Here is a 144,179-nt window from a genome sequence, read left to right on the forward strand (position 1 = left end):
TGCTGGATTTTACATACGGTGCATTCCATGTTATGAAGGCTTACGAAAAGTGAGCAGATACAGAATGAATCGGATTCCAATTCAGAAGCGTTATACAGAGGTCCAGCTGGGTTGGTTTCAATAATAGTTTTCTGTTTCTTCTTTAAACAGTCCACCAGGTTACAGCATGTAAAATAAAACGTTTTTCACTGCCGTTCTTGCATCCTTTCATCACTTTTGCAAAAAGCACATTTCGTTAACTAGCGCTTAGTACACTGGATGTGATGTTCAGTCTATGACAGTATTACATGATCTTGACAGTTACTAGAGAATTTTCTCTTGGGTTAGTTATGGGACAAGGTCCACTCTCTCAAATGCATGTGAACCTAAACTGCATATTTTCCAAAAGCCCAACGTCTTAATTCAGAAAATCAACTGAGGTTCACCCTCGTCCATAAAATGATTAAGCAGTAGCAAATCAGATCAGGATCAGACAGTTTGCTGCTAACTACTATCCAGGCCGCACCTCTGCATACTCCTGTAGACTACAAGTCTTAAAACACCTTAAGCTTTTACTTACCAGCAGTTAAATGCTTGCTTCAGTTTTTTTTTATCAAATTTTTTTTTCTAAACTCTCTTGAGCAAGTCACATATTTCATCACGTTTGAATTTTCGCGCTTTTGAAAAGGAAAGTAGTGCGGATCCGATACAAAAAAAAATCCTTAAGACGAAAACAAACGTGAAAAGCACAAATTAAAAGTAGTTGCAGTTAAGAAAAAACTGAAAATAAATACATATGGTATTGATTATGAAAAAATGCCAAAAAGTGTCCTTTTTCACCCAATAGTGGCACGGTGTCACCCACAGTGAAAAAGTGTCAAAAAAGCACTAAAAGTGTCCCTTTGGCAACCCTGCTTCCACTTTTTTCCTGAAAATCAGCAACGACTCCAAAAAAGTCGGGATATTATCGGGAGGTTTTTTTTTAGTCGGTGAAAAAATCAGAAGATATTAAACAGCTGTTTTGTCTCTCATACCAGTTGTACTGGTGGTAAAAATGTCAGTAATAGAGAGGCAGAACAAAGTAAAATCCAAAATATGTTTTAGAGTCTTAAGTCTGGTCTTCAATTTCCGGAGTCTGGGCTTCCAGATTATTCTTTGACGTCTTCTTCTCCTTGCATCTTGAATATCAACCGGTCCGAAAGTATATCAAAATTATCCATAAAAAAGGGGTCTTCGAACTTCCAGATTTCTGGAATTTTTAAGTATCGCAGAAGAAATTCAAAATACATCTTGGAAAATCTGGGAGTCCAGATTCCAGAAGGTGAAGACTCATTATTACTCTAAAATCAGCTATGAATATAATCTGACGAGACGAAGCAAAAGTCCACGAAGCAGAGCAAGATTATTATGGATTAAAGTATTCTAAAACACATTCCTGACTAGATTTCTTCACAAAACTGTTCGTAATCAATCAACAAAGAAAGGATGTGGAAAATCGTTTTAAGAGAGTTTTTTCCCTTTCTATTATTGTTGTTGGGCTGTCGTGTCTTCTGATGTACTTTAAAAAAGATTTACAGGAGCAAGGAATAATGTTTCTTTCGTACAAAACTTATGTAAACTAAATGGTTTTATTAAAAGTCATCTAAAACTACTTGTTCAAATAAGTAGAACTAGAATTATGAATACGAGTCACAGAACTCAGCCAGAATTTTTCACTGTATCACACTGCAGCTAAAACTACTTGATCACATAATTTTTACTTGAATTATGAATACGAATCACAATCAGAATTTTCACTAGATCACACTGTAGCTAATCCTGATCGTCAATGAGAGGGTTTGCTCTTTTTCGGCCAGACGAGCTCGCGCTAAAGAAGCCAATTTCAAGATAACGGCACTACCTTCAATAGTGGTTTTGGAAGCAACTGTGCCTTTCAGTAGCTGCCTCATGCTCCCATCTACGACCAGAGACTGAAGTGTCACCTTAATCCTACTCATGCCAAGTTTAATCTGTAGCGTCGAACTAATCGTAACTATCGATAGGCAGTTACGTTTGTCTGTTTTGACGTCATTGAAAGTACTAAACAGTCTCTCCGCTTTTACCTTTGAAAACGGTAGAGTGTTGAGCGTACAAGTACTCAACGACAAGCCTCAGGTTACCAAACGTTGGTTTTCTGTTAGAGTATTTCTGGGCAAATATAAGCTTCCAGAAGTCAGTTACAGAGAGTGAACAGGCAGCTTCGCCATTTGGCTGTCTTATAGAGCACTCCTCTCTCCACTCTCTGTCTATCAGACTTTTGGACCAGGAGAGTAAGCAATATTTCACCAAAAACGGTGCCAGGCTAGGAGGATTCGAATCCTGAGCCTGAACAGGGTCAAGTAGTTCTGACAGGCGAAAATGTCCGAGTCGAAAGAGAAGCGGCTTTCAATCTGGACCACCAATTACTTGTAAGATTCTCTCGCAGTAGAATAAAACTTGTCAACTTCGTCGAGATTAGCATTTCGTATTTCACTAGACGCAATAAGGTCTACCTTCGGCATCTAAGCCGAGGTAGACCTTTCGCAGATCTACGTAACTGGCTTTGTCATCAACATCAATTTTCATGATGTCCGTACAGCTCCTTATTGCGGGAGCATTCATAAAGTTTTTCAACAGAGTTTCCACCAATTAAATGACTTCAATTGTTAGTCAGTAGAAAATAGGCGCCTGGGTCTGGAAAAGGGTATTTATGCCTTTCAAAAGTCCCAGCGCGTAGTTCACGAGTATTATGACGATCCTCATAAATAAATCTTTCAGGGTACACCGAAATAGCTCACTGCCGTGAGTCGAATCTTCAAAATAGGCACTGGTAAAATACAGGGTTAGAGTATTCCACTCTTCTAAAATTCGGTGGACACAGTTCTGTAGCGAAAGCCATATTGTTTGATCTGGTGCCAATATCTAGTGGACCGTAATCTCTGAAAACAATTGAAATTCTTTCAGGGCAGCTGTACGCTTGGCACTCATATTGAAATGATTGTGCACATGACGACACAGGTCTTTTAGAGTCTTCGTCAGTTTCTTGCAGGCATATGAGGCGCATAGATGAATGGAATGACAACTGCACTTCACTATAATACCCAAGGGTAGCTTTTTTAATCAGAGTCGCCACTAAGTTGTTACAACCCATCATGACGTGCGTGGTATCACTACAGAACCCGATCCAATTCTGTAAAGGCACTTCACTTACTCTTAAAAACTCCAAAGTTTCCTCCAATTTGATGAAAATGGAAACTGCTGATCCGTTTGAACACTCCACAAAATCAATGACATCTATATCCGTTTCCATTTCCTAGTTACAAAAGGAAGCACATACAGCGAGCTGTTTAACGGCTCCCACATCCGTCGTTTCGTCGATGACCAAAGAAAAAGGTCTCATCTTCATTTCTTCGACAAATTTTTCTTTTAGTAGGGACCAAGTCCCTGACGAACATCATTCACAACTTTTTATTTCCCGAGACGCACTTTATCAAGGACCAATTTTGGTGGCATCGCTTTCAGCAAGGGAGTCAACTGGTCCAAAAGGGAAAATGGCAGGCTGTTTATGACCAGGAATAAAGCAATTTTAGCCTCAGTCTCAAGCACAGACGGAAAGTCGTCATGAACCATGTGTATTCAAATAGCAGGAGGCCCAGCTTTTGGAGTCACTTTGTTTATAACATGCACAGATGTACGTACTCGGACAGTGAGATGTGTTTTACCCTATTTGTAGGAAAGCTCAGCGTTGCACCACAAACAGATAGCAACTTCGGATCCTTGCTTCTTCGAAAGCCAGCCTTCTTAGTTTTCCACTCTTCTTTTTCTTTCGGGGCTTGGGGCTTGGTTCCACAATCACCAATTCCTCAACTGAGCCATTGCTGCCAGGAACAATTTCGATTTTCTTTTCAATTTTCCTTTTTTTTTTTATCTGAGCTTCATTGGAGTCTGCGTCCGACATTTCTCATGAGCCTAGAGAGTGTTGTTTGTTACTGGAAATACAATAGAATAGAGAATAAAAGTAGAGAATATTAATAAAATAGAGAAAATTAAGAAATGGTTCGCAGGCAGAAGTTTAAAGTAATTAAAGGCAGAAAATTAAAGTAATAACTATCGATGAAACCATAGATAAGTCCTTTTATCTGCGACCAGTGCTTCAATCAACCTCTTCCTAGTTCCTGGCAATTATACCGAATAAGTTACCGACTTCCAGTTATTATACCGAATTATTTTAGACCAACAACATGTTTGGGATTACACTGAATTGTTTTAGTGTCGAAAGACTACCGAAAAATATTCGTATTCGGTATAATTTCGTCAAAACTTGAAGAAAAGGTGGGATTTGTGGTAAGTACCGAATCCTGAAAAGTATACCGAATAAATTACCGAAACCTAACCATGATACCGAATTATTTTGGACCGAAAGTTTATTCAGGATGCTGTGTAACTACCGAATCTCCATAAATATACCGAATACTTCACATAATATTCAATAATTTCACTAAATTCTCTCGTCGAATTCGTGTTATTTACCGAATCCCAATCGTTTACCGAATATATGTGTACCAATTTCCTATTTGGGATTTTGTTTAACTACCGAATCCCTTTAAATATACCGAAAAGTTCTGCTATCAAAAGAATTCCGAACAATTTTAGTGAATTTTGGACCTCCGGCCCAAAATTTTACCGCATCTCAAAAAGGTGGGACTGCACCCCTGCAACCCCCTTAAAACACCCCTGGTCCCTAGGAAGTGACTCTGTCTCTTCTGGTGGCTCCCTTGACTCGTCAAGGAGTCCCCGAGAAACAGCAAAATAGGGCATTACGTAAGGGGATGACTTTTACGGATCGATTGCTTATAAGCAAAACTATTATTCTCAATATAACTGAAAAGTAAATACTACCTGAAAGTTCAGCTAAAACACAAGATACCCCCCCCCCCCCAACTGATAACGGGATCCTGGAATGAGAATGACACTATATTTCCTGGTCCTTTTTCGTATGCCAAGTATCATTGTCTGGCACCTAGCTGGAAGTGCCTGAACTATCAAAGGTCGGACAGCAAGATAGACGTTGCGAAGGCATGCTATGGTACATGAGCAATCCAAGACCAGGCAAGCATAATTAACATATAAAAAATCATCATGGTCGGGACAGTGTAAGTGGAAATCCTAAAAAGAAACTTCAACCGTATATGACGGTCTTTTATTATTACATTTTCGTTGTCAAAGGACACAGTGGCAACAATGAAAGGTATTTCTGCCAAAAAATGGCGGCGGCACGCCGCCATTTAAATGGCAGTGGCTATAGCGTGTCAAATAAAACGGTGGTGGCGCGCCAATAAACGGCATGGCTTCGGGGTCTACCTTAAACTCCTTACACAGTGCCCAGAGCCAATCCAGTTCTGTAAATGATTTATCCAGAGCATCTGTTTTTTATTCCCACAAAAATACATCCCGAACTCTCCAGTCTAAGCCGGTTACGTATCCCCCTTCCAAATAGTTGTCGAATCCGGTCCAGACATGAAAAAGATCACCAAAGACATGTCATCTGTTCAATTATTAAATTTCACTCGAATCTTACTACCCGTTCCAAATTTACGCATGACTCAATATTCTGGATTCACAATTCTGCCACCCTCCCCACGAATATTAGACACAGTAAACTTTTATTTACAAGTCAGTTTGATGAAGACGACCCTTCCATTCTAACCATTTTTCGAGATTTCCGGTCTCCCCAAAACAGTACAAAATAAAACACTTTGAAGAGCAAAATAGTACACTTTTAATGCACTTCGAACATAGTGACATAGAATTTAGACATATTGGCACTTTTAAAACAGATTTCTCCCTTTGAAAACATATTTGGTATGGCTGGCTTTGGCCTACATCTTAAAATCCATCTCCTTTTTTGTGATGTATGTTTTGCCGACACTCGAAATCGTTATTTTGATATAGGCTAGGCTATTAGTCTGGTGATTCCCGGATATCTATGAGACCCGTAAGATTAGTTTATTCGAATTTGTGCTAAGGAATCCTTGAACTGGTAACAGGTTGAGGATTGGTTTCAAGTTAAAACATGTTATTTTGGTAAAGAAACAGATCATAGAAGCAGGAAAGCCGTCTACCCCCGTAGGACAGGTCAGTATCCTACTTCTTGGGCTGCCCACGTGCAGGGATGTATAGTTGTCCAGTTCCAGTAAACTTGGTACTTGCCCTTTACAAAAAATCCTGTCACGTAAGGTAAGCCACGTCCTTATTGTGCACAAATTATCCAGTGGAAATGAACTATCTGAGCCGATTGATCAGATCAGATGAAGTTATGAACTGAGAATCAAATCAAATCAACCCCTTTTCGAACACAACAATGGTCTCTCACGGGACAAGCTGCCGACTAGATCATTAATTAGGGTCCGTAGTTGTCTTCCACGAATCAAACGTGGCTGGCTGCTGGAATCCCCCTTTTATGGACAACAATGACATATTTTGCATTTTGCCTGACAATCGCGAAAGATCAGAAACTTTAAGCTGGACAGAGCTCCATTCAACAGAAATCAGGAGATTATCGGGGGAAATTTTCAGTAGGGGGATTTTCCAAAAAGTCGGTAGATCGCCATATAAACTGGGAAGAGTGGTAACAGTGTCTCAGGGGTACGAATTTTATTTATTTTAATTTTGCCTAGACCCCAGTCACACTACAGTTAGCCTATGCTTGTGGATAATAACGATAATTAGGCAAACTAAAAATTTTAGGAACTACTTTGTACGTTTTCAATGAAATGTTCCTAAATTTCCCCATTTGAATTTTTTACCCTACATTTGTGCATCGAAGTTTCCTCGCTTTTTTTTTAGTTTATAGGTTAATAACAATTTTAATTTGGTTTAATGTATATCCTTTTCACAGTCTTCCTTTATACAGCGAAGTACACGAACCACCATAAAGGTCATTCCGTTTCTTAAGGGTGGTCTGTACAATAGCTGTTGTTGCTGGTACATATCGTCCTGGGACAAACACTCAATGTTCTTGTTTAAGATGAAGTTAATATTTGATTTTCTTGGACGGAGGAAACGGTTGGCAAGGACTGCCGAACAAATTTCCTTAAAATTTGCATCCCGAAAGAATTGGTTTGAAATCTAGAACTTGCCTGTGGAAGATGAATAATAAAGTAAAATATACTCAATATTCTTGTCAGATTATTGGCAATGTTATTAGAAGCCTTAAATCACCCCCAAAATTCCATTACAAAGGAGTTTCTTTTGCATTATTTGCTAGCAGGCTTAAGCCATTACCCCATTTAATTTCCTTGTTTCTATCGTAACTCAGTCAAAATCAGAGTATTTTTCATATTGAGCTAATTTTGAGCTTTCTTAAAGCCATATCAGTTGCTTGGGGCTCTGCTGAATACATGGCAGATCCGTTTCTAAGGTTCGTGTTGGCCGAGAAAACATTAATTTCAGCGTCCCTCTCAATGCTCAAATGTAAGCAAAAATCTGAAACAAGGTGATATATTTAATAATCGTCCCCCCCCTCAGCCGTGGTACCCCAAGCCATAGTGCTCGTAGCAGCTGTCCCGGTTATCCCCTCCCCATTGAACGGCTCTTAGCAATTGATTAAACTTGTGCAAAGATGAGGTTCACTTTAAGATTCAAGGTGGGAATGGAAGAATTAACGCTTCTAATTTCCTTGATACAAAAAAAAAATCTCATTTGAATTTCACATAAGAACAAAACCTTGTTTATACATATTAACAAAAAAAAAGTTTTGACAAAATTAGTTTTTCAAAGAAAACTAGATCTACGTTGCATGAGCAGCATGAGGTTTGGCGGCAACCTTTGTTTGATGCGCCAAATAAAGTGTTGCGAGAGCCACACTTTGGTCTTGTTTCCTCGCTTCGATTAAAAGCTAAGTTTTTAATCTGTAAGGATCTTAAATTAAATTCTAGGTACATCAACTCGCAAAAGTTGCGAACCCCTCGATGCAACTAGCAGAAGCTGCAAAACCCTCATCGCTGAAGATGATTGTGGCCTAACAGCCGATTACTACTTACAAGTCCCCTACATGTCTTACCAATGGAAGTACACCAACTAGCGAAAGTTACGAACCCCTCATTGCCGAAGATGATTATGAGCTAACATGCGACTTTTGCTTAACACTCCCCTTATTATATGTCTCGCAATTGGTATCGGCTTATTTTCGGTTTCAGTGTGTACCTTACTACTGAAGTTTTCAACCCCTTTAAACTTTTGGTATATCTCATGAAGGATTTTTCAACCAAAAAATGGATGGCATACACTTTGATCAGCTCATCAAGAGCTATCGACTGCCGTCGAAAAAAAAAAATCTATATGTCTTTGTTCAAAAGTTGACTTTTTTGCCGTAGGCCAAGTTTCTAACGGCATCACTTAGAAAGAGACAACGTATAAACTCTAATTTCTTTAGCAATGAGAGAACTTTTAAAGTTTAAGAGGCACATCTGATACCATTTCTGTGTAGTCTTAACTCTACTAGTACCATAGTAGTAGTGGTAGCAGTAGGAGCTGTAGTAGCAGTAATAGTATATTATTATTAGTAAAAACAGTAGTAGCAGCAGTATTAATAACAGAAGTAGGAGGTATATTTTGCCTTTTGGTCAGACTGAACATCCCACTCATGATACCCATGAAGTTTCCTCCTGATATAATAAACCATTCCAAAAATATTGATGATACGCCCGTATCAGCAATCTGTGTAGATACAATATGTTTTACTTTTCTTTATAGTTACTTTACTTTAATTTTTACTTTAATTTTCCCCTCGACGTTTCTTCAGATATTTTTTCAATTAATTAAAAAAAAAACTACCCAAAAAAGAAGTATTTGAATAAACGCAAAGGCCATAGTAAAATTAAAATCAAAAGAAATAGAAACCTACAGTAACTCAAACTCGAAACAACCAGAAATTATTATTAAAGAATACATGAAACTGAAAACGAATAGAAATTAAATAAACAATTATCGGAGGTAACTTTATAGCGTTGCCCATAGTAAAGGCCATGACTCCGATGTTTTATAATTACTTGTTTTTTTTTCACAGAGGCACTTCATATGAAAAGGTCTTATAAACTGCGGAGGGGGTCAACAGAGATTTGAAGAAACTAGCCCCCCCCCCAAGTCCTTTTCTCCCAAATCCATCTGATGAAAATTTGAGAAAGCCATTTTTTTATAAAAATTGTCCAAAGGTCGGATAACAAAAACTCCGGTGTCGAGACAACCCTCTACGGCCCAGGGTTAGGCATTATAAGTTATGCCCTGGGAGCATATATGGCTATTATCGAAGGGTTGCTCGTATAAACTTCAGAGAAGGCTCATTTTATTGGAGACTGAAAGTTCTAGTTTACTTTGTAAGAGTCAAAAGTGATCGGAGGGCAACTATCCCTCCCCTCTCAAGACCCTTTTCCCCCAAATTCATCCAATAAACATTTTAAGATTGCTATTTTGTTCAAAATAGTTTATGGATCAAATATCAAAAACTCCGGGCTCCACATAACCCCCCAGAGCCTGGTGAAGTGTTGTAAGCTATGACCCGGGGGCATATAAGGTTTTACGGTTCATATAAGGTTTTAAGGTTTTATTATTGGTTTTAAGATTTATATATTCATTTATATCTGTACCTGTTGCATGTTGTTTGCTATGATTGTTTATATAATTTCTGTTCGTTTTGGGATTCATTTATTCTTCAATACTAATTTATGGTCGTTTTGGCTTTGAGTTATTGCAGGTTTCTATTTCTTCTGATCTTAAGTTTAATATGGCTTTTACTTTTCTTTAAAAACCTTCTTTTTTCGGAAAGTTTTTTTTTTATTAATAGCAAAAAAAAATACATCTTAAAACGAGTAATAGTTACATTGAATATGCAAACCAAGCTTAAAACGAATGAAAATGTTTTGCTTTTGAAGAATAAATGACACCTAAAACAAACAGAAATTAGATAAGCAATCATAGCAAAGGAACATACAATAGGTACTAATATAAATGAATAAATAAATCGTAAAACTAGCGAAACTCAAATTGAATATGCAAATAAAGCTTGAAACGAACCAAAATCACTACAAACAAGAGTTTGGATTTTCTCTCCTTCTCTCACTGTAAAAGTCAAAGACCTACTGCGTAATTGGCACGTTACTGAAACTATATGCTTCTTGAAGAGTCTTGGAAAGTACATATAAAATCAAACTGTATTTCACTATAATTTTTATTTTCATTTTCAATACTGTAATAACTGGAAATGACAATATTCGTAATATTATTCATTTTCAATGAAGTTTCAATGACGCATTAGGATTTAGACTATTACAGTTAAGGAAGGTGTCCAGGTATCCAAACTCTTGTTTGTTGTGAAACTATAGTTGTCTTGATTAGTCTTGGAATGAACTAAGGAAAATAAACTATATATTTGATTTATAATGATATTATTTGCCGAAAGGTCATCAGTTCAAATTTAATTTTACTGTAATTTTTATGTTTATTTTCAATTTAGTAATAAGTAAAGAAGAAAATATTTGCAATATATTCCGTTTTCAGTAAAGTGCCAATGACGCAGTTACTGTAGATTTTCTTGTAGGTTTATTGTAAGAGTTATTGTAGGTTTCTATTTCTTTTGATCTTAAGTTTAATATGGCCATTGCTTTTCTTAAAAAAAACTTCTTTTGAAAAGTTTTTTTTTCAAATTAATTTCTGTTCGTTTTTGATTTCCAGAGTTTCAAGTTTTTCAAAATTTCCTATTTCTGAATAATTTTTTATTCCAAAATAAATTAGCAACTTTGGCAAGAACTAATAAAATTAAGCTGAATGTTTGATATATAATGATCTTAATTGCTGAAAGCTCACCACCTCAAGATTTTGTTTCACTCAGGGCCGTGTTTAATGCTTTGACTCTTCTAAGCCCTGTCGTTTCTGGCGTTCCGTTTTTGCAAGAATTTCGGGGAAATCCCCTAGCCTTTGGGGATAGTGAAAACCGCAGGGCCTAGTAGGCCTATTGATAAATCCTGGCCTAGTTTCATTGTAATTTTATTTTGTATTCAATGTTAAAATAAGTATAAAAGAAAACATTTGTAATATAAATCGTTTTAGTAAAGTACCAAATACAAAGTAGACCTTATGCTTTTATCGATAGGGAAGCAGGCAGTAGCCAAACTCTTGTTTCTAGAGAAGAATATAGGAGTCTTGAACAGTTTTGAAAAGAGCTAATAAAAATAAACCAAATTCCCATGACTTTTGGAGTAAGATATCGTTAATAAGTTTTTTTTGGGAGGGTCGAGCCGTGAAGGGAGGACTAAGGGTCAGCTCCCATGATTCTTCATTGATAATTTTTTTCGAGGGGAGGGTCGGGCCACAATGCATTTGGGGAAAAGGGCATTGGAGGGGGGGGGGCTAGTTGCCCTTCAATCACTTTCGACTTTTAAAAAGGGCACTAGAAACGCCAATTTAAAATAGGAAGAGTCCCTTCAATAGTCTGTGCTACCATCCCTTTCATAAAAACCATATATATAAGGGGCATAATTTACACCACTTGCCCCCGGGCTGGGGGGGAGGGCATATAATCTCTGGTCTCTTTTGAATAAATTGGCTATATAAAAAATTCGATCAGACAAGCTTGGCTATTAAAAATAACCTTCAGTTCAGAAGACGATAGCGAAAAGAATTTGCCCGGATTTTCTTTCTGGAAGTAGTAGCTAATTGCAAATGTCATTCTGTAAAACACACTATCCGGAAAGTACTCAAGGAAATATTTGTGCGGTTTCAATTTAGTCCTTGGAAAAATATCATCAGTAGTCGATGACAGAACTGGAAGGGGCCATTGGTGAGGATGATTATGCCTACTTTCCAAGTGGACGAAGCAATTTGCCAGACCTAGTCTCTCCTGGACTACTACTCGGAATACCTGGTTCGTCCTGCACGCTGGAAGCTGAAGGATGTTCCTCTTCATCATCAAAAAGAGCATTGAGGCTGCTGATGCTCGAAGTTTCCAAGAACTAGCTCTTCTTCCGTATCTGATACCTGCTCAGCCTCCATGGCAGCAAACGGGAAGTTCCAGGTAGGATCAGATTCATCGTCTTTTCGCTGTCTTCTAAGTCACTGAAGTCACTGTCATCAAGTAATGACAGTGCATTCTTAACCGAAACTGCGAAAAACGGCAAATTTAGGTGACAGAAAACTGGATTCAGATTAGAACAGAAAGAACAAAATATGGCTAAGTTACATACATCCAACCTCTCAACATACAAAACAACCGAAAATAAATCTTGCTGAGACCAGACTTCGCTAAGCTTGGACGAAAAAAATTATGAAGCGTACTTCCGACGGGTTGGACAGCCGGTCCCAGGAGGCTAGTTAACATTGCAAAGTCTAAAAACAGTCAACAACGTGTGAACATTTGTTCTTTAGTGTTTGATTTGAGGTTTTTCAGTTTGACTTGGATGGCATATTGGACACATTTTTATGGTAGTTTCAAACATAAAATTTTAATATTCAATAACCATCTTTCTGCTTTTATTTAGGCAACCAGTTAATTCTAATGCTCCTTATTATTCTTGAACACAAAAAAACTATCAATTAAAAGAAAGTGTCACCAATTCACCCTCTATTCTCAATTTACTACTTGAATTAATAATTTGTATGTCAACAATCAAGGCGAAGTACATTTCCTCTTTCAATGAAAAATAACCAAAAATAAACGACGTCAAATTTTAACAAAATAAGGATGAGACAACAGGGACTACAGCAAGTATTTGGTTTGTTAAAGATATACTTTAACAATATTAGCAGACAGTTTGTAGTTGGACGGCTGAAACACTATTGTTGGGAAAACTGTTAGGGAACAGTTTTTTGTTTGGACGGTGGAAAAACCCCTTAAAATGAAGTGAACAAAGCTTCAACACCACTTGGGAATACTTGTTACCCCTTGCTGCTTGTTGAAGAAGCTGAAGAGCTGCTAGAAATTAGAGAGTGATGGCTTGTTCAATAGATTCATTTAATCATTTATGGAAAGTAATTGAAGCGAATCTAAATAAAATAAAGGACGTCCTTTCAATAATTGGCCTAGCATATGTTGGTAAAGTGGGGTTACAAGTCATTGCCAAGTCTGTGAAGGTTGTTTATCTCTATGGCCTTGCTCGAGCACTTGGACCAAGGGACCTAGTCTCAGAATATGGGAGATGGGCAGGTTAGTGTCACTAGTTCTACTTACAATTCAAGATAGCTTACTCTTTTGCCAGTTTATCTTGACAGTTTTCAAGTTTAGTTAGCCAAGGCTATTCAAAGGATAACACTAGCCTAACTGCTAAATTTATTATGAGGTTAAAGTTAAAACAGCCCAGGAAAATGGAGTATAATAACATTATAGATTCAGACTTTTTACCTTATAAATTAGCATAAAAATTCCAGCAGTGTATTCAGAGGCTTAATGACTTCCTAAGAAAGTATTTTGAAGCACCTACCACTCCTTCCTCCTTTATGGACCAAAGACCTACCCAGAGTCTTGCAGTTTTCAAGTCATAATTGCATCAACCCTCTTTTTTTTCATATGTATGGGTGGGCAACTACATGGCTTTTAACCACTTTTCATACAGAGTGCCATAAAACCCCAAATTGATTATAGGCTCATTATATGTGGTGATTGTGCAAAGACCCAACTGCAGAAAGTTGAAACTACACAAAGTGATATAAGTTGCCTCATATTTACCTTAAATTGCATTGTCCAGCAAAATAAGGATTAAATATTTGGTCTCAGGAAACTCATAATTACTATGATTCTTAATTACCTCAGTTTGAACTTCAGAGCAAAAGTAAGGTCTATATCTGGATCTGTTATGCTTCATGTCAAAGATGGCAAAATTTCATTTCTGTTGATTGGCCCATTGACATGCTTTAAGAGAGATGAAAGTTGAGCCCACTCCAGTTATGGTGATAGTAGTTGTTTAGTTTTATCACAAGCCGTCTAAACTGGAAATTACACTGCTTTGCAGCATAGTTTCCATACCATAGCACTTAGAAATGCTAATTATAGAAGTGTATCCATTTCTGGTTGACCCTCCTCCTCCATAGGGCAAACTAAAAATGTGTAAAGTGGGCAGGGTTTTGAAGCTGAGGGAAAAGTTGGGGTTGTACAATATGGATGAAATATATTTTAAATAGTTATCACTGGTAATTTCTGTACAGTAGGAAGTCAAAAGATAAGTAAAAAACTCACACATGTATTAATCTTAATATCCAAGATCACTCACTTTCACTTTTGAGTTTAAACTAGGCTAGCCAGCTGTATCTGAAAAAAAAAAACATCCAACTTTGCTTACAGATAACATTACCTTTACCTATAGAGAAAAGTGTATTAGTCCATGAGCCCTACAGGCAGCAGGGCTAGGTTTGTATTCTGATTGGTTGAATTGTTAGTTGATTAGAACACAGACCTCACCCTGCTGCCCACAGGGCTCATGCTTTGCTCTATAGGTAAAGGTAATGTTATCTGCAAGTAAAATTAGACATTTGTTTTGTTCAGATATAGCTGGCTAGTTTAAAGTGAAAGTGAAAGATCTTGGATATTAACATTAATGGATACATTAGTTTTTTTTTACTTATCTTTTGACTTCCTACTATATAGAAATTACCAGTGATAACTGGAATTAGTATTTAAAATATAATTTGTACAACCCCAACTTTTCCCTGGGCTTCAAAACCCTGCCCACTTTATACATTTTTAGTTTGCCCCATGAAGGAGGAGGGTTAACCAGAAATTGATGTGCTTCTAGAATTAGCATTTCTAAGTACTATAGTATGGAAACTATTCTGCTTTGCAACATAGTTTCCACTTTAGACAGCTTGTGATGAAACTAAACATTTACCATGGTGACCACAAGATAGGTATGGCCTGTAATGACCATTCTTCAGTGGTTTAAAGCTGACATCATTGCAAAACAGCAACTTCAGACAGAGTATACAAGATGACTGGGCATGGCAAGCAGCATCAGCATCCCAGCAAGACACTCATGATGAGATTGGCACCAATGGATCTAACTAATATTTTTATGACTTGTGATTCAATTTCTTGTCAAGTCTTGACTTAAAAATACACCTCAGGGTAAAATCACCATTTTACCTCCAGGACTATTCAAGGCATTGATAGCATGCTCAGAGAAGAAATGTTGCTGAATTTGCATATTAAACGGATGTTTTGACATCATTTGTGAGTGGTCTCTGGTATGTTGCTGGCTTGAATGTTTGGTAAAGAAAAGGTTATTTGACTGACTATTATACTTGTAGACAAGCACCACATCACCACTGTGGCATCTGAAAACAGGTGTTGGCAGCTGCTGGCACTCTAGTCTCTGGTTGTAAAGGAGATCATGCAGCTCTGTACTTTGTGACATGCCTCCAAACTCTCTCTTTTAGGCTAGTATCATTCTTATAAGAAGGGAGATGAGACATGCATCAAAATCAAAAACAGGCCTGACTATAGCCTTAAAAAGACTTTACAGAAACAGCTAGTTATAGTGCATTTAAGGAGACCAAGGCTTGAACTTTCTTGTGAGACTACTTGTTGCCAGTGGCCCTGCAACTTTAGTTGTTCTTTGATTAGTTATCCTAGATCTCTTTCTTTGGGAGTAGTCTTAAGTACTGAGTTTGACATTGAATCAGACATGCTGTACTGGCAACAAGGATTATTACTACCAAATTGAAGAACACAGCACCTCAATATATTCAACTCCAGTGAGCAATCTTGTGCCCAAGTTTGTCTTTTAAGGAGGTAGTGCTGCAGGCTTTATTGATTAGCAGGTCCAAACAGCTTGGAACCATCAGAATAGAAAGTGATGTTGTCTTTTATTCCATTCACTGTATTGTTGATATATGACAAATATGGTAACACCCAAAACAGTGCCTTGGGGGACTCTGCTTACAATATCATTAGCTCTGAAAATTTTTTCTTACCATTGGCTAAGAAGAGTTGAACCTTCTGAGTCTGACCTATCAGAAAGTATATGACCCAATTGATTATGTCCGTGTTGGTACCTGCTGTTGTAAGTTTTAAGTTATACTGTTGTAAGTTATTTGAGGCCTTAGAAAAATCCAATAGAATCAGGTCCACAGGGATTCCTTTATCCAAGTGATCTGTTATAATGCAAGGTCTCAAGGATATTGGTCTCAACCAGTTTTCCTGGCTGAAAGCTGTGCTGGTCAGGGAGAGTATATTATTGGTGAAGAGATGTGCCAGAATTTCAGCATTCACAATCCACGCAAGTGTTCTAGCCACCACTTAAGTAAGATTGATTGGTAAGTTTGGCACAAAAAAAAAACAAAAACAGTAGACTATTAATAATAGCAGAAAGTTACTCTTATTTAGCTACTTCTAAGTGGCTCCATGTTTAGAGGCATTTACAATGAATTTGTAATTGTTTAAATGAAACTCCTAGCTCTGGCTGGGTTTATTGCCCCTACTTTCCCCTAAATCCCTCCAAGGGCTTGGAAATTCCCATAATAAACACTAAATTCCCATCTTGGACAAAAGAACTCACCACCATCCATTATTTTAGAACAAAATTGCAGAACTTAAAAAATTGCTTGGAACTTAACCAATTTTTCTTGATGGGTCAAAAATGAATGAAAAGATGTCATTTGGAGCATTTCTTCTCTCCCTTAATATTCCAGTGGCTGAGAAAATGTTTGGTAATTGTTCTATTATGTCAGCTGAATTAAATGCTATTATTATGGCTTTGGAATATGTTACTAATAATTGCCCACACACTTCTAATGTAAAAACATTATGATATACTCAGATTACATTTTGAGGTCTGGAGCAACTGGATATGCCCCTCCCTATAAGCTGGACATAGATACTTTCCATTGTCTTATGCTCACAAATGCACTTGATTCTAGGTGTACTAGGTGTACTGGTAATGACACATTTCCAGTACATTGCAATTCACTCCCATACTATGGGTTATTATTGTGCTGCCAAAATTGCTAAATGTTTTCAAATATTCATCAGCCAAATAGGGGGCTCATTCCTCTCAGAGATATCTCTTGATGGAGGTTATCAGAGGCCTGTCTGACAAATATTAAACTGAATTTATCCCCCTTTTTTAGTTAATATCTTTCTAAAATATACCATAGAATCCTTACAGAGTCAAATAGTGAACCTGCAGGTGTTCTTTTATCAAATCCTAAACTCTGCTGGTCTAATTCCCTCATTTCCATTTTGCAGATCCCGCAATATAAGAAATGAAAAAATTGACCATTGTCTATTTAAATGTAATATGCTAATGCCTGGACAGTATACCCTTTGAAATAAACTTTTAAAGTGCTCCAAACACCACAAAATTCCACCATCAGTCAAAAGCTTGGTTGAATATTCACAAAGAATACTAAACTCAAGGTCTACACCTGGATTATCCAGTTCTTGGGATTCAAAGAGCTACTGCAAGACATATAATTAGGCTTTGTTTTGGATTATGAACAAACCTGTTGACAAGAAACATGCACTGAAGATGATTGAAAACCTACAAATTCAGTAAATTTTGAGCTTCAGCTAGATCCATCCCAGGTCTTGTGGGGGCAGGGGGATAAGAGCAATAATTATTAAACTGTGAAAGAACATCAGGTGGAATTCTGGATGAGGGACTTCACTAAGCTGGAAAGTAGTTGATTAGGAGAATAGAACTTTTCAAGAATGAATTCAGACCCTAAATCAGGTCTACAAAGGTGTTTTCCAACTCTTTTTTCCTACTTCTTCCCTATTTCTAATGATTAGGAAATTGTATAAAACACAGGGTTATAACTTTTTAACATTATAAAAAATTATCTCCCCATAATTTTGATTTGAGTCTACTTTTCTCTGGTTCTGAGTTTTGAAGGCATAATTCTAGTAATCTGAGTAGCATTTCAAGCCTTTTTTTTGTTACTCAAGATACAGTTTTTCAAATTCTTTAGCACCTTATAAATCTGGATTTAACAAAGGTATGAAGCTCAAAACATTTTTTTGGAGCCTTGTGTGTGCTATAGATCTATTTATAAAAGTTTCACTTCATAGCACAAAGTTTGTCTAAGCTTATTTAAGGTCAGTACCCTTAAAGGAAGAAGAAGAGGAAGTAGATACTTCAAAAGACCTCCTCTGTCCGTCAGGTTCAAATGTGCTAAATTTTCAGGCGTTTTCATACCAGCTCCCTAATTCAAGTGGTGAAGTTCCCTCTTTTCCCCCTTTGCAGGTCATGTAATCTTAAAAATGAAACAATATGTCATTGCCTATTTGACTGTAGTATGCTGACGTCTACACAGTATACCCTGTAATGTAAAATGTTAGAATGCTTCAAACACCACAAAGTTCCACTTACAGCCAAGAGTCTTGCCAACCATACTTGCACACAGAGCCCAATATATATTATCTTATAATTCAACTGCTAGTATCAAAAGATATACTGCAAGAAATCTGAGAAGATACAAGATACATAAGACAAACCAGCTCCATAGCTCTGTCCATCTCACAGAGTGAGTCAAAAGGAAAAGGGCTGAATAGTCTTGACTGAAAAGCCCCTGCCTGCTGAAAAAGAAGAAGATCCTCACGACATAGTTCAGGTTTTGGAAAAATGCCCCTTTTCTAGAAATTTGCCAAGCATTGTGTAGATAATCTAAATTTATATTTCTTTTTCTTCTATCTGATTTCTCATCTGTAACAAACCTTAACCAGATGACCGGTGTTTGATTGGTAAACTCATATTATAACAATCACTGCTGCTAGAATTACGTTCTGCTGTTAGAGCTATTTTCTATTATAGTCAAAGTTTATCCATGCATTGTCAATTTTTTTAGTGTACACTACAAGTTTGTGCATGTGATTTGATTTTTATTATCAGTATTTTCTTTAAACTTCCATCATAGTTGGTTTAGTAGACACAAAATTCTCATTAACTTAAAATCATGTTTTACTGAAATATAGACTTCAAAGACAAGTTTGACATGGTCCACACGAAAAGTCATGATCATAAAACAAAATTGGCATTCAAAATACAATTTTTGCACTACACTGAAAAAACGCAGAATTTTATATCAGTTTCATTTCAGTTAGAGAAAAAAAAACTTTTTTGAATTTGGTTACAGCTGGCTTGCAACATAAAAATGTAATTCTTATTTGAAAAACAAGTGAAACTAATACCAAAATTCAATCAATAGTTTTGAACAGCTTTTAAGAAAATCAGTATTAGAATCAGTCATACTTGATCCTTACAAGGTGAAATAAAGTATTCACAATGTGAATTTACCACTGAGCTATAAAAATATGGCAATTATGTCAGTATATTATTTCAGTCATGTTAAATATTGCATGAGAAAAAAGCTGTATTTTCCTAAATTTAATTATAGTTGGCTTGTAAAATACAGATCTCTGAAAGAGATCAGGAGAATAGGTCCCTTTGAAAAAGCAGATGAAAAAAAAGAACTAAAAAAGGAGAAAAAAAAACTTTACATTGTCTAACAGTTTTTCCCAATGAGAAGCAAAAACCATCCACAATTGTCTGGCAGTTTTTCCCAGATCTGGCTTGACCTGATGTGAGAACTTTTTCTATATTTCTATTTTTCTCTTATTTCTTTGGACACAATGAAAATTTAGTTGACCACCAAAAATGCATGTAAACAACTTTTTTAACACAGCAGAGGAAAATAGGGTTTTCAGTGAGCTGTTTTATATTAAATTGAAAATACAGCTTTGTATAAACTAAATATTGAATAATGAAACTAGATTGACTGTTTATAACGTGCTAATGCATTATGAAAATACTTAAGAAAGTATATCTTAAATTACCTTAAATTGCAGCTTGAAGCAATATAAGGATTTATATTGCTATATATATTTTGTTTTTAACTAAGTGTTAATGATGTTCTAAATTTAGAGAGTTTATGGTGGCTGTAGCCTCACTTTGATGTGAGGGGGTATATTTATCAAAAAAGGAACTACTGAAGACTGTGGGAAATTTTTTTAGACTTCACCAAGGCTGACTTGATGTGAATACTCCTTTTCAAAGTGAGATATAGTCTTTATTTAGGCTTAGCACAAACTTGTAAAATAGTCCTGTCAATTTCAAGGTTCGTTTTTGGTTGAATAATTGTAAGTTGTTTAATTTTATAGTTGTGACTGGCTCAACTGATGGTATTGGAAAGGAATACGCGAGGCAACTTGCATCCCTTGGCATGTGTATTGTCCTTATTAGCAGAAACCTAGATAAACTGAATCAAGTAGCTGCCGAAATTGAAAAAGAGTTCAAAGTAGAAACCTGTGTCATTCAAGCTGATTTCAGTCAGGGTAGAGATGTTTATGACAAAATTAAAACAGTTCTCGAGGGAAAAGACCTTGGAATACTGGTCAACAATGCAGGTGTTATGCTTGAGTATCCAATGGACATTTCAGAGTACAATGGTGATCGCATTTGGAATCATGTAAATATTAACATTGGAGGTGTTACAATGATGACCAGAATTGTCATTCCTGAGATGTTGAGAAAGAAAAGAGGAGCCATTGTCAATATCTCTTCTAGCTCAGCCATTGGGCCTCTTCCTTATATGAATATCTACTCAGCTTCTAAGGTAATTTGAATCCTATTTAAAATAATTTTGGCTTAGGCCTAAATGTGTTAGTATTCTGTATTTTTCATTTATTGGCGGCCATAAGCTGATTTTTTTTTTTTGGGGGGGGGGGTGCTTACCTGGTATAATCAGCTTTTCCAATGCTGTATAATAGAAATCTCAAAACAGAAATGTTAGGCAGCATCATTGAGCAAGGGGGTCCAGCCCACCCTACCACCTCGCCCACCCCTCTCCCATATGGGCGCCCAGCTGTCCATGTTTTCATATGCACACATTTAAATCTTCAAGATTATATATTGGAAGACTTGGGACTCGCAGAGCTTTATCTAAAATTGCTTTGGCAAAAAAATAAAACTACTATAAGGACCAGACACCATGAAAGTAGTTCTGTACATGCTTTAGTTTTGGTTGGGCTGGGATATTTTTAATTGTATATGGGGAGGGGCTTATTAAGCTCTAAGTTAAAAGTTGTATGCAATTTTCTTTTTTTGAAAGTTGTTGTTTTATTGACTGCAAAAAGAAAACCGACTGTGTGTTGTGTTTTGGTATAGCTGGTGTTTTGGCGGACCTGTACAGTACTCTCAGTGATAAATGCAGGTTGCAACTGAAAAAAACTAAGATTGCAACAAAAAAAGTTTTCTATAAAATGTATATTTTAGTTTAGATAAATTAGCGCTTTCTACTTCTTTTTCTTCCTTTCTACTTCTTTTAGTGATTATGGGCTTTCCACTATTAAGTACTTAGTCTTGATTTTATATCACTATATTTGTTACATTGCAATAAAATAAAGCTGTTTGCTGGCAGCTCTAGATACGTTATTGGAGCTCTTTCGATTACACACTCGAATATCAAACTTTAAATTTGCAATTCAACACTTTTCCTCAAGGTTCCGGTCAACCAAGCTTTTTGTAGAAGGTGGGAACTTGCAAGGTTTGAGGCACTGTCTAACATATTACATTCAGATATGCTGTAGTAAATGGTTGTATTACTCATATTAAATTAGATGGCGATGGAGGGGAGATCCAAGAAATTGGAGATTGGGAAGGAGAAAACTTGAAAGTTGAACTACTAGCCTTTGTAGAAATTCAGTAAAACATTTTAGGCTGAATTTTTAAGGGGGTGTGGGAGAGGGTTATTTTCATTACAGGAAATCCAACAATCTACAATTCAAGAACTATCTCTTTGGAGCATAGACCTCCCAATGGTACAGTTAGTTTTAGAGAAGTTTGACAATTTCATATGCTTCATGAGTATGCATTATGCTGGAATGACTTAGGATAGGCTGGAAATATATTAGGATAGCCCAGCGCTGTATTCATTGGGGGATTTCTCTGTTTGACCCCCAGTTTTATTTGACTTGTACAAAAGTAACATAAGTTTATGTCAACTAATTTTTGTTGTGTTTTGTAAAGTTTTTTACCCCCCCCCCGTTCCTGAACAAAAATCATGGATACAGCTCTGGGATAGCTCAATGCTTGCCTTAGTCATAATAAACATTAATTTTTTGGATTTTTGGGCACAGTATTAAATCCTTTATTAATGTGATTGAGTTCTGGAACATATCTTATAGTTTTTTTGCTCTAATAAAACAATGGCACAATGACACACATTGGCCAATTCACGGAAATGTTTGGAGGGGGAGGGGCAAAATGTATTTTTCATGATCTATTAGGGGGGAATTTTTTTATGCTTTTTTTTCGAATGAAAACATAAAAAAGATATTTTTGGAAATCTAGGCGGGAGGGCGAGAATACAGGGGAGGCAAATCCCCCCTCCCAATTGACATCACTACACAAAGGGTAACTTATGTTATTTTGTTGTTGGGTAATATGTAAATATTCTGTACATTTTTTTGTTGAACGCAATTTTATTGTGAATTATATATTGAATTAAAGCAGTTGGAATTTTTGTCCATTTTTCTTTACATTGCAAACGTATGGTCTTATCCTTATGATAATTGTATTATATATAAATTTGACAATTAGAATTTGTATGCCTAATCAATTACTAGTTTATATTTAAGGTTACTGCTCAAGCCAAACTGCAGTCACACCTGTAAATAAAAAGGCTAAAATTTATAAATGGTCCAGGTTTTTGTCTAATTATAGTGTCGCACTGGCTCTTCTGAAGCAAAGAAGTCAAATATCGGGAACTTGGTTTGAAAAGCATTTGTAAGCACTTAATATGGCTCCTTAATTTTTCCTATTAATTGTTTGTCATCATATCTTTTATCAGATAGCATGCATATAGAGAAACTGCTATTCCAAGGCTCTACATTGCTAAAATAAAAGAATATGCCCCCTGTGTTCATTTTGATCGAACTATCGTAAGCGTTTTATTCAAAGTGAAACATAACGTGAAGTTAAAAAAACATAAGTGGGATATAAAGTGAAGTTAAACATTTTGCACTAGGTACATTAATGGTGGTGTATTCGGGGGTAATTTTGTTTTTATCGACCAGTTTGTCTATGGCTCAGGCAAAGCCTTGTTAAATGATTTTATATTACCTTCTGTCTTTTATTTCTATTTTTTTTTAGATATACGTCGATTATTTTTCTCAAGGACTTCGGGCTGAACTGTACTCTAAAGGTATTGATGTTCAAACAATCATTCCCTTTTACATAGCGACAAAGATGACTATTTTTAGCGATAAATTGGCCAAGAATTTCTTGGTGCCCAATGCTCAATCTTTCGTTCGGAGTGCCCTGTGCACTCTAGGAAGGTCTCCACGGTGCACTGGTTATTGGACGCATGAAATTCAGGTTTGGAAATTTTTTTTTTTTACATTTAACATTTGATATATGTTTTTTTAATATTAATATTTCAACATTTTTTGGAACATCTTTGACATTTGCACCATATCCCCTTCGTGTCCATTAACTGGAATTTCTAACTGCTTAGCACTTTTGTACTTCGAAACATGGATATAATCTCATATGCTCTCTATCTAGTATTTCCGAATTTGACCAGTAAAAAGCTATAAATTTAAGGCACACTAACTTCCTTGAATTTTTCCTTTAAATCTGAACTGCTGCAAATCTATTACTTCCATTTGTCTATCATTAGATACTAATTACATATGTGTTGTAAAAATAGATTGATATTTTTTTTAATTTGGTATCCAGGCATTAGAAATCTTCAAACCTTGCTTCAAATCCAATTTTGAGATCCCCAGTCCTTTCAGCGTAAATATGACAAGATGCAGTGTTTAATTTGATTTGTGTATGTGACATGTAGAAAATGCGTCAAATATTCGTCTCACAAATGTTTTCTCTATAAAACCAACTGATGTTTGAAGATGCAAGTTTTATCCTTTGTTATTTTTTTGAATCTCTATTTTCATTGTAGCGATAAATTTCAATCATTCAGATATTTTTATAATATCAACCATGAATAGAAAATATTGCAGCCAAAATGGATCTTTGAGTAGTATCGTCAACAGACCTCAGCATAGTAAAAGAACCCGGAATAATTGCTTTCTCTTTCGCTAAAATAAAGCGTAATATTGTGGCTTATTGAATCCATATGATTTAAAAAATTTATTATTTTTTTTCACAAACAACAAAATATTATCTGTCTTTATCATTTCATATAAATTTGTTGACGCAATCAAAAATGACCTGTCCTCCGGTGGTATTATTCATTGGAACTAACTTCATCAATTCTTAAAAGACAAGCTTTATTAATCGTGCGAAATTTCCGTTTGAAAATGAGGCCTCGAAGCTAAGGGCCGCAAGTTAAAATCGCTGACAATATAAATCTTTGTTACTTTGCCATGAAAGAAGTCAAGACTAGTACCATAAAATTTACTATTAGCCTATTTCTCTTGTTAAGATAGAAGTAAAAAATCAGTTTATATTCCCCTGTTATTGTGAATGCAATACTGATAACTTTATTGGCATTGAACTGATTAATTTTTTGAACCGACAGATGTTTTCGACAAAGGTTCAGCCAAATCAAACATCAGTTTAGGCTGAGGAAGCAAAATACAAAAGAATTGTATATGAAAAAAGGGCTATTTGCGTGGGTTTTCGGCTAAAATACAATTTTCCTATGAATAGATCTGATAGTAATAAATTAGATAATAATACTCTATTCGAGTTCGAATGAGTTGATTTTGAATAGATCCGAGGACACACGAGGGAAAACAGACAGGGATTTTAGTCTCAAAGTCATGTTCGTGTTGTATTCCTATTTTTTGGGAAGAGGGCCATATCCCTCTTCGATTCTTCCCAGTGGTCCCATGGCACTTCTCTAATATGATATCTCTTAACTAGTATGATATGATTTACTCCTTTTTCGCAACTTTATTTAGAAAAATTGTTTGAATTTAGTTGCTAATCCTTGTGTATTGCTTTTATTTTTTATCCATAAAGCAAAGACTGTCTTTGCAGTACTTCAGGCCATGGGTACGGTAATCCTCTGGGAGGGTACAAAAAAACACAGATTCTTATGACGTTTAGGACTCTGTGCTTTTCTGATCAGGGTGAGAGTACCCATGCATTAAGAAGGCCCTATATATTCGACGTATTTTATGGCTTAATTCAAACCCTTTCAGAAAAGAGACGCGGGTGAAATGCTTTTATAAAGCCACAAAAATGCAGTTGAAAGTGCTCTTCAATGGAAAATAAATAAAAATTATTTGAGGTGATAAAAGGTTTGTTCGAATTTTGCTAATTATTTTAATAACGATTTTCATCGACATGTTCAAAAGATAATATTTTGGCATGTAGTGATTCTTGATGTAATTCGTTGATTATAATCTTTGAGAAGAAATTATTATTATTATCTTACAAAGAAAATGGGCCAATATTAAAGTCAACCGAGAAAATCAACCTGCTAGCGCGTAGCGCGCCATCTTTAGTGATTGGTAACAACTATTGCAAATGGATACCATATCGGTTGCGTGTTTTTAAAGACGCTATAAATATTCTCCCATGCTTGCAACCTCTGCAAATGATATTAATTTCATTAGATCTTCTTTGACACTAGGATTGCTGAGAATGTCCACCTCACTCCTTGTTGTCTGTGGTACACAATGTTTAACAACTAAGTTGGGTTCGAACTAAGTTCGAACCTGGTAATGATTAATTCATCGGGATCTGTGGCAATCAGTGCAAGCTAAGTCCCTGTAACTGTAACTACATAAATTACCAATACAAGACCCAAATAGACTCCCTCGAACAAGGGCTTTAATAAAAAGGAAAAAAAAAATGCTGTCTAATAAGAGATAAAACAATACTCCTTACCAGATGAGAGGCGCTGGTGAAAAACCTTCAATGTCTAATTTTATTTGGAACTCAAATTTTTATCTGCGTATACTTTATCAGTGCAAATTTGGGAAATTTCACGACCCCTGTATTTTCTTGACATCAAAGAAAAAACCTTTTGCAATACCGCAGGTGGAGGGGTGGCAGCTGTCCTCAGACCTTTTTTTCTACCTCTGGATTAAGGGGTGAAGTATATCTTAGTTTGTCCAAACAAAAGTTATTTTTTATACTGATCTAAATATTCATCTAGTTCATGCATAATAATTATCTCAAAGATAATTTCCATGCTAAAGTAGTAAAAAAAAACAAACAAAAACAGGAAAATATAAGATAAATATTCTTTTCTCCGACCAATCTCGAAATGTTCCAATATAGATTACATCATATTTTCAATTTTATCATTCCCCCATTTTTCTGAATCTGATCCGCGCAAATCGCCTGTTTTTGCTTGTGATAAAGAATCGTCATTATGTAGAAATGATGAGTGGAATCACATTCTTTTACGACACACGGGTAGCCGACCTTGCAGTCATTTCTGCTGGAGGAGCACAATTTTACTGGCAAAGAAATGGTTATAGGAACCACTCCTTCTTATTCACTTGGAGCTTTTTAAAAATAGAAGAGACAAATACAGTATAAAATAAAGACATGTTGAATTTAATACTTAAAAGAGCTCTCCATTAGGGCAAACGAACCCATAGGCCATTCAAAGCCGGTCATTTGTTCTTCTGCCTTACATTGCAAGTTTTATTTCTTGCAATGCCTTATTTCTTCTCCAATGTTTGGGAGAAAATACCATTTTGGGAGTAATATTTGCCATGGGCATGTTGTTTCTATAATTCTGGTTTCAATTTTTATGGCACTTGGTATTAACCAAGTGACATATAGCAGTCGCCAATTCTGTCGGTCTGTCGGTCCCGGTTTTGCTACTTTAGGCACTTCCAGGTAAGCTAGGACGATGAAATTTGGCAAGCGTATCAGGGACCGGACCATATTAAATTAGAAATAGTCGTTTTCCCGATTTGACCATCTGGGGGGGAGTGGGGGCCCGGTTAATTCGCAAAAAATAGAAAAAATGAAGTATTTTTAACTTATCAGCGGGTATTTGGATCTTAATGAAATTTGATGTTTGGAATGATATTGTGTCTTAGAGCTCTTATTTTAAATCCCGACCGGATCTGATGACATTGGGGGGAGTTGGAGGGGGAAAACCTAAAGTCCCGGTTTTGCTACTTTAGGCACTTCCAGGTAAGCTAGGACGATGAAATTTGGCAAGCGTATCAGGGACCGGACCATATTAAATTAGAAATAGTCGTTTTCCCGATTTGACCATCTGGGGGGGGGGAGTAGGGGCCGGTTAATTCGGAAAAATAGAAAAAATGAAGTATTTTTAACTTATGAGCAGGTGATTGTATCTTAATGAAATTTGATGTTTGGAATGATATTGTGTCTCAGAGCTCTTATTTTAAATCCCGACTGGGTCTGATGACATTGGGGGGAGTTGGAGGGGGGAAACCTAAAATCTTGGAAAACACTTAGAGTAGAGGGATCGGGATCAAACTTGATGGGAAAAATAAGCGCAAGTCCCAGATACATGATTGACATAATCGGAACTTATTTGCTCTCTTTGGGGTAGTTGGGGGGGGGGGGGAGTAAGTCTTAAAAATTAGAAAAATGAGGTATTTTCAACTTACGAACGGGTGATCGGATCTCAATGAAATTTGATGTTTAGAAGGATATCGTGTCTTAGAGCTCTTATTTTAAATCCCGACCGGATCTGGTGATGGGGGCGGGGAGTTGGGAGGGGGAAACCTAAAACTTGGAAAACACTTAGAGTGGAGGGATCGGGATGAAACATGGTGGGAAAAATAAACACAAGTCCTAGATAGATGATTGACATAAATGGAACGGATCCGCTCTCTTTTGGGTAGTTGGGGGGGGGGGGGGTTAATTCTGAAAAATTAGAAAAAATGAGGTATTTTTAACTTACGAACGGGTGATTGGATCTCCATGAAATTTGATCAGGATATCGTGGCTCAAAGCTCTTATTTTAAATCCTGACCGGATCTGGTGACATTGGGGGAAGTTTGGGGTGGGGAGACCTAAAATGATGGGAAACGCTTAGATTGGAGGGATTGGGATGAAACTTGGTTGGAAAAATAAGCAAAAGTCTTGCATACGTAATTTACATAATTGGAACGGATCCGCTCAATTGCGGGGGGAGGGGGTAATTCTGAAAAATAAGAAAAATAACGTATTTTTAACTTACGAAGGAGTGATCGGATCTTCATGAAACTTCATATTTAGAAGGACCTCGTAACTCCGATATCTTATTTTAAATCTCAACCGGATCAAACGTAATTGGGGGGGGGGGCAGTTGGGGGGACCGGAAATCTTAGAAAATACTTAAAGCGGTGAGATCAGGATGAAACTGGATGGGAAGAATAGAAACCTGTCTAAGATACGTGACTGACATAACTGGACCGGATCTGCTCTCTTTGGTGGAATTTGGAGGGGGGAGGTAATTTTGAAAATTGAGGTATTTGTAACTTACGAAAGGGTAACCAGATCTTAATGAAATTTGATATTTAGAAGGATCTTGTGCTATAAAGTTCTAATTTCAAATTCCGACCAGATCCTGTGACATTCGGGGGAGTTGGAAGGGCGGATCCGCTCTCTTTGGGGGAGTGAGGGCGAGGGTTAATTCTGAAAGATTATAAAAATTAGGTATTTTTAACTTACGATTTAAGAAGGAAACATGTTTGAGAAGGAAGCATGAGCTCTTGGCTCTTCCGACCTCGTACCATATGAGCTCTCGGCTCTTCCGACCTCGTCACAAGTGCCATATGAGCTCTTAGCTCTTGTTGAAGCTAAAATTCGTTAATATAAATTTTTATTTATTCTAGCATGGATTTTCAACTGCCATTCCCACTTGGATGTGGATATGGACTGGTAGGATTCTTCAGCTTCAACTAAGAAAAGATGCTGAGAAAAAAGGGATTGCCCCTAAAAAAGAAACGAAACAAAATGTAGTTGCTGTTTAATTTTCTTAATCTTTCACTTTTGATGGAAAGAGTATGAGTTGTTGCTCACAGAAGTTAATTTTTTTTTCACGTTTAAGCTCCAACCTGATCAGTGTTTGGGTTACACTAGTTCATAATTATTTTTCCTCTCTTTTTACTGTCCTTTCCTACGTTTTTGTTTTTTTGAATAAGAATATTGTTTTTATTTCTGGTTTGGCACATTTGGCACCAACAGTAAGCAAAAAATAATCATGTGCTTACTATTTGGCCAGAAGGACTTGGAGCTTCCACATTGCTACTTAACAAAATACGTTATGCAGCTTACCAACATAAGCTGGTTTTTTGAATTTTTTCCCCAACCATAAACGATTTTTGGGGTATAAGCAGGGCGGATGGGGGGAGGGAGCCTCTGAGCACTCGTGCTACCGAGCTGTGTCAGATATTGCTGAAAACATGGTATTTTATTAATATGAATGTTCTATCATACTTTTCCTACTTTTGAATACAAATTTGTATAACTTCTGTCAAAACTACTATACTTGTAAGCTAAAATTCTTCAAAAGCAATTCATAACTTCCCTTCATCTGGATGTAATTTTGCCCCCCCCCCCTACCTCTCCTAGATCAAATTTCTTTCTACACCCGACATGCTTACATTTTTAAGCTACGTAACGCACTTTTGTTCTTAAATGCTTCGTCTCTTACCATCCTTTTTTAATAAGCTACTTACTTCACTCAGTATTATCTCAATCTTGTTTCTTAAGATGGACAGAACAAAATTATACTAGTGAATAGATTGACGACCAATTCAGGTACTGTCCAACTCTTATTTGAAAAGATCACTACGAATATCGCAGTTTTTTATTTTGCTAATAGAAGTAGGAATGCACTGCCAAATTAAACGACGATGAAGTGAAAATACTGAGATAACAGTGACAAAAATGAAAGCTTAGTCAAGAGTATTGTGTCAAAACTATGTAATGTTGTAGGAATAACTGATTCCTTGCCATATTCTTATCCGGAAATTTAAGGCGGATCGATCAGTTCGGTTTTACATCAAAACTACGGTTAAGACTTCGAAATTCATTTGAACAAGTTCTCGATAGCAATATCACACGAATCATTTATTATGCTCCATCAGTATTTATGCTCTGAGCTCGATTTACTAGTGATTTGTAACAGAAATAATGGTGTTACTGTAGAACTAAAAAAAAATTGACGTGTCATGTGAATTTGAGATGGTTATTTTTTTCAAAAGGTAAAAGTAGCAATGAGAAAGCCCCATTGTTTTATTTTATCAAGATCTGAAAGTTTGTGATTTACTTTGGTTTAGGAAAGCTTGTGTTTGCTTTGTTTTATAATATTACGTTACCTCATTTATTGTATATTCTTGTTAGGTGATTGTTTTGTTCATTATGAATTCCTCTTAAGTATTATTATAAAATCTGTTTATTTCACCTCTTTTATTTTAGTTTACTCTATGGATCCTTTGGGTCGATTGTTACAGAGGACTGACGAAGTAAGAGCTCCCAAAGTAAAGTAATTACAGTTCAACACTCTAAAGGGTTGAGCTTCCACATATTTTGAGCATAACTTTTTGTTCATCAAAACGTTCTTTTTTGCTTTTCTATAACGCTAAGAGAAAGCTCAGTTGAAGTGAACTGTAGCTGTTCTAGTTTTTTAGAAGCCTGGGGGGGGATATCTATTTAAGATGGATTCGTCTCGGATGTCCGAGTTTACTCAGCTCAAGGGGTAAAACTGGACGAGCATGGGGTAACTTTGGACATAGCAACCCGGTGGCGAATGTAAACTTAAAGAATTCGTCGGAAAATCTCAATAATTGTGGTGAAACAACACTAGTCTGAAAACCAGTAAACCTAGGGAAATTCAAAGGTTCAATATTTTGAAAAATCGCAACCATATAATTTTTCTTTTTTTCGTGGTATGCTTAGAACTTTGAAAAACAGAAACAGTGACTTTTGGTTCCGGTCGTTTGAAGCGATACAAAAATCATATTGAGTCGCCATTAGAAGGATGAAGAGAATTCGAATCATTTGACAAGAGCAGAAACCTTATGGTTACTTTTATTCAATAAGAAAGAAGAAGAAAAAAAAAGAAAAAAGAAAGAAAATTTAAAGAGCACCAAAGAATCGAGTTTGATCCCTTCTTGAAGTCTCTGCCGTTCTTCCTAGCTGATCAGCTTTGTTCTTCAATTCAGTAGCGCTCCGATCCACGTAGTTCAAGAGGTCTATATGAGTGTTTAAAATCTTGCTAATTTGAACAATCTGAAAAAATTACACTGTTGGTATATACTAAGTAATCATTTTGACATACATTTTAGCAAGGAAAAAAACTTCGAAGTTTAAGTCCCAACATGTCAGGAGAAGACTGATTGAAAAAATACTCTTAAGAAAGCTTTTTCATGCAAAAGAAAACCTGGAATTTTGTATAAAGAACATAGTAGCTTAGCTATAAAACGTTTAAACTAGATTGTTCTTTTCAACGCAAGACGGTGGCTCAACAACTACGATTTCTTAGCTGGAAATATGTTACTCAATTCATTAAGAGCATCCACTTATGAGATGCTTAAAAATCGGAAGACGAAGAGAAGATACGAGAAGTATCAAGAACAAAAAACGGGTAAAGAATCAAACTTATAAAAACAAAGTCATAACAAGACAAGGATGGAAAACTCGAAATAAAATTTAATTATGGAAAAAAGGTTAAAAAAGGCAAGTTGATTAGAATCAATGAATGAAAAATGTTAAAAGAAAGCTCTTATAAATCGGAAATCACCACGAGGCATTGTTAAATAAACTAGTAGACGACAGGATAAAATCCATCTTTCATTTTTTGTCAAAGGAGGTTCGAGTTTTTTGGTCGACACTCCTTTCCCAAGAGTGGGGTTATCCCTTAGGGTTGCGACAACTTTTAGAATACTATCTACACTCAAGGGAATCACGTACTATGCTCTTACGGTAGAAACAGTCCCCAAGTCGAGACACGATTTTTGTTTTCAAAGAATGTGTTGGTCGAGGTTCATATTCTTAAAAATTTTATGGTGGACTGCTAAATTTTTTAAGGGCCCTTTCACTACACTCTGTGCGCTTAGACCTGTGATTCCGTGAGACCCGTGAACGCCTGAAACGTGAGGCACAGGTTCCATTGGTGGAGCATTCGCAACATTTTGGTGGGTCATGGGCAGGACCGGCACCCTTCGGTTGACTTTACTTTAGAGGCTTAATTTCGAAAAAAACATTTTTCACTTGAATGGCGTCACATTCAAATACATTTAAAGAGCAAAAAACATGATGGTGTTACAATGTCGTTATACATTGTATAAAAGGGGTGTGCTTGTAACTGAACTCTCGTGTGTCTGACCCCCTGTACAACTGAACCCCGTGCAACTCCATCCCATTAAACTGAACACTCGTTCCTCTGACCCCATATGCAACTGAACCCCTTTTCACTAGACCAACGTGCAACTCAACCCTATTTAACTGAATTCTCTTTTCAACTGTACAAAATGCAACACGCATACCTTTCTTCCATGAAGTTGAAAAGGAGAGGAAGGATAGAAGGGCCATTTTTCATGTGAATACGTCATATTCAAATGCTATTAAAGAGCAAAGAAAGATGAAAGTGTACTGCTGTTATGCATAGTATGTTATACGTGCGTGTATATGAACCCTCGCGCGTCTGACTCTAGGTGCAACTCAACCCCATTTAAATAAACCCTTGTGCAACTGAACTTCCGTTTAATTGGACCAATGTGCAACTCTACCCTGTTTAATTGAACCATCGTTCATTAGACCACTTCATTCAAGTCCACTTTTGTCACCTTCGACAAAATGGGCTGAATTATGTTTTGTAGTTATATTGTTGATTTGAGGAGGGACTGAATGCAGTTGATTTGAATGGGAGTTGAGTCAGAGAGGTTTAGTTAAGTGGGGGTTGAGTTGAATGAGGGTTGAAATAAATGGGGGGTTAAGTTGCACGACATTTCAATGAAACGGGGGTTGAGTTACATGAGGGTTCAGTTACTACTAGATAAGTGCATTAAAGTAGATAATGCTGTGCATGAGGATAATTGGGCTGCTATTAAGTTAGGAAGGGAGTTTAGTAGTTCGTGCAGTGTGGAGTCAGGAATTACGCAAGGTTGTGTCCTATCCCTATTCATCCTAGGTGTTTTGACGGGCTTCTTTTTGGGGAGCACGGCAGAGGCTACTGGCGACTAGTGGAAGGTATACTCTACTAGACATAGTTTACACAGATGTTTTGAGAGTCCCAGATACAAATGTTGCACAAAATAAATGGATTTGCCGAAGCTTTTTCAGGTTACATCAAAATGGTTCTCAATGATAAATTGATTCTCAAACATTGTCAGCATTAAGCGCCAGCATAACTCGAGCTACACAGAAGCAGATTAAAATAGCCAAAAAAAACATAAATAACCTTTTTCTGTTTTTCCTTTTTAGAATACAGGTATAAAAGAAAACAGCTTAGATACAAACAGACGACCTGTTTCGGTTTTATTTTGTTGTTTTTCAGAAAATCAGTACTTACACGTTAGCATTAGAATCCTACTTTGAAAGTGCTTTACAGTACTTGATTGATGCGTAATTCTAATGGTGACAAAAAAGCGTAACATTGATCAATACTAAAAAAAAGAAAATACCTAATTCTAGAATCTTTTTTTACATTGCACTCTGAAGTCCAGATTTCATTTCCTGATACTAAAATCAGTTGCCTTTTCGTTTTCTAAACATTATTAACAGCGCAACCACATCTTGTTGCTAGTGGAGTTAATTCAGGAAAATTTTAGGGTGGGATAGGGGGTAAAATGCATTTTTAAAATCCTAGGGAAAGGGACGATTTCTTTTCTTCTTTTTTTTTCAAGGAAATATAGATGAATTTTTCAAATCTAGGAGGTGGAATGCCTCCCCCAATTGATATCCCTTGTTGCATCAAGCTTTGGAAATTCTGCTGCAACCAAACATGTATTTTAACTAGTATCTGTGTTACGCTTTTACGCAGTAATACATTTTTGAGGCCCCCATTTGGCAGAGGGGAGGGTTATTGGGGTAACGGATAAATAAAAAAAAAAGACAATTACACGCGAAATACTGCAAACCGTAGGGGGCACTGTGGTAATACTAACATAAAAAAGACAGGAGGGAGAAGGACCCTCTTGTGCACGCTTTATCATACATATGCACAGGAAATTTTCTCCAGGGTTACTTTTTTCAGGTGGGGGGCACAACTCTGTCACAAAAATGCAATTTAGATGGATTATATAAAACACAAAGGGAAAAAGCGCAAAACATGAAATTTTAGACAGAAGAGAAGGTTACATCTCCTAATTCCTTCCCTTACTTACCTTACTTGATCCGTTTCCGAGTTAACCATTCGATATTTTCTAAAATTATTGTAGTTTTCAAAGCAAAACTAAGAGTAAGATTCTGTAATTCGGGCGGATTCGTGTATAAGTTTCAACCAGTATTAAATTGGATGCAGTTTAGTTTCGTTTTAATTTGTCATCTATGGCAATTCAAGCAAATAGATAATTATATCCTATTACAGGAGACAGTAGGCGCCAATCCCACTCTAGCATAATTTTTTTTTTCAATTCTCATTTCGAACTTTTTTCTTTTTTCTTTATCTAAATCTTATCCGTTTGTCCGGATTTTTAAATAAACAACTCATTCTCACAGCAGAAAAATATATGCAAAATCGTTTTTGCCAACCCTTCGGAGGAGGGGGAGGGGTTTGCGACTTGTCCGCTTCACCAGAAAACTCTCCCAACAATTCCATCTTGAAAAATTCTCCTCAAATGTAAAATTGAGCAACCGAAGGGAAATTAAGACAAAATAAAAATAACGAACAAAAGTGAATAATTCTACATTAGCTATTATGAAGGAGAGGCAGTGGTCTATTATGTAGGCGGGGAGGGGTGCGTCTGTGTGCCAGATGTATAAGAAAGCTCATTTTAAATACCCAAGTTGTCTAAATCTCCATGAACTTTCAGATACGGGAGGGGGGGGGATTAATTTCTCATCTGTCTTCATTTAAACTAAGCCTGAATAAGGGTGCTGCTGGGTGATACAGCCTTTCTTAGTGCAGAAAAATGTTTCTAATATTTATTTTAAAGCTTCATTTAACTCAACTAATTTACTTCATATTTCATAAAATTATGTGCAATCCTGTGTAAGTGCGCATCATCTATTATGAAGGAGGGGTAGTGGGTTAGTTTGTAGGCGGCGGAAAGGGGGAGGCAGATACTCCTAAGAAAGTATTTTAATTACGAAACATCCTAACTCTCATTAAGTCCACGGATAAATATACAATCAGTTCTAGGCAAGGGGAAACGGAAGTAGAATTGATATTTATTCCCTCTCGATTTCCGGAAATATTCATGGTCTGCGCCCTTTATTATCAAAGTAAAGAGTAATACTAAACTCTAAAACGAGCAGAATTTATTTCGTATATGAGGAGGGCTTCCCTCTGTGTTTGTAGAAACCATGGAGGATACTCAATCAATCGGATATTGAGAGTTTTAGAGCCTTTTTTAAAAGTAAGTGATTGGAGAGCAGCCCCCTTCCTAGAACCTTTTTATTGATATCTGGTCCTTTTGTAACCCCTTAGGACATCTGCCCAACATATTGAGGTACTCATTTTGTTCAGAATAGTTGAAAATGTTAATAAATGTGCATCCAAAGATGACACAACCCCCAAAGCCCCTGGGATAAGGGAAAATATGCAAACTGCCAATTATTTGCAAATATATTTTATAGTGGAAGGAAGGCGGCAATGTGTGATTTGGTAGTCCAGTGTCGTGAAACTTCCAGGAAATATTTTCTTGGTCAAAAAGATGAGCCACGAAACTTTGATATGATCATTTTAAAACTTATAGCCACAATTCCTTGGGCCAAGGGGACTGATGTACAAAAATTATTCAAGGCATTGGTCCCTTCTGACCTGAAACTTATATCAAATTTTGGGCAAAGGAGACCCTAATGCAGAATAAAAACATTTTCTCTTCAAAATGTAGTCCAAAAAAAGATCAACATCTCTTCCCACCCACTACAACTGCAAGGGGCTATTTTAGAACCTTGGGAAGGGGACCATTCGAATAAAAGTTGAAAAATCTTGTGCCCTTTTTAAAGGTCAAATGCTACCGGAGGTCCTTCTCCTCCTCAGTTCTTTTTCTACTATCCCACCCATCTCTAATCCCTATGATATTTATTCAAATTTTGAGATATCTATTTTGTTCAGGAACTTCGAAATGTCTAATAAGTTTACCTTAGGGGGATGATATCACCCCACAACTCCAATGTTAAACTTTATCTTAACGTGATATGATAATTCAACCCCCCAGAAACACGGAAAAAGAATTAAAATTAAATACTATCAGACATTCTACACGAAATATTCTGCGTTTATTTTGGAATATAGATGGAAAAATCAAAATTTCTTCGTTTCTCCTTTATTTTTATCTGTTACAGCTTTTCTGTGGCTGCTCAATTTTGCATATTGGGTGAATTTTCCATGACGGGGGGACGGAATAAGCATGGCACTATGCATAATCAACACAACCAGAACTTACACTCCTTCGGGAACACGAAGCGTTGCTGCGATTTTTGGTTGATTTCGTCGACGAGGGTCTTGCGGTCCCGATTATACCGATTATATGCCCCTAGCCGTCAACCCCCATAACGCTTAAAAAAGAGTAACGTCATAACAAATGTTTAAAAAAAAGCTGACATGTTCCTTCACTATTATTTCTTATTTCCTGACATCAAAACAATGTTGTTAAATTCAAAATGCATCACTTATATAAGCTGATGCTATGTTACATTGCCTCAAAACATACAACCAACCCAATCTTTATATGAAGTATGTGTCATAGATGACTAAGGCTATGTGTCATAGATGACTAAGGCTACGCTACTTTGCATCAAAACCTAATGCGTAATTTATTGCCAATCTGTTTCATGGAAAGAACAATTTGATTCCTATCGCCAAGTGATTGCCACATACACACTGTAACAATAACTGTGAAATAACTTCGTTGCCTTTGATCATTATTTGTAATCCTGCTTAGAAGTCATTCTCCCTGATAAAAGAGAAATCACCCAAAATGAAACTTACGCAAGGACTGTAAAGACCAACGTTCTAAAATTTCATGTTTTTAGTCTCCTTGGTTGCAGGTAACTTCTTAACACATTTACAGAGAATCCGGATACATTAGTACAGAAGGTATGGGTCACCTTAGCCCAATTTGCCCTAATATGTTTCAAATGGATGTGAGTGCTTTAGTTCAAAACTTAAAGAAGTAGGGTGTACCTCTGAAAACCACCACCCTAATGTCCGATTTTCCAAGAAGCAATATATTTGAAGCTACTAGGCAAAAAAAAATCTAACCTTACTGCTAAAAATTAGATAGTGGGACGGGGTTGTTGTTGCAGGTTCATGGGCCCTCGGGCCTCTGATCAAAAACGAAGTGCTTCTAGTCACAAATTGACAATTCGTATATGATTCCACTCCAACGAAGTATGCTGATTTTTGAATTAAAATCAAGTTGGATTTCTGCTAAAAAGCGGGCTGAGGTATCTGGAGGACCGGGGACACATTCTGTAACTCAAATCATACTAGTTTAAGATAATTTGACATTTTCAATTTAAACAATACAGAACATACCTATCTGTTAAGAAGTTGGAGATAGGATGGAGGAGTGTTGGAGGGGTCCTAGCCCTACCTTAGCCCTCCAGTCATAAAGTCCGAAAATCTTTAACAGGGTGGGAAAGGAAGGGCCACAGATCAGCTTTATGTCTTCAATAATGCTGATTAAAATAGTTTTGTGACTCTGGTTCAAAGAAGGGACCAAATTCCTAGCCTTTTGGTGAATGTTGATGGCGGCAGGAATGGGGGAATAGAAATATTGTCGGCTAACTTTGGTTCTCTGGTTATACTAATTAAAACAACTCATACAGATCGGAAATACTTGCGTAATTCTGTAAAAAAAAGAAGAAAAAACGGCGAGACATGCCTGATTTCCAAAAAAAGGTGGCAGTGGGAAAACCGGCAGGATGGGTCCCAAGCCCACCTCGTGACCCAATAATACAGGTTAAAAATGCTTATGTTATTCCGTTTCAAACAAAATGCAACACGCACACCTTTCTTCCAAGAATTCAACAGAGAGAAGGAGGATAGAAAGGCCAGGGTCAGCTTAGTCCCTTTAGCTTCTTTTCACACGGAATCTGGAACTAGCCTGTTTTTGCGCCAAATGTGACTAAGCTCAGTTCTATAAACAATTTTTATAGAACTGAGGGCTATCAACATATCGAAGGCGCATATGGCATCAAATCTTTGCCCCAGTCCTAAATGAAGGAAGTGAAATGAGAAACATAAATTCTATTCAAAGAGCAGATGGTAAAACTTTTGGATCTGTGGAAATTGTTTGTTGTATATCTATGAATTTTCTATTTAGTATAATAGAAAAATATTTTGGCAATGATGCAAAGGACTAATTCAATTTGCACGTTTTGCCAATTTGAACAGAGCTGTCCACTTCAAAGCAGAATCATGGCTCAAAGAAACGAAGGATTAGAAGAGCAATTTCAGATTGTCCTCCCTGTCATAAGCTCTACAACTCCATTTCAGCTTCTACATTCTAGGGTCTGGCTCAACAAAAAGCAAAAGCACCATTTTGGCCCGAACAATACCCATCGTCCCAAACGTGATGTCACATTCATCAATCCAGCCTGAGGTCCACATTGCATAAAATCCACAGATATTAAAGGCTTACTACCTTTTAACAATTAACAATCGGCACCACCGAAAAAAAAACAAGACAAAACCACTGAATTTAGGCGAAACCACCATTAGAAAATATAATGTTAGACTTTCAGATATTGATTGAATTTTTTTTATTACCTTGTTAAATTCCATAGAACCAGGATTTATTGTTTATTACAAGTGTATTATTATCAATTAGGATCATAGCTATAGACTTACATATGATATTGTGTAAGCTGGAGATAAAACTAAAAATATGCAATAAAAGAACATCAAAATTCAGTGAATTAAAGCGTACAGCAGCGTGAGCAATTTATAATAGGTTGCTTAAATTTTAATTAATGTTTCACGCCATAATGTAGCTCCACTTCACTGATTTTTAAACTAATAAACAGCAAAAGTCACGACCTTGTTTTTTTATATAGAATTGATGCTTAGTCTATTGCGACAAGACTACTAAGAATAAACTTTATGAGGTCAGCAGAAAAAAGCCCCACGCCACCTTCCTCTAAGATGATGTCAACTTTTGTAGCTTTCAAGCTTGAAAATTTAGTATTTGAAGAATGTGGGAGCTACTATGTTTGCCTCATTGTTTTTCATTTCATTTTGGTTATTGTTAGGTTCAATTTCTTTTTATTTATTTTAGTTATGAAGAAAACTAAGCAACAAATGGCAGGCTTACCGGGTCATTAGGGTCTTGCTGTTTGTTAACTGAGTTAATCTGTTCAATAATTTCTTTCAAATCCTCTGACATCCTTTTCAGTTGTGCATCAATATCTTCAGCCATCTGATATCTGAAAATCGAGCATTTGTAATGAAACTTAGAAAAAAAAATCTTTTTTGTTCATTAAATTCGAAAAGGAAGTTGAAATATTTGGGTTTTAAGCTTAGGTTTTAGGCAACTGATTGTCAACGAAAGCTTTTCCAATGTAACTCATACAGTCCGATTCAGAGTTTTGTGGAAAATTTATTAAAGATTTTGCGTGTGGAATTGCTTTAGACCTGATAACTTCAAAATCCTTACTGAAATCCATGAAAGCTAGAAATTTCAACACATATTTGTATTTAGTGTAAAAAATAATGTTATTCCACGTATTATTATCATTGAAAAATAGCCAAATTAATTTCACTGGCGACAAATGCTATACAGCAGTGATGAGTAAAATAATAAAGCAGCAGTATATCTTCTTAATGCATTTATATTGGCTGCCAAAAATACTAAACAGACTACAATCTACGCACAGTTCTTTATCATAATTTATTTTATTATTATTACAATAATTCGTTTTCTTTTTTTCCCATGATGAAGAATGTTACATTTGCAAAGCTTAGGGCGAGACTTTACCTTTCCAATGTAAAACTTAAATTGCCCTTTCCCCCTTTTTTTCCTTGAATTTGAATAAACATAATTAAGCAATTGAAGTCGTCATATTCTGTTATTTTAAGGATTCTTCGGACACAGGAAAGTAACAATATTCATATTACTAACGTCAAATGCAGCGACGTCTAATAGCAGCAGTATATATTCTTTATACATTAATATTGGCTGCCACAGCTCCTTAACAGAGCACAAGCGACATGTAGTTTCTTATTATAATTTGTTTTATTATTATTATTATAATAGTTTGTTTTCCTCTTCTTCCCCATGATGACGACTGTTAGATTTACAAAGTTTAAGTCAATATGTCACCTTTCTAACATAAAACTTGAATCTAACCTCCCCTCTTTTGCCTCTGAATTTGATAATTAAAGATATGCACGAAAAACTAAACAAATTTATTTTACTGGCGTCAAATGTTATACGGCAGTGATGAATAAACTAATAAAGCAGCAGGATTCCTTCTCTATAAACTAAAATTGGGTACTAGTGACACTTAATAGACCGCAAGCTATGTATAATTTTTGATAATAAATTATTATATTAATGTAATAGTTGTTTGAGTTCTTACCCACTCGGAAATAAAATATTGCAATATTTCGGTTGACTTTAATGATATTTAGCATAAAAAGATATAGATTTCAATTCTATTAACTAAGTTATATCATTGGCCACAACTAAGAGCTCTGGGAAACTACTTGTAGTGCAATAACCATATCTCTGGTTTATGCACCTGATTTATTTCAAATTTTTTTTTTCTTATCAGCTAGTATCAAATATTACCCTCAAAAGGACTTTTAGAAGCCAAAATTTACCCTTTCAGTCATCACAAAAAAATCAGTTAAAAAAACGATTACATTAGCGCGTCAATGGGGTATCGGTTCGACATTGATAGGACAAAAAAGGGGTTAACAGCAGTTGTTACGCCCCAAAAATATGAAAACCTTGTAAATTATTTTCCAATTTGTATTAAAAATTCTCTTAAAAGATACTTTTTCCACAAAACAAGTTTTTCAAAGAAAGGTAAAGAGCTCCATTACGCCAAAAATGAGCAGAAATGAATTCAAATAACCTTCCAATCATAAAACTACTACAAATAACCATCAATAAATAAATGAAACTCAAAACGAACAGAAATTACAATAAACGACCGAGTCAAGCTCAAAGCGAGCAAAAATTAATATGAGTAGGGCTGACAAACACCCTGCCTTCTCGAAACGAGATCATCATTAGAACTTTACAGAAAAAAAAGAAAAAAAAAGCAAATGACCGTAGATTGTCAGTTTAATATACACATACAGATGTTCATTCTATAAAGTTTAAAACTTTTTTTTATTCATTAAAGTAAAAAAGTGAAAAATTTTAAAATGTATTTTGTTTTCAGTAAAATGCATATTATGTTCTGGTCTTGAGAAGACATTGGGGTTGTCACCCTTACTCATACTAAGCCCTAATCACTAGCCCTAAGTTAAAACTGAACATCACATTACTCTCTATTTATACAATTTAAACAGTTGTATCAGAGCTTGGAAGCATTAAGAATTTCTTTCATTTTACATAGTGCCTTTTGCAGTTTACAACAAGCAGCAAATCGTTAGACAGGTCTTTCATTTCAGAGTTTGGACCGACCAGCCTAGAAAGAGATATTTTGGTTTCGACGACATCTTAGAAGAGATATTTACCAAGTGCCTATAGACTTGTTCTGGCTACAAGCATAGTAACAAGTTTAAAAGCAAAGATAACCCAATCGTCACAATCTTAACTGTCCTGAATAAACAAAAAATATACATAAAACTTACGTCCTCTCTCTTTCTGGTTCCGCAGTAATTTGTATCCCTTCAACGGCACTTTCTAGCGAACTAATTATATCTTCAAGGTCTCTCTCTTGGCTCCTTACAAAATCCAATTCACTTTCCAGCCTTTGTTGGTCATGGCGCGCATTTTCAATTTCGCTGCTAAGCTTGATAACCTGAAAAATCTCTAATCTTAGACAGCTTCTTTTTTTTCACGAACATCTGCGTATTTCAACAGACTTATTAATTTATATTAACTTTTTATATATTCATATTCTGCTCCAACTGTCTCAATTTACTAGTAAAATGCAATAAATTTATAGGATTCATTGGGTGCCAAATGTTCATTTTTGTCCTAATCCAATAATTTACAGTTGTATAATGTAAAGAGCTTTTAGATGTCCATAGTATGTTTTCTTTTTCTTCGGCTACTGTAATTCTTGGCACGATCTTGGCACCTAAATATTTTATTACATAGTTTTAAGTAATTTTTATATTTAGGGGAATCTATCCCTATATTTAGGGGGTAGATAGAACATTTTCCGTTAAACTAGACTACCCGAAAGAATCAGATTTTGAATCAAATTTTCACACAGACACACACATATATATTTATATTCGAACTACTTTAGATTATACTAACACTATCTCCATTGAGCAAAACCATTCTATCCCAGCTAGCAACCGTCTCAGCTTGTTTCAGAAAAATCCTCTCTTGCTCTTCTAGTTCAACATTCCATTTGTTTATCTGATCTTCAAGCTGACGGTAAGTCATCTGGGCTGGGGCTCCTGCAGGGACAGCTGGTGCAGCACTTGTGGAAGAGGCCACAGCAGTCGTACTAAAAGAATATTCAATATGTTTTATGTTGTAGGAAAATGACCGCAAATCAATTTAACCATTCTTTATAAAATGAATGTTAAAATGGGTTGGGAACAAACCCCAGAAATTTAGAAACAGAAGAGAGTCAAAATTTACAATTTCTAATCCAGAGTAAAGTTATTCAGTGTAACGTCACCGTTAACAAAGCACAATTGAGCAGCTAAGAGGCCACTGGAGTCGTATTAAAAGAATATTCAGTACGTTTTATGTTGCAGGAAAATGACCGCAAATCGGTTTAAACATTCTTTATAAAATAAATGTTAAAATGAGTTGAGAACAACCCCCAGAATATTTGGAAACAGAAAGAAATTTAGTCTGTGTAAAGCACGATCAAAGACTCAAACTTTATTTTAAGAATCTCCGGGATTCCTGTTTTTTTTTTTTTTTTTTTTTTTTTTTTTTTTTTTTTTTTTTTTTTTTTTTTAAGGAGAAGATCTATATAATTAACAAAAAAGGATGTCGCTGGTTATTTGGTTTGGGACGGGGGTCACTGGCACGCCATCTCTGTAACTCCACTCTGTAAGCTCAGGCATTGTCGACCCAATTTAAAATGGTACGTGGAAAAATCTAGAAAAGTAAACAGGAAGGGTGTACGAAAGCGCAGAATGACCCCAGTCCCCCATCGCAAATCCTGGAAAAGGGCCATGAAAGCAAGATCAGGACCACCGGTAGGGACTGTAAGGTCCAATACTGTATTTTTAACCTTTTTTACATGTTGTTTGACTTTAGTCTATCAAGAATACTAGCAATCTGAAATCCATCTTTCAGGCGGCTCTTTTAGAACAAAAGCTCAAACCCGACTCGACTGAAGAAAATGTACCCAAACCGGTATTTTAACGCGGGTATACAAATTCCAGAGGGTAGAAGTAGCTTTTAATCAACAAGCAACTTGTAAATCGAGACGAACAGTCCGGCGAAATAAGATTAGCTAATACACAAGTAAAAATTTTATTTGTTTTTTTAGCTTCATAAATCAAGGGAACGTTGTCTTGAAGACAAAAATAGAGATCTGCTTAAAGATTAAAAAGACTGGTCGATTAATAACCAAGTTCAATTCTAGTATGGTAAAACTTCATACTAAAAAGACCCATAGGGATTAAAAGAAAAGAAGGATGCCCCAGATTAGGTTTTGACTTATAGAAGTGCCTAAAGGCTCTGAATAGTTATTGGAAAGTTGTCAAAGTTGTAGTTGTAATAATCGCGAGATTGATGTGAACAGCGGTAATTCTGTTAGACTTATAGGAATTTTTCTTGATGAAAACCTATTTTTTTCTCTACTGTCTATTATGATAAAAAAAATCATTTAGAATGGGATCAAATTTCTATTAGCTTTCAGAATGAGTTCTGGGTTTTTCAGATAGCTTGACCATACGAAATTATAGATTAAAACCTTTTCTGAACGGTTTCTTTTTTGTTTTTAGACATAAGACATAATAATTACGACATAAAAATTATCTTAACATAAACAGACATAACAATTAAGTTAAGGCATTGATTTGCTCCAAGGTCCAGCAAAATAATAATTAAATTGTACAAGTGCCAAAGATGCATTTAGCGCAGAATTAATTAAAATTAGTAATCACAATACACACAAGAAAAAAATACATTTTTCAAAATTTTTTTTAGAAGCATTAACAATTTGAAAAAAAAATCAGAATCCAATGCGTTCAAAACAATCGAGCCATTTTGTGGAATTGAGAGACCTAATTTTGTTTTTTGACGGAAGCCAAATATAAATTTGCTCACTACCAGAACTAGAATCAGGGTGATCTCATTAAGAAAACGTATAGTTGAACAGACTTTGAAACAAATCTGGCAATTTATTAGTAAAGAAAAAATTACAAAAGGATCCAATCGAAATTTCACATTTCAGCATCCAATTTCAGGATCCAATGCTCAAAAGTATCTAAGATATCCCCGTACTTCAATAGACTTGAAAAAAGACTGTAGATATAAATTTAATATCTTTATTCTGGAGAATCTAAGACTAAGGATGGAAGAATATCATATTCCTAAATCATAACACGGAAAAAATACTTTAAACGGGACAATAAACATCGTCTTGAGAAACTTCTAAAAGAAACGACAATCGTCTAAAAGAAACTTTTAGGCGATGAGCGTTGTTACGTTCTTTAAATAAAAAATTTTCATTCAAAATAATCCCAATTCCAATTTTTGACAGTTTTGATCCGTCCCCCAGAAAACAAGGGAAAAGACAAAAGTGACAGTACAAAACATCCCAGAATACGGTTGGTCTAGTAACAAAAAAAAAGAGATTGTGATGCTAAAAAAAGAAGATGAAATGCACATATTTTATGATTTGAGTGCGAAGGTATTATATTATGATTTGATTGCTTTGAGGTATTTTCAGATAATTGTAAAACCAAAAAAGCTGAGGTTAGCCACTAAAGTGATTCAATCTTGATAAGCAGGGTTAAAATAATCTATAAGATACAGAAGAAAATATTGAGGATAATATACTATCTGTGACGCCTTGACAAACTGGGGTCTTTAGACGAGTGAGAATTACATGTTATACACTCGAGTTCAAAATTTACTAGGGTAAAGGCACATTGACGGAGAGCCACAGGACTTTAGAGATGCGAAGCAATGAGGTAACTCCCAGAAGATAAAAACTTCTAACTCTACTGAAACAACTGGTTTTGGAGAATCATATGACAGTTTTGAAAGAGAAGGGCTAGTCGACAAAATATTGTCACCATTAACAAAGCACAAATTGAGTAGCTATTTCTTTGAACTAGATGCACCGATAAAGAGAAAACCGGAAGCAGTTTGGATTATAGCATCAACCGAAACCTAAGTATGCCTGTCGTTAAGTGGCACAACAGCAGCACATCCCGCTTACCCTTTGATATTTTTTTTTACTTACATCAATTATGATGACCTGTGTCTGAAGTTGGGACGCTGAAATAAAGAAAAGAATAGCTATACTAAGGTTAGCCATTTCCTTTCAAGCCGAAAAGATGGGATCAACTTACTTGGACATGTTGCAGAATTTTAAAGGACACGTTTCGGCTTGAGAAAATAGCATATGTGTAATTTTTGACAGCGTATTAGCAGCATCTGCAAATCCTGGCTACTATCAAGGGATCAAGTCAGTGTGTTTGTATTAAAAACTAATGAGCCAATAAGGCTAAGAACTTCTAGGCAGAGGTAGAAGCTAGATTGTTGGCTCAAAACTAGACAATTCTTCCAAAACGGGGGCGCCGAAAATGAGAGAATTCACCTTATATTTAACTGTTAGAAATCGGAATACAAAAAATTCTTGCAGTAACTACAGGTAGCGCTCGACATATAACACTAACAAAAGAAGATTAACTAAATTCGCTCAGTGCAAACATTAGAGACGCCACATTTATGTTTGGAGACCGTCGCGTTCCACTCTGTATCACCCAAAAGTGTAAAGAAGTACCTCAAAATCCTGAGGGTTACGTATTTGATCAGATGCATTTCATGACAGTTTTCATTTTCTACGCTTTTGATAGTTGATTGAAAGTATGACACTTTTGCTATTATTATGATGGAATTACGCATTCTAGAGTTTTCAGCTTTTCTATGACGCTGCATATCAGAAGTCTTTAAAAGATTAAAAATCAAATCATAGGTTTCTTATTGCTGATTACATGGATGGTAGTTTCTCCCTTTTTTTTAAGCCTCTTACAAAGATGTATGATAAGGCTAGACATTTCCAACATGATACTAATCATTCAGTGCCAATCTATTCCTCGATCTAGAGCCACCATGTGCTCTTTCCTGTTTCACTTTCCAACTCCACGGTGATCTTCGCAAAGTCCTAAGTTGCATTACATTTTTCGTGTCTGATTGATTTCATCCTCGTCTTCTGAACTCAAGCAGTACGAAAATCTCTTACACTCCCTCGTCAAGATCAGGTTCTAACCACTTGACCATTTGTCATATGCTTGAAAATAGTCTGCCTGAGCTGAATCGAAACTGTCCCTCCTTTGGCAATCTTTAAACGAATGATAATCTTCCTGGCTTCAAGTGATTTCTTTCTCTCTTTCTTTTTCCACTTCAGTGATTTTTTAGTCCTACTGTTAGAAATCATGTTTAGAAATATGTATGTTCAATTTCAAGTTCTATTTATTTTCATAAAATAACAGTAACAAAAACAATATCCCAAAAGGCTCAATGGCCCGTTATTTGGGAAGCAGCATACAATAAATAAAGAATCATAAAACTAGTCATAAACATACTAACCAACATCTAAATATAAATATATAAGGAAAAAATCGACTCACCGGCAGTCCCCACGAAACAGCGACCCTCACATCACCCGACAACAAAATACAAATTAAAATTCTTTGCATCATCGAGGATACAATACCAACAAAACAACAACCCAAAAAAGAAAAAAAAACATAAGAAACATCTAATAAGAAGCCTTTAATAAGACACTTTTCATTCCTCTCTTAAAGGAGCCAAGTGTTCGTGACTGCCGGATCTCAGCGGGAACCAAGTTCCAAGCACGCCCCACAGTCACAGCCAGGCCGAAATCTGAACGAGCCGAGGGACTAGCTGGAATCATCACATCCTCCCGCTTACGAACCATATACAAATTTATTTCCCCTACTAGTTTGAACAGTCCCAAAAAACAACATGGTAGATCTCCCTGGAAGTATTGATATGCCAACGAAGATAGAGATAAAACATAAATATCTTTAATCTTGAGGAGGTTAAGAGGAGTGTGTGTAGCCGACTGGAGAATTCTTGCCGCTTTCTCATGAAGATGGTGAATAGGATCAAGTACCGAGGGAAATGTTGACACCAACACAGACGAACAGTAACATATATAAAGGTAAATCAGAGAGGAGTATATAAGATGGAGGATAGAGAAAGGAAATAAACGCTTTAATTTTCGGATGAACATGCCACTTAAATGATAAATTTTCATCCAAAAGAGCTCCCAGGAATCGCACATATCGATCCGGGGGACGACTTATGGAGCCTCTTGGTGTATGAAGCTCAGTAATTGTGGGGCAGCTCACACCTTTACGAGAAAAAATAAGAAGGTAGGACATTTTTACATTTAAAGTTAGTTGATTTATGGCAAACCAAACGAGTATTTTCTCAGTCATTGCATGAAGCTGTAGAATAAGGGATGATTCATCCGGAGCTGCAGCACCTAAAGTAACGTCATCTGCAAATGCTATTAATTCTTCTCGACTATCAGATGTGAACACCAACATACTCTGAGAGTAAGATTTATGACACAATCCACAATAAAATTGTTAATTCGCGTGTTAAAAAGTCGGTAGAGATCGTTCACTTAGACGAGGAAGAGGGTTGGCCCAAGAATAGAACCTTGGGGTTACAGACGAACTTTTTCGTCTGTAACGTCCGTGGCGATAGATCTGTCAGTTAGGTATGACAAGAACCAAGACAATGCTTTCCCACGCACACCACGATGATAAAACTTACCAATGAGAATCTTATGAGTTAGGCTGTCAAAAGCTTTCTTTACATCAAGAAAAATGGCTGCAGGAATAAGATTAGAATTTAAAGATCGTCGTATAAACTGAAGAAGTCTATTACAAGCATGTTCTGTAGAATTCTATGCGCGAAACCCAAACTGGTGCTGATGAAAAAAAAATTAGCTTCAAGAAATCTCACCAGACGCTTGAGCATTGCCCTTTCAAATATCTTAGAGAACACTGACAAAAGAGAGATCGGCCTGTAGCTCCCAGGGTCCTTACGGTCACCTCCTTTAAAGAGAACTATCACACGCGCAAGTTTAAGACGTTGAGGAAATACTCCTAGTTGAAATGACCTATCAATCAAATGGTAAATTGGGGTGATAATCGATGGAAGAATATGTTTAATTACTTTAGCAGAAATTTGGTCAAAACCTGCTGAAGAATTCTTTACAGATAAAACATTATTTCTAATTTCCTGCGCCATAACCTCCCCAAGAACTGCTTCCAAGACTGTGACACAGAGGAATAAGAAACGCTATTAGCAGTTTTTTTCCTATCTCCGCAAAGAATATATTTTCCCACTCTAAACATATGCTATTAGACTTTTTAGGGGATGTTTGTGTTAATTTGTTATTTAGTTCCTTTTGATGATTTCGTAAAAAGAGTTGCTCTTATCATACTAATTAAGGAGCATTCTATGTATCTCTTTCGCAATTGACGGTAGGGACGCAATTTTTATCATTATCACGATTACATTTTTTCCTTTACTTCGACCTCTTATATGTAAATGACATTTAACGAGAAATACTTTTTTCTATTAGCAAAACATTAGACGTAGAACAAGGCTTCTTTTTTACTCAATAGGCTGAGTTATTAGCAGCTTCATGCTGTCAAATGATTTTATCCAAGAAACTTGGATGCGAGAAGTCAACAGTTTTTTTTTTATCTAAAAACAGATATCCATATCAAGATGATGAACGGTAATCAAACAGTTCGTGGTAACGAACTGTAGTAAGGAGCGATCCGGCTCAATAGTAACCAAAACTCTAAGAAATTGAATTTTGATATCAATAGCTACATCAAAAGAATCGCATTTTAATGCTGAATTTAAATATATAAGTTTCATCAAGTTTAGTCTTACCCATCAAAAGTTACGAGCCTGAATTTGCCTTATTTAGGAAAATAGGAGGAAACACCCCCTAAAAGTCGTAGGATCTTAACGAAAATGACACCATCAGATTAAGCGTATCAGAGAACCCTACTGTAGACGTTTCAAGCTCCTATCTACAAAAATGTGGAATTTTGCATTTTTTGCCAGAAGACAAATCACGGGTGCGTGTTTATTTGTTTGTTTTTTTTTTTTTTTTTTTTTTTTTCCCAGGGGTCATCGTATCGACCAAGTGGTCCTAGAATGTCGCAAGAGGGCTCATTCTAACGGAAATGAAAAGTTCTAGTGCCCTTTTTAAGTGACCAAAAAAATTGGAGGGCATCTAGGCCCCCTCCCACGCTCATTTTTTTCCCAAAGTCAACGGATCAAAATTTTGAGATAGCCATTTTGTTTAGCATAGTCGAAAATCATAATAACTATGTTTTTTGGGGATGACTTACTCCCCCACAGTCCCTGGGGGAGGGGCTGCAAGTTACAAACTTCAACCAGTGTTTACATATAATAATGGTTATTGGGAAGTGTACAGACGTTTTCAGGGGGATTTTTTTTGGGTTTTGGGGGTAGGGTTGAGGGAGGGGGCTATGTGGGAGGATCTTTCCTTGGAGAAATATGCCATGGGGAAAAAAATTCAATGAAAAGGGCGCAGGACGAATCTGATCACGTTAGAAAAAAAACGTCAAATTAAGAGCTTAATATACAATGCTGGGTGTTCGGAGCCTCTCTATTATGGAGTATAATTTGAAAATAACAACTATACGAGCGATAAAACATATATACCACAACCATAACTCAACTAACGAAAGAACTGCTAAGAGATAACACAACTATAAAGCGAAAACAGGTGAAAACTAACGGGAAAATAAACGAACTAAGAGGTGGAAGGGGCCCAGAGAAAAAATATAATCCTTTTTCAGTTTTGAGCCTAACTTCCGCAGAGGAGTAATAATGTCAGAAGCCCCGAAATACCGAATTATTTTCTTTTCAAACAGTTCGTGGTAAGAAACTGTAGTAAAAGAATCGAATTTTTACGCTGATTCTAAATATATAAGTTTCAATTAATCTAGTCTTTGTCATCAAAAGTTACGAGCCTGAGAAAATTTGCCCTATTTTGGAAAAAAGGGGGAAACATCCCCTAAAAGTCATAGAATCTTAACGAAAATCACACTATCGCATTCGGTATATCAGAGAACTCTATGGCAAAAATTTCAAGCTCCTATCTAAAAAATGTGGAATTTTGTATTTTTTGCCAGAAGACAAATCACGGGTGCGTGTTTATTTGTTTGTTTGTTTTTTTTTTTGTTTTTTTTCCCAGGGGTCATCTTATCGACCAAGTGGTCCTAGAATGTCGCGAGAGGGCTCATTCTAACGGAAATGAAAAGTTCTAGTGCCATTTTTAAGTGACCAAAAAAATTGGAGGGCAAATAGGCCCCCTCCCATGCTCATTTTTTTCCAAAAGTCAACAGATTAAAATTTTAAGATAGCCATTTTGTTCAGCATAGTCGAAAACCACAATAACTATGTCTTTGGGAATGACTTACTCCCCCAAAATCCCTGAGGGAGGTGCTGCAAGTTACAAACTTTGACCAGTGTTTACATATAGTAATGGTTATTGGGATGTTTACAGACGTTTTCATGGGGATTTTTTGGTTTGGGGGGTGGGGTTGATGGGAGCGGGCTTTGTGGGAGGATCTTTCCTTTGAGGAATATGTCATGGGGGAAGAAAAATTCAATGAAAAGGGCACAGGATTTTCTAGCATTACTATAAAAAAAAACAATGAAAAAATAAACATGAAAACGTTTTTTCAAATGAAAGTAAGGAATAGCATTGAAATTTAAAACGAACAGAGATTATTACGCATATGAGGGGTTCTAAAAATACTTTAGCATAAAGAGCGAGGTATTTAGGAGGAGATAAATACCTCGCTCTTTACGCTAAAATATTTTTAGTGATTTCAACTATTTATTCTACGGCCTTTTTGATTCAGGGGTCATTCTTAAAGAATTGGGACAAAACTTACGATTTAGTGTAAAGAGCAAGGTATTAACGAGGGTACAAACCCCCTCGTACACATAATAAAAATATAAGAATATAAAAGTTTGTTACGTAAGTTAATTCTTAAGTTACGTATATTTTTTACTAATAAAAACGTTCGTTGAATATTAAAAGTTCTAGTAGCCTTTTTAAGTAATCGAAAAATTGGAGGGCAGCTAGGCCTCCTTCCCCACCCCTTATTTCTCAAAATCGTCTGATCAAAACTAAGAGAAAGCCATTTAGCCAAAAAAAAAATTAATATACTAATTTCATTTCAATAATTTATGTGCGGAGAGCCAAAATCAAACATGCATTAATTCAAAAACGTTCAGAAATTAAATAAAAAAAACTAGTTTTTTTAACTGAAAGTAAGGAGCGACATTAAAACTTAAAACGAACAGAAATTACTCCGTATATGAAATGGGTTGTCCCCTCCGCAGACCCACGCTCTTTACGCTAAAGTTTTTAATTGTTTTAAAAAGTAGAATTGTGGCAAAGAGTCAAACTTTAGCGTAAAGAGCGTGGGACTGCGGAGGGGACAACTCATTTCATATACGGAGTAATTTCTGTTCGTTTTAAGTTTTAATGTCGCTCCTTACTTTCAGTTAAAAAAACTAGTTTTTTTTATTTAATTCACTCATAGAATTAGCCTTTTCATGATATTTGCACTATATGGCATCTATAGAAAAGATAAAATTGTAAACAGCAATATCAGGTTTTAAGAAGAAGGTACGCACAAAGCAGGGAGTAGCCCCCCCCCCAGCAAAAAAGTCTCATAATTTTTACTATATTAAAATACTTTCCTATAATGATGATAAAATCGCTTTGTTTTACGTTGTTTTGACAATATTACCTCTCCCCTTCCAGCTGAAAATTTTCAAAAACCTGTTTGAACAAGATGTTGCATTTTCTTTGTTGTAGCATATAGGATTCCTCCTGTCATCTAAAGTTGAGACGAAGCAAATTTTCGTCTAACATTTCGTCAGCAAAATCATACATGGCTTACTCCTATTCTTCGATATCTAGGCAGCAAGGAGGGGTTTTACTTAGTTTTCATTATTAAGCTGTAGGCCTGAGATATTTTTCAAAAAGAATTTTCTTTCAAAATTTTTTCAATTTTTTCAAAAAGAAAAATTTTTCGAAAAGATATTTTTTAAAATATATATATTGTTGATTAAATAGAATATTTCATTACAAGTTTTATCGACTTACCTAACACTCGCTGGGGGTGCTGTTGAAAGGTTAGGAAGAGAAAAACCAGCAGCAGGGGCTGTAGCCTTTGCTGTAGGTCCTCCAAAACTAAAACCTGTTGTAGCAGTAGTAACAGCTGCAGTCGTAATCGGAGCAGCAAAAGACGTCAAAGTTGGAGCGGTGGTTTTTGCAAGAGAACCAAGACCTCCAAGTGTTGGAGCTGTTAAGAAGAAAATTATAGTAGAAACACATTTTATATGTCTATAAACGAAAAACAATCTTGTGCACAGCAATACTTAGAGAGATAAGGAGGCAACAATGCTATATATATCACACACAGGAAATACCCATGGGATTCTCTATAGCTATAAGCAAGGAGCGACTACTAGCTGCTCCCAAGCGGGTTTACTTCGATACTTCTCATCGTTGTTTTATCTTTTTGAAACTTGACTTTTTGATAGCTGGTACCCTTATTTACAGTTTGGGTCTGTTTTTCAATCTCAATTTGACAGCGTCCTTGTTTTTCTTTTAGTGCTCTTTTTTGTTTCAGCTACTTGTTTAGCTGGGACGCTTGTTTTTTTGCTAGTTTTATAGGTTCTCAAGATGTGATTTTAAAAAAAACGAGTATTTTAACTGTAAATAAGGAGCAACATTACAACTTAAAACGAACAGAAATTGTTCCGTTAATGATGGGGTTTGCCCCTTCCTCAATACCTCGCTCTTCACGCTAAAGTATTTTAGAGCTTTTATAAACTACAAGTTATGATAGTCACGAGAAGTATTTAATTCTACAAAGTATAGGAGTAGTTATCGGGGGTTGTCCCGGATCTGAATCTTCCATACAGTTGTAGGGTACAGGTATTAACCTAGAGCGGTATCCTATAGCAATTGTCACTCGAATAATAGGATAAGTTATCCTAGGACCGCACAACACTTTTCAATCCGATAGCAATGAAGAGAGAATTATGAAAAGTAATTCAAATACGAAATAATAACTAAATGTCGGAAATCGAGCCCTTTCATATTGCTACAAACTTTATTGCGAAAATTATATTGTTAGGGACTGTGTAAATAAGATAAATAATTAAACAACATGAATTGCCACAGTTAAAAAGTATAAAGGGTGCAGCATAAACATAAGCCCAAATTCACGAAAATGTAGGGGAGGGGAAGAACTTTCTTTATTTTTTTTTAATGAAGATACAAAAAAGGTATTTTTCAAATCTAAGGTAAGACAATTCATTTTTTTATGACATTTAGTGAAAATACCAAAAAAGATGTACTTCTTACAATCTGACTTAGTTTTTCAAAATCAATTAGCGTCTGTGCATAAATATCGCACTGTGATTAAGAGAAACAAAACTATAGCCTTTATAATGATCTTTTATTTTATTAGAAAATATCTGTTAATAGAAAATAGAAACATATTCTTTGGGGGCTATATTGAAATATCAATTCTTCAACCTGAAGCCGAAAAGTATTCCAGAATTAATGAACACAAGTTGACATAAACTTAATGAAATATAAATTCAAATGTTTGAAATTTTTGTAAAAGCGTTGCTAAAGTGGTCCAAAATTGTATAAAACATGAAAGAAAACATCTAAACTTAAATCACTAATCTTCAAAAGTTTATTACTTTTATAGTTTTACCCCCCTTAAGTTTCGCTTGATTTCATTTTTATTCACCATAGTTGAACCCAATAATTTTTCTATTAATCTCGCGAATCAAATAGTTCCTGGTAACGAACTGTAGTAAGGAGCGACCCGACTCAATAGTAAACGAAACTCTAAAAAACGGAATTTTGATGATAAAAGATACATCAAAATAATAAAATTTTCATGATGATTCTAGGTATATAAGTTTCATCAAATTTAATCTTTGTCATCAAAAGTTACGAGCCTGAGAAAATTTGCCTTATTTTGGAAAATAGGGGGAAACACCCCCTAAAAGTCATAAAATCTTAACGAAAAGCACACCATCGTGTTCAGCGTATAAGAGAACCCTATAGCAAAAATTTCAAGCCCCTATCTACAAAAATGTGGAATTTCGTATTTTTTGCCAGAAGACTTTTTTTCCCAGGGGTCATCGTATCGACCAAGTGGTCCTAGAATCTCGCAAGAGGGCTCATTCTAACGGAAATGAAAAGTTCTAGTGCCCTTTTTAAGTGACCAAAAAATTGGAGGGCACCTAGGCCCCCTCCCACGCTCATTTTTTTCCCAAAGTCAACGGATCCAAATTTTGAGATAGCCATTTTGTTCCGCATAGTCGAAAACCACATTAACTACGTCTTTGGAATGACTCACTCCCCCACAGTCCCTGGGGGAGGGGCTGCAAGTTACAAACTTTGTCCAGTGTTTACATACAGTAATTGTTATTGGGAAGTGTACAGACGTTTTCAGGGGGATTTTTTTTGGTTTGGGGTGGGGTTGAGGGGAGGAGGCTATGTGGGAGGATCTTTTCTTGGAGGAACATGTCATGGGGGAAGAGAAATTCAATGAAAAGGGCGCGGGATTTTCTAGCATTACTATAAAAAAAAACAATGAAAACATAAACACGAAAAAGTTTTTCAACTGAAAGTAAAGAGTAGCATTAAAACTTAAAACTAACAGAGATTATTACGCATATGAGGGGTTCGAAAAATACTTTACCATAAAGAGCGAGGTATCTAGGAGGAGATAAATACCTTGCTCTTTATGCTAAGTGTTTTTAGTAATTTCAACTATTTATTCCACGGCCTTTCTGATTCAGGGGTCATTCTTAAAGAATTGGGACAAAACTTAAGATTTAGTGTAAAAGGCGAGGTATTAACGAGGGGACAAACCCCCTCATATACATAATAAAAAATATAAGAGCATAAAAGTTTGTTACGTAAGTTAATTCTTAAGTTACGTATATCTTTTACTAATAAAAACTTTCGTTAAAAATTAAAAGTTATTTTGCCTTTTTAAGTAACCGAAAAATTGGAGGGCAACTAGGCCTCCTTCCCCACCCCTTATTTCTCAAAATCGTCTGATCAAAACTAAGAGAAAGCCGTTTAGCCAAAAAAAAAAATTAATATGCAAATTTCATTTTACTAATTAATATGCGGAGAGCCAAAATCAAAAATGCATTAATTCAAAAACGTTCAGAAATTAAATAAAAAAACTAGTTTTTTAAACTGAAAGTAAGGAGCGTTATTAAAACTTAAAACGGACAGAAATTACTCCGTATATGAAATGGGTTGTCTCCTCCGCAATCCCTTGCTCTTTACGCTAAAATTTGATTCTTTGCCACAATTCTACTTTTTAAAACAATTAAATAAAAAAAACAAGTTTTTTTAACTGAAAGTAAGGAGCGACATTAAAACTTAAAACGACCAGAAATTACTTCGTATATGAAAGAGGCTGCTTCCTCATCAACGCCCCGCTCTTTACGCTAAAGTTTGACTCTTTCTCTCAATTCTTCTTTTTAAAACAGTAAAAAACTTTAGCGTAAAGAGCGGGGCGTTGATGAGGAAGCAGCCTCTTTCATATACGAAGTAATTTCTGGTCGTTTTAAGTTTTAATGTCGCTCCTTACTTTCAGTTAAAAAAAACCTTTTTTTTTATTTAATTTCTGAACGTTTTTGAATCAATGCATGATTTGATTTTGGCTCTCCGCAGAGGAATTATTAAAACAAAATTTGCATTTTTTTTTTTTTTTTTTTGGCTAAATGGCTTTCTCATAATTTTGATCAAATGATTTTGAGAAAAAAAGAGCGGGGGAGGAAGCCTAGTTGCCCTCCAATTTTTTGGTTAATTAAAAAGGCAACTAGAATTTTTAATTTTTTTACAAATATTTTTATTAGTAAAAGATTTACGTAACTTATAAATTAGCTTACGTAAAGAACTTTTGTATTCTCATATTTTTATTACATATATGAGGGGGCTCGCCCCCTTGTCAGATCCTCGCTCTTTACACTAAAGCTTAAATTTTGTCCCAATTCATTAAGAATGACCCCAGAATCACAAAAGCCGTAGAATAAATAGTTGAAATTACTAAAAATACTTTAGCGTAAAGAGCGAGGTATTAGGAGGAGGTGAGCCCCTCAAATGGGTAATAATTTCTGTTCGTTTTAAGTTTTAATGCTGCTCCTTACTTCCAGCTGAAAGAACTTTTTCATATTTATTTTTTCATTGTTTTTTTTTAATAATGCTAGTAAATCCTGCGCTCCCTTCATGGAGATTTTCTTCCCCCATGACAAAATATCGATGGAAGGTTCCCCCAGCATATTCCCCTCTTCTCAACCCCTCCCCCAACCAAAAAAATCCTCCTGAAAACGCCTCTACACTTCCCAATAACCATTGCTATATGTAAGCACTGGTCAAAGTTTGTAACTTGTTGCCCCTCCCACGGGGACTGTGGGGGAGTAAGTCGTCCCCAAAGACATAGTTATAAGGTTCTTCGACTACGCTGAATAAAATGGCTATCTCAGAATTTTGATCCGTTGACTTTGGGAAAAAAATTAGCGTGGGAGGGGGCCTAGGTGCCCTCCAATTTTTTGGTCACTTAAAAAGGGCACTAGAACTTTTCATTTCCGTTAGAATGAGCCCTCTTGCAACATTCTAGGACAACTGGGTCGATACGATCAACCCTGGGAAAAAAAAACAAAAAAAAAAAAACAAGAAAACAAAAAAACAAATAAACACGCATCCGTGATCTGCCTTCTGGCAAAAAATACAAAATTCCACATTTTTGTAGATAGGAGCTTGAAAGTTCTACAGTAGGGTTCTCTGATACGCTAAATCTGATGGTGTGATTTTCGTCAAGATTCTATGACTTCTAGGGGGCGTTTCCCCCTATTTTCTAAAATAACGCAAATTTTCTCAGGCTCGTAACTATTGATGGGTAAGACTAAACTTGATGAAACTTATATATTCAAAATCAGCATTAAAATGCGATTCTTTTGATGTAGGTATTGGTATCAAAATTCCATTTTTTAGAGTTTTGGTTACTATTGAGCCGGGTCGCTCCCTACTACAGTTCGTTACCACGAACTGTTTGATTAAAAACTTTAGTGTAAAGAGCGAGGGATTGCGGAGGGGACAATCCATTTCATATACGGAGTAATTTCTGTCCGTTTTAAGTTTTAATATCGCTCCTTACTTTCAGTTTAAAAAACTAGTTTTTTATTTAATATATTATATAAATCAGCAAACGTTGTCATATTCTAGCGTATACCTCATTATTATCCCTTGATGAAGAGCATTAGTGGTTCAGAAGGAGATATACAACGTCGCAGAACTGTGGAATCAATAGGAATAATCCAGGGTACTTTCGCTGGTTTTGGGTGTCCTAATAAAACTGAAATTATCAAATAACGCACCATATTCTCAGATCATAATATATTTCAGTGATCTACATTCTCTAATGCTCTTCAGTATAGCTTAAAACATTCCATCTGTGGTTGACCCAATAAGCATACTTCAGTATCAAGCAATTCAAGTGCTGTGCGGGAAAGGACCTCGTGAATCAGTACGTCAACTATATAATGAACTAAGAGATTTCTATACCCTTTTATTTATGTATAGACATGCTAGAGGCTTACAGCCACTTAATTTTTCTGACATGTTCAAATATTAATCAGACTTTTACAAGATAATAATTCGTTAAAAAATAAATAATTCGATAGAAATCGTTAAGATAAGAATCGAACGTAAAGTAAGTTCTACATTCCACTAGCGTCGACGTCCGCATCTAAACACTCATTTGTCCATAGAGGTATTAAACTATGAAATGAAATAGATTATGAAATTAAGAAAAGTGAAAATCTGAATGCACTAAAACAGTACTTAAAAGGTAAATTGCACAATGACTTTTAGTTTGTTGAAGGAGTTTGCCTCCTTTCTTAGGCATTGTTGAAAGAATGTTTTCAATATGGTTGGCGTGAATTTTTTTTTCTTTGGTGAATTAGAAGAGAATAAAAGATTGATATTTAATGGCTTTTGTTAATGATAACTTGTCGTGTCTAGTATTAGCTGATATTCTTATATTAAGTGATTAAAAAACCAAACTGCAAGTGATGTAGGTCGATATTTTGGGTGAGGACACACTGGATTTTAAGTGTGTACTCCCCTGCCCTTTAGGACAGTCTAAAGGGCAAGTGACAGAACAGTGGTGACAGAACCTGACTGTGACACAGAAGGGCAGGTGACACAGAACCTGACTGTGGTCAGGTTCTTGGATGGGCCAAAAGAGTAGTTAGAATAGGGGATATATTTGCTATGCATGATAGGAATATTTTGTTTGTTTTGTTTACTGGCAAATAAATTAACAAAAAGTGGAAGGCACACTTATCAGAAAAAGAGGGATGATTTAAAGTCAATTAAGTCAATAAAGTCAATTTAAAGTTTTATTTCAATTAAACAAAGGATGTTAATTTTACTGTACCCTTTATTTTTAGCCACTTCTCTTAAATCAAAATTAACACATAATGAAAATTACCAGACGTAATCGCAGCACTTGTAACAGGAGCTGAAGTAGTGGCCGAAACACCAAACGAAAATCCCGAGGGTGTGCTAGTCACAGTAGGGGTGGTAACCTGCTGAGTTTGTTTTGGTTGCACAGTCTGCGGCGCAAATGAAAATGACGGTGCAGTCGTTACGGCAGCGGATGAAACTGCTTGAGAAGTTTGTCCAGGAGCAGCAGGTGGAACCGTTGATGGAGCAGCAAGTGGTGCAGCACCAAATGAAAAGGATGGCCCAGGAGTCATTGTGGGTAAAGCTGTTTTCTGTGGAGTTCCTAACCCTAAGGATAATGTCTGCCCAGTGCTTGCAGCAGTTGTTGTAGTTGCAAACGAAAATCCGGATGTTAAAGAAGCTGCAGTGGTGCTTGTAGCGGTTGAAGGAGCACCAAATGAAAACCCAGAGCTACAAGTAGATGCTGTAGCGGGGGTTCCAAAAGCAAGTCCAGTAGAGATTTGGGCAGGTGTAGTCGTTGTCGCTCCAAAGCTTGGAAACATTGACCGCGGAGCCGTTGTGCTTGCTGCTGTAAAAGATGGGGTAGCAGTAGTCCCTACAAATAAAGGAAATATTGGTAAAAATTACGAACACATAAAAACATGGCAAACTATAATAAAAAATAAATATGAAGGAAGACCCGACAAATTAAACATAACTGACGACACTAGGGAATGCGGTGAATTAGTTAGTTCAGTTGTATTTTAAAACTATTAGTAATTAGTCTGGAAATGAAGGTTCCCAAAACTCCTTTTTTATCTTCATGGGTTCACCAAAAAAAAAAAAAAAAAAAAAAAAAAAAAAAAAAAAAAAAAAAAAAAAAAAAAAAAAAAAAAAAAAAAAAAAAAAAAAAAAAAAAAAACAGATTTCAAGATACGTCTTTGAACAAGTAAAAGTCTTAGTGGAATAAAAACAAAAAACTGTGCAAAAAAAGGGTAGGGTAACTGGTTTCACCATTCTTCTACAATACCCACAGATTTACTTTGCTTACAATTCTTTCCTTCTAGTTCCCCAAGGAAAAATAATAAGATAGAAAATCTGACCATTTTTGGAGGATAAAAAAAATCATTTTTTTTAGTGTTGAGTGTACGAGCCACTTCCAGTTCGTATGAAACATGGGTCCACTAAATCACTTTTTGTATTGACGTTCAATCAAATTTAAGAAAAACTTATTTTGATATAAGCACTAAGTGACATTAAAACATATATATGAGGGACACCCAAACAAGAGGGCTCATTTAGGTCTATTTCCTTTACACAGCCCAATATCTGGGGGTGTCCATATACATAGAATACATAGATGTGTCAATAGTTCAAAAAGATAACGATAGGGTAGTTTAAAAAAAGAGAATCAAAACGCTGTCTAATCAATGTACGTACAGCCTAAATAATGTACGTCTGTGTCCGCAAAGATTTCAATAAAGGCAGTTAGCACAACAGCAAACTTCCAAATGTGTCAAATTATTCAATAAGACTTCTTTTGGACTGATTTTTATTATTTTCCAAGCTGGTAAACCAGAATCTTTTGGGAACTGCCCTTTCCTGAACTCAAAAAAAAAGAAGAGTTCTCCTTCGTTTAATGAAAAAGACGAAATTCCGTTGATTCGGATCTCTTATCAATACAATTTATACCAAGATCGCCAAATCAATTGTGAGTAGTATGACTAAACAAACCAAAAAAGCTTGTAATTAACGAGATAGGGTGATTCTTTAAGGGATCAAATTTATTTTAATAATGAAAATATTCGTCATTTATTTTACACTAAAATAATTAGAACATAATGCTAAATGCACGGATCGCTATCCCATCCTTAAATGACTTAAATCCAATAAAAATCGAACATATTGACAAGAAAGCTTTTTCTAAATGTCAAGCTTTCGCTTTCAAAAGAATTAGGTTTTTCATTATAGTAAAACTATTATTTTTTGTGTGTGTGACATTCAAAGAGTAAAAGATTGTAGAAAGACAGGATTCACAAGGAAAATTAATGCGAAGCCAGAAATATTTAAAGATTTCCATTTTAACATACAATGGAGTAGGTCAATGTGCTTGTGACAACAAAATAAATGAGACTTTGTGACAGCAAAATAAAATGGGATCGAACGCATACATTAGAACATCCTTTTGGTTGTACTCAACCGAAAGAAAATATATTGTTCGTCAGGAGGGTTCCCTACTTGAATAAACTTCTAAATAATGAGTTAGATAATAAATCTCGTTCCTTTTATAGCTAATAGGTAATACTCTGATAGAAATTTGTGAGAATCAATTTTGATCGCTTCGACACTTATTGAACTATAGTCAACTTCATAAAACATTTAGGTAAAGTTTTGTCACTAATTTGTCCAAATGTATTGAAATAAATATTAGAACTCCAAGTAACTAGTAATGAACTATAGCTGTCTTCACTGCTGTCAGGTCAAATACCGTATAATGGCAGCAAAAAATTAGTGAACACAGTCTTAGTCGCATAAAATTCTTCTTCTTCCTCTACAGGATTTTCTCATTTTTTCCTTTTCTTGTAACTTTCTTCCCAATTTTTATCAGATATGAATAGCTTTCTGGGTATATTCCCAGTAAGTGGATAGATGCTTGTTCGGCGAATGTACTGCTTTGCTTTGAGTATATTAAGTTAAAATATATTAATGAACATTTATAAATGCAAATGAGACAAGAGTTTAGAGAAAGGGGTATTTTACATCATATGAATCAGAAAAAAGGGCTTTCTGGGTAGTTTATCCTAACACAAAAGTTCAAATTTAAATTTGCTACTACGTCAAAATAACATCAATAGCTCGCAAAAATGTTTCATGATACAAGTGACAACATTTCATTTCAATGCATTAGCAATTTCGGTCGTGGAAAAGCCGGATCCTTCAATAACTAAACAGAATTTCATAAATAATCAAATTCTTTATTATACGTCAAAAGAAAAGTTCCGAGCACATAAATAACAATAAATAAAAATCTACTTCCAGCTCTTTTTATTACTACAAGAATTGACTTGCACATAGTTAGAACTTCAAGGGAATCTGAATATTTTTCTTGCCACAAAAAAGATTTATTTTTGTGGCAAAATATTCCAGTGCTGTATATACTACAGAACTAGGTATTTAAAAAAAAACCTAAGAGGATTCAACCAGGCAGGAAGTGTTGATTTTTTACTTCTTTTTTTTCAAGTTCACTAAGTCTGTAGCGCAACTTTTGATATAGAGGGTGGGCCAACGAGTTTTTCAAAATTTGGGAACATTGCTTCGGTGGAAGCTCGCAAGATAAAAGAAGACAAAATAAAAAGGCGTGTATTATAGGAATCAATTTTTGTAAAACAAATTTGTTATTGAACTCGTGAGCTCTTTTGCTTGTTCTTCGAAGTGCTTTCGGATGTTCTTGTGTCGCATTCTCGCTATGATTGAAGAAAAAGGTAAAATCGAGAAAAATAGATAGCGAATTACTACTAATTGATAAAAATCAATTTCTTGTTGAAAATAGTAACCCAAAACGTTTAAATGAGCTTCAAGAACAGTTTAGACAAAAATAATCTTGATTATAAGTAGTGTCTGGAGATGTGGCGGCAAAATCCCTTTAAATCATTCGCGTTCTAAGATTTCAATCATTTTTTCACATTTATCTTTCAGTCAGACATATTTGAATTCGCAGACTTGCAGGGTTTCCACTAGTTAATTTGACTTTTAACTACTCTTTCTTGTGGAAATACTGGAAAGACGGTTGGAAATGGTTGGAAATACTGGAAAGACGACTGGAGGACTGGGGCAAGACACCGGCAGAGATAACAGAGATCATACCGGCTATTAGTTGTATTTTTCACTCAAATAATCTGATTTGAAGCTTTTATTTCGCTAGAGCTTTTTCTATCATCATTTCGTAATAGAGTGCGAAAAAGAGTGGTTAAAAAAAAAGAAAGAAAAAAAAAGTGTTTTTCACGTCCTTCGAGGGAAAGATTGCAATGAGGTAGAGAAAAGTGCAAAAACACTAGAGCGTGAAAGTTGGCAACCCTGATGTTAACAATGCTGTTATAAATAAAGTTGACAAGCGTTATTCCGCTAGTCTAAGTGATGACAATTCATTTGTAACAAGGTTTTTGTCTCAGTGTAGTGAAAACATTGCTAAAAGATCCAACATAGATTCAATTTGATTATACGCAAAAGAATTTTTAAGAAGAAATAGCGACAAAACTAAACCTCGTTCTACTAAAACAACGTTTGTTTCTATTTTAAGGGCAACTTTTGGAAACGACAGGTGGTCTTGAGAAAAATGCATATTTTGAAAAAGTAGGGATGATGTTTTAAAAATGAATAATGACATGACTGAAAACAAAATCCTGATCTTTTTTGAATTGGGATATAGGCTACTGAAAGGGGAATAAAGTTACCTTTACTTATTAATTAATTTTATAGATTACCCCACCTCAAACCCAATGGAACATTTGGAGAAAATATCTTGTCTATTACGTTAATATTCAATAGATGCAGTCTTTCATCCGATTGCGTTTGCAAAGGATTCAACCTTCCATGGATGTAGTTTTTAAGGGGAAATTTTACGCTGCAATTTTTCCCAAACCGTGAAAATTACCCCTTCGTGAAAATAATTCGTAACAAAGCAAAACCTTCCTTGACGTTGGAGGGAGTGCAAGATTTAACCCCATCTAACTAGACGATTATACATAAAAGTACTGATACTTTTGGTAATGACATAGAAAAAATGGCGTAAAAAGTGATGAAGAGTTTTACTATTTTCAACATATATATAATCGAATGCATGTCTTGTCCTTTATGAATTACCATTGTTCTTCCAATCGCCAGGAAACTTTGAAGATCGTAGAATACACTCTTGTGAAGGCCTTATGTGTAAAAGCGCCCCCCCCTCCTGCTCGAGGGCACCTTAATACGTTTCGTATTGACTGAAACTAGAGACCCCTAAACAAAAATACTTAACAGTTCCTTCTAGTCACATTATTCACATTTTTTGTATATTCAGTTAACGGGTTAATTATTTATGAATTCTGTCATTTAGCATACTTTTGAAATTATAGAACTTCTTTTTCAACAAAATCACTTAACTTGATTCAAGAGTTTCGTTCATTTGGAATCTAACCTAATTTTTCTTATCAATTTAATAATACTTTTCCAATTTAAATATACTATCGTTATTCTGCATGCGTTGAAAATTTTTCAGGGAGGAAATTTTCGTTTGGAAAAGGATTCCACAGTGGGAGGGGGATTTTCCATATTAAAGTAAATTTGATTAGCATATAACGTTTCCACACTTTGTATACGTAATCAAATTAATTAATTAGATAACTTATATAAGTGAACGGTAAAAGACAAATTTACTCCGTCTGGGATTAACTCTATCTTCGAAAGTTTGACGTTTGAAGAAACAACATATGTTCATGTTTACTGATCCAGTGAATAATCGCGTGTTTCGATTTATGGGGCTGGATTCCACAAATAAGGGGAATTGTCAGAGGGTTGGGATCTTCCGGGGAGAGGTTTTCATGGAGGGATTTTCCCGGAAAAATGTCCGCGGGGGATATTTTGTAATAGTCTTAAATTTAAAATACGGTCGCTATTAATATGTGGGGGATTTCACGTGGGGGAGAATTCTGCGGAAGGGGAGATATGCACGTATATTTTCCTTGAATTTCCTATTTTGAGATTGCAGCAAAGCGCGACGGGTAAACAAGTGTCATACAAGTCAATAATGTATGTCTTATGAGAGAAGAGAAACAATCTAAATTTTTTGCAATGATACATTTCAGATGGTCAGACAACAAATGGCAAAATATAACTGTCACATACTGTATCGATACCTGAACTATCAACTAATGTAAAAGAAAAAACATTGCTTTGTGCTTTACATAATCATTTAAACAGAGGAAAAATATTATCCAATAGAATAGTACTGTCAAAGGTGTCAGCAATCCCAATGAACATGTCTGATGGCACCTTAGTAAAAATTAAATGTTACTTTACCACTTTTACGTAATTAAATGTTACATTTAGAATTAAATGTTACTTTGCCACAAGAAATTCAGAAAATTATTCAAAATTTTGTTCATGGATCCCAAACTTTCTGGAAATCGTCAGAACATCCAGAGAGGCTGTTTCCAGTGCCCTACGACAGAAACACAAGCATAATTAATAAATATTACGGAAAATTATATTTTCAAACACTTGCCTCCAAAACTAGGTGTAGTAGCAGCTGATGCAGCTCCAAAGAAGCCTCCAGTTGCTGGGGTTGTAGTGGTGGCTTGTGGTGTCCCAAATATATTTCCGGGGGTTGATGCTTGGGTCGTTCCAAAGATACTACCACTAGGCTTAGGAGCAGCTCCGCCAAAGAGAGAGCTTGGAGCAGAAGTTACCGTGCTAGCAGGCGCTGCACCAAAAGGAGGAGGAGCTGTTGTTGTAACATTGGTTCCAAATAAACTTCCTGATGGTGTTCCAAATGTAGGAGCAGGAGTACCTACTTGAGTACCAAAACTAGGCACAGAAGCTGAACTCTGGGCACCAAATCCGGGAGTTGCTGCAGTAGTTTGTGCTCCAAAGACAGGAGCAGCAGTCCTGCCGAAACTCAATCCAGGTTGTGTAGCAGCTGTGGAAGGTGAACCAAAAACACTACCAGTTAGATTTGATCCAAAACTAAATCCCGAGGTTGTAGTTGTAACAGCAGTCGTCGTGGCAGAACCAAACGCTGTCGAAGGTGCAGCACCAAAAGCTGTCGAAGGTGCAGTACCAAAAGCTGGGGCTGTAGCAGTACCAAATCCTGAAATAACCAAAGCAATCATACAAATACAAAATAAGGGATTAGCACATAAATGTATTGCATGTGCTAATGCAGACATACATTCAAGCGTATTGTTTAGTAATCTTCAAAAGTTGACTTCCTTACTTATTAATATATCCTAATATTAATTAAAAACTTCATATCTGAATCATTTCATGTTATTTCTATTAATTAATTTTTAATTTTAGTCTTTTAATTTTTTCCGAGCAGGTATGCTAGAATATTTTTAGGGACTGCCTTTTCCTGAACTTAGAAAGAAAGAAAATCCTGCTCCGTTCAATCCAAAAACAAAATTCACGCTTTTAGTTTTCTATTATTGGTTTTTCTTTTTTGAAGTTTCTTAATCTTTTTTTTCCAATATAAAAAGCAAAGAAGAAACGGTTCTAATAAATTTATTGGGAAAGTTGAATGAATACTTCTGTTACCTATTATTGGGCAGATCTACATTTCCTTATTTATAAACGACTATACCAATTACGTAAACGATTTGTATACTCGACTATATGTATCAGTTGTACCCTTAAGGTGACTTTTTACACATTAACATTCAAAAGCATAGTGTTGGTGTATACTTTCTTCTTCTCCTATTTTTATTTGTTCTCGTTGACCTGATTATTATCGTTTAGATTTTAATACAGTGACACTGCTCCTTTCAAATTTTCACTTTGATTTTTTTTTTTTGAATTTATGCGCTTGTTTTTAATCGCAAAATCGGGATTAGAAACGTAAATTCAATACACAGAATTGCTTCTTCAACTCCGAGAGAAGACTGAAAATGGACGAAGTATCTCAAATTCTACAATAAAAAATTGTCAATGAAATAAGCTTCGATTAAAAAATACTCCAGATTTATAAAAATAATATAAAAACTGAATAGTCTAAAAAAAATGTCATGCAAAAGAATAAAATGAGTCTCCAGATCATGGTTCTAGATTAGCTCTAAAACCGCCAATAAAATGTATGATACAAGTTAAGTACCTCTTAAAACACATCACCCTGTAAAAACTGTTGGTGTACCTGGCCCATGCAAAAAGGCGAAGCTATATCTTATCTCTTAAACGAGCAATAATTGTGTATGTATGTATGAATGTTTTTTTTTTTGTTTTTTTTTTTTTAAATTGGCATCCTTAGATTTTCTGGCCTAAAAAACGATTTATATAGTCACGAGTTTGAGAAAATTCGAGTTTAAAGAGACTTCATTTTGAAAAACATCCCATGAGTGACGTCATATTTGAGCACATTTCAAGAGCATACATACGGCATATTTCCCTCAGTAGCAGTTATGACGTTCCTAATGCCTATGATGCAGGCAAAATTACACAAGAAACACATAGATAAGTATAAAATACCGGGTGTAATGAGTCCTTTTGGAAAAAGCGTTTTCAGTAGTTTCGTAATACCTAGAGGACAAATGAATGGCCTACACCATGAAGAATAAAGAAATATACAGTTAGATTACTTGCGACAGCGATGATTAAAGCGAATCAAAATTGAAAGTAAAGCAAGTGACAGCAAGAATCAGGAGTTTGAGAAAATTCGTTTGGAGCTTAAATTTAAAATTCACCAAAATTCGTTTGGAGAAAAAATATTATTGACCTCATATTTATGAGCATATTTCAAGAGAATAGATTTCATCATTCCTCCCCCCCCCCAGGAGCGATCGAATCGTTTTGTTTCTAATATACATGTAACGCTAGAAAAGGAACATAGCTAAGTAGAAAATACCAAACGTAATGAGCCGATTTACAAAAGCAATTATCAGAACATGTCAAAAATGAAGGGAAGAACAAAGAATTCTGCTGCTAGAAGACAAGGAACTGCGAAAATCAGAACGAGTCAAAAATGAAAGAGAAGAAGAAAGAAATATTACGTTCGAAGAACAACACCATCACAATCTTCGACACCAACAAAACGTGGCACAAAATCCAGCATAAACCTACAAAGATACTATAAACTACGCATCATTTGGGACCCTTCATGTCATTGTCATTGGGACCTGCAAAGTCATTGGGACCCTTCGACGTTATATTTTTAACCCGTGGAGCCCTCCATTTTCCCGAGGAAAGAGTAGCAAACAAAAGTTATTATTTGGAGGTTAATACTTACAACGAAAATCAATTTATACAAACCCAGCGCATACCGAGTGCCAGGGCCAGGCCTCGAAATCAGCTACATAGTTTTTTTTTCTTAAAATTGGTATTTTGATACCTGTGACCATAAAAACGATCTAAGAAGGTTACAACTTTAATGAAAAATTTGTGTGGTTGTATTGAACTTATGGTGACGCCATGACATCAAGAAGAGGCTCACATTATCTGCAGTTAGCAGACAAGCGACACCGAGAATAAATATATACAATCCTGCCACGTAGCCGTGTCGGGCCCAGTCTCGAAATCGGCTACACATTTTTTCTTAAAACTGGTATATTGACTTTCCTGGCCACAACAGCGATTTAAAACGGTCACCACTTTAGGGAAGAATTGAATTTTTCCCAGGGTGTTTTGTATCGAACCTATTGTGACGCCATGACATCAAGAAAAGGCTGCGGTTTATTACATCAAGAAAAGGCTACTATTATTACTACTGCTACTAAAGCTACAACTACTGCTAATATTATTTCTACTGCTACTACTACTACTGCTACGCTATTACTACTGGTAGTGCTACTACTGCTACTAAAGGTAAGGGTATCAAGGCAAAAAAACTGAGACACACTGAAACTGTATTGAACTGCACCGAAACACACTATGCCCATACAGTTTGTTAAGATGACGGATCAGCAATGCTTCAGGAACGGTTTATGGTATTAAGTTAAAACTTTCAGCGTGTGTTGAAGAAAACCATTCTGTGTGCATACTGCTACTGATGCTACTACTGCTACTATAACAATTGCTGCTACACAAGCTAAGGGCATTAAGGTGAAGCTTTCAAGGAATATTTAGGTAATAAACAAACAGAAATTAATTTGAAAATATATATTCATAAAATAAGTTTTTCAAAGAAAAGTAAAGAGTACCATTAAACCGAAAATGAGCAGAAATAAAGTCAAATAATCTTCCAAACGAAAAACTACCACAAATCACCTTAAATAAATAAATGAAACTCAAAACGAACAGAAATTACAATGAATGACAGTCAAACTGCAAACAAGCAGGAATTAACATGAGTAGGACGACAACCCCCATGCCTTCTAAAAATCAGAACATAATTTCCACTTTACTGAAAACAAAATACGTTTTAAATGTTTCCACTATTTTAACTTTACAAATAAAAATTATTAAGGCTTTAAGGAATATATATATATATCAGTATACATATATATATATATATATATATATATATATATATATATATATATATATATATATATATATATATATATATATATATATATATATATATATATATATATATATATATATATATATATATATATATATATATATATATATATATATATATATATATATATATATATATTAAACTGTCAATCCACAATTATTTGTTTTTAGTAAAGTGAAAATTATGTTTCGGTCTCAAGGAGGCATGGGGGTTGTCAGCACTGGAGCTCTTCACTTTTCTTTGAAAAACTTAAATGTGGATATAAAATTTAAAAATTAATCCAGAAAGTAATGATATTTGTGACTAAAATTATAGACAAAAGCAACCAGTCCCGCATGATAATGTGAATTATTTACCACTACTAAAAAAAAATAATTCCAAGATAACTTGTAAACAAGGAAAAATTCTATTTTATCTTAGTAAAGGCCGTGCAGGTTTGCAATCAAGACCAGGTCATATTTTATTTTACGAACTAGCTCCAGCAATAAATGCACAAAACGCCTATGGTAACAGCAAATCCCTTTCTCTTTTTTCAACTCTTGCCTCCTATAAAGTAGCATCACTGGAATTATTCAAATCCTCCCAATGGATTGGATATAAGCAGAATTTTTTTTTTTTTTTTTTAATCAGCTCAGTTCGATCCTCTAGAAACAAAAAAAAAAAAAATGACCGCGCGTTCAGTTGATGACGTTCTTGGGAAAATCGTACGACGGCTCCAGGCAAGAAGCCATGACCATGAAGTCACAGAAGGTGAGGTTAGTCAGGGTTTGATTTTTGAAACATGATATCCTACTTCCCAGAGCAGGAAGTCCTGAAGTCATTAGATCAGGTAGGATGTAAAGCATCTTGATCCAGCTTTTTGATTGATAGCTAACTCTAGGTGGGAGCAAGAGGCAAGCTAAGCCTGGAAATTTCTGCGGGAGTGGTAGAGTTCTAGGAAGCGAAGCTTGGTCCCCCGTCCCTAGGAAGCATAGGAAATCTGTCAGCGCCCCTCGACGTAGTGAAAGAGTACAAATTCTGATGTTCAATCGGGCTCTCTAGGGCTATAACGAGAGAAAGGTTGAGATGACTAGGACACGTTCTGGAGATGAAGGATGACAGATTGCCAAAGATTGATCTTCTCGGCCAATCGTCGAGGGCTAAACGAAAAGCAGGTCGTCCTCGGTTGGGGTGGGATGATAAGGATTTAAGAGAAATGGGAACTTCCTGGGTGGGTGTAAAAGGGGAGACTTCGAAAAGATTAGGATGGAGGAGGAGCATGCGTGACTGTGTTGTCCTCAAGCGACTTGGTGCTGCACTGAATTGTTAGCAGTAGTATACTAGTACTTGGAATATTGTAACAAAAGTTCAACAAAAACCCCTTTATTGAATGTTAAGCTATTATTACTTCTAATTTTTACTAGCTTCATTGTAACTTTCTTCAAATATCTTCTTGCGCTTTGTAAGCAACTGCACTAAGAGGCATTAAAAAGCCCAAGTGATCGATTTCACATCTCTTTTTTACCTAAAAAAAAGGCACAAGCTAGAAAAGTCAAATTTATAATTTTTATTTCATGGTTTTCTTTTTTACCTAGATCTGATTATTTCTTCAGTTAGGTTTCATCATCTTCCCTTAAAATCATACTAGTATATGGATGTAAATGACCTTTGTTAATTTATTTTATTTAAATAAAAAATATCCCCTATTATTAAAAAATAAATAATATAACACCATGAGAAAATCAACAAAAATTTAAACTGAACTCAGATTTTTAATTCATGATGAACACATATTTAAATTATTATGACTTCTAGGGTTCGTAGCAAGTTATCGAGTTAACTGAATAGTATATAGGTGATATAATCAAAATATTTTGTAGTTAGACACTATTCAGCAAACGTATTTGCTTTCAAAGTATTCTCTTTTCTCGGCCAATAGAGTACTCGTTTTATACTTGGCTAAAGTTCTCCTTTTACGAATAATTGTATTTCACTAAGTATTTCTTTGAGTACTTGAGCATGGACTTCAGTAGACGTTCACTAAGTATTTGCTTCGTCGTGCAAAAATTGGGGTAGCAAAGTAGCAATGCTACTTAGCAGTTTTCAAATTTGTTGGCAGATTTTATCTAAAAATACTATTTTAACATATAAAAATACATTCTGCTCAAAGACAAGCTGCCAAACACAAGCTGTGCTATGCCATGCAAAAAGTTGGGTCGCAAGAATTTCATGTGAACACATTTATGTTCAGTGTAATTCTGAGCATTGATGCAAAGAGGGTTGTTTTAAGACAGCTGGACCGTGAGTTTTTGCTATTCTGTTTAATATTCAAAGGACTGAAAATATAAGAGAGTTTAGATTGAAAAATCATTTTAAAATGAAAAAGGGAAAGTACGGTACCTATGCAGAAGGGGCAAGGGATCTTATGACAAAATTTGGAGATATTTTTATTATCGAGCTATAAATTAGATGAACATACCACTCGACACCTTTTTTATGCTATTTCAGATATAAAACTATCGTTTTACTCAGAACTTTAAGATGATACCTTCTTCTCTTATTTTCTGCAATTTAGTTTGTCTTATTTTTCTTTACTCTAGGTTATGGGTATAATATATTAATCTTAAATACATAATAATTGAATGAATAATTGACAGATTAAAAGGGTACTTATGTGTTATACCGCTAACATTCAAGTTTACGCTATGTAAAACTCGAAAACAGACTGGTTTTATCTGTCTGTATTAAGAAGCAATCAGCTTACGCTCAGTAGAAAACAAGTGGCAGGTTACAGAATACATTGGAATTGTGTAATTTAGGCTATATATTTGCACATTAGGGAGGGATTAGGTTAGTTTAGGTCAGGTTACCACCATCATCCCCCCCCCCTTAATGTGCAAGTATGAAGCCCAGATTTGTTTCTAAAGTATTATTTTGTCATCATGTTTTCGTATTTTTCAATAGGATTAACGTAACTTCACTTCTTGAGTGTTGGCGGTATAACAAATAAGTACCAAAAGGGAATTGATCCTTTTGCCAGAAATCTTCACCATTTAGAAATTTGTTGAATTTTGTTTCATTTGGTATGTAAAAATTGAGTATTTTTCTTTTTCCTTGAGAATTTTATTTTGCATTTGACCTTCTATCTTCAAATACATTCCCCTCATCCTCCCCTCACCATTGCTACTCGTGTACCCTCCCCCAGCAGTATTTTTGGTGGGCGTCCATGCTTGATTGAGAGCTTCAACCGCAGTCTCAGAAAGTTGTTAAGTAAGTAAATGGAATTTTACAGAATATATATTCTGCTAAAATTAGGACATTGGAAATTATTTTACATATCTAAGCCTACCGCCACAACTTCTAATGCTTGATCAATTGTTAACTCTGTACGAAGGCTGATACAGCTTTGTTGTATTATTTTAAGCAGCTTTGGCGGAAGAAGCAGCAAAGAAGGGAGATTCGAAAAAAGTCAATAGATTAACCAATGAGATGATTGGAGTCAAGCCTTACAGGACTAATGTAGTAAAGGACGAGAATGGAGTCCTTTTGACACACCCTTTGACGATCGAAGAGAGGTGGGCAACCCACTTCGAAAACCTATTAAATAGACCAAGATATAATTCCTGAGAATCCATTTATGATTCTTGATGTATATGAAGAGCCACCATCTCCAGAAGAAATCATAGCCGCCGTCAGAAAGCTGAAGAACGAAAGAATGCCAGGAGTAGATGACATTACATATAAGATGCTGAAAACTTCAGTCCACGACTGCATGACAGTTTGGTTTGAGCTACGAACTCAGATATGGAGCGACCAGAAAGTGCCCAGTGATTGGACGAAAGGAAACCATTATTAAGCTCTTCAAAAAAGGCAAAACGCTTGCTTGTGGCAACTGGAGATGCATTAACATAATGTCGATACCTAGTAAACTTAAGTCAAGTATTATACCACAGCGCCTACAGCAGAAACTGGACCAACATCTTTTTGATGAACAACACGGCTTCCGACCTGGATGATCATGTGCAGACCTAATTTTCACACTGAGAATGCTGGTTGACGACTCAAAGGAATGGAATAAAAAGCTATATCTTCTTTTCATTGACCTAGAAAAGGTCTTTGATTCAGTTGACCGAGAAATCTTATGGAAAATCCTCAAATACTATGGAATACCCCCCAAGATAAAAGAACTGATTATCACCCAGTACAATGAAACAGAATGCTGTGTACGAACAGAAAACGGAGTTACAAGATACTACAAAATCATTGACTGGTGTCAAAAAAGAATGTGTATTATCACCACTTTTATTCGCAACAGTATTGGACTGCGTACTCAGACAGTCTACGGGGTATGGAGTAAACGTCAACAGCAAGCAACTTGCAGATCTTGACTTTGCAGATGATCCAGTACTGCTAGAAGACGCCAAAGATTTACAACTGCTATTCGGTGAAATCTCAGAAAAAACCATAAAGGTCGGATTGTCGATCAACGTCGACGAATCAAAAAGAATGTCCACATATGGCTCCCCCTAGCTCTTAAATGTTCCGACAAAACGATTGAACAGGTCCAACAATTTAAATGCTAAGGAAGCTGGATAGAGAATACTGGAGATGTAACATTTGAAGTCAAGAGAAGGATTGGAAAAGCATCAGGCGCCTTCAACAGACTGACACCAACTTGGAGAAGTAACAAGTACTCACTTCGTATAAAATTGCACCTGTTCAACGGCAATATACTATCTATATTCGTGTACACACACACTGCGGAGGCAGTATGACCTATGTGACTGATGGTTCAGGAGGATCTAAGGTAATGAAAGCTAATGCTGAGATAAAAAGAAGAGAATAAAAAAAAAAATGTGGCAGAATTGGATTTGCCATTCAAAACTTCTTACCATAAAAATTGTAGCCCCTCCCGTCTACCCCACTTAATGAAAAAAATTAAGTTATAGATTATACTCAAATATAGGGAATAGTTGATTAAAACACAAGCAACCTCAAAACATTATCTGTAAAAATTGTATATTATAGCTGAAAGTAAAACTTCGGTTATTATTTCCAGATTATTTTCTTGTAAAGTTTTATACTATTTTCAGACTTTTTTTTTACAAACAATCGGTCTTTATTCTTACTCTGCTACCTGATTTGAGGATTGATCAGTATAAGTAACTCAACCCAACAGGAACCAAAGCTCTAAAAAAGAGCATCTAAAAAAAAGAGCTGTTTTCGTTTTCAATATTCTTTTTTTTTGCTAGGTGATGTATCTCTTCAGAAATATCTCTTCTTGCAAAATGTATACATCTCTTCTCACGTTGCTGCTTTTTAAAATTTGCTCAAACTAAAAGCTCATTGAGTTTCAATGTTGCTATGTGACAATATACTTTTAATTTGTTGTTATCCTTTGTCCTTGTTGACAAGTTTTTACTTACTCCACTTCTCTTCAACTGAAAGCAAATTATTTGTCCAAATCTCGCACAAATATCCAAATTCTCTCAAAACTGTTTAATCATCAGTTGAAAGAATCTTAAAAGGGCTTTTAGCTATCATGGTGTACAGACAGTTAAAGCAACTAATGGGAAAGTTGGAACAAGAAAGATTAGTAGTCTAAAACAGCCATACAACAATGTAGCAGCAATTCTCTCTTTATTTTGGGGATTAGATTAGGACAAAACTAAAATCATAGCTTCATAATGCATGTGACTGCCAAGCTGCCAATCGATATTGTTTTCCCAGAAAATCAAATGGTGCTTTTTATAGTTGTAGTGTGGTTATCAATGAGTATCAAGCATGCTGTCGGGTGTGCATTATTTTTATAATACTAATAGCATCGGAGTGTACAACTCCATCCATAAAGTAACAGCAGTGAGCTATATACTGTATTCTTCAGACTTTGAATACTATACTCCACTAGCAGTATGAGAGTAAATATGATACCGTACTTTCGATAATATGGTACATATAAAATTATGGAGTATGATATTTATGGCTAGTATATGGCTTGCCACTGATTAAGATTACATTATTAATTATGATTCATAAAACTATTGACATTTCTAACTTCATGCTATACTAAGTTACATTTGTTACTTTTCGGCAAATTTTACATATAAAAATGATTTTTTGCTTAAAAAAAAACTTTCAGAATACAAGTTCTGCTGCTAAAGTGTCTGCAGCTTTTGGAATTCTGCTACTAAAAGGTTTGGAAGTTTTTACACACCTGTATTTGCTACTTTCTGTAAGTAAAAAAATGGAATACTTTAAATCATAGACACATTTTTCCGATACTAAATTTAAATATAACAGTACAAATAAATACAAATACAAAAAAAGAGAGCCTAAACGCTTTTTTTAATCAAATTCCAAAAAAAGAACCAACAAACAGATTAATTGCAAGAACAAATAATGAAAATGATGGAAAAATTACGAAAAGCGCAATCCATACCCTCTCGGAATCCCTAGATTTCTGAGAAGTTCAGAAATTTGCAAAATTTTCACATAATTTGCCTATCCTTATGTATCCCTTTCCCCTTTCTCATAAAGAAACTCTGCATTCGTATCTAATCTAGGAGCAAAATAACATAGGGTACATATTTAATATAAGATCAAAAAGTGGAGATTAACTTAGGTCTAAATTAAATCTAGCTTTTAAAATACTACGTCATTAAAGCAAGTTATAATCTTAAGTCTTAAGATCCCAACCTGTAGCTCCAAAGCTCGGAGTTGATGCAGTTTGTGTCCCAAAACCGAAACCAAAAGTTGGGGCAGTTGTTGTTGGCTGAGTTGAAGGAGTACCAAAAGAGAAACCACCTGAAAAATTGCAAAAGTGAACTTTTGATCCAAAATCAAACCAGATTAGAGTTAAATAGGATGGAACTTTTATTCCAACTTGAATGTCATTTCTGTTAATGTGTGTTTCCAAGCAATGAGCAATGAAGCTCATGTCAAAAGAACAAGAATACAAGCTGATGTTTCCCCATGCAGAAAACTGAACCCTAGATAGAAAAAATAACGCCCTTAGCTTTAGGGATACAGTTGACCATCCTTTACTTCAATTTAAAAGACTTTTTCCAAAATAGAGGTTTTTCGAAGAAAAGTAAAGAGGTAAATTAAACCAAAGTTCAACAAAATAAATTTGAATGTTTTTTGAAGCACAGAACTACCACATATCACTATCAATAAATAAATGCAACCCAAAACGGAATAAACTACCATAAAAAGGAGTTGACCTAGCGCCTCCTGTCTTCGTTCTGGGTTTCATTTATGTATTTATAGCAATTTATGGCAGTTTCATGCTTGAAAGAATTTTTTAATCTGTTTCTACTCATGTTTGGTTTAATGTCGCTCTTTACTTTTCATTGAAAACTTTCTCTGTATTAAAGTTTTTTTGTATTTTTTTAATCAGTTTCTGTTCTTTTTAATAGACATAGTCTTTTTCATTCGATAAGAAAAGAATATTCTGAATTTCTTCGGTTTCTTTTCTTTAGTTTCCAGACTTTGGCTTACTTTTTGTATGTTGGACAAAATTTTGTAACAATTTTTAATAATAGTTGTACTACAATGCTTTATACTGATGAATACGGGGGAAAATATTCATATATATGGGTTGAATATCTGCATAACTGGGGTTCACTGGGGTTCTATAGAGCTGACAGAATTCTAACCCCATTCATGTTACAATCTGGAGCATAGACAAATATCATACAACTACCCACCTCCACTTTCCCTAAAAGTTTCAACATAATTCACTTAGCTGTTTCTGATATATCGCATATACGACTTTTGGACAAAACTGGATGCACTTAGTTTCTTTCGATTTAGTTTAACATCCTTAAAACCTTACTCTGAAGTTCAAACGTAATACCCTGAGTTTTTCCTGGGATATTTCATAGGCACCCTATTGACAATTGGGGTACACTTAGTGTACTTTGATTGAGTTTTACAACCCCCTCAACTTTACCTGAAAGTTCCAACTTAATACTATATTCTATTGAGTCTGTATTCTAAGGTATTCTACTATTTAATACAGTATCCTACTGTGCTCTACCTATTGAATATTGAATCTGTGCCATTTTGAAAACCTGGATGTACTTAAACTTTTTTGATTATTTCAATAGGAGTAGCAGTGGTAGTAGAAACAGTCGCAAGTAGTCAAAGTAGCAGTCATAAGTAGTCACAGTTGTAGTTACAAGTAATCACAGCTAGATGTAGCCGCAGTGGCAGTTAGAAATAGTCACAGTTTAGAGTCTTAAGAAGTCAGAGTCACAAGTAGTTATAATCATTCGCAGTCACTGTCGCAAGTAATTAAAGAGTTGTAAGTAGCTACAGACACAAGTAGTTTTGCAGTCAATGTCACAGGCTGTTGCAGTCGCAGTTCCAAGTAGTCGCAGACGCAGTTCCAAGTAGTCAAAAGTCGTAAACAGTTGCAGTAGCAGTAGTAATAGTAGCAGCTTTAGTACTAGTGGAAGTAGCACTAATAGTTGTAGTCCCGAAGGGTTCAATTTAATACATGTTCCTGATATATTGCTCAAACAGCCCTTTGACAACATGTATGCAAGAAGTGCGCTTTATATTTGCTCAGCATACACCCCAACACCCCCTAAAATTTTTACCTTCATGCCCATAGCTATTTCAGATATATTGCATATATGCCCTTTTAACATTCATATTTAGTTAAACACCCCCCTAAACATGCACTGAAATCTTCAACTTAATAGTTACCTTCATCCGTTCCTAAGATATTGCAAATACGCTCTTTTGAAAAACGTAGATGCATATAATATCAATTGATTTCCTTCAACATCCCCAAAATACGCTATGAAAAGTTCCAGTGTAACATCCCACATTGTATCAATGCCAAAATAACAATCTGGACACTTGAATTCTTTTGATTAAGATCAATAGTAGCAGCAGCAGTAGTGGTGTCAGTATTAACAGTTGATTCAACTAATTAGCTACTGGTACGTACAGGTACTAATACGTGACATAGTGTCTTTTGATTTAGTTTAACAACATAAACTTTCCATGAAAGTTTCTACTGTATATCCTATTTTAATCTATCTTTATACCCTACTCATCCTATACTGTATATATGCCAAAATGACAATCTGAATGCACTTGAACCCTTTTGATTCAACTCAATAGAAGCAGCAGCAATAGTAGTGACAGTGATAACAGTAGTATTACTGGGAGTTTCAACTAATTAGCCATATCTGTTCTTGAGATATTACTGGTGCGTCACCTAGTGCCTTTTGATTTAGTTTTATAACAACACACGCATTCCATTATAGTTACTGCTTAATACCCTATTTCTAGTCCAAAATATCCCGTCTATGCCATTTTGACAACTTGGGTGCATTTAAACTATCTTGAATTAGTTCAATAGTAGCAATAATAGTAGCAAAAATGCTAGTAATATTAGAAAACCTGTAAGTTTTAGCTTAGTACACTAAGGCGTTGCTGGGACGTTACTGATATATCCCTTTTATAAACCCTCATGTACATAGTGTTTTATCATTTAGTTCAACATCCTCTACAAATACCCTGCAACCTTCAACTTAATACACTAAGCCAATCCTAAGACACTGCTGATACATCTTTTTGTGCTGAAAGTTTCAATTGAATACTCTACGACTTTTGGTTAGCCCAACATGCCCCTTAACATTTCCAGAATATTTCACATTTTTACGCTTACTCTTAGAATATGTAGTAGACTAGCAGTAGGGGTAGTAGTAGTAGCAGTAGTAAGGACATAGTGGCTTTTGGTTAGTTTAACCTGTCCTGAAAGTTGCAACTTAGTACTCTAATTTGTTCCTAACATATTACTGACACACCCTTTTAATAACCTACATGCACATAGTGTGTTTCGATTTACTTCAAAATCCCCTAAACATTCTCCAAAATTTTCACCTTAAATTTCAACGCCATTAGTAGTAGTAGTATGGACATAGCACCTTTTAGTTTTTTCAACATCACTCTCAACATACTCTGAAAGTTTCAAATATTACCCAAAGCAGTTGCTGGGACATTGCTGATACTTCCTTTTGACAGCCTAAATGTACATACTGTGTTTTGATTTAGTTCAGCATCCCATAAACATTCCCTGAAATTTTTACCTTAATATACTTAGCTTCATCAGTAGTATTAGTAGCAGTAGCAGTAATAGAAGTGGTGCAGATCGCCTTTTGGCCAATTGATCATTTCTCTCATTCATTCCCTGAAAGCCCAAACTTTCTACCCTAAGTCGTTCCTCAGATACACCCTTCTGGCAACCTTCATGCAAATAATGCATTTTCATTTAGTTCAACACCACCCTTCTCCTTCCCTAGAAGCTTTGCCTTAATTCATTGAGCCTCAACAGAAGTAGTGGTCGTGATATCCATAGAGAAACAGTTATTGGAACTATTAAGAATGCTGGACAAAATGGTCATCTCTGATACCTTTGGGGAAATATGGGACGAGGGGGGGACTGATTACCATCCAACAGCTTTTGACTTTTAAGAAGGGCACTAGAACTTCTGATTTGCAATCAAATAAGCCCCCTCCAAAGTCACCACGACCACTCCTATACGAAGATCGTGCCACTTAAGTAAAGAACAATGTTGGCACAATGTACTATTTATTTATTTTTGTTGTTTTTTTTTTCGTTTTTTTTCTGACCAGGGCACTTCGTGCAGGAGGAGTTGTCGTAGAAACTTCGAAAGGTACTCAATCGATTGGAAATTGAAAGTTCTAGTGCCCTTTTTAATAGTTGAAAGTGATTGGAGGACAACTAGTCCCTCCCCTTAAGTCCGTCATTTCTCCAAAAACATCCAATCACAGTTTTGAGAATTGCAATTTTCTTCAGCATAGTTGAAAGTTTCAGTACTTATGTCTTTGAGGATGACGAAACCCGACGGCCCTCGGTATAAGGGCTATAAGTTATACTAGCCAACATATAAACTATTTATGCAAGGGGGGTTGTATAAACTCCAGAGGGGGCTCATTGATTTGATATAAGAAGTTTTGTGCCCTTTTTGAGAGTGATCAGAGAGAAACTAGCCCCCCTCCCCCGTCTTCTTTCCTCAAATGCATCCAATAAGGGATAGCCATTTTATTCAAAATAGTCCAAAGATCATGTAACAAGGCCTTCGGTGTTGAAACAAACCCCCAGAGTATTGAGGCAAGGGTTACAAGTAATGCCTGGGGACATAAAAATATTTTCTGCAAGGGGGGTTGTATGACCTTTAGAGAAGGCTCGTTTGATCTGAAATTGAAAGTTCTATTTCTCTTTTGAGAATCAAAAGTAATGGTGAGCAACTACCCCCCCCCCTCTCCTGCAACGCCGTCTTTTCTCCATACGCATTCGATTGAAATTGTGAGATAGCCATTTTGTTCAAAATAATGCAATGAACATTAAACAATGCCTCCAGGGTTGACACAACCACCCAGAGCCCTAGGACAAGGATTGCAAATTATGCCCTGGGATCAAATAAGGTTTTTACGGAATAAGTGGTTGTGTTAACTTCAGAGGGGTTCATTTGACTGAAAATTGGAAGTTATAGTGCCCTTTTTAAGATAGGGCAACCAGTCCCTCCACACGCCCATCATTTCCCAAAACAAACATCCAATCAAAATTTTGAGACATCTATTATTTCAGCATTGTTGAAAGGTCTGATAATTATGCCTTTGGGGAAGTCAAACCCCCATAGCCCTCAGGGCAAAGGCTGTAAATTAGGCAAATAGTTCATTGTTTACATACAGTATATGTTATTGAGAAAGGTATGCATGTTTGACATTTACTTTCCCAAAATACGAATTGCATTCAGGAGAGTCCCTCAAAGAATGTTGAGGGGAGTGTTGAACCAAGTCAAAAGGCATTATGTTTATATGGGTTGTCAAAAGGGCATAACAAGAACGATCGAGCATATTAATTTGGAACTTTCAGAAAATAATAAGGAAGATGATCAATTGACCAAAAAGTCAATATCTGCACGCTACTATTACTGCTACTACAACTACCACTGCTTTTAGTGCTACCACAACTACTATTACTACTACCAGCACTATCACTAAATCAACTGTTTCTTTACCGAGCACTACCAGGGCTGAGAATATTGAAATAAGCAACTGAGCAAACGTTGAGGGGAAAGCTGAACTGAATCAAATCATTCACATTGTTGCAGATACAGCATCAGCAATATTCTTGGAACAGCTTACCATATCAAGAGGAAACTTCCTGGGCATAATGAGTGGGATGTTCAACTGACCAAGACACAACATGTACCTGCTACTTACCTTAGACCTTAGATCCTCCTGAGCCATCGGTGGCGCATAGGGCGTCGACAAAGTCTCTCCATTCATCACGAAGCTGTGCGGCTGCAGTGATATCTTCCCATTGCGGAGTGAGGGAAATTTTTGCCTTTTTTAGGTCCCGATCATACTACCTCCGCAGTGTGTGCTTTGGTCGGCCTCGTCTTCGTCTTCCTTCAGGCTGCCATTGATACACTCTTGAGGGAAGTCTGTCTTCGGGCATGCGTAGAACATGACCCAAGTATGTCCATCTTCGTTTCTTCAAAACGTCGGTCACTATGGGCTGGTTTGTTTTCAGCCGGATTTCCCTATTGGTAATTTTCTGATGCCAACTGATTTTGAGGATCCTTCGAAGGCAAATGTTTTCGAATCCAAGGATACGTTTCTCAAGTTGTTGGTTGAGTTTCCAACATTCACTGGCGTACATCAATATAGACAACACATTGCTGTTGAAAAGGCGCAATTTTAAACGAAGTGAGTATTTGTTGCTTCTCCAAATTGGTGTTAGTCTGTTGAAGGCGCCTGATGCTTGTCCAATCCTTCTCTTGATTTCAAATGTTACATCGCCAGTATTTTCTATCCAGCTTCCTAAGTATTTAAATTCTTGGACCTGTTCAACAGATTTATCGAAGCATTGAAGAGTTAGGGGGGAGCCAGATGTGGACATACTTTTTGATTTATCAACGTTGATCGACAATCCGACCTCTAGGGCTTTTTCTGAGATTTCATCAAACAGCAGCTGTAATCGATCTTTGGCGTCTTCTAGTAGTACTATACCATCTGCAAAGTCAATATCTGCGAGTTGTTTGTTGTTGACGTTTACTCCATAGCCTGTAGACTGTCTGAGTACGTAGTCCATAACTATTGTAAATAAAAGTGGTGATAATACACATCCTTGCTTGACACCAGTCATGATTTTGAGGTATCTTGTAACTCCGTTTTCTGTTCTCACACAGCATTCTGTTTCTATGTACAGGGCGATAATCAGTTCTACTATCTTGGGGGGTATTCCATAGTATTTGAGGATTTTCCATAAGATTTCTCGGTCAACCGAGTCAAAGGCCTTTTCTAGGTCAATGAAAAGAAGATATAGCTTTTTATTCCATTCCTTTGAGTCGTCAACCAGCATTCTCAGTGTGAAAATTAGGTCTGCACATGATCATCCAGGTCGGAAACCGTGTTGCTCATCACGAAGATAATGGTCCAGTTTCTGCTGTAGGCGTTGTAATATAATAATTGACAAAAGTTTACTAGGTATCGACATTATGTTAATACCTCTCCAGTTGCCACAAACAAGCGCATGGCCTTTTTTGAAGAGCCTAATAATGGTTCCTTTCGCCCAGTCACTGGGCACTTTCTGTTCACTCCATATCTGAGTTAGTAGCTCAACCCAAACTGTCATGCAGTCGCGGACTGAAGTTTTCAGCATCTCAGATGTAATGCCATCTACTCCTGGCATTCTTCCGTTCCTTAGCTTTCTGACAGCGGCTATGATTTCTTCTGGAGACGGTGGTTCTTCATTTACATTAAGAATCATAAATGGAGTGTCAGGAATTAGACCTTGGTCATTTATTCTCGGTCTATTTAGTAGGTTCTCGAAGTGGGTTGCCCACCGCTCGTCAATCATCAAAGGCTCTGTCAAAAGGGCTCCATTCTCGTCCTTTACTAGATTAGTCCTGTTAGGTTTGACTCCAATCATCTCATTGGTTAATCTATAGACTGTTTTCGAATCTCCCTTCTTTGCTGCTTCTTCCGCCAAAGCTGCTTTCTGTTCAATAAATTGCCTCTTGTCGGTCCGGGCACTCTTCTTTACTTGTTTGTCTAATTCTCTATATGAGACTTGCAGAACAATTAATTCAGATGCGTCTGAGGCCGCCAGAATGGAAAGTTTGGCTGATTTTCTTGCATCAATTAGTTTCCAGGTTCGTTCGGAAATCCATCTTTCTTTCTTTTTCTTCTTATAGCCTAATTTCTCCTCTGCAACTTCTCTGTACGTGATTTTAAGTTTCTCCCACATGCGTTCGACATCAGCCCTTGGTTCTAATTCCGATTGCAGGGCTTCAAATCTATTTGAAAGTTCTAATTGGAACATTCGTGCTGTTTCCTTGTCGTTCAGTTTCTCAACGTTGAAGGGTTTTTGTGACGTCGGTTTATTGTTTTTCTGTGTCGCTTTTAACTTTAGATGGATCTTAGCAACCATGAGGTTATGGTCTGATTGTATATCAGCGCCTCTGTAGCCTCTACCGTCGAGTAGACTTCCGCCATTTGCGTGAAAAGAGGAGGTGATCAATTTGATTGCACGTGCGGCCATCTGGTGAAGTCCATGTATATTTGTGAATGGTCTTGTGATGAAACAATGTACCTCCTATGACAAGGTCGTTGTTCAGGGCGAAGTCGACAAGTAGCGCTCCGTTTTCATTCATATCACCTATTCCATGTTGTCCCATGACTTCAGGACAGTAATTGTGACAAGATCCTACTTTCGCATTGAGATCACCTACGACACATATGATATCGTGTCTAGAAATTTCTGCAACAACACTTTGTAGTGTTTCATAAAAGTTGTCCTTCTCTATTTCATCCGCTTCGTTAGTTGGTGCATAACAGGCAACAATTGAGAGTTTTCCATGAGCTGAGCAAAATCGTGTGTAAATAATTCTTTCGTTTACAGGTGTCCATTTTAGCATCGCTCGCCTAGCTGCGGGTGACATCAGTACACCCACACCTGCTTGGCGTCTGTTTTCATGTCCGCTGTATGCGAGGACGTAGCCATCTTGTAGGGGCTCCATCCTGCTACCAAGCCATCTAATTTCACTAATGGCTGTTATGTCTATATTGTACTGTATCACTTCTTTCAGTATCTGTTCAGTTTTTGAGATCTGGCTCATCGTTCTCACATTCCAAAATCCGAGCTTCAGTTGTTGCTTTGTAGTCAAAAATCGGGTCCGGGGGCATGATGCAGGTTGTTAGGGAAGTAGTAGTCATATCCGAGGCTAAAGTCGACGATTCAGTTGCTGATTTCTTTTTGCAAAGACAGGTAGCAAGCCTATCGCCCAACCCTCTTCCTTTCGCAACCGGACTTGGGACCGGCTATGGTGGAATTGCTACTTCTACCTGCTACTACTTCTATTAATACTGCTGTTACTACTGTTACTACTACTACTAATACAGCACTCATACTGCTACTACTCCTCTTACTACCACCACAATTACCGTAATACTAGCCCTATTATGGCTAAGTCTAAAAAGTTAAAATTTGAGAGAATATTGAGGGGAAATTTGAACTAAATCAAAAGACACTCCGGGCATTTGGATGGTCAAGAGCATATCCTTAGAGCTGAGAACCCCCATGCCTTCTCAAGGCCTGAACACCATTTACACTTTACTCAAAACAGTACAAAAGAATGTACATTGACAGTTTAATATGCATATGCTGATATTTATCACTTTAAGGCTTAATAATTTTTGGTCTATTAAAATAAAAAAGTTAAAACATTTAAACGGATTTTTTTTAAGTAAAGCGCAAATTATGTTCTGGCCTTGAGCAGACATGGGAGTTGTCAGCACTATTCATGTTGAGTTTTGCTTGTCTTGAGTTTGACTTGGTTATTTATTGTAATTTCTGTTTGTTTCAGGTTTTACTTATTTATTGATAGTGATCTGTGGTAGTTTTACTATTGATAGATTACTTTATTATATTTCTGCTCATCTTTTTTTTTAACTTGGAAATTTTTCAGCTTTTCTTTCATGTCTTAAAATGACACTAAATATACTAATAACAAAAGAAGTTTTTTACTTTTATTAGAAAAACTTATTTTGTAGAACATTTTTTTAATCAATATTTATAGACCCAACTTCACTCTTATATTATACATACCGTTTAAAAATAACCAATTCGTTACTACTCTACAATATGAATAAAAAGAAAACAGGAGCTGTTCCAAGATATAAAAAAAAAACTTCTGCAGCTTGGGTTTCATATATTGGGTTTATAGCGTTCACATGTATTGGGTTCATAGGGGTTATATATATAGGGTTATATGGTTTATAGGATCATATATTGGAGTTATACATTGGGTTCATAATTGGGTTTCATATACTGGGTTGCACTGCATTAAGACTAAGCTTGCTTCCACATCGAACCAAAATTTGGCTTATTATTGTCCCAAGTCTGTCAGTAGCTAGAACTTGGCTCATTTAGATACAGAGCTTGAACTTATCCGGTTTTTACACTCATTCCGGACCTATTTGAGACATTGTGCCTAATCATTTGCAGCTTGAAAAGGTAAAAAAATGCATATGTTTCTGCTAAAAAAGCTGGTAGTATTGAGAGGTTATGGGACCAGCATGCACCTCAATCATACATATTAAATTCTTTGCTTGATTACAGGTTTAACAAGGTGAAACAGGCCCCCTTTCTGCTAAAAATATATCTGTCAAGAATGGCATGTTTTTATAATTCAGGACGCTCTCTGGACCACGTGGGCCATGCCCCCCCCTCAAGCAGGTTTTTTGGACTTTCTGGCCATCCAGAATGAAACAGCTGCTTAAAATTTTGATCTGATGCCAGGGGAGTAGGGAAGGGTTGATCCAAAGGGTAAAATAGAATATGGAAGGGAGATTTAGTTTTTACCTCATCATCTATTAAGCTATTGCTACCATACTTACTAGCTAGTTTTGACTTTTAAAAAAGGCGCTAGAACTTTAACTTTTTGATTAAATGAACCCTTTCTCACGCTTCTAGGACCATGAGACACGTCAAGGCAGATAAAAGCGAGACATATTGATCTTCTCAAAGTCAATATTATTACACTGACTCTGATTATTAAGATGTATAAATGCAGGTATCATATTTTAAGAGTGTGTCTTCTTTACTGAGACTCGATTTTCACTGAGCCAGCGAAGTGTTAAACACAATAAAAAGTACCAAATTGTGATTTAAAAAACAAAAACATACATCACAATAAAAAACCAATAAACCTTGGTTTTTGTAGTCAAACATACTGCAAACTTTCAGCATACAAATGAGTTAGATCAAGTCGATAATAGAAATATATACCTGTGCTAGGTTGGGATCCTCCAGTGTTGCCAAACATTTTAAGCAGTAGAATTCACTGAAACTTTCAGGTATAAGCAGCTTGCAAGACTGAAAAAAAGAATAGTGAAAATATTGTATTTGAAAGGATTTTTCAAACATGTATGTTTACCTTTAATTCCTTTGCAAATAATTATCATCCAGAGGTAGGGCCAGAATAAAAGCTAAATCAATCAAACATTTCTAGAATTCGGGTAAGGCAAGGCAATTAGAGCTTCATCACTGTAATGCTACGTGAAAAAAAAAAACCTGTAGCTCTATAATAGAAAAGGCGAAATGGATCTACATCATGTGAATGATCTAGATCCAACGTCCTAGCAAAAACAGTTTAAAATCTACAACAATATATAATATACAAGCAAGTAGTAAGCATTACCACCAAGCAGCAGTAGCTAGAAGAGACCATCAAAATTGAAAAAAAAATCTGCTGTTCTACTAGTTTGAGGAAGCCAGCAGCTTGTTGCAACAAATTGCGAGTAAAGAGCATCTCACGGATATAGTAACCAAAACTCTATGGAATAGAAGGCTAGAAGCAACACATACATGAAAAGATTCTACATTGTAAGCTGATTTCACATATGTAGTATATTTTAAATTTAAATTTCCCATTAAAGGCTATTAGCATAAGTAAATTTATACAATTTCACAAAAAGGGGAGACACCTCCTCAAAAAGGGATCCAGCCTTAAAGAAAAATACTGCATCAAATTTGGATGGTCAAGAACCACTGACAAGGGAAATAGAAAACTTGCATAATTAATGTCATGGTTGTATATTCATATATTTTGTATTTATTGTTATATATATATACATATATATATATATATATATATATATATATATATATATATATATATATATATATATATATATATATATATATATATATATATATATATATATATGTTTTAACTTGTAGTAATTGTAACAAACAAGCAGTCATAGTATTTCAGAAGAACTCTCATTTATTTGAAAATTGTAAATTTTTCTACTCCTTCTAAGAGCTGAAAGAAATTGGAGGGCAACTAAGTGCCAAAGCCTAAACCTTCTAAAGGTCACATGATGAATTGCACTTTACTAAAAATAACATGTGTTTTGAGCAGTGTCTATTTATTTGTCATAATATAAACAACAATGGAACAAAAAAATCTCAATACTTACAGGTAAGAGTGATGCTATCCCCCTCCTCCCTCCTTCCCTCTTATAACCACTAAATAATTTGAGTGTCATTTGCAAAAAAACAACGAAGACTACACTGCCTTTCCATCATAAAATATAACAAATACTAACTAGTAAAATACAGGGAATTTACCTGAGATAGTTAAATTTTTTTAAACATTATGAATGTTTTGGCTCTATATTTAAGAGCTGTCAGCAGCAATTTATATATATATATGTATATATATATGCATATACATAAATTTAATGAAACTTAAAATAAAAAGGGATCGTTGAAACTAAAATTGAAAAACTAAAACAGCCCTAGAATCACTACTTCAGCAAAGTTCAACCAGGACCAAAGATGATGCTATACAAAATAAGGCAATTCATCCATTTAAGGTACAAATTAAAAAATATGTTTCTAATGCAATTCTTGCCTTTTTAGCAGATAACCTAAAAAGCCTTTTTGTAACAAGGTTCATTGGCATTGGATATTGGTTTTTTAGTATAATTTGCTCAGTCATTATTAATCAAATTTGTGCTTAAAGCATTGACTAAGTACTCCCCTAAATTTCTATTTAAAGGAATATTACTATATAACCTAAGTTAGGTTTTGTGTTTTCACTAAAACATTAGCTTTAAGAATTTTATAAAACCAGGTAAATATTACAGCTTAGTTAATTTGAGCTAGTTTTGCAAATATATCTTGAATAATCCGCAAAGCAGTAATTCTGATCGTTTTCTGCCAATTAGGCCAATTTTCAGGGATCATAAATTGATGCAGAAGAAATGCATAATGGTCTACCTGGCCATAAAACTTCAGAATGTCATGTCAAAGCTGATTAGAAAGAAGACACATAAGAACAGTTTTTCGTGTTTTTTTTCATTCCAAATTTAGTCTGAGTGTTTTTTGGTCTGAATGATCAAGCAATTTTGAGCATAACAGTTTTTGATGTCCTTAAAGTATTACAAGTCCTTTGTGACCAATAAATGAGTTTTGGGTTCATTTTCACTTGCAATAATTTTTTTCAAGTTTTTTCCTCTCCATGAGGATCCCTTGACTTAATAGCTTACTTTTACAAGTTTCAAGCTTTCAATAAAAAAATTATTAGTTCTTTTTCGGATAAATTCTTATTCAGGCAACAAATATTTTGTACTACTCTAATGTCTCTCCTTAAACATAAACTTCGAATTCCCTTGTCCTCCTAAAAAACTCCCTGACAATTTGAACTAAATCTCAATAGACATTCTCAGAATATTACCAATACTATATGTTATTATCACTATATACTATCTATTGAATATACTACCTAACTACTTAACTGTGAATAGATTCAAAGTTCAATTATGGCTAATTGTAAAAAAACGTTTTGGTGGATCAGAAAGTCATTTTTGTGGCTCTATCATCCCTCCTTCCAAATACAAAATGCTAATTCCTATTACCACCGTCCTCCCCCCCCCCCAAAAAAAAATCAAAAGTTCATCATTATCCCTATGTTGGTGTGTTATCCCTGAGAGCAATAGATAATGTTTCACCTGGGTTAATGCAGATATACTATTTTGATAGAGGCTTATAGAGGAAAATGTTTAGGCGAATCAAAGATAAATAATTTTAACCCTCTTGACTGCAAACTTAAACTTTAAATATATTTGGTCCCCCTAACACTCCCTGAAAGCTTCAACTTGATGCCCCAAGCCATTCCAGAGCCATTACAAATATGCTACCCTGAGAGCAATAGATGATGTTCACCTGGGTTAATGCAGATATACTATTTTGATATAGGCTTATAGAGGAAAATGTTTAGGTGAGTCAAAGATAAATAATTTTAACCCTCTTGACTGCAAACTTAAACTTTAAATATATTTGGTCCCCCTAACACTCCCTAAAAGCTTCAACTTGATGCCCCAAGCTATTCCAGAGCCATTACAAATATGCTACCCTGAGAGCAATAGATAATGTTTCACCTGGGTTAATGCAGATATACTATTTTGATAGAGGCTTATAGAGGAAAATGTTTAGGCGAATCAAAGATAAATAATTTTAACCCTCTTGACTGCAAACTTAAACTTTAAATATATTTGGTCCCCTTAACACTCCCTGAAACCTTCAACTTGATGCCCCAAGCCATTCCAGAGCCATTACAAATATGCTACCCTGATAAAATCATACCACATAGTGTCTTTTGGTTTACTTTGCTACTAAGACGTGAATGAAGTCTAATTATCATAGATGTTTACAGTGCTAAAGCGTTTAGTTGGATTGAAGACAAAACACCCCCCTCCCAAAAGCAGAATTTGAAATCTCTCTCCCCTTTCCTTCTCCTATAGACCTTAAAGTTTCAATTCCATTCCCAAGCCATTTTAAAATATTATTCCATGATACTCTGGTGGCCTGGACCCATGCTGTGTCTTAGGATTTAGCTCTACTTTCTATCCAAGTTATTGTTTCAATGTCCACCTACCTCCAGCCCCCCCCCCCACCTCAACACTGCTTGAAATTTTCAAATGGGTACCTTAAGCCATTGTACACTGTTTACCAAACAATTGTTAATACCCCTTACACCTCCCACCAACAAAAAATTTAATATCCTAGTTTGGCTTAAAATCCTGCTTAAATTGGTAATATTCTTGTCTACAATCTATACCAAAGGAAACACTATAATAACAGAAGAGTAGTACAATTTGATTCCCCAATAAAGACTGTTTTCAGATATAATGGTTATTGCAGTTACAAGTGTACAGTCCCCTCTCCTAATGGAACCAAATGTGCCCTAGTCTATAGACAAAAGTACAAGACAACACCATAATAGTAATCTCTTTCTTTATGACATGAAAAAACTTCTATTAACAAGATTTTCTTGTTTCCTTCCATTTTCATACAGATTGTAAAATCAACTGTGAACAATTTCTAAATAAAAAAGCACAAAAAAATTAGTTTATGAAAACTATAAAAAAGGGTCAACCCCAAACAAATTGTTATACAAATGATTCTTTTACTACCCAACCAAAAACATATGAATCCGAAAAGTTTGCCACTCTAGCTCTTTCACAAATTTGAGTTTTTTTAGGTTGAAACAAAAAATATTGATTGAGTAAATACCAGCAAATGTGATTAGATACGTCATTTCTGCACTGATGAACATGAAACTATATGTTTAAGGTCAAAATAGTTGTCTGGGGCTCAAAGCTTTGAGAAGGAATGGGGTTGGGGGAGAGGTTCAGCCTGCAGGTGTATATTAAACTTAGCCCATGGCAAAACATTTATAGCATCGCACCTTGGTAACAAATTAAATAAAAAAATCTAGTTTTTTTAACTGAAAGTAAGGAGCGACATTAAAACTTAAAACGAACAGAAATTACTCCATATATGAAATGGGTTGTCCCCTCCTCGACGCCTCGCTTTTTACGCTGAAGTTTTTAATTGTTTTAAAAATTAGAATTGTGGCAAAGAGTTAAACTTTAGCGTAAAGAGCGAGGGATTGCGGAGGGGAAAACCCATTTCATATACGGAGTAATTTCTATTCGTTTTAAGTTTTAATGTTGCTCCTTACTTTCAGTTAAAAAAAAAACTAGTTTTTTTTTATATTTAATTTCTGAACGTATTTGAATTAATGCATGTTTGATTTTGGCTCTCCGCAAATAAATTATTAAAATGAAATTCACATACTAATTCTTTTTTTGGCTAAATGACTTTCTCTTAATTTTGTTCAGACGATTTTGAGAAATAAGGGGTGGGGAAGGAGGCGTAGTTGCCCTCTAATTTTTCGGTTACTTAAAAAGGTAACTAGAACTTCTAATTTTTAACGAACGTTTTTATTAGTAAAAAAATAAACGTAACTTAAGAATTAACTTACGTAACAAACTTTGATACTCTTATATTTTTATTATGTATATGAGGGGGTATGTCCTCTCGTTAATACCTCGCTCTTTATACTAAATCTTAAGTTTTGTCCCAATTCTTTAAGAATGACCCCTGAATCAGAAAGGTCATGGAATAAGTAGTTGAAATTACTAAAAATACTTTAGCATAAAGAGCGATGTATTTATCTCCTTCTAAATACCTCGCTCTTTATGCTAAAGTATTTTTAGAACCCCTCATATACTTAATAATCTCTGTTTGTTTTAAGTTTTAATGCTACTCCTTGCTTTCAATTGAAAAAAACTTTTTCATGTTTATTTTTTCATTGTTTTTTTATAGTAATGCTAGAAAATCCTACGCTCTTTTCATTGATTTTCTCTTCCCCCATGACATATTCCTCCAAGGAAAGATCCTCCCACATAGCCCCCTCCCCTCAACTCAACCCCCAACCTAAAAGAACCCCCTGAAAACGTCTGTACACTTCCCAATAACCATAACTGTATGTAAACACTGGTCAAAGTTTGTAACTTGCAGCCCCTCCCCCAGGGACTGTGGGGGAGTAAGTCATCCCCAAAGACATATTTTTATGGTTTTCGACTATGCGGAACAAAATGGCTATCTCAAAATTTTGATCCGTTGACTTTGGGAGAAAATGAGCGTGGGATGGGGCCTAGGTGCTCTCCAATTTTCTCGGTCACTTAAAAAGGGCACTAGAACTTTTCATTTCCATTAGAATGAGCCCTCTTGCGACATTCTAGGACCACTTGGTCGATACAATGACCCCTGAGAAAAAGAAAAAAAAAGCAAACAAACAAATAAACACGCACCCGTGATCTGTCTTCTGGCAAAAAATACGAAATTCCACATTTTTGTAGATAGGAGCTTGAAATTTTTAATATAGGGTTCTCTGATACGCTGAATGCGATGATGTGATTTTCGTTAAGATTCTATAGCTTTTAGGGGGTATTTCCCCCTATTTTCCAAAATAAGGTAAATTTTCTCAGGCTCTTAACTTTTGATGACAAAGACTAAATTTGATGAAACTTATATATTTGAAATCAGCATGAAAATCCGATTCTTTTGATGTATCTTTTAGTATCAAAATTCCGATTTTAAAGTTTTGTTTACTATTGAGCCGGGTCACTCCTTACTACAGTTTGTTACCACGAACTGTTTGACTAAGACTGGGTTGAGGTAAAGTCCAGTATCCCTGGAACCTTAGTTTTGTGAAAGTGAGAAAGAATGAGGAGAAGGGGAAGTTGAAACGCATCTTTGGCAACAACAAAAAAAAATCTGTCAAAGAGCTTCCCTTTGCTGAGACAAAACACTATGCTTTTTACAAGAACATCACAGCATCCATCACTTTCTCTTGAGTATTCAAAACTTCACTTCTTGAGTATTAGTGGTATAATACACAAGTACTAATTAAAAGAATTGATCTTTTTGCCAGGAATCTCAACCATCACACTTTTTGAACTTTGCTTCATTTGGTATGCAAAAATTATGTACTTTTCTTTTTTTCTTGAGAATTTTATTTTGCATATAGCCTTTTATCTTTAAATGTGTTCTCCTCCCCCTCCTCCCCTCACCATTGCTACTCTGGTGCCCACCTGAAATATTTTGGCTGGCTTCCATGCTTGATTGAGTGGTTTAACTGCTGTCAGGTTTATTTTATGGTCTAGGAAAGTTCTTAAGTAAGTGAATGAAGTTTTACAGAATAGATATTCTGCTCAAAATTAGGACATTTGATTTTTTTTTTTAAATATCCAGGCCTACCTCCACAGCTTCTAATGGTTGAGAAATTATGAACCCTGTATGAAGGCTAATCCTGAGATAAAAAAACAATAGAATTAAAAAAAAACAAGAGCTAAGAGCTCATATGGCACTTGTGACAAGGCCAGAAGAGCCAAGAGCTCATATGGTATGAGCTCTAGCAAAATTCTAAGAATCAATAAATTGATTCAAAAGGAAAATCAGAGGCTTAATGCAGGTCGGGATTTAAAATAAGAGCTCTGAGTCACGAGGTCCTTCTAAATATCAAGATCTTTTTCTCCCTTCAGCCCCCCAGATGGTCGAATCGGGAAAACGACTTCATCAAGTCAATTCTTGCAGCTCCCTGACACTCCTACCAATTTTCATTGTCCAAGCACGTCCAGAAACACCAAACTTGCCAAAGCACTGAACCTAATCCCCTAACTCCCCCAAATACAGCGGATCCAGTATGGTTACGTCAATCACATATTCATGACATTTGCTTATTCTACCCAGCAAGTTTCATCCCAATTTCTCCACTCTAAACGTTTTCAAAGATTTCTGGTTTCCCCTCCAACTCCCCCCAATGGCAACAGATCTGGTCGGGACTTGAAATAAGAGATCTGAGACATGAGTTCCTTCTATGTCATTCTATATCAAATGTCATTTATTTATTTATTTTCTTTATTTCCCTAAAAAAATGAGGAGTACGCTACAATATAATAAAAAGAAAAAACAAATGATAACACTTACAATCAAAACCTATCAAATATTCATCCAACACTTAAAAAAAAGATACAAAAACACTTGCTAAATAGATTAGCCTATAAATCATAAAGAGCCAGAACTGTTACTAAAAAACGGAAATAAATTGTCGCCTAAAAGGTTAATTTTCGCCCTATCTTCAAATGTTTTAGATTATTTCTTTATACAGACAACAGGATCCTTCACATTAAGCTTTAAAACAATCTCAGTGTTGCTAAAAGAAAGGGGGAAACCAAGTAAAAATTTACACAATTTAAAATAAGAAACTTTAATAGGCGAAAGATCAGAAGGTCTGAAATTTCGGAAGAGGAGGGACGGGAACAATACGTGAGGCAGAGCAACAGCGCTATACATACGACCAAGGACGTCCTGACGGTAAAGACCCCGAAAACGAATTAAAAGACAAAAGCCTTGCGTAGTTTCATCTGAACATGCTGAACCAGGACTGGTTTGAAATCTCTTTTCGAAGCAGCATAAGGTAATCCCAAATAAGTGACTATTGGCGACGACTGAAAAATAACACCATTGCCGCAATCGAGAGTCGCCCTGACATTATCCTCTAAACAATTTACAACAAAAAATTGACATTTTTCAAAACTGATAGAAAGGCCCAAACCTTCTAAACAATTAATTAAAATATTAAAATTAGAAACAAGACTAGACTTGGACCGGCTTAGAAGGATAATGTCATCAGCATATGCAATGTAAGACAGATTTCGAGATAATGAAACAAACGAGCAGGAAAGAGAATTAAGGGCAGTAGCTAAACAAGAATTGAATATATAGGGAGAAATAATTCCTCCTTGTCTAATTCCTCTACCCACTTGAATTAATTTGGACTGAGATGAAGACGAACTCGGACAGATACGGATCTTTAAATCAGAATACCAAGAGCGAAGGACTCGTATGACAGCTAGGGGCAATCCAGCATGGATTAAAGTGAGCAGAGCGGATGCATGAGAAATGTTATCAAAGGCCCCTTTGATATCAATCAAGAGGGCGTATAGTGGTTGACCAGAGATTCTCGCTTCTTCAATAACTTTGCTGAAAGATGCATGGGCATGGTCACATCCCAAACCTCTCTTGAAACCAACTTGATTAGAACCAGTGTCAAGAATTTCAAGAAGGTCCTTCAAACACAACTCAAACACTTTCCCAATCATAGAAACCCTAGTAATTGGCCTCCAGGAACTACAAGATGACAAGTCTTTTTTCCCGCTCTTAGGAATAGGCGTAACTATGCCAATATAGAATGACGATGGTACTAAACCAGTAGTAAGTAAGAGGTTGAAAAATGCCAGTAGAGTAATAAGAAAAGAAGAAGGAGCAAGTTTGAGGTGATTAGCACATAAGCCATCATGATCCTTAGCCGACTGCGCCTTTAACGTTTTGATTGCTCCATGTAACATATCCTCAGAAATCTTGTAATCAGTTGAAAAATTCTTCAACCTTTCATCTAATTGCAACACAACACTGTTAGAATCGTACGAAGTCGACAACTTAGAAAAATAATTTTCCCACTCTTTTAGCAATGGTGTGGAATTAGTATCAGGCATGTTAATCCGCCTATTGCCTCGGAGAACATTCCAAAGGAGATTCTTGTCCTTGTCGTTATCAATGTTTGAAGAAGCTTCTTCTATGACCAGGTTATTATGACGACGGAGCTCTGCTTGGAATTCGGCCTTTCTCTTTTTCATTAGTCATTAGTCTTTTTATCCAGTCATCAATTCTTAAGTTAATTAAATAAAAAAAAACAAGTTTTTTTAACTGAAAGTAAGGAGCGACATTAAAACTTAAAACGAACAGAAATTACTTCGTATATGAAAGAGGCTGCTTCCTCATCAACGCCCCGCTCTTTACGCTAAAGTTTGACTCTGTCTCTCAATTCTTCTTTTTAAAATAGTATAAAACTTTAGCGTAAAGAGCGGGGCGTTGATGAGGAAGCAGCCTCTTTCATATACGAAGTAATTTCTGTTCGTTTTAAGTTTTAATGTCGCTCCTTACTTTCAGTTAAAAAAACTTGTTTTTTTTATTTAATTTCTGAACGTTTTTGAATCAATGCATGTTTTGATTTTGGCTCTCCGCAGAGGAATAATTAAAACGAAATTTGCATTTTTTTTTTTTTTTTTTTTTTTTTTTTTTTGGCTAAACGGCTTTCTCATACTTTTGATCGAATGATTTTGAGAAAAAAAGAGCGGGGGAGGAAGCCCAGTTGCCCTCCGATTTTTTGGTTAATTAACAAGGCAACTAGAATTTTTAATTTTTCCGAATATTTTTATTAGTAAAAGATTTACGTAACTTATAAATTAGCTTACGTAAAGAACTTTTGTATTCTCATATTTTTATTACATATATGAGGGGGTTCGCCCCCTTGTCAGATCCTCGTTCTTTACACTAAAGCTTAAATTTTGTCCCAATTCATTAAGAATGACCCCAGAATCACAAAAGCCGTAGAATAAATAGTTGAAATTACTAAAAATACTTTAACGTAAAGAGCGAGGTATTAGGAGGAGGTGAGCCCCTCAAATGGGTAATAATTTCTGTTTGTTTCAAGTTTTAATGCTGTTCCTTACTTCCAGCCGAAAGAACTTTTTCATATTTATTTTTTCATTGTGTTTTTAAATAATGCTAGTAAATCCTGCGCTCCCTTCATGGAGATTTTCTTCCCCCATGACAAATTATCGATCGAAAGTTCCCCCAGCATATCCCCCTCTTCTCAACCCCTCCCCCAACCAAAAAAATCCTCCTGAAAACGCCTTTACACTTCCCAATAACCATTACTATATGTAAGCATTGGTCAAAGTTTGTAACTTGCAGCCCCTCCCATGGGGACTGTGGGGGAGTAAGTCGTCCCCAAAGACATAGTTATAAGGTTTTTCGACTACGCTGAATAAAATGGCTATCTCAGAATTTTGATCCGTTGCCTTTGGTAAAATAATTAGCGTGGGAGGGGGCCTAGGTGCCCTCCAATTTTTTGGTCACTTAAAAAGGGCACTAGAACTTTTCATTTCCGTTAGAATGAGCCCTCTTGCAACATTCTAGGACAACTGGGTCGATACGATCACCCCTGGGGAAAAAAAAACAAAAAAAAAACAAATAAACAGGCATCCATGATCTGCCTTCTGGCAAAAAATACAAAATTCCACATTTTTGTAGATAGGAGCTTGAAACTTCTACAGTAGGGTTCTCTGATACGCTGAATCTGATGGTGTGATTTTTGTTAAGATTCTATGACTTCTAGGGGGCGTTTCCCCCTATTTTCTAAAATAACGCAAATTTTCTCAGGCTCGTAACTTTTGATGGGTAAGACTAAACTTGATGAAACTTATAAATTTAAAATCAGCATTAAATTGCGATTCTTTTGATGTAGGTATTGGTATCAAAATTCCATTTTTTAGAGTTTTGGTTACTATTGAGCTGGGTTGCTCCTTACTACAGTTCATTACCACGAACTGTTTGAAAATACCTCAGTTTTTTCTAATTTTTCCAAATTAACACCCCTCCAAAGAGAACAGATCCGTTCCAATTATGTCAATCACGTATCTATAACTTGTGCTTATTCTTCCCATCAAGTTTCATCCCGATCTGTCCACTCTAAGTGTTTTCCAAGATTTCTGTTTCATCCCTCCAGTCCCCATGTCCCCGGATCCGATACGAATTGAAAATGGAGCATCTGAGACATAAAATCCTTCTATATATCAAGTTTCATTAAGATCCGATCACCCATCCATAAGGTAAAGATACCTCAATTTTCATGCTTTCTAAGAATTCCGGTTTCCTTCTCCAACTCTCCCTAATGCCACTGGATCTGGTCGGGATTTACAATAAGAGCTCTAAAGCACAAGATCGTTCTAAATATCAAATTTCATTAAGATCTGATCACCCGAGTTACAAATACCTCATTGTTGCTAATTTTTCCAAATCACCCCCCCCCCCGACTCCGTCAAAGAGAGCAGATCCAGTGCCGTGATGTCAGTCACATAATCTTAGACATGTTTTTATTCTTCCCACCAAGTTTCATCCTGATCTCTCTGCTTTAAATGTTTTCCAAGATTTCGGGTCCCCCCCCCCCAATGACACTGGATCTGGTTGAGATTTAAAATAAGAGATTTGAGTTACGAGGTCCTTCTAAATATAAAATTTCATTAAGATCCGATCACTCCTTTGTAAGTCAAAAATACCTCATTTTTCTAATTTTTAAGAACTAACACTCCCCCCAGTGTTTGGAAAACATTTTCCGGTTCCCCCCCCCCCCAATGAAGCTGGATCTGGTCAGGATTTAAAATAAGAAATCTGAGGTACGAGATCCTTCTAAATATGAAACTTCATCAAGATCTGATCACTCCTTTGTAAGTTAAAAATACCTCTTTTTTCTAATTTTTCAGAATTAACTCTCCCCCCCAACTCCCCCAAATAGAGCGGATCCGTTCCGGTTATGTCAATCTTGTATCTAGGGCTTGTGCTTATTTTTCCCAAGTTTCATCCCAATCCCTCCACTCTAAGCATTTTCCAAGATTTTAGGTTCCCCCCCCCGTGTCACCAGATCCAGTCGGGATTTAAAATGAGATCTCTGAGACACAATATCCTTCTAAATATGGAATTTCCTTAAGATCCGATTACCCGTTTGTAAGTTAAAAATACCTCATTTTTTCTATTTTTTTCAATTTAACCATCCCCCCACTCTCCCCCCCCCCAGATGGTCAAATCAGCGAAGCAACAATTTCTAATTTAATATGTTCTGGTTCCTGATATGCCTGCCAAATTTCATCATCCTAGCTTCCCTTTAAGTGCATAAACTAGCAAAACCAGGACCAACAGATCAACCAACAGAATTTGCAATCACTATATGTCACTTGGTAGATACCAAGTGCCAAAAAAACTGTGGTAGAATTGACTTGCCTTTCAAAGCTTTTCCAGACCATAATTTTCTTACCATAAAAATTGCAGCCCCTCCCCTTTGCCCCTCTTAATGAGACAAAATTAAGCTATAGATCATATTCAAAATCAGGGAATAGTTGATTAAAACAGAAGCAACCCCAAAACATGATTCATAAAAAATTGTATATTATAGCTGAAAGTAAAAATTTGGTCATTATCTCCAGATTATTTTCTTGTAAAGTTTTATATTATTTCTAGAAACATTTGTTTGACTAGTGGTTGGTCTTTATTTCTTACTCTGCTACCCAGTATCTGTGCTCAAAGAATGATCAAACAATTTGTGGTAATAAACTGAAGTAACTCAACCAAACAGGAACCAAAACTCTAAAAAAGAGCAACTACAAAAAAAAGCTGTTTTTGTTTGTGATATTCTTTTTTTTACCAGGTAATGTATCCCTATTGAAATATCTCTTCTCACAAGATGTATGCATCTCTTTTCTTCAGCAAGAAGAGATGCATCTCTTCTCATGTTGCTGCTTTCTAAAACTTCTTCAAACTAAAGGGTGAGTTTCAATGTTGTTATGTGAAAATTTACTTTTACATTGTTGTTATCCTTCATCCTTATGGTCAATTGTTTACTTACTCAACTGCTCTTCCACTGAAATGAATACTTGACCAAATCTTGCAAAAATAGCAAAATTCTCTCAAAACTGTTTACTTGTCAGTTGAAAGAATTATAAAAGGGCTGGTAGCTTTCAGGATGTACATACAGTTAAGGCAGATAGGGGAAGGTAAAAAACAGCCACACTACAATGTAGCAGCAACTCTTTGTTTATTTTGGGGATTAGATTAGGGCAAATCTAATATTACAGCATTATAATGCATGTGACTTCCAGGCTGCCAATCAATATTGTTCTACCAGAAAATCAAGTGGTCCTTTCTATAGCTGTAGTACATTGATCAATGAGTATCAAGCATGCAGTTGGGTAAGCATTATTTGTATAATACCAATGGCATTGGACTGTACAACTTCAGCAATAAAGAAACAGCAGTAATCTATATACAGTATTCTTCAGACTTTGAATACTATGCTCTGCTAGCATTATTAGATTAAATATGATGCAGTACTTTTGATCAGTACCTTCTTGTCACATCTTTATTCTGTGGATGTATCTTTGAGTTTTGGTTTTGTAACTTAACCTCTTTCTAAGATAGCAAAAAGGGTGTATTTTTGTTGTTCATATTATTGACTTACTAATAATGTTAACATACCAATTGATGCCTTTTTTTCTTTATAAGTATAATAATTGCTTCTACTGCAAAGTCAAATTTAAGTAGCCTACTTTTCAAGCTCTTGATAAAATATAAATTTATAATTTATAAATATATTAAATTTAATAAAGGTAAATGTTTACTGTTGTTCTAAGTGCTTTAAACTGGGAACTATGCTGCAAACAGCATAGTTTCTGGTTTAGAGCACTTAGAAAAGCTAATTTCTAGAAGCATATCCATTTCTTGTTGACCCTCCTCCTCCAATGGGCAAACTAAAAATGCATAAAGCATGCTTGCTTACAGGTAACATTACCTATAGAGTAAAGTGTACTAGTCCATGAGCCCTGGAGGCAGCAGGGTGAGGTCAGTATTCTATATTTATTTAATAATCCTTGTTTTTTTAGTTTTATCACTCTTTGTTGAATAAATATAGAATACAGACCTTGCCCTGCTGCCTGCATGGCTCATGGACTAATATGCTTTGCTCTACAGGTAATTTTACCTGTTAGCAAGCCCACTTTCTGCATTTTTAGTCTTGTTGGAGGGGGTTTTAGAAACCTAAAAAATGGATGTGCTTCTTTAATAATGACAGAAACAATACGCAATCATCGGAATCTTGCTATATGCAGTAATATGCACTTTAGAGCACTTAAAACAAAAGTAAACATTTACCTTATTAAATTATATAAAATTCATAGGCTAAATGGATTCATAATAAAACAGTAAGTTTAAAACCAATATTTTAAGTGTTTTTATACCCAAAAAACTATAAATATTTTGATCATTTTCAAGAGCTCAAAAAGGGCTTAAATTTCAATTTGTGATAGAAGTGATTATTATATTTATAAAGAGCTGAAAAAACACCATCAGTTAGTATGTTCACTTTACTGGTAAGTAAATAATATAAACAACAAAAGGTTAAATTCTAGTTAATTGACTTCTTGCTATCTCAGAAAGGGTTTAGGTTAGGAAAATGAAACTTTCAGGGATGGGTCTACAGGCCAAAGTATGTCCTGGGAAGGTATTTTGAAGCAACTACCTCTACTCCTTCTCCCTCTGGAGGGCCCTGACCTTTAATGACCTCTAAAAATATATGTGTTATAAAAGTGAAACCTTGCAAAATAGATTTTCTGCTTAATTGAAGTACAACAAAATTGTTTTCAGCTTCATAACTTTGCTCAATTCTGTTTTATAAGGTTTTAAAGATAGCCTATGCAAATACATTTCCTAAATTTTGAAAAAAAAACATTGATATGGCTCCAAATTCTAGGCTACTCAAATAACAGGAATTGCATTTTCAGAGCTAAAGGCAGAGAAAAAGCAACTAGTAACTGAAAATTAAAGTAAAGTGTCATTTTGTCAAAATTTCAATAGGTATGGACCTGTCATGTAGGCAAACTTCAGGGCCTTCTAGACAAAAAAGGAGTGGAGGTGGGTACTTTATAATACCTTCCCAGGACATACATTAGCCTGTAGACCCATCCTAAAAGTTTCATTTTCCTAACCTAAACCCTTTTACAAGTTAGCAAGAAGTCAATTAACTAGAATTTTACCCAACAAAAAATTTACCATAAAAAGTAGCTTGTCTAGAATTTAACCAAAAATTTAATATGCAGGAAACAAATCATTTTATACAGATGTCACTGAAATATTTGTTATTTTAGAACAAGAAAAAAGAGGTCAAAAAGGGCTAAATTTGAATTTGTGATAAAAGTGATCATTATATTTGTAAAGAGCTTAAAAAACGGCATCAATTAGTATGTTAACTTTACTGGTAAGTCAATAATAGAAACAACAGAAAATCTTTAACCCAAAATTTGATATGCAGGAAACAAATCATTTTATACAGATGTCATTGAAATGTTTGTAATTTTAGAACAAGATTTAGGCTATAAGGTTTCTAGTTAGTTTTATCACATGAGACTACAGTAAATAGATGCTTTTGACAGTAAATACACTCCTTTAAGGAGATGTAGATATAATTAAACTAGAATTTTTCATCTGATTTTTACTCACTCTGATCAGAACTGTTTCTTCTTATTTTGAATTGTTGTGTGTGAGTTATAAAATCCTTTTTATTGAAATTGAAATCGCTAAGAAGTATCCCCATGCATATTTTAGGGACCAACATGCGATCTGCATTGTCCTGCAGATATGATCACACATTATTTCGTGTAGATTTACCCATATTTTCATGCCTTAAAGCATGTTGCTACTTTATATGTCAATCTAAAATTACCTAACGCGGAAAATGTTCAAATCCTGTGCCCAACTGGGCGTTTTGCTTTTAAAATTCACATTTTCTAAACTCCTCGTCTTTATTTTAACTTGAATTTGTTTTTGGCCGAGTCACTACGTAGGCAATAATGCTCCTAAACTTGAATTTGTGTAGTAAATTGTGTGATTTTTAGCGTCGTATTATTGCACCTTTCCTTTCACTCATAAGGGAACCTTATAGTCTCAATAAGGCTAATCAGAAAGGGCAAAAGGCAAAGGTGTAACAGCAGTCTTTCCTAGGCTCTGGGTATTTTCACTTTTTCACTCACCTAAAGCGATCTACGTAAAACAAGAAATTTTATTTTTACAAAATCATAGTCAATCCAGGATTTCTAGTGAGATTAAGAAGGGAGAGGGCTCGTTCAAGAACTATGCTCTCGTCTCAATTACTTCTAATTTTCATTCAACACTATTTATAATTCTTTACCTTGGGATAACGACGAAGAATTTGTTCTGAAAAAAAAATCAAATCTTTGCCATGAAGATATTTATTAAAGAAAAAAATAGTTTTTCAACTGAAAATAAGGACTGACATTAAAAGTTAAACTAAACAGAAATTATTCCTCATCCTTCGTGCTAAAGTTGTTTAGAACGTATAAAAATAAAAGTTTGACATGAGCGCAATAGCGTATAACGGTGTTTCAGAAACCTCTTTAAAGTTCCAATTAAACGATCCTTGTGTTTCAAGAGTCATTTTCAAAGAGTTGGGGCAAATATTCAAACTTAGGCGTAAGGAGCGAGGGATTGATGATTGGGACAAACCTTACTCCCTCTCTAGAAAATAGCAAATTCAATCCAGTAAAAATTTACCCAGGACCATTGCTTTGAAAATCTCCAGATGTAAAATTGAGTCAGCAAAGAGAAAGCAAGATAAATAAGAATAAATTTGTACAGGAATTCAAGCCCTCAGTGTAAAATATCCCCTGAAAATCTCACCCTCGGACTTTTGAACTGTGCCTTACAAAATGGCTGACTCAAAATTTTTGTAAGGTAAATTTGGGGGAAAGATGGCCATGAAAGGGGGGCTAGCTGCCTTTTAATCTTTTTGGTCACTTAAGAAGAGCACTAGAAATTTCAATTTTTGTTCAAATTAGCCCTCTCCCAAAATAACGACCATTGGATCGATATTATTACGCCGGGGAAAAAAAAACAACTAAACACGTAGTGGACCCTTGATCTTTCTTCTGCCAAAAAAGCACAAAATTCCACACTTTTCCGATGCGAGCTTGAAACCTCTATCATTGGATTGGCTGATATGCTGAATCTGATGGAGTGATTTTCATTAAGATTCCTTTACTTTTATAAGGTGTTCCCCCCTTTTTTGAAAATCAGGCAAATTTTCTAAGGCCCATAGCGTTGCATGAGCAACACTAAACTTAATGAGTCTCATATATTTGGAATCATAGGCAGCTCTGCCTAAGTAAAGAACAGTGTGAACACAATGTATCGTAGCTGAAAATAACATATGAAAGAATCATCAATTTTTCTTGCCGATTTTTTTCAATTTTAATTGAATGATCTAATGTGATTAAAGACACAAATTAATTATTTACATATATTTACTTCTTAATAGGCATACTAGCAATGTTTTCCAACACATCGTAACATCGACAAGAATATAATTAAGGCACGCTTAACATTAAACCTTTCTTCACATAATGAAGGATGTTTTGCAGTGGCAGATAAGCTGCTTCTGTCCTTTAACGTCTCATAGTGAGTAACTCTTCATTTCGGCTGTGGCAATCCACAGCACCAGTACACCATGTACTACAGCAAAATGTCATCTACAGTCTTGCTTCCTACTTCTAGGTGTGATATAGACCTAGGAGTCCTGTTGGATGACAGTTTAAGATTCTGTGAACACACTGTCGAAGCAATTTTGAAAGCAAACGCAAATTTGGGACTCCTGAAAAGAACTGTCAGTAGTCGATCATAGTTCACAGTTTGATCACAGAACTCCACAGTTTTTTTGAAACTATACAAAGCTCTGGCCAGGTCAAACCTGTATTTTGGAACATGTCTTGCTAAACTTTTCTACAAGAGCGACATCCAGCTCATTGAAGGTGTCCAAAGGAGAGCCACCAAATGCATCGACGGTTTATGCAGTCAGCCCCACTGGAATAGATTATGATCTGCTAACCTCCCAACACTCGTTTTTTCCGCATCGATGTAACGACATGATGCTAGGTACCTCCAGCAAGCAGACCAGAAGCTGTTCACCTTCTCTCAGACAATCACAAGAGCTTTCCAAGAAGCTGTTCAAATCCATCCATAACACCAAGGTCCAACTAAATTTTCTTAGCCACCGAGCGGTGAATGATCGGAACCAACTAAGCCAAGAGACAATCTTTGCAACCTCACTTGAGGAATTCAAAAAGAGGCTCGATAAGGAATAGGAGGCCAGACCATAGAGATTCCAATGGGAAAATCACTCCCAGTCCTCACTACCATAACATTCTTGGAAAACAAAAGAGATTCAGCTTGGAGGATGATGCGGCTTGTCATACCAAACCATCTCGCACACTCTATATGAAGTTGCTGTTGTGCGGCGATGCCAATTCTAAATAACTGAAAAATGTTTCTTGAATCATACCTACCATACCATTACCGTTACCGAGTGGGTTTAAATTGCATCCCTAGCACTTTCTAGTCCCGATGGTTTGTCACTTGACTTTAATACAGCGACCAGATCTATCGCCATCATCAACTACGGAGCATCACAGTTCTTGCAACTGATTCGGTCCGAAGTGCGAATTAAGGTAAGTTAAGGTGTTAAGATTATTTGAATTTTTTTATCATCCTAGTTACAAAATTTTTCGTCAGTTTCTTATCAAACTTTGTTTTTGTCAAGGGCATGTTTGGAGTCAGTGGCAGGGTGTATGGCCCCTCACTAGATCCACCAATGCCTTGCTTGTATAATTTGTTGTAGCTTAATTGTTTATCTTTACTATGACACATATGTAGAACTGAAATATCATGGGAAGCGCCAGATCTCCGAATCAAATATAAGTTCATTCTTGTTTTTCTTTCCATTTTCAAACCAATGTTATCTTTACTTTTGTACTATTAAAGCCAGACCAATTATATTTCTTTTTCTTAAATTTCACCCGAGTTCAATGATTCACCTCTAGCGATAATGCGGCAGTAAACCAAGAATAATTTAAATTTAGAAAACGTGGCTAAAAAACTGGTAAAGATGTTAAAAGTGAATGGACTCGACCTCAGCCTTTCTCCCTACAAGATAGCTTTACTTGCCATAATACCAGAAGTTATTAGAGATCTTGGGAAGTTTTGTCGCCCATGCAACACAGGAAATTGTAGTGTAAGATTTAAAAATAATCTGCTTTGGCTTCACCTAAGTGGTTGACTTCTTCTTAAAGAAATTTCTCAAAGAAACAAAATTAGTACCATGAGCCTCCAGTAAATGTTGAGCAGTTGATCCTGACCTTCTAATAAAGTGAACATACTACTAGGTGTCATTTTCTAATATCACCCATTTTTATATCCAGAGAATGAAATTATTATTTTCAAGGATTTTAAAAGGGCTTTAAATTGAATTTGCAAAATAAGCAATTATTATATTCAGAAAGTGAGACAATCAGAGTTTTTGTTGAATATATATTTCAAAAAAGTAGTTGGCTTGAATAGTTTTAGTAGTTTGGGTCCTTAGAGGTGATTGGGGTTTCCTGAACTTGCATCATAAGAGAATTATACAGATAATCAAGTTTTGGTTACAGGTATTACATTTGCCAGTAGATGTCTAGCAAAGGTGACTTATAATGAGATATTGAAATCTCCTAGAAAGGTAACATGGCCAAAACAGGCTAAAACCTAGCTGGATAAAGCTGGTTTCTCATGGATATTGAACGAAGGCCAGGGTCATGATTACAAACCTGGTGATTTCCTTAAATTGCTAGATTTGTGGCTTAGGGACCAGGTAATCCAGTTTTGGCTTACTGATGTTGTGAATTCACTCTGTCTAAGGTTTTATAAGCATATTAAAGTAGTGTATGGAGAGGATTTTTTAATTGAGACTTAACCTTCCATGGAGAGCAAGTGAAATGTTGGCTGCAGATGCAGGCAAATTGTGTGCCATTGTATAGAGGGCACTAGAATTCCTATGATGTTGATGGCTAAGGAGGTAAGTGTGCCTGCTCCCTCTATGGGGAGTATAGGGGAAACCTTGAATATTTTATGTGTAATTGCCAAAGTTTAGAGAATTCAAGGAATGGTTTTTTTGGAGGGATGCACCACTGATCCCAGGTATGTTGGAGACCTCTTCTAGGGAACTAATTATTTTGGTTGAAGGTTTTTTACACTATGTTTTAGAGGCATAGAGGCATTTTGTACTTTTTTTCTTTTTTGTACATTACCACTGGTTTTGAAATGCACGTATATACTATACTATCTTTATAAGTGAGCAATAATTGTGTATGTATGTATTTTCTTGGGAACAGTTCCATATTTTTTGGGGAAAATTAATATCTTGGGATATTCTTGCATAAAAAACAATCTAGATAGGTCAGAAGTCTGAGAAAATTTGTTAAGAGCCTTAATTCTGGTTTTGCAAATGATGTCATGTACTAAGTTAGTACATTATATAAGCATTTCTTATGACATCATATAAGCATTTTCTTATGTGTCATGCATAGCATAAATTAGATTGTCAAGTTTCCAATACATCAATTATTTATATAAAATAATGTCTGTTGGAGGGCCCAAAAAACAAAAATTTGTAGTTGCAGTTACTATAAATGTTGATTCTTTGGAACCAACACCTGAACTATCAAACATGATAAGATGCAAAAACTGATAACCTGGACCATCAATTTCAACAACACTGATAAAGGCAGCTAGAGCAAAGGTCATTGCTGAATTATCTGAAGTAATCTAAATCCAAAAACATGTCAAAAATAAAAATGAAGAGCAAAGATATGGGAGATTAAAGATATGCAAAAATGACAATTAGAGTGTGTCAAAAATGAAATGAACAGCAAAGAAACAATGGTTAGAAGATGTGCAACACCAAGCAAGTAAGCAAGTCAATAATGAAGAGGAAAAGATGCACATGGCTACAAGAAAAGTGGTAGTATGTCACAAATGAAAAATGAAGAGCAGAGACACATGCAGTTAGAAGGCATGCAACACCAAACATTTGAGCAAGTCAATGAAAATCAACCTGGACAGCAAGAATCAAAACATGTCAAAATTGAAAATGATAGTGAAGATGATTGGATTTGGGATTTTGACATGGATATGGCCATCTATGCCTACCATACCTTTGTTAAAAACAAAGGTTTGGCAATATGTATTTCATAATGACAAAAGACAAGCCAAGGTAAAATGAACTAAACAAATTGAAAATGATGGCAATGGTTAATAGGTTTTGGATTTTGACATAGATAAGGTCATCAATGCCTACTATACCTTTGAAAATAGAAAACCTAGACTAGATAAATTGTTGGAAGGAAAAGAAGTTTCTGTCCTACCATCTGAACAATTAAAAGAAACAAAGGTTCAGCAATATGTCTTTCATAATGACAAAAGACAAGTCAAGGCAAAAGACAAAGTTTTTATTCCACCACCTGAACTATTAAAAGAAACAAAGGTTTCGCAACATTTCTTTCATAATGAAAAATGACAAGCTGAGGCTAAAGTTAAAGGTCCAATAAAAGAAAAGTAATTTTTCAAAGGTACTACTTCTAATTTAAGGTCCATTTGGACGTCGTATCATCAAGAAAAGGCTCAAATTGTCTGCATTTAGAAGACAAGCAACAATGAGAATCCATATATTGAAGCATGCTGAGTGCCTCAGGGCTGCCACAAAGTCCCTAAATCTGGCTTTGGTCCCTATAGGTCCCTAAATCAGTGGTCAGTTCCCTCAAGATTTTTTTTCCTGATCAATGTTCTTCCATTTTAGTTGAACATCTTATCTCTAAGAAATGGAAGCCACTATGCAAGGTATGGTATTTCAGTTTTGTCATTTTTGTTTCATGTAAGTCATTTTCAACATGTGTTCTTGTAACCATAATTCTGTTTCATGGCAACAGCATTACTGTCTGAATGAAAGAGACTGTAAAGTAGCAAAAAGGATTGACACCCTTTGCCTCTGAAGTCATCTTAGGACATTTTTTTTTATCCTTGCTTTAATTATTTTGTCAGTGTTAAAGATAGATACACAGATAACATTTTATTTTCACCAAAATTTTCATAGCATTGCCAAATTTCTTTGGTATAGTCACATTAATAAGCAACACAAAGAAAACAAGACATGGTCTAGCTAGCCTTGTATTCTATGGTTCTACTCAAAAAGCAGGCCATCCTTGTCTGGGTTGGGGAGGATGTCAAAAATAAAGATTTAAAGGAAACGGGTACTTCCTGGGAGGGTGTAAAGAGGGAGGCCTTGAATAGATTAGGTTGGAGGAGGATTGTGCATAGCTGTGTTGGCCTCAGGCAGCTTGGTGCTGCAGTGAGTTATTAGTAGTAGTAGTAGTATGCTAGATACACTTTTTTTTATCCTAGCTTTCAGGAGAGTTAATTATTTTGTCAGTTTTTTGCCAGATACATGGGCCAGCCTTGGATTTTAGGGAGTTGAGGGGTAATAGCCTCTTGGCATAACTTCTCTTCTTTTTTCAGGCTTAATGGTAACTGTTTATAACTGAATTTAATTGGGAAAGTGCACATTTAAGAATGTTTGGCTTGAGGAGAAAGATGAAACAGGGTGCCAGATAAAAAGAGTGTTGCAGAGCAGTCCCAGGAGATTTACACTTGTTCTACTGTGTCATTTGCAATTCACCACTTGCTTGTCAGAAATGCTGTTACTCTCTACTGCAGCACTCTCGGACCAGAGAACATAAAAAAAAAACAACATCCAGACCAAGCTGAAACCCAATCAACTCTTGACTTTAGCCCCCAGCTGCATCCTGGAAGGTAATCAAATTGGGAATTACACTTACTCAGTAAATGAGCAAACAGTGATAGCTGAAATTACATGGGCTCTGAAGATAATTGAATCTGACTACTGTGGCAGATGGAATAGCAGAAGTGTTCTGAAAATGTTCTAGGACCCAGTTCTTAATAATTTCTCCATCAGGCAAACCAAGTTTACATACCTGTTGAACAAAGTGCTTGGACCACATTTTCAGAAGATTACATTGGAGGAAATTGGTAATAATTATTATGTGATAGAATTGGATGAAATTACCCATAGCGAAAGCAAAAAAAGGTTGCAAATTAGAATCCGTTTTTAATCTGAAAAGATGAATTAGGTGGTAGAGAGGCATCTGAAGAATTGTTTCTTAGGTCATGCCACTGCAGAGGACCTAAAATCAGAAATTCTGAATGCAATTGATGGTAGCAGTTTATCCCTCCCTAAGCAGCCTACTTTGAGTAGTGACAACTCGAATGTGAGTAAAAAACTGTTCAGACTGATGGACAGTGAGAAACGTAAGGTAACAAGTGGTGATGGACTTTTAGACATTGGCACCTGTAGAATCTCCATTGTACACAACGCCTTTTGCAAAAGCCTAAAAGAGGTCAGGGAGACTTGCTCTGATCTCATTGTGAAGATGTATTGCTTTTTCTGGGTGGCCTGCACGGCTGGAAGACTATTCGAAAATCCACTAGAAAACTGGCATTCCCAGGTCAAACTTTGTCAAGCTTGTACCAACCCAATGGCTATTCATTGGTCCAGCTGCTGCGAGGATGATTGAAAAGTGGCCAGCTATTGTCGAGTATTTTACTGTCTTCATTGTGAAGAGAAATGCTAGTTTGATGAGGTCAAACGCATATAAAGACATAGCAAAACTCCTGAAGCAGTCCACTTTGAAAGCAGAGTTTCAGTTCATTGTTGACAGTTTTATTCTCTTTACTCGGTTTACTTTGAAGTTCCAGCTTGAAGAACCATTGGTACATGAAATTCTTATGGAGCTGGAGCTTCTTGTTCGGACGCTTGCTGGCCGTATCCTAAAGCTGAAGCAGCTCAGAAATTGTTAGAAGGCTTGAGTCCAAGACCATTCAAAGATGACAAAAATATTCTTCCTCTGTTGGAAGTTGTGACGAAGTTCAGACCTGTCTCAGAGCTACTGACGAGCTTTCAACATGTGCGTTTTTTCTGAGTGTACAGAAACACTATGTTTGCTGCAAAGTACATTTTAAAGCAAACTTTGAGCAGAGAATCTTCGTTGTTCCTGGAAAGCTTGTCTTTCTTACTTCCAGGACAGTTTTCGAAGTCAAATTATCGAAAATCTGACTATAAGTGTTACCTCAGTTAATCGATGGTTTGTTTCTAATAATCTAGTACCGAAATTTAAGAAAACTAATTTTATGGTTTTTGGTCGTTCAAAACGTTCCACTCGAGAGATTTCTTGTGAGGAGCTACAGGTTGGTGATCGAAAAATTTGCAGGGTCCAATCATATCGTTATTTAGGAGTTTTTCTTGATCCCCTTTTGTAATTTCATAATCATAGTGAGTATTTAAGATTAAAACTTGCTCAAAATATTGGGTCGATGCACCGCGTGAAGAATATTTTTCCTTTTACCATTTTAAAAATAATTTACCACTCTCTAATTACTTCTTATTTGAATTATTACTCAGCTGTATATCTTAATACATTTTGGAAGCATATAAAACCCTTACAGGTACTACAAAATAGGGCAATAAGAATACTTGGGAAATTTCTTACATCGACCTTCAAAACTTGAAAATGTTTCGGAAACTAAAACATTCTTAAATTTGTTGGATTTAAATGATATACGAATATTAAATACTTCCATATGGCATTTTCAAATCCAAAATTCTAAAAATTATTTCTATGACAAATCTCTGCTAATTTTACTTCCTCGTTCGGATTGTCGGAGGTCTTGGATGTATCGAATTCCTTTTGTAAGTTCTGAAAGGTCAAGGTTTTCGATGAGATACCAAATACCCTTCATTGCTAACAATTATAAGCTGAATGATAAAATTCTGTTTGGTCCATCCCAAAAATCTCAGCAAAAATCTCAGCTAAATTTAAAAAAGCAAATATTAAAGATTGTTTGCTAAAATTTTGACTATTCACCATTGATGATGGAAAATTAAATCATTTGATCTTCTTATTTGTTTGTTTGTTTTGTGTCCCTGTGTCTGGGATGACCTCCCCCGCCCCTCCTGCCAGATATTTCTATATTTACTTATCTTTTATGAGTTTTTTTCTATTTTGTTTGTCTTTTTTCGTATTATATTTTGAAATCATTATTACGATGAGATTTTGATGTTTTTCTTATGTTTTTGCACTGTCCCAGCCTTACGAGCTCTGCTCTCTGTTGGGGCATAATATTGTTTGTGTATTTTTTGAGTTGAATAAAGAATAAAGTTGAAAGTTAAAGTAATGTTTAATCCACGACAGTCTTGGAACAATATCACTAGAAGGATATTCTTCGAGTTTCGACACATTCAACACATTTTGTCCCTGTTTACCATTAGTCGGGAATTCAGCATCGAAAACCAAACTGCACGAAGACGACGCTTATAAGCCGATTTTTTCTCTGTTTGATGCTAAAAACATGCCCACTTGAAGGTCTACTGCAAGCAATCCACATTTTCAACCAAAACTTGACTTGGTTCTTTACTTTCTTAAGTTCCGGATCACACTTCTAAAAGGTCTTATGAGTGTTAAGTTGCACGTGAATCAATGGAACAGCTATTGCTTCAGCTTGTTTAATTGAATAAATGATATTTCTGTACTGAGAGTTTAACGTACCACGAGCATCACTGACAAAATAACCAGAACCAAAAAGATGATAAGGCACCAAACAGTGGATAGCAGAAAAGCGAGAGTCAAAAATACAGTGACCAATTTGCACTATCCCAGTCACATTTGCAAATCCATTTCCTAGGCTTAGGAGGAGCACTGAAATTGATTATAGAGCTAATAGATAGATCTAAATTAAGAGGGAGATGGTTATAGTCTCTTTCCTCATCATCAACATGAACACCAGAGGAATAAAGAAGGGGCGAACACACACAATGGTCCAAATCAGAAACTGCTCCACTATTATGGATATATGAGAAGCTGCAACATTTACTTTTAATCATATGCGCAGCTGGTAGAGCATTTAGCAGGATCTCAGATCGACTGGATTATATGTGAATGTTGCAATTTAGATCACTGACAAGAAGCCATGAAAACCCAAGAGATTAAATTCTGCTAATTGAACCTTGTAGCTTATCACTAGACTTGGCAAAACTCGAAAACGACTGTACCGACTTTTTATCATGTGGCAGGTAAGCATTAATTAGGAAAGAGTCACCAAATCTTACAGCTAGAAAATGATCAGATGAGTGACATTGGTGATAAATATGCAAGAGTTCGCCTGATATAAAACGCGAGGCCACCAGAAGGCCTACTCCGAGTCTGTCTAGCATTGGAACTAAACACAATGTGATCACGATTCCTTCGTAAAAAGTTCACACTGCAGGCAGTAAGCAAGTGTTCTTGCAGGAGAAAGACATCAAAACGATTCAACTTTTCCTCCAGACTTGGCACTTCGTCTTTAGTCCCGTTAATGTTAAACGAGCACACCCAAATTTTGCGACAGTTCATTTATGAAGGTGCCCTGTAACGGTCTCAACAAGAGCCTGGAGACGAGATCAGCGGAAATTAAATGCCACATGATCATCACCACAGTTTGCGAATTTTATCAGATCTGTACATTGGGTGTCTTTGCAATACTCATGAGGGCTAGAGCATCTAGCACGTTTATAACAGGCTATAGGACAGTTGGCAATTAGATGTTCAGGAGACTCGCATTTGCTGCAGCATCTCGGGACTTTCTCAAATTCATAGACACGGATCGGTTCATATTCAATGTTCAACCCCATTCTAAGGGCTGAAATAAGAGACCCTTGATCACTAAAAACAATCTTGCCACACCGGGAATTTCCAATCCGGGTCGCTTAAGCAACTCCAGAACAGTTCTTGAACAGAGATAAATCAAACGAGTTGCCAATCCCCTTTGCGATTCCGTAGAACTTTCCTTCCAGAACCTATACATCTGATCCACGGAAGACCGATCGGGATGAATCGCAAAAGCCGCTTGCCGCAACGCTGTCAATATTCACTATTATTCCGTCTCCAGAAGCGCGAATATTCTCAACACATTCGTGTCCAGCAATTCATCAATGTCCGGAAATTCCGGCAATATATTTTGAATTCAAGAATCTTCCATTTTCTACTTGTTGTTCTCCAACTTATAAAGCTCTTTGTTATATATTTAGTTATGCAATAATAAATTGGGCTGGGGAAGGGTTGGCTTTTGAACTGATTTTAATGAAACCCAATATTTTCTATACTAATGTTTATAAGCCAAACATTTTTTTTTAAGTTTTTTTTTTTTATATGGAGCAGGAGTTGACATTGAAAAGTTGCCTGTAATATCATGTTGTTTTTTTTTACCGGGCAGTGCACTGTTGCTTAAGGCTGGTTGGTAGACTCTTAGAATTTTTAGGGTCTTAAAATATTAGGTTATACCAAGCCTCAGGATTGTACAAAGATAGATTATATGGAACATGTAAGAGTATATCGACTAATCCATCTTGGATCTAAAATTTACTTTTATACCTTGGTTTTAGAGAAGGGTAACAGCAATGCTGCCTGTTTGCAGGATCAAATAGAAGAAGGCCTATGAAAATTGAGTCATTGCCTTCAGTCTGACATGCAAATGCTTGGAGATAGATAGCATTCTCATTACAGTAGTCGAGAGAAAGTGGGTTATTCCACTATAAAATTAGGAATGACGGTGATTTTATGTTGAATTCCTTTAGGACACTGTGTACTAACTCGTATCAGGAAAATGGTGACCACAATGTGTAAGCAAGACAGATGACTTTAAAGTGTTTAGCTGTATGGTTTTGGTGATTTCAGAGAAACAGTATGGTCATAACCAACTATTATCCCACTAAGAAGCATCTCTTTTCAGTTTTTGGATTAAAAGAAGAATTTTATCCTCAAAATTGAACAGTATTGTAAAGCACTCTAACTCTAAATTTAGGGCCATATCAGTTTCGTCCGAAAATCTTCGGACTGAAGAAAATCTTCAGTCTGATATTTGAAGGCCTAAAGGGTTTGACAGCAAGGTTCTTTTAATACAGAATTTATAGTCATTGCCATATTGTGGTCTGGTACTTTGTTGAAACAGCACTGGGAAAATGCAGAGGGAGATTCTGAGAAGAATATCCTGATTCAAAGAAGAATAGGGTTGTATCCCAGCAGCAGAAAATTCATACTTCATGCTTTTCATTTTAATAGATGCAAAATTCCAAGGAAAAAATTAAATTATTTCTAATTTCTGGATTGTTTTTGCCTTCTTATTCCTTTGCTTTTTCTAAAGCAGGTGCCCAAGATCTCTTGAAAGAGTTTCCTTTTGGCTTCAAAACAGTTAGGATAGCTTTTGATGCTCCTTTTCCTTCTCATTCTTTCCCAGTACAATCTGGATATGCCTAGAAAATATCCATCTCCGTCAGTTTTTTCACTGCAATTAATGGATATATGTGCAATACCAATGCACAGATCTGTCAATAGGATTTAGTTGTCTGCCTGTGATTTAGTGAAAGGATGTGATGACTGTCAGCTTAGGTGGAAGGTTAACAAGGTGAAAAAGCATTCCATACCCACTGAGTAAAATATAATTCCATGCTTATCATTTACTCTTCTTGATATCTTTCTAGAGGCCTATAGAAATATGAGTTCAAAAATTCTGAATTGAATTGGACAAGCTTTTCTTGTATTGTTTCTTGTCCAATTTTTTTTTTCTATTTATCTTTCTGATTCTTCAGAGCACATTCATTTTCCAAAAAAGGCTAAAAATCAGTCTGTATGAAATTGCAAGAATAGCCAAAAATTGTTGGTAATGTTTGACAAAAATGAGAAAACTTTCCTCTCTGAAGCTGTCCTTGAAACCCATTTACTTTTTGACTGGCTTCAAGGGAAAATATGGTTTCAACACGTCAAGATAAAATGGGCCAAACTTTGCATGTTTAGTTTTCTTACTTAGAATTTACTTTCGGGCTATGTATTATTGCTGGCTTGGGAGGCATTTGATATGCATTTAAAAAGGACGCTCTATTAAGTATCTGGTGTTGAATTGCCCATTTATCTTTTTTTGACAAGCTTCAATGGAAAAAATATAAGTTTTTCAGATAAAATGGACCCAAATTTTGCTTGTTCTGTTTCTTATCTAATTTTCTTTTTTCCTCCAGAACCCTGTAGAATTTTTGTTCAATGGAAATTGGCCAGAGGCTGTTTTTTTTTCTTGAAGTGATGTCTCGTTGTAACTTGAACTTTTGAGCTGTTGTTTTTTTTCGTTTTCTTAGTAAGCAAGGTGTTTGATATGCATTCAAAAAAGTACACTCTATATAACTTCTTCTGTTAAATCTCCAGGATGAGAATATGATAGAAAATTTCCAGGATCAGTTGAATACTAAAATGGAGAGTTTAAAATTTGACAATGTAGAAGATTGGTGGAATAATTTTAGGAAAATAGTTTGTGAAGTAGCTGATTGCGTCTTAGGGAAGGAAGTCAGAAACTCAGCGAGGAATATTAGTGAAAATGCTTTATGTTTAATAGATAGGAGGAGTGACTACAAGAGTGACTACCTCACTACTGGAGTAATAAGTAATAAGATGACTAAAAAGAAAGTGAAGACAACATTAAAATGTGAATCAACTAGGTGTGAAGTGGAGGTCATGGATAAAATTGCCAATGATCTGGAATATGCAGCCAGACAGCATAATAGCAAAACATTATACTGACATGTTAATAATTTAAGAGGGAATAGTCAATCTGGACATATCCCAGATAAAGATAGGAAAGGGGCCACAGTTAGTGAGAAGGAAATAGTTAAAGAGAGATGGGCAGAACACGTTGAGAATGTGCTGAACCGTGGTAGAGATGCAAGAAAAGATATGGAAAAAAATTGAAAAAGTTTGTGGCACTTAGAATGTGAAGAAAGATTTATTTTGTGAGGAAGAATTAGTAACAGTACTAAAAGGATTAAAATAAGTCCCTAGATGCTGATACTGAGGTAAATGGGGTTTTAAATATGCTGGTTGTGAGATTTGAGATAAGCTACTGAGGATTATGAATATAATTTTTGAAAAAGAGTAATTACCTTGCAATTTTAGGAAAACTCTAATTAAACTCATCCACAAAAAGAGGTGACAAGAGTAAGTGTGGTAATTATAGAGGCATTAGCCTGGTTTCTGTAGGAAGCAAATTACTTAGTATGGTTGCACATTTCAGACTTAGTGATGCTGTTGATAAAGTTTTAAGAGAAGAACAGTGCATTTTTGGAAGATTAGAGGATATGTCCAACAAGTTTTCACTCTTAGATTAATAATTGAGAAGTGCATGAGTCATTAAACGCTTTTAGTCATCGCTCTTATAGATTTTGAGCAAGCATTTAGTTCAGCTGATAGAAGAGCTTTAGCGACAGTCCTTTTCATGTTTGGTATACCAGATGAAAACATTAAATTAATTACTGCTATGTATGAGAATAACATTGTTGCAGTTAAGGTACGAAATGAGGTTAGTAGCTGGTTTCGTATTAAATCAAGAGTTAAGCAGGATTGCTTTTTATCCCCATTTTCATTGATCATTTTGATGGACTTTGTTCTAAGGAACACAGCAAAGGCACTGGTAGAACATTGAATCAAGTGGGGAAGAAAAACTCCCCTAGATTTAGATTATGCTGATAATTTAACCTTTAAGCATCTTAGATGAAAATATTAGCAAAACGAATTAACTTTTAAAGGTTTTGTGGGTTCAGGGTGCCAGAATAGGTTTGAAAATTAATGATAAGAACACTGAGTTGCTAATACTAGGAATAAGTGAAGGTCAAGTAGGGTAATGAGAAGATCAATAAAGTGGACAGCTTCACTTACCTAAGTAGTATTTTCAGCAAAGAAGGTGGTTGTAGTGAATACACTAAAAGTAGAATAGCAAAGGCTTAGGGTGTTTTGTCACAGTCGAAAAAGTTTAGAAGAATTGGAAGCTGAGTCTGCAAACCAAAATTAGAATATTGGAAGTGGCAGTGATACCAGTGGTCAAGTATGGATCTGAAGCATAGACATTCAAAAAAATGGAGGAGGATTTTCTAGATGTTCTACAGATAAAATACCTCTAGATTGTTTTGGATACCCAGCGGACTGACCATATCTCAAAAATTAAGCTGTGCAAAAATGGGTTTCAATGCACTTTCTAGGGGCTATAATGCAAAAAGAATGAGATTGCTAGTACACTATTTGTGGAGAAGGATGACAGATTGCCAAAGACTGTCCCTGTTGGTAAAAAAAACTAGGGCTAAACAAAAAGCAGGTCGTCCCCTAATGGGATGGGAGGGTGTCATAAGGAAAATTTTAAGGGATATTGGAATTCTGGTAGGGTGTTAAGAGGGAGGCTTTGAAAAGATTGCGATAGAAGGGGAGTGTGCGTATTGATACGCACAGACAATTTGACCATTTTCTTGATGCCATCAAGTCCGAATGGACCTTAAATTAGAAGTAGTGCCTTTGTAAAATTACATTTCTTTTATTCGACCTTTAACTGTTTCCATTATGAAAGACATGCTGCCGAACCTTTGCTTCTTTTAATTGTTCAGGTGGTGAGATAAAAACTTCCTCTTTTGCCTCGGCTGGTATATTGTCATTATGGAAGACATATCGTTGAACCTTTGTTTCTTTTGATTGTTCTGGTGGTAGGATAGAAACTTCTTTTTCTTCCACTAGTCCAGGTTTTTGATTTTCAAAGGTATGGTAAGCATTGATGACCTTATTCATATCAAACTCCAAAACCTAATAGTCATCGCCATCATTTTCAATTTGTTTAGTTCGTCTTACCTCGGCTTGTCTTTCGTCATTATGAAATAAAACAAAGGTATAGTAGGCATAGATGAACCTATTCATGCCAAAATCTCAAACCCAATTATCATCGCTATCGTTTTCAATTTTGACACGTTTTGATTCTCGCCGTATAGGTTTGTTTTCATTGACTCGCTCACATGTTTGGTATCGCAAGTCATCTAACTGCATATGTCTTTGCTTTTCATTTTCATTTTTCACATGGTCACATGATCGGTGTCGTATATCTTTAAACCGTGTGTGTCTGCTTTTCATTTTTGACCCGCCGCCGCTGTTCTTCTAACCGCGTGTGTATTTGCTCTTCATTTTCATTTTGGACTCGCTCACATGTTCGGTGTCACATGTGTTATAATCCCGTGTATCTTTGCTCTTCATTTTCATTTTTCACTCTCTCACTTGCTTGGCGTCGCATGTCTTCTAACCGCGTGTTTGTTTACTCTTCATTTCATTTTTGACACGCTCTAATTGTCGTTTTCACATATCTTCTAACCGCCTTCATCTTTGCTCATTATTTTCATTTTTGACACGTTTTTGGATTTTGATTACTTCAGACAATTTAGCAATGGCCTTTGCCTTAGCTGCCCGTATCAGTATTGTCACAACTGATAGTCCAAGTAGTCTTTTTTCACATCTTATCACGTTTGATAGTTTAGGCGTTGGTTCCAAAGAATCAGCATTTGTAGTAACTGCAACTTCTGGTTTTTTGGGCCTTCCAGCTGACATTATGTTTTATATATAATTGATGTGTCGCAAACTCAACAATCTTATTTATGCTGTGCATTACATCATATAAGAAAGTGCTTACTAGAATAAAGATAGCAAAGTCCTTTTCGGCTATACCGACCACGATTGGGCGAAAATTTTCCGTAACCAACCCGAATACTTTTCAGCACGCTGGACATAGTAGTGGAGCAAGTAGACGAAAGTGAAGTGAAAAAATATAGACCTAACCATTTAATGCTTGCTGAGTATGGTATAGTTGAAGAACTCAAGCAAAGAGGCGATGCTGGTGGAGGACTCCCAAAACATAAAAACTTGCATTTGGCACTATTAACTGAAGGCCTACTGCAGATAGTACGGCTGAAAGCAGTTCAAAGTTTGCAATTAAAATTTTTTTGTCCGGAAAGAAGCAAAACATCATTAGCATAAGCAACGTGACTAATGCCTAAACTATCATTTAAAAAAAAACAGACAGTTGAAGACGTCGGAGACACGAAGCTAAAACACACTTAAATATACTCGGAGTTAACATGGCACCTTGCCTAACGCCTTTTTTTAACAGGGATATGCTCCCCTACAGTGCCGTTCCAATTCACCCTAACTGAAAAATGAGCATACCAATACTTAAGCGCGGAAACAACCGAAAGGTTAACGCCAGACGCTGTTAGAGAAAACAAAGCATTTGCGTGAATAACATTGTCCAGAACACTAGATATATCAACAGTCAAACAGTACAGGGGCTTTTTTGAGCCAAAGCTTGTTTCATTAGCTCACCCACAATATGGTGAGCTTGGCCGCAGCCCATATCTTTTCTAAAACCCAGCTGAAGCGCGTAAAATCGCACTTAGAATTAATGGCCGGTAACAGAACATATTCAAATAGGTTACAAACATAACAAGACACAGTGATAGGACGGTAATTAGAGCAATATCTGGGGTCCTTACCCCTCTTAGCAATGTAAGATATGCAACCGGACAAAAACTATCTGACACTATGGACTGTGCCAGGCACATCTCAAACAATAACTGCACATGCTCCAGTAGTTCAGGACAATTATAAGCAAAAAAAACTTGAAGCAAAAACCATCACTATCGAGAGACTCAGACTTATTCACTAGCTTAAAAGCTCGGAGTGTAACACCAGATTCCACTGATAGCACTTGAGATTGGTTGATACGAATTGGAAGGACTGAGTTGAAAAGCTTTGTAAAATGATTTTGGAGATTAACATTAAATCAAAACAAACTATTTTTATAATGGGAAACGAAATCACATAACCGAAGAGAGGAATAAATTAGAGGCGAACACTGCACTGTTTATAACACAATACCAGGATTTCTTGCCGCGGAGACCATCCCAGGCATTTAGTCTGGCTCTACGCAGTGAAAACTCGTACTCTCGTTTGGTTTTCTGCTTTATTTGATAGACTGAACCAGAAGGAGGACGATCACAGGCTATCCACATGCGGAGCCAGAACTTAGCTTTTTGTTTAGCCATCTTCACTTTAGGATCAGCCTTCCATAAGGGATTACGAGTAAATGTTCGCACGCGCTCAGAGGGACAACTTTTTTAGCGGCAGACTTGAGACAGAACTCTATAGGAGTTGATATCTAGCCGCATTGAAGCTCTATATACAGGTGTTTGCAATAAGTGGAATGGTACTTTAATAGATGATAATAACTGGGACAATGCCAATACATAAAGGAACAATGACATTTTTCCAATTTATCTTTGAGAATCACTTGGGAGGGTTTTAGCGCATAAATCTTGCCATAGAGCAAGATAGTTGGTATGTGATTGGTAAATGGTCGTCATGGATTTTAGAGTCATCCACCTGAGCGATTGATGAAAGTAGAGTTGAACCTGACAAAACTACATGATCAAGGTTGAAATTAAGACCACCACAATTGTGAATATAAGTGAATAGAAGTTATTTGTCAGCTAGATGAAATCCTCCGAGCAGTGAATCTAGAAAAATTTCAGATCGGTCAGAATTAGATAATAAGTCAGTATTCATGTCGCCGACGAGAACCCATTTGGTAATTTATTTTGCAAGGTCGCTAAGTAGTGTTCGTAGGCGATTACGGGCTTCTAAAAACGAGATAAAAACTGAACAATTTTTTTTATTATAGGTGAAATAAACGTTTATAAAGGCAATATCACCACATTATATCGTTGAGATGTTTTCACTTTGCAATAATATCGGCTGAGTGATATGTCTGAAATAGATGGCCAGACCTCCTGATGGTCTATCACAGGTTTTCTGAGTGGCACTTAAGAAGTTAAAATGGGTCCGAAAACGCTTTAGGCTATCAACATTCACTTTAGAAAGAAGGTGCTCCTGTGAAAAACACAATATCATTGTCAAGCAGCTCATTAATTAGTTGATTGTTGTCTTTCGTACCATTAATATTAAGAGACACAAAGCTAAACAGAGTTGGGCATTCATTTATCAACGTTATCGAGAGCCGATCGGAGGATTTTGCGTTTCAGACTGAAACTTGCGTGTTCCATGGTACAATTTGTACATTTTGGCGAGGCTTGGCAAGTGTTTTCCTTGGAATTCACAAGAGGGCCAGAAGATCTGGAATACTCGGGATGTGCTGTTGAGCAGGGGCAAGCTCTAATGAGGGGATAAGTACTTTGACAGTGAAAGTATCGACGTGGAATCGATTGAAAGGGCTTACCGCAGAAAATTTCGTGTCTAATGCGGATCCTCGGCTCCAGAACCGCGTTTGGGGTGGCTTTGTCAATAAATTCTAGGCGAAAAGTGCGTGAATGACCGATTTGATTAGCACTGACAAGTCTGTCCACTGAGGCCTTTAAGTCAGCTCTTGTATAGTTATCGGGTATTTCCATTGTCGCAACTTTCCACCAAAATCACGATTGTTACTTGGGTTACGAAATTCAGTGAGCATGGGATGGTAGTGGACTTATTTCTAAAGCCACAGGGGGAACTTATTCAGGCAGGAAAGAGAGTGCAAGGAAAGAAGAAAATAATTGCTGTAGTGAGGGATTACTCTGTCCAATTAAACGTGAGAACACGCCACAGTGACTCCCTTGTCATTCTGCGTTCTTGGCTGTGTCTACGTACTGATTTTCTAGGGCTGCGTCCTACTGAGTCCCTTACTGCAGCAATTTTTTCTTCTGTCCTTGCATTCCTTGGATGTCCTTACACTCCTTTGTCATTCCGAGTTCTTGGCTGCGTCTATGCACTGATTTCCTAGGGTCGCATCCTACTGAGTCCCTCACTGCAGCAATATTTTCCTCTTTTTCCAGCCTGAATAAGTTCCCCCTGTGGCTTTAGAACACAAGTCCACAACTATTTTGGAAACATTCGTCCAAAATACGTCGCAAAATAAGTTGCGACAATTGAAAATTTTTCGAAACTGAATTCGCACACTCTGGTATGATTTTGTCACAAAATAGGTCTCCAGGGAGAATATCTTCTGCTGATTGGTCCAAGACATTTTTGGGGTAACTATAGCTGCAAACGCGAAGCGCCCCCCCAGGCCCCCCACGCGCGTAAGTCGTTACGCGCCATATTAGTTACGCGCCATTGTAGTTGTATGTTTTTAACTACGTAAAACTTACGAATATACGACATTCTTTGCTGTCCCATTGTCTGTGCATATAAATAGATTGTCAGGTTTACCGACTCTTGAACATGCAACATATAATTCTCAATGGGCAAAACAATCCGTATTCAGATTTATACCTCAAGATTCTAATGATTGCCCTTGAGCTTTGTTGATGGTGATTGCTAACCGAACATTCCCTATATCCCCGTCGTCATTTATATATCCCCCTGTGCCCTCCGGCGTCCCCGTTGTAGTTGTGTCCCTGTGTCCCGGTCGTCATTTATATTCTTTTTAGTTTTTTTTTTTGGTTTTTACTTTTTTTTTAGTTTTTTTTCTTTTTTCTTCCCTCGTCATTTGTGTCCCGGTGTCCCAGTCTGTAATCTCTCTTTGAGTGTCCCGGTCGTCATTTATCGGTGTCCCGGTCTGTATATGCATTAGTTTTTGAACTGGTCTTTTTTTTAGTTTTTAGTTTTTTACCTTTTTTTAGTTTTTTTAGTTATACCTCATGATCTAATGATTGCCCTTGAGCTTTGATGGTGAGTTGATGGTGATTGCTAATCGAACATTCCCTGTGCCCCTGTCGTCATTTAGATATCCCCCTGTGCCCCCCGGCGTTCCGGTCGTCATTTGTGTCCCTGTGTCCCGGTCTGTATATAGATTCGTTTTTGAATTGGTATATGATGAAATAAATTTTGTGTTTTTTTTTTCCTTTTTCCTTTTTAGTTTTTTTGGTTTTTACCTTTTTTTTAGTTTTTTTTTCTGTTTTCTTTTTAGTTTTTTTTGTAGTTTTTACCTTTTTAGTTTTTTTTTAGTTTTGTTTTTCTCCTTTATTTTTCAGTTTTTTTCCTTTTTTTCTTTTTTTTCTTTTTTAGTTTTTTTTTAATTTTTTTATTAGTTTTTAGTTTTTTTCTTTTTAGTTTTTTTTGTAGTTTTTACCTTGTTTTAGTTTTTTTTAGTTTTTTTATTTTTTTTTTTGTAGTTTCTCAGACCTAGAACCTGGAACATAACGCGTTACCAACTCAGCTACTCGGGTTTGAATACATTCGTTTTTGAATAGGTTTATGAAATAAATTTTTTTGTTTTTAGTTTTTCTTTCTTTTTTTTAGTTTTTTTTGTAGTTTTTAACGTTTTTAGTTTTTTTTTTCTTCTTTTGTATTCAGGGTTGAACTTTTCAGATCTACAACCTGAAACATAACGCTCTACCAATATTAGTTACGCGCCATTGTAGTTGTGTCCCTGTGTCTTTTAGTTTTATTATTGGTTTTTACCATTTTTTTTAGCTTTTTTAGTTTTTTTCTTTTTTCTTTTTAGTCTTTTTTCTTTTCAGTTTTTAGTTTTTTAGTTTTTTTTTATTAGTTTTTAGTTTTTCTTTCGTTTTAGTTTTTTTCGTTTTTACCTTTTTTTTAGTTTTTTTTTGGTTTTAGTTTTTAACTTTTATTAGTTTTTTTTAGTATTCTAGCTTTTTTATTTTTTTTAGTTTTTTTCCTTTTTAGTTTTTTTGTAGTTTTTACCTTTTTTAGTTTTTTCTTCTTTTGTATTTAAGGTTCGAACCTGGAATCTCTCGAACCTAGATCCTGGAACATACCGCGTTACCAACTTAGCTACATATATATATATATATATATATATATATATATATATATATATATATATATATATATATATATATATATATATATATATGTATATATAAGGGTGTTAGACAGGGTGGTTTAACTTCCCCTGCTCTTGTTAATAGCTCAGTTTCTGCTGCTTAATGCTTTGTCGAGTGCACGTGTATTTATGGTGGAATCGATGTTTCTTTATTTACCTACACTGATGATATTTTGAATCTAAATCGCACCTTTTTGGGAAGTAAGAGAACTTTTTCTAAACTACAGCGTCAATATCAGCAAATCGGCCTGAATTTTAATGTTGATAAAACTGTAGTAATCGCTTTCAATCTTAAGGGTAACTCTGACATGCAACTTGAACTTTCTGAAACATCTATTTCCGCTTTCTGATAGCCTTATTTATCTTAGTATGCCCATTGGAAGAAGTATTAAAGAAACTATTAAGCTTGTAATTCAAAACCTTGCCAAAAAGATTCGAGTTGCATATGCTTCGCTTGCATCTAATATCGCAAATCTTAGTTGGTTTCACCTTTCCAAACTTTACAACAGTCTAACTGTGCCCCATCTTCTTGCTACGGTGATTCGCATAAATGTTTTTTTTTTTTTCAGTTTATTGGTGATTCACTTGTAACTGAAGAAGGGCTTTTGTATTCCTTTAATAGTAATAGGTATTTTTGTTTTCCTTCTATATGTATGGATAAAAACTCTAGCGGATCTTTAGCCGATGCTAAAAAATACTTTACTAGTTTTTAATTTGTAATAAATATATGTTTGACCGATAAATGAATTTCTAGCCCATATAGGCAAATGTCTTTTCTGAGGTGTTCTCAGTTATAGATTAGAAATTTGTTTGTTCAAATTTCGTCAGCTCTTCTACAATCTCGCTACAATTAAAGAATTAAAACGGTTAAAATATTAATTCTTACATTTCAGTCTCTTTTAGTTTTGTCCTTTGTCATCTTATTTTTTCTTCGCAGGCACATATAAATACCTTGAAGATTGTCAAAGAAAAGAATCTACATTTTCTTTTGAAGTGTCTCTGCCATGTTGACGATGAGGTTTCATTTCCAAATATTTATAAATGGCTAGGAGATATAGATATCCGAGGTCATTCATTGTTAGATCATGTTAAAAGAATACTCTCGAATTTGGCTTCCCTGGGTGTTGAAGGACTCACCGACTTGATGGATACATGTGATAACTTGCTTGCTGGAGTCAAATCAGACCCGCTATCAAGAAGCAGTGTTGTTGGGCTATTCATTAGGAGTATGATTCTTGCATTCCAGAGAACTACATTTTCTGAGAAAGTCAAAGTTATGGAGCGATTTCAAGAATATATTGATACAAAATCTGTTAGTTTAAAAATACCCAAAAAAACTAAAAGCAAATTGCTGACAATATATGAGAAGATAGAAAAAGGCTACCTTTCTGAAGCAATCCTTGAAACCCATTTACTTTTTGACAGGCTTCAAGGGAAAAATGCAAGTTCAAAACTTCCAGATAAAATGGGCCAAGCTTTGCTTGTTCTTGCAAAAGTGTTCGAGCATTTTGGTCTTAAAAATGAAATTGCATACTCTGCAAGAGAGGCTTTGGTCTCAAGCCAGGAACTTCACATGGTTTCTAACATTGAAGAATCAAAAAAAATTTTGCTTATCAATGGAATTATTTCCTCAAAGCAATTATTACAGTTTCATCCATCTACTTTTGGTAATGATAAGTCTGGCTTATTTACTTTAATTTCAAAACTGTCTGAAGTGAATACAGACAGAGCTAAGTTAATATCGTTTCTGAATTCAGTGAAAGAAAGGAAGCATAATGTGAATTCAAAAATGCAGCTATCCAAGCTCTGGAATCTCTTGGGACAACCTGTGCTTGGTTCAGTGATTGAGAATATGCTGACAATTGTCACTAATAGTCGCAAATCTGATAGATTATCTCTTCATTCGAAATATGGCTCTGTTCAGCTGCTTTACAAACTTTTAAGTTTTAACAAATTGCCTCTTAATATCCATTTAAACTCTGAGGACATCGAATATACATTATTAAAACTTATTGCCACTGTTGAAAGCATGAATTATGAAATGAAAAAAATTGCTGCCACAACTTACATAGAAAGCATTTCAGGTGTTATTCCAGCTATAGGTTTTCAGCTGCAAGGGGAAAGCAATGAAGGATTTGGAATTTTGGACTGTTGCTCGCCTCCTCATAAGAGTGAAACACGTGTTGGATTTATTTGTGATAAAGTATCTGAATATGATTCTATTGTGTTGCAACTAAAACATTTCTTATTCTGTGGTAATTATGGGAATGCCATATTAAAAGGGGCTAGTATTGATGACAAGATACAGAATTCTCTGAAAACATCTGACCTGAAAGCTATCTGCTCATTACTTAGATCAAGTAACTTGCCTACGTTTTCTGTTCAGCTCGCTATGTATTACCAAAATAGACCCTTTGTTAGTGATTTAGGCTGGGCAGACCTGCTTTTCGAGAAAGTTTCCTCGGAGTTATGTACTGCTGATATTGGACTGAGCATGGATCATACAATAAGCATTGTGAAGGATCTGGAAAAATGTGCAGTGATCTTTAAAAATAATCAGTCATATCTTAAATTGAAAGATGCTTACTTTTTACTTTCTGTTGTGTATCATCAAGTTGGTTTGTTTGAAGATAGAAATTGTGCTGCAAAAAAGTTTAAGGATCTTGATGAAACCCATAGGAATTGCGATTTTGAGTTTTTCTATTAATTTGTCATATCTATTAGTTTTTCTATTAATTTGTCATATCTATTCGTGTTTTCATATTATAGTGTTACTTTGTTTTTGAGAAATAAATACGATAGCTAATTAGCAGTTCATTGTCTTTCAGAGAAATATGCCTTGGCATGTACTAATATTCCATGTTGCATTTCAACTTGGCTTGTTCCAATAGTCAATTATGATGGGTGTTATGATTATTAAGGTAGATTAAACACAATCCCCAGTAAGAATATAGATACATATTCTATGATACATATCCAATACATATCCTAGATATATATCCAATATGTATCCTGTACACAGTAATAGGTACAGGATACACATTGGACAATTCCTGTTCGTCTCAATTTTTCAATATAGCGTTATTCTTTCGTTTGACAAATTTATTTTTAGTTTTATTTCTGTTCTTTTTTAATGTAATGCTCAGAGCCCTTTTCCACGGACAAACCCAATTCTTAAAGCACGGTTGAAAGTTATCTGTGGAGCAAAGAAGTTCATAAAACCAGTTTATAAAATTGGATTGTCGAGTCTCAACCTGGGGGACAACAAAGTTTGTAAAGCCAACTGAAGACCGGGAAAAATCAGCTATCTAAACACACAATCTTTCTTTCGAGCGTAGTTGTAAAATGCACAACCCAGATTACGAATTTACAATCGTGATTGTCAGTGGAACAAAATTTTCATAATCTTGATTAGTAGCAGAACAGCAAATTTACAATTCAGATTGTGATTTTAAAATTCGGTTTGTCAGTGGAAAAGGCCTCAGCCCTATCTAAGATATTTCTTGTTCACAGTTTCTTTTATAACAAGATCTTTAGTTGATTATACTATTTTTTATAAGAACCGACCATTGAAGTTTTTTATTGTTTCTTGTTATTATTGGTGTCAGCGCTTAAGTCCCGCTAAGTAAAGATCCATATACTTTCAATATATTATTAGTTTTTTTCCTTCCCACTTCCAAGGAAGAGATGGCTGTAGAAATTCTGAGGGGGGGGGCTCATTTGAATGGAAATGGGAAGTTCTAGTGCCCTTTTCATGAGTCAAAAGTGATTTTAGGGTAACCTCCCCCATCCAATGCTGTTTTTTGACATCCCTAACCCTCCTCCCTCTCTGCCAACTAACCCCCAAGACACCCGATCAAAATTTTGAGGTTCGCGTATTGTTCAGAATAGTCAAAACGACCTATAAACATACGTCCGGGGATGACTTAACTCTCAATGACCATGAGACAAGGGCCATAAACATTGCAAATTGCCTATGACTTACCCATACATTTTATAATGGAACTGATTTAATATTGGATAAGTAATTGGTTTGAAATATCCGCGAATCGTTCTCTGAGTCAACTGGATTAAACAGTTTTTTGTGGAAGGGGTTAAGTTAAGGAGCCAAGAAACAAACCAAAAAACTTCCATTCCTAATCAGTTTGAAGCTTAGAGCCATCGACCTTGGACCAAGAAGAGCTTAATGCACAAAAAATTTCCAGTGCATCGTACCCTCTCCCCTAAAAAAAAACAAAACAAACCACAACAATGGCACTCAATAAATAGCCAGAATTTGTTTCCTAATTGGCTTGAAACCTATATCCTTCATTACTTGGCCTAAGGGGACCCCAATAGAAAAAGAAAAATGGAAAAATTAAAAATACTGGTCCCTGTCCAAAACGATGCGTGGTAAAAGCCAGAAAAGGACGAAAAAATATTTTTTCCCCAGCTACTTTATATGGAAGGGGTAGTTATCACAACTTGGGAGAGGGCTCATTCGATTGGAAATTGACAATTGTATTGTACTTTTTATGGATCAGAAGTGACTTGAAAGCAGCCAGTCTCCCTTTTTGCTCTTCTGCTATTCTGTGCCCCCCTCCTCCATAACACCGTGATATTGTATTTTAATTTGAGACTGCCATTTTGTTCAGAAATACCGAAAGATCTAACAAGTATTCCTTCGGGGTAAACATCATCACCACCGCAGTCCCGAGGCAACGTCCATATATAATGTAAGTTACCCATTATTTAGAGATAAGTTGTAGAAGGAAAGGCTGCGTGTTTTGGTTTTGTGGTCTAAACAGCTAGGAGCTTTTGAGAGTCGTCCCTTTGGCCAAGATTCCCAGGTTTTCCCAAGGATATGGGAGGGACAGGGGGACCTCAAATTTTGTATATGCGGTGGGGGAAAGGCTAAAATGTTGTGGGTATAATCAAACTAGATGTTTTTGTGCTATCCACCCCAATGACAATTAGAATTTATTCAAGTTTTAGTAGCAAGGTAAACACAAAGAACTGTGGAATAAGCTTGTCAAAATAGCGTATCTGTAATATCATAGGCACCGCAATAGCGCTGCCTAAGTAAAGAGCGATGTGGGCACTATTAGAAAGGGTACCGGACGTGAGACCCTTTGGAAGTTTCTACGGCAACTCCTTCTATACGAAGTGCCCTGGTCTGAAACCAAGAAAAGGGCTGCCCTACAATCACTTTGACTTTTAAATGGGTCGTGTGGCAGAAGTGTCGGATCCTGAACCGGGACTGACGGAACCGGAATGGGTGGAACCAGAACTGGAACCGGGGTCGGAGTCAACAGAAATGGAACTGTAACCACTATAGCTGGGGCCGAAAGAGGGGGAACCGGAAATTTCAACCTTGAACATGATAATATAGAGTGGGTCGATGAATTTACCTACCTTGGTAAGCTTAGTCACCTCCTTTCAAAGCTTTTTTTGACAATGTCTTGTATCGTATAATAATAAACTGTAGAATGTATTGTATAATTTAAAGTATGTGTATGAAGATTCAACCCGAATTGAACCAGAGATACATTCTGAAATTTATGTTTTAATGTAGTCTTACAAGATAGTTCAATCAATTTTTCTTTTCAATACTTGTCAATCGAAATTCATTATCTTCTTCGTCGATAAATGGACTGTATCCACGCAAACTTTGTAAGATCAAGATCACCAAATTAATTCGGAAATCGAAGCAACAAACAATTCAAGTGTTCAACAAAGAGATGTTTGTTTGCTTCTATATTTACTCGGGCGCATAAATTTAACTGCGGAAAATGTCAATCTTATTTTATTTTTTTTTACAAATTTGGTTTCCATAGCTCCACTTTATTAATAAATGCTTTCACTTTGTCTTTTTGTATAAGCAAATGCATTTGAGGTCGTTGCATAGATTTATTGAGGACCCTCAATTTTTCTACAATATCAACCAAATATGTAAGTTTAACAGTAAAATTATCATCCGTAAACATACTGACGTCTTCGTTATGATTTCCCTCGAGAAACATAGCAATTTCTTCTTTGAGTTCTTTGTATGAGACAGCCAGAGCACTTTACAATAGTACATAACTGACGTGTAATTAGCTCGCACATCTTTACACAGTTTTGCAAACAACCTTGCTTTTAATGGACTGTTTTTTATGTAATTTTTAACTTTTGTTACTTTTGAAAAACATGGTGAAGTTCCTCGCCTGTAGTTTTGCAAGTTATGCAAGAATGTTCAGCTCTGTTTGTAAACGTACCAGTGTTCAATTCTATTGGTAAATGTACCAGTGTTCAGCTCTACATGTAAATGTGTGTTCGGTTCTATGCATAAATTTACTGTAGTTCAGTTATATATGTAAATGTATGTAAATGAAGCTGTGTTCAGTTCTAATTGCATTATTATTTTTCCATCAACAGAATTTTTAGCACATCCTTCACTATTGCTATTGCTTCAATATCATCAGCAAGTCTACTTGACACTTCATTAAATAATCGCTTAGTTCTTTGTACACATCCTCGACTTTTAGCGTGTTAATCGGCCGTATAATCTTGCATTTTCATGCTGCCTTATATACTTTTTTACGTCATTTATAGCTGTAACCCACATTTATGACATCATTCACCATCTTGTATACGGAAATACAGTTTTTGCTTAAAAAAACATTTCATTTCAAATATTATGCTTGGTTAATTAAAAAAGTAAGAATATGAAACAATTTGCTCTAACGTGAGTCTTTATACTGCTCTCTATGATTTTCCATTGCCCTGCTAGATGTGGAGAAGGAGAAAACGAAAAAAAAGCTGCTTCACATGCAAAAAGAGCAATTTTCCTTGTTATTCAAGGCAAGGGATTGTCCTTGTTTTTCAAGCCAAGGAACTGTAAGTTTCTTGGACAAGTTTTCGGCCAAAATAAATCCAATGGTTAATATATGTTTCGATCCTACACCATTTTTTAAGGATTTCAGGTTGTTTTTTTTTGTTAATATGGGCAATATTCGTCTTTAACTTGGTTGCAGCTATCGCTGCAACCACGAAAGTCTTAACGAAATGGCAATCTCAAATTGTTACTGAATATTTTTTTCTAAGGGGAGGGGGAGCAGTAAAAAGAGCGGGGGGGGGGGGGCTCGTTGACTTCCAATCATTTTCGATACTCGGAAAGGGCGCTAAAACTTTCTATTTCTAATCGGACAAGCCTCCTCTGAAGTTTATACGATTAGCCCTTCCACATGAAGTGGCTGTGAGAAAAATAAACAAAACAGTACATTTTAGCTTTATGGCTCTTTACTTAGACTTTACTTTAGAAAGTTGTCTCTGCAGCAATAGCAAAAATATAATTCGAAACGTCAATTAACTGTTACTTTGCAACAGACTTACCGTAGTTGATATTAAAATTTTTACTGGACAATTTTATAGCAGTTTGAAGGTGCTTTAAGTTAGTGCAGTGAGTTCACAAATGACATGACATTTTAGATACATCCTCGTGGTTTGAAACCTATTCGGCCATCTCGGCGAATTTTAATATTTGGTTCATGTTTTTCACTGCTTTCATTTATTTTGCACGGTTCAAATCCTCTTGGAATTGTCTTTTTCAGGGGTTGAAAGTTTGAAATTAAATTTTGGTCTTGATTTTTAGTTCCATATCTTTCTTTTAGTCTTTTAAGATAGGAACCCTGACTTATATCCTCAAATTCTAATGAACTTGAAATGCTATCATAATAACGGGGATCGTCATCGTAAAACGTTTTTAATTCCGACGAATCTTTTTTAACGTCCACGGGAGTTGGGCATGATAGAGCAATTACGCTGGAATCAAATATTTGTGGAACAGGGTATTCTGTATATTTTTCGAAAAAATTCATAACAGGGTATACAAATTTTTCTTTTAGTTTTTTAATGAAGTCTTCTCCTTTTCTAGCTTCTAACATTGCACAACATCTGCCGACAATAACACCAAGCAAAAAAACGGACACATCTTCTAATGTTAAATCTGACATATAACAAGAACAACTAAGCTGAAGCACAATTTCAGTTGAGATAATGTAGTTAGTTTTCACTTATATCGCAACATTATCAAACGCTTATAAATGAGTTAATAAAAACATGAATTACTACTGAAACAGCAGCAATACTTTTGCATTTATAAAACGTTTAAAAATACGATGCAAACTAATTAGGCCAAGTCCAACGAAAATCATACCATCAGATTCAGCATATCAGAGAACCCGACTGTAGAGGTTTCAAACTCCTAGCTGCAAAAATGCGGAATTTTGTATTTTTGGCCAGATGAAAGATCACGGATGCGTGTTTATTGTTTTTTTTTCCTAGGGGTGATCGTATCGACCCAGTGGTCATAGTATGTCGCAAGAGGGCTCATTCTAACGTAAAACTAAAGCTCGTAGTGCTCTTTTTAAGTGAACTAAAAATTGGAGGTCATCTAGGCCCCCTCCTACGCTCATTTTTTTCTGAAGTCACCGGATCAAAATTCTGAGATGGCTATTTTGTTCAGCATAGTCAAAAAATTTAATAACTATGTCTTTGAGGACTACTTAATCCCCCACAGTCGGAGGAAGAGCTGCAAGTTATGAACTTCGCCCATTGTTTACATATAGTATTGGTTATTGGGAAGTATACAGACGTTTTCAGGGAGATTTTTTCCGATGGTGGGGGCCTCGAGGGAAGGGAGTTACGTGGGAGGATCTTTCTATGGAGGAATTTATCATGAAGGAAGAGAATTTACATCATTGATTCGGATTTTGTTCATCATTGACAACATGGATTTTCTATCATTATTAAACAAAAAACAATGAGAAATTAAACAAAAAAAAACAAGTTTTTTCGACTGAAAATAAGGAACAACATTAAAACTTAAAACGAACAGATATTGTTACGTATATGAGGGGTTCGTCCCCTCCTCAATACCTCGCTCTTTTCGCTAAAGTGTATTTACTAATTTCAAAAGAGCTATTTATTCGAATTAAAGGGGGTCATTCTTAAAGAATTGAAACCAAATTCAAACTTTAGTGTAAAGAACGAGGTATTGACGAGGAGGCGAACCCCCTCATATACGTAACTAGCATAGTTGCTAACCCCTCATCGCTGAAGTTGACTGTAGCCTAACAGCAGATTATTACTTACAAGTCCCCTACATGTCTTACCACTGGAACCAAATTGGTTTTACCATCATATACACTGGAAACAAATAATAGATACACCAACTAACAAAAGTTGCTAACCCCTCATTGCCGAAGGTGATTATTACCTAACAGCCGACTATTGCATAGAAGTCCTCTATATGTCTCACAATTTGTATCGGCCTAGATTTTGTTTCAGTGTGTACCTTACTACTGAAGTTGTCAAACCCTTGAAACTTTCAAACTGGTACACCTCATGAAGGAATTTTTGTACCAAAAAATGGATGTCATGTACTTTGATCAGCTCATCAAGAGCTATCGATTGCCGTCGAAAAAAAAAATTCTATCTGTCTTAGTTCAAAAGTTGATTTTTCTTTTGCCGTAGGCCAACTTTCTAACGTCACCACTTAGAAAGGAGCAAACGATAAGCTCCAATTTCTTTAGCAACGAGAGAACTTTTAAAGTTTATTAGGCACGTCTGATACCATTTGTCTACCGCAGCTGAAATCATGAACAGAAATGGGTAGAAACAATACATGGCAGCACTTTCGGACCCGTGGGAAAATGCCACATTTTTGCTTTTGTAAATTTTTCTATTTATCACTCAAAGAAGATATATTGGCTGTGGGGCCGGGTAACTGCCGCATATATTTAACGCTTATAGATTTTAGTCCATCTTCAGTTTGGAAGTGGTGCCTGCCTGCTTGCCTGCTAGAACGGAGCTTTCCACTCGAAAGTAGAAACATGCTTTGATGAAACGAAAGCTTGGCTGCACAACTTCAGATACTCCTCTCTGACATAGGCTATATAACTCCACTTCACTTCGCACACCATAGGCTCTGGCTCGTGGACAAGCAAAAACCATCCTTTTTGGCTCCAGGCAAGAGTTCTGCGGAGCTTTCCAAAATGTAATATCATATTCATCAACCCGGCCTGAGGTCCACACTTTCCGTAAAAACCGCACAGGTTAGACCAGTGGTTCTCAATCTTTTTTTACCCATGGACCCCTTTTCTCTTCTTTTTATCTTGGTGGACCCCTTCATAGCTAATGGACATAAAAACAATTTTCCTATTCTTCACTAATATAAATTTTAAGGTTTTAATTATCAAAGAAAAAGTATACGATTAAGCTTTATTTTTAAATGAAAACTAGTTTAATAAAAATAAAATATTCTGCTATAATAATAATAATTATTGTTATTATTACTATTATCAAGGAGGCACACTCGTGCCTCTTTAAAGAGACGAACTACGAGAATGTTAAGCGATCTTTGTGGTCGCAGTGGTCCAGTCGTTCCAGTGGTCGCAGAGGAATGGGGAAGGATGCATTTCGTAGCCCAAGCTCCAACTAAGAAATCTGCCAAATTTCATCCCCCTCTGACTTTTCCTTCATGGGGAAAATCTGGCCGAAAGTTTCGACCACCCAACCCCCCCCCCCTTTAACGTTGTCCGATCGGGCTGAAATTCACAAGTTAAGGTCCCCTAGGGCCCAGGAGCTTATCCGCGAAATTTCAGCTCGATCCGATAACTCCTTCCCTGTTTTCCAGAAACCACACATAGCCACTTTATGTTCATGTTCTCCTTTTGTTTTTTTTTCTGCCACGCCTACAGGTCACAGCCGACATCGGATCTGGGTGTACGAAGACTCATTCGACGCGGAATTCTCCGAGTAATTTTCCAGGAAAGTTTCGTCGGAAAATCTTCGCCCCCCGATTTTCTAGCTTAGAAAAACCCATTTCCCAATAAGAGCCCATGTTAATTTTTGAAATTCTTAAAAGTTATATTTATACACATGCAGGTATTTCGAATTCAAACATGCCCGGTTAGCTCAGTCAGTAGAGCGTGGGACTTTTAATCCTAAGGTCAAGGGTTCAAGTCGCTTATCGGGCGGTTTTTTTTCACAAAATATGAAAAAAAACTTCGTTTTCTTAAAGAGTTAAAGAGGCTGCGTCCCAAAGTCGAACCTTAAAACGTACAGCAATTAGGAGAGGCAGTCCTAATTCCTGTACGAGGAGTACAGGAATTATTAAATTACATCCACCATGGATTGTAGAAAAACGTACAGAAATAATATGAAAAAAAACTTCATTTTCTTAAAGAGTTAAAGAGGCTGCGTCCCAAAGTCGAACCTTAAAACGTACAGGAATTAGGAGAGGCAGTTGGGGGGCTGCCTCTCCTAATTCCTGTACGTTTTAAGGTTCGACTTTGGGACGCAGCCTCTTTAACTCTTTAAGAAAACGAAGTTTTTTTCATATTATAGTGATAATAACTACAATATTACATCCTCAAGTAGTGTAATTCACTCCAACATTATTTATGCAAACTGGATAAAAAAAAGGGAGTTGAAATTAAGTGTGTGATTAAAAAAAAGGAAAAGGCATGTTTATTCAATGAGATTCCCTGTGGTTGATGCTTCTCGACGAGTTTCTTTATATTTGGTTCTATCGATGTTAATGATAGTCGAAGATCACCCCTTTTCACAATGTCAAGTCTATTGTGAGCTTTTGATAACACTTGAGAAACACGACTAAATCCCGCTTCAACAAGACAAGATGTAGGAAAAGCAACAACGTAGAACTGCGCTTTATCCCAGAGCAAAGGGTACTTTGTAGCAACATCGTTTGTTTTCCATATATTGTACTTTCCATCTTTGAATTTTGCACGCATTATTTCATCATTTTGTAATTCGGTGAGGGGCTCTTGCAAAGATAATTCTATTTCTGCAACATTAACTTCGAAAGGAATTGGAACCCAAATTCGGTATATCCATCCCGAGTAGGTCGCTAAACCGAGTTTGCATATCTTCATGTATATTTTCCAAATATTCACCATATAATGCAAGATCTTCATCTTGCAAATCGCTGCTAACACAGTCCAAACAAGGAAACTATTCAAATGCACGACGCCTGATATTATTCTTATACAGCTGTAGTTTCCTTAGAAAAGCAGCAATAGCACTTTTACTAGATATCAGATCAGAATCGTTTCCTTGGAGCTGTTTATTAAGTGAATTAAGTTTTTTAAATATATATGATAAGTAAAACACATCACATTTATTTGCAAGCAGTTTTGCTCCAAGTTGTTTGTCAGCAAGAAAGGAAACAATAGAATCCCAAAGTGGAATGAAACGCTTAAGACAATTCCCCTTTGATAGCCATCTCACCTCTGTATGTAATACAAGCCCCCCAAACTCTTCTCCATTTTGCTTACAGAATTCACGAAAAAGGCGGTCTCGGAGAGAATTTGATTTAATATGGTTTGCTACTTTTATTACAACAGAAAGGGCATCATGCAGACGTGCACTCATTTTCTTTGCAACTAAGTGTTGACGGTTTATCGCACAGTGAATACAATATACTTCTGGGACTGCTTTTCATATATATATATATATATATATATATATATATATATATATATATATATATATATATATATATATATATATATATATATATATATATATATATATATATATCTATATATATAAAAATAAGTTGTCTGTGGATCTGTGGATGGATCAGGTGACGTCACCTGAAAAAACTGGATCAGGTGACGTCAAAACTGAAAAAACTAAAAAAAGGCAAAAACTACAAAAAAAACTAAAAACTAATAAAAAAAATAAAAAAGCTAAAAAACTAAAAAAACTAAAAAAAGGCAAAAACTACAGAAAAAACTAAAAACTAATAAAAAAGCTAAAAAACTAAAAAAACTAAAAAAAGGCAAAAACTACAAAAAAAACTAATAAAAAAAATAAAAAAGCTAAAAAACTAAAAAAACTAAAAAAACTAAAAAAAAAGGTAAAAAACTAAAAAAACTAAAAACTAAAAAAAACTAAAAAAAAAGGAAAAAACTGAAAAATAAGCTAAAATAAAGGTAAAAACCAATAAAAAACTAAAAAAAAAAACTGAAAAAACTAAAAAAAGGCAAAAACTACAAAAAAAAACTAAAAACTAATAAAAAAGTAAAAAAGCTAAAAAACTAAAAAAACTAAAAAAACTAAAAAAAGGTAAAAAACTAAAAAAAATAAAAAATAAAAAAAACTAAAAAAAAGGAAAAAACTAAAAAAACTAAAAAAAAGGAAAAAACTACAAAAAAACTAAAAACTAATAAAAAAAATAAAAAAGCTAAAAAACTAAAAAAACTAAAAAAAGGTAAAAAACTAAAAAAACTAAAAACTAAAAAAAACTAAAAAAAAGGAAAAAACTGAAAAATAAGCTAAAATAAAGGTAAAAACCAATAAAAAACTAAAAAAAAAAACTGAAAAAACTAAAAAAAGGCAAAAACTACAAAAAAAACTAAAAACTAATAAAAGAGTAAAAAAGCTAAAAAACTAAAAAAACTAAAAAAACTAAAAAAAGGTAAAAAACTAAAAAAAATGAAAAATAAAAAAAAACTAAAAAAAAAGAAAAAACTGAAAAATAAGCTAAAATAAAGGTAAAAACCAATAAAAAACTAAAAAGAAAAAAAGGAAAAAACTAAAAAAATTTTCATCTAAAAAACTAAAAAAAACTAAAAAAGGTAAAAACTAGATTAAAGTAATTCGAAAAAAGAAAAATGGTAAAAAACTAAAAAAAAACTAAAAAGAAAAAACTAAAAAAAAAATTAAAAATTGAAAAAATAAAAAAAAGAAAAAACCCAAAAAGAAAAAACATAAAAAAATAAAAAAGATAAAAAACTAAAAAAAACTAAAAAAGCTAAAAAACTAAAAAAAAAAGAAAAAACTAAACAAACTGGGAATTGCACAAATATTTCAATATATTTTGACAATATATATAAAAATAAGTTGTCTGTCCATTACGCCAGATTATATCTTCTATATATATAAAAGAAAACAAACTAGAATGTAAAAACTGGAAATTGCATAAATATTTCGAAATATTTTGACAATAGGTTAAAGTAATTCGAAAAAACAAAAATGGTAAAAAACTAAAAACAAAACTAAAAAGAAAAAACTAAAAAAAAACTAAATAAAAAATTAAAAAAAGAAAAAAACTTAAAAAGGAAAAATGTAAAAAAAAATAAAAAGGTAAAAAACTAAAAAGAAAAAAAAACTAAAAAAAACCTTAACAGCTAAAAAAAAGAAAAAACTAAAAAAACTGGGAATTCCACAAATGTTTCAATATATTTTGACAAAAGATTAAGGTAATTCGAAAACCTTAAAACAGATACCCAAAATTTTGAGGTTTATTATCAATAAAAAGAAGAAACTTAAAAAAGAAAAACTAAAAAAGAAAAAAATAAGAAAAGAAAAAACTATAAAAGAAAAAAAACTGAAATGAAACTGTATCTATATATCTATATAATTGACGACCAGGACACTCTAAGAGAAATTACAGACTGGGATACCGGGACACAAATGACGACCGGGACAAAGGGAATATAAATGACGACCTGGACACAGGGATACAACTCCAACGGGGACGCCGGGGGCACAGGGGGATATATAGATGACGACGGGGACACAGGGAATGTTCGATTAGCAATCACCATCAACAAAGCTCAAGGGCAATCGTTAGAAAAATGCGGTATAGATATGAATACGAATTGTTTTCCCATGGACAATTATTATGTTGCATGTTCAAGAGTTGGTAAACCTGACAATCTATTTATATGGACAGACAATAGGACAGCGAAGAATGTTGTATATTCGCAAGTTTTACGTAGTTAAATATATATCTATATATATAAAAATAAGTTGTCTGTGTGTGGATCTGTGGATCAGGTGACGTCATGTTTGTCCGCATATGACGTCTGAATTATTTCACACTAATACAAAAGAAGAAAAAACTAAAAAAGGTAAAAACTACAAAAAAAACTAAAAAGAAAAAAAAACTAAAAAAGCTGAAAAACTAAAAAAAACTAAAAAAAGGTAAAAATCTAATAACTAAAAAAAACTGAAAAAAATAAAAAAAGGCAAAAACTACAAAAAAAATAAAAACTAATAAAAAAATAAAAAAGCTAAAAAACTAAAAAAACTAAAAAAAAACTAAAAAAAGGTAAAAAACTAAAAAAAACTAAAAACTAAAAAAGAAAAAAACTAAAAAAAAGGAAAAAGAAAACTAAAAAAATATGAATAAATATATATAATGACGACCAGGACATAAGTAAAAAAAAAAACTAAAAAAACTAAAAAAATGGTAAAAACTACAAAAAAAAATAAAAACTAATAAAAAAACTAAAAAATCTAAAAATCTAAATAAACTAAAAAAGAAAAAAAAGAAAAAAGGAAAAAAATAAAGGAGAAAAACAAAACTAAAAAACGAATGTATATACAGACCGGGACACCGGGATACAAATGACGACCGGGACACAGGGAATATAAATGACGACCGGGACACAGGGACACAACTACAATGGGGACGCCGGGGGGCACAGGGGGATATAAATGACGACCGGGACACCGGGACACAAGGAATATAAATGACGCCTGGGACACTCAAAGAGAAATCACAGACTGGAACACCGGGACACAAATGACGACCGGGACACAGGGAATATAAATGACGACCGGGACACAGGGACTTAACTACAAAGGGGACGCCGGGGTGCACAGGGGGATATATAAATGACGATGGCGACTCAGGGAATGGTCGATTAGCAATCACCATCAACAAAGCTCAAGGGCAATCATTAGAATCATGAGGTATAGATCTGAATACGGATTGTTTTCCCATGGACCATTATATGTTGCATGTTCAAGAGTCGGTAAACCTGAAAATCTATTTATATGCACAGACAATGGGACAGCAAAGAATGTTGTATATTCGCAAGTTTTACGTAGTTAAAAACATATATATATATATATATATATATATATATATATATATATATATATATATATATATATATATATACATATATATATATATATATATATATATATATATATATATATATATATATATATATATATATATATATATCTATATTCACAGGTGGGACATAGGGACACAACTACAATGGCGCGTAACGACTTACGCGCGCGGGGGGGCTTGGGGGGGCGCGAAGCGCCCCCACCAACTAGGTGTTGGGGTGGCGCGAAGCCACCCCAACACCTAGTATATATATATAAATAAGTTGTCTGTGTGTGTGTCGAGTGACGTCATGTTTGTGTGTCGACTGAAGTCATGTTTGTTGATTGACGAAATTACACACCGGGGCATCGGGACACAAATGACGACCGGGACACCGGGACATCTTCTTATATATATAAAATAAGTTGTCTGTGTGTCGAGTGACGTCATGTTTGTGTGTCGACTGACGTCATGTTTGTTGATTGACGAAATTACACATCGGGACACAAATGACGACCGGGACACCGGGTCATCTATATATATAAAAAACTAGCTGTTGGGGTGGCGCTTCGCGCCGCCCCAACACCTAGTTGGTGGGGGCGCTTCGCGCCCCCCCCCAAGCCCCCCCGCGCGCGTAAGTCGTTACGCGCCATAATAGTTACGCGCCATTGTAGTTGTGTCCCTATGTCCCACCTGTGAATATAGATAGATATATACATATATATATATATATATATATATATATATATATATATATATATATATATATATATATATATATATATATATATATATATATATATATATATATATATATATATATATATATATATATATATATATATATATATATATATATATATATATATGGTTTTAACTACGTAAAACTTGCGAATATACAACATTCTTTGCTGTCCCATTGTCTTTGCATATAAATAGATTGTCAGGTTTACCGACTCTTGAACATGCAACATATAATGGTCCATGGGAAAACAATCTGTATTCAGATCTATACCTCATGATTCTAATGATTGCCCTTGAGCTTTGTTGATGGTGATTGCTAATCGACCATTCCCTGTCCCGGTGTCCCGGTCGTCATTTATATCCCCCCGTTTCCCCCGGTGTCCCCGTTGTAGTTGTGTCCCTGTGTCCCGGTCGTCATTTATATTCCCTGTGTCCCGGTCGTCATTTGTATCCCGGTGTCCCGGTCTGTATATACATTCGTTTTTTAGTTTTGTTTTTCTCCTTTATTTTTTTCCTTTTTTTTTCTTTTAGTTTATTTAGATTTTTAGATTTTTTAGTTTTTTTATTAGTTTTTAGTTTTTTTTTCTTTTTAGTTTTTTTGCAGTTTTTACCTTCTTTTTAGTTTTGTTAGTTTTTTTTTTACTTATGTCCTGGTCGTCATTTATACTCCCTGTGTCCCGGTGCTTTGTTGATTGCTAATCGAACATTCCTTTTGTCCTGGTCGCTTTCTCTTTGAGTGTCGTCATTTATTTTTTTCTTTTTTAGTTCTTTTAGTTTTTACCTTTTTTAGTTTTTTTTAGTTTTTTAGATGAAAATTTTTTTTAGTTTTTCCTTTTTTTCTTTTTAGTTTTTTATTGGTTTTTACCTTTATTTTAGCTTATTTTTCAGTTTTTTCCTTTTTTTTAGTTTTTTTTTATTTTTTATTTTTTTTAGTTTTTTACCTTTTTTTTGGTTTTTTGGGTTTTTTTAGTTTTTTAGCTTTTTTACTTTTTTTATTAGTTTTTAGTTTTTTTTGTAGTTTTTGCCTTTTTTAAGTTTTGTTTTTCTCCTTTATTTTTTTCCTTTTTTTTCTTTTTTAGTTTATTTAGATTTTTAGATTTTTTAGTTTTTTTATTAGTTTTTAGTTTTTTTTTCTTTTTAGTTTTTTTGTAGTTTTTACCTTCTTTTTAGTTTTGTTAGTTTTTTTTTTACTTATGTCCTGGTCGTCATTTATACTCCCTGTGTCCCGGTGCTTTGTTGATTGCTAATCGAACATTCCTTTTGTCCTGGTCGCTTTCTCTTTGAGTGTCGTCATTTATTTTTTTCTTTTTTAGTTCTTTTAGTTTTTACCTTTTTTAGTTTTTTTTAGTTTTTTAGATGAAAATTTTTTTTAGTTTTTTCCTTTTTTTCTTTTTAGTTTTTTATTGGTTTTTACCTTTATTTTAGCTTATTTTTCAGTTTTTTCCTTTTTTTTAGTTTTTTTTATTTTTTTTTAGTTTTTTACCTTTTTTTAGTTTTTTTAGTTTTTTTAGTTTTTTAGCTTTTTTACTTTTTTTATTAGTTTTTAGTTTTTTTTGTAGTTTTTGCCTTTTTTTAGTTTTTTCATTTTTTTTTTTAGTTTTTTATTGGTTTTTACCTTTATTTTAGCTTATTTTTCAGTTTTTTCCTTTTTTTTAGTTTTTAGTTTTTTTAGTTTTTTACCTTTTTTAGTTTTTTTAGTTTTTTAGCTTTTTATTTTTTTTATTAGTTTTTAGTTTTTTTTGTAGTTTTTGCCTTTTTTTAGTTTTTTTAGTTTTTTTAGCTTTTTTATTAGTTTTTAGTTTTTTTTGTAGTTTTTGCCTTTTTTTAGTTTTTTTAGTTTTTTAGCTTTTTTATTTTTTTATTAGTTTTTAGTTTTTTTTGTAGTTTTTGCCTTTTTTTAGTTTTTTTCAGTTTTGACGTCACCTGATCCAGTTTTTTCAGGTGACGTCACCTGATCCACGATCCACAGATCCACAGACAACTTATTTTTATATATATAGACTAGCTGTTGGGGTGGCGCTTCGCGCCACCCCAACACCTAGTTGGTGGGGCGCTTCGCGCCCCCCCCCCAAGCCCCCCCGCGCGCGTAAGTCGTTACGCGCCATAATAGTTACGCGCCATTGTAGTTGTGTCCCTATGTCCCACCTGTGAATATAGATAGATATATATATATGGTTTTAACTACGTAAAACTTGCGAATATACAACATTCTTTGCTGTCCCATTGTCTTTGCATATAAATAGATTGTCAGGTTTACCGACTCTTGAACATGCAACATATAATGGTCCATGGGAAAACAATCTGTATTCAGATCTATACCTCATGATTCTAATGATTGCCCTTGAGCTTTGTTGATGGTGATTGCTAATCGACCATTCCCTGTCCCGGTGTCCCGGTCGTCATTTACATCCCCCTGTTTCCCCCGGTGTCCCCGTTGTAGTTGTGTCCTGTGTCCCGGTCGTCATTTATATTCCCTGTGTCCCGGGTCCCGGTCGTCATGTATCCCGGTGTCCCGGTCTGTATATACATTCGTTTTTTAGTTTTGTTTTTCTCCTTTATTTTTTTCCTTTTTTTTCTTTTTTAGCTTATTTAGATTTTTAGATTTTTTAGTTTTTTTATTAGTTTTAGTTTTTTTTCTTTTTAGTTTTTTTGTCCCGGTCGTCATTTATATCCCCCTGTTTCCCCCGGTGTCCCCGTTGTAGTTGTGTCCCTGTGTCCCGGTCGTCATTTATATTCCCTGTGTCCCGGTCGTCATTTGTATCCCGGTGTACCGGTCTGTATATACATTCGTTTTTTAGTTTTGTTTTTCTCCTTTATTTTTTTCCTTTTTTTTTCTTTTTTAGTTTATTTAGATTTTTAGATTTTTTAGTTTTTTATTAGTTTTTAGTTTTTTTTTCTTTTTAGTTTTTTGTAGTTTTTACCTTCTTTTTAGTTTTGTTAATTTTTTTTTTTACTTGTGTCCTGGTCGTTATTTATACTCCCTGTGTCCCGGTGCTTTGTTGATTGCTAATCGAACATTCCTTTTGTCCTGGTCGCTTTCTCTTTGAGTGTCGTCATTTATTTTTTTCTTTTTTAGTTCTTTTAGTTTTTACCTTTTTTAGTTTTTTTTAGTTTTTAGTTTTTTTAGTTTTTTTACCTTTTTTTAGTTTTTTTAGT

At 35.5% G+C, this 144,179-nt stretch overlaps 3 protein-coding genes across 8 annotated transcripts; 2 read left to right on the forward strand and 1 right to left on the reverse strand.

Moving 5' to 3' along the window:
• The first annotated feature begins 12,924 nt into the window (after window positions 1-12,924).
• Window positions 12,925-30,341, forward strand: LOC136031248 (inactive hydroxysteroid dehydrogenase-like protein 1). Its single transcript, XM_065710657.1, has 4 exons — window positions 12,925-13,192; window positions 20,138-20,592; window positions 23,130-23,354; window positions 28,769-30,341. Exons 1-4 carry the CDS (start codon window positions 12,979-12,981, stop codon window positions 28,904-28,906), a joined length of 1,032 nt encoding a protein of 343 aa, XP_065566729.1. The 5' UTR covers window positions 12,925-12,978; the 3' UTR covers window positions 28,907-30,341.
• A 611-nt stretch (window positions 30,342-30,952) lies between these two features.
• LOC136031247 (nuclear pore glycoprotein p62-like) lies at window positions 30,953-102,388 on the reverse strand. Of its 2 annotated transcripts, none has more exons than XM_065710655.1 (10): window positions 102,266-102,388; window positions 86,528-86,614; window positions 75,880-75,987; window positions 65,257-65,841; window positions 59,044-59,613; window positions 52,602-52,800; window positions 42,497-42,692; window positions 41,860-42,029; window positions 39,365-39,476; window positions 30,953-31,169 (listed from the first exon to the last, which is right to left on the reverse strand). In XM_065710655.1, exons 2-10 carry the CDS (start codon window positions 86,562-86,564, stop codon window positions 31,017-31,019), a joined length of 2,130 nt encoding a protein of 709 aa, XP_065566727.1. In that variant the 5' UTR covers window positions 86,565-86,614; window positions 102,266-102,388; the 3' UTR covers window positions 30,953-31,016. The 2 variants fall into 2 exon arrangements, with proteins under 2 accessions (XP_065566727.1, XP_065566728.1); XM_065710656.1 differs by lacking the exon at window positions 102,266-102,388 and adding an exon at window positions 101,819-101,964.
• A 3,289-nt stretch (window positions 102,389-105,677) lies between these two features.
• On the forward strand, window positions 105,678-131,980 carry LOC136031249 (uncharacterized). 5 transcript variants are annotated; one of them, XM_065710661.1, is made up of 3 exons: window positions 105,678-105,848; window positions 108,239-108,487; window positions 125,313-131,980. In XM_065710661.1, the coding sequence occupies exon 3, from the start codon at window positions 125,520-125,522 to the stop codon at window positions 127,080-127,082; it is 1,563 nt and encodes a 520-aa protein (XP_065566733.1). In that variant the 5' UTR covers window positions 105,678-105,848; window positions 108,239-108,487; window positions 125,313-125,519; the 3' UTR covers window positions 127,083-131,980. The 5 variants fall into 5 exon arrangements, with proteins under 5 accessions (XP_065566733.1, XP_065566730.1, XP_065566734.1 ...); XM_065710658.1 differs by lacking the exon at window positions 108,239-108,487 and having other exon boundaries at window positions 105,692-105,848; XM_065710662.1 differs by lacking the exons at window positions 105,678-105,848; window positions 108,239-108,487 and adding an exon at window positions 105,879-105,983.
• The last annotated feature ends 12,199 nt before the right edge of the window (window positions 131,981-144,179 follow it).

The sequence above is a fragment of the Artemia franciscana genome, chromosome 9 (genome assembly GCF_032884065.1).
Source record: "Artemia franciscana chromosome 9, ASM3288406v1, whole genome shotgun sequence".
NCBI lineage: Eukaryota > Metazoa > Arthropoda > Branchiopoda > Anostraca > Artemiidae > Artemia > Artemia franciscana.

Coding starts and splice junctions, on each gene's coding strand:
- LOC136031248 (XM_065710657.1), top strand. CDS start 12,979: ATGGCTTGTTCAATAGATTCATTTAATCATTTATGGAAAGTAATTGAA. Junction 13,193..20,137: donor AGAATATGGGAGATGGGCAG/GTTAGTGTCACT, acceptor TTAATTTTATAG/TTGTGACTGGCTCAACTGAT. Junction 23,355..28,768: donor ATTGGACGCATGAAATTCAG/GTTTGGAAATTT, acceptor TATTTATTCTAG/CATGGATTTTCAACTGCCAT.
- LOC136031247 (XM_065710655.1), bottom strand. CDS start 86,564: ATGTTTGGCAACACTGGAGGATCCCAACCTAGCACAG. Junction 42,030..42,496: donor TTTTGCTCAATGGAGATAGT/GTTAGTATAATC, acceptor GAGATTTTTCAG/GTTATCAAGCTTAGCAGCGA. Junction 31,170..39,364: donor AGCAAGACCCTAATGACCCG/GTAAGCCTGCCA, acceptor TAATTTTTTCAG/ATTGTTCAAATTAGCAAGAT.
- LOC136031249 (XM_065710658.1), top strand. CDS start 105,723: ATGTTAAAAGTGAATGGACTCGACCTCAGCCTTTCTCCCTACAAGATA. Junction 105,849..125,312: donor GCAACACAGGAAATTGTAGT/GTAAGATTTAAA, acceptor TTTTCTTCGCAG/GCACATATAAATACCTTGAA.